This window comes from Phalacrocorax carbo, chromosome 11 (genome assembly GCF_963921805.1).
Source record: "Phalacrocorax carbo chromosome 11, bPhaCar2.1, whole genome shotgun sequence".
NCBI classification, from domain to species: domain Eukaryota; kingdom Metazoa; phylum Chordata; class Aves; order Suliformes; family Phalacrocoracidae; genus Phalacrocorax; species Phalacrocorax carbo.
Window position 1 is genome coordinate 1,717,816 of NC_087523.1, and position 140,563 is coordinate 1,858,378.

Genomic DNA, 140,563 nt, shown 5'->3' on the forward strand with positions numbered 1-140,563 from the left:
AAATCAGCAGCAAAGGGAGGCAAATGGGAAGAAATCAGGGCTCTGGGTTTCTGAGGGCTGAGCTGGGTTCCTGGCTCAAAGGGAAGCCCCCAGGTGCAACCTCCGATGGAGGAGCCTTGGGGGACCTGCCGCCCTGCGATGCTGTGGCAGGGACAGGACCGTGGGAAGGCACTTTGGTTTGGTCCCTTCCCCGGCTGATGAAGTTCCACTTTTCCCCAGCTCCTTTTTCTGCCTTGTTATTTTGTCCAAACACATCTGGGAGTGGGAACCAAGGGTGAGAGTGGCCAAGCTACGAGACGGCTGAGGACACCATGAGGTCCCAGCCGGAGGCTTTACTTCACCGGTCAGGGCACAGGTGAGGGCTCGGCTGGCTGCTGGGGAGCCCAGGGCCGGGTGCTGCCCTTCCCTGCCTGATGCAGAGCAGCTACACAGAAATGGGATTTGACCTTAGGAACATTTTAATTCCCAACACTTTCCACAGCAGGTCCCTGGTCCAGACAAGGAGGCCACAGACTAAACCATTTTTCCTCTCTGTGGTCACCGCAGCGAGACGCAGTGCCCAGCGTCCCGTCCCACCCGGGGGGTGCCCAGGAGCCCAGCGTGGCTGCAGCGGGTGGCAGGCGGCGCTGGGACCCCAGCCAGGCTGCGATCCATGCTCCCACGTGCCTGGGTGGGTGCAGGCTCCTCGCCCTGTGACTCACGGCTAAGCAGGGCACACGGTCCCAGGAGGCTGAATCAGCACCCTGGGGGCTGGAGGGGGCCCTTCCCTCCCCCTGCACCCAGGAAGACATCGTGACCTACCCCTGCTCCGTCTCCAGACTTGTTGCGGGCTGCAGGCACATGTTGTGGGAATTAGCAGCGTTGTGTCAGCCTTTGCTCGGCCCGCCCCATTGCACGGCAAGCCATGGGGGCCGGGGGCGGGGGGGCTGGGGCATCACAGGGGGGCCCCAGCTTGGAGACACGCTGGAGCCAGCACAGCACCCACTCCAAAGAGCCGAGGCCGGCGGCACGCACCCTCCTACCCTGTCAGAGCGAGGATGCACAAAGCCCCTTGGCACCGCTCAGGGATCGGGGTCTCGGGGTGCCCCCTGAGGCGCAGGCTCGCTGAGGACACGCCTGGGATGGGGGTGACCCTCTCTGCCCAGCAAGCTGAGACAACTGCTTCACCCCAGCGTGGCTTTCCCCGGCTGCAGCCCTTCCAGCTCAGCAGGGTGCTCTGCAGGGAGGCGGCTTTCCCCGGCTGGGCGCGGGCCCGGGCTGAGGGCTGGTCTTGGGGTGCACGGAGCAGCCCCGGCAGCATCCTCCTCGCCACGATCCCTTCCACTCTCAGGGCTGGTTTGAATTACAGTGGCGAAGCTTCATTTCTCTTCCTCCTGGGCTGGCGGGGCTCTGGGAGCGCGTGGGGAAGGGAAGGGGTGTTTCTGCTGCCAGCGTTGCCAACCATCAGAGGAGTTACAGACGCTTCATAAATATCCGGTGTTTAAGAGCTCGCAGGCTGCAGATGGCCACGGCAGGGAAATTCAGCTGCCCCCCACCAGCATTTCGAGGGGAACAGCCTGACACCCCCAGCCAGGGCATCCTCCCCTCATGGTGCCCAGGGGGGCGTTCATCAAATATTGCGAGGAGCCCTTGCTAGCCTTTCTCGGCTCCGTGCACCGCGCGGCCGGTGGTGCCCAGGAGGCTGGGCAGGACTGGCTGGCAGGGCGCAGGGTGGCTGCAGCCCCCGCGCTGCTGCATGAGCCCCGATGCTGAACGTCTCGCCCTTTCCTTATGCCCCCGCAGCGCAATTGCTCCCCACAGAAACAGCACCCGCTTCGCATGCACCCACTGCCACACTGCCCGGTCCCAGGCAAAGCAGCGTGGGCGGCCCGCGGGGTGCCACGGGGTGCTGGGGCCACCCTGGGGTCACTAGCCCAGAGGCTGCGACCATGCAGCAAGGCAAAGCCCAGGAGGGTCCGTCATCGGTGTCCCTGGGTGCCTCCGCCCTGCTGGGGCATTGCTCCTCACACAGCCCCTCCAGGCCTGGGAGCTCCCGCTTCTCGGTGGGGAGCAGGACGTGAAGTCTGTGGCAGAAAAACGTGTCTGAACCCAAGAACCCTGCCTTTGCCAGGCAGCGCCAGCACCCCTCCTCCTCCTCCTCCGGTGCAGCCTTCGTAGCACCCCCACATCTACAGACGTCTCCAGTGCTGCTAAACACAGGTCAGCAAGAATTGGGGGCCACTTTCAAGGCTGGGCGAGACCCCCTTCCCCATCCTTGTCGCTGCTCATCCCCTGCCCACCGCCCTGCCAGCCCTGCCTGCGCCTGGGGAGCGCGGACACACAGCACCGCTCCCCTGCCTCCTCGGCTACCGCAGTGTGACTCCTCCGTTCTGTAAATAATTTCCATTTTCATTTCTTAGCACCAGGGTGACACATGGAAGTGGAGATGTGAACTCAGCACACAGACACATGCCTCGTCTGATTAGGACAACTTTTAAGTAGGTCAGAGCCTGGGTTTAAGCTGCTTGACAGTTCCCCTATAAAACATACCTAGTTTAATGCCCTGTATATTTTTTGTGATGTGAAATAGGAGCGGTTTATAGGGGCAGTGTTGGGTAGCAGATGTTATTCCCATGCTGGGGGAGGGCAGCGGTGGGGAAAGTGACGGCTGTAAATGAACTGGTGATTAAGGTCATTAAAGAATCTTAACCCAGGGGCACTCGGGGAACGGGAAGGGGACGGGAAGGGGCTCCACTGGCACTAACAAGATGTAGTCGCCTCCCACGCCCGCAGGGATGCTGCTGGCCAGCCCCAGTGGTCACAGCTACCCAAGAGTACTGGAGGACTCTCCCCACACCCCTCAGTTTAGGCAGCTTAATGACACCAGTGGGCACCTTCTCGCTATATTTATATATTTCTTTAGATCCCCAGCTCCCAGAGTCCTGAGATTATAGGAGATAAGTCACTTTTGACATCCCCTTTCCCTTTTTCTTGTTTTGGAGTAAAAGTAGCAGGTCATCCATAGCCGTAGGAGAAAACACATTTCGGACCAAGATGCCTGCAGACCAGGACACCACAAGGCGACCATAAGAGAAAGCGTTTATATCAGTGAACACCACAATCTCCTGGTGCTCCAAAGCACATCTCACAGTGTCTGCGTGCTCAGTGTCGGCAGTGCCACGGCACCGCACGGCTCTGCCATACCACAGGTGCTGTCCATGACTGGGGAGGGGCTGATGGAGCACGCACTGCCATGGCCTGAGCCGTCTGGGAGCCTGTGGGTCCCTCTCTCCAGCCCCACTCTTCTGGGTCAGCGACACCAGTAAAACCCCGGCCCCCAGCAATGGAAGCTGACCTTCCTTGTCTTCCCCCTGGCCATTGGGGCAGTTTGGGTGGGGACACTGTGGCAAAGACCTTTGGACTTGCAGCGATCCTCTGCACCTCTTGGGCTCCCTCTGGCCACAGAGCACCCATGAGCTCCCACGACCGAGGATGCTCGGTGATGCTTTGCTGCCTGGAGGAGCTGCTGCCCTTGCTGGAGCTCCCTCTCACCCCAGCTCACCGGGCATCCCCAGCTCGCCCTGCAGTGCCCCATGGGCAACCCACGGGCAGCTGCCCGGGGGCTCATCAGCCAGCCCCCGGCCCCCGCTCCTCCCACAGATCTCCCACCCCTCAGTTACATGCTTTCTGATGAGAAAGGAAAGAGGCATGATTTAAACCTGACCTCTCACCCCAAGCTGTGTCTGTAATCAGACGAGCAAACGTTAATAGGCCAAGCCAGGCAGCGGAGCCCAAAGCCCAGATAAAACCCAGCCCCGACGACAATTCAATTTCCTTCCATGAGATCAACTTGCAGCTTTAGCAAAGCCACTTGTGCGGTCGCTGGGCTGAAACAATCTGGGCTGGCAGGCACAGCCGCACCGCCTTCAGCTGGTACCGCCTGAGCCACTCCTGCACGGCAGCTCCCCCCGACCAGTGCCTTCCCGGGGGGCTGCCCACCGCCCTGCAGCACGCCAGCACAGCCCAAGGGCACTGGGCTCATGCATCCCCTTGGACCCGGGGTGGGAAGCACATGGGACGTGCAGCCTTGCAGGGGAGAGCTTTTATTTCCAAGGAGGGCTCTTGCATGCACATATAACCCAGGGGGACTTGTGGGCTTCCCTGGGGAGGCCAGGCTTGCCCCCACTCCCCACAGCACCCTTGAGCATCATAAGCCAGGCTAGCCAAGGCAATGGGGGGACTGCAGTGTGCTCCCAGGGCTGGGACAGTCCTGCCTGCAGGCTGGCCTTGCTGATCCCTCCACAGGCACACAACCCTCCTCCTCCTTCTCCTCCTCAGACCTGGTGTTGCAGGGAGATGGGGAGACTGAATCACAGGCAGGATGTGTTTTCCACTGTGAGCAGCGAATAATGTACGCACAAAAGGCACGATGCTGGCTTTTGCTTTCTTTTCTATTTATTTTTATTTTTATTGTTGTTCTTGCTAATCTTTGACCTAGATAGCGAGGAAACTTGACAGGAGAGGAGGGGGGCCTGCCTGGCAGGGCTGGGGCACAGGGCAGGGCTGCAGCAGGCACAAAGGGGAGGTGTTGGGGTTGGGAAGGGCAGGCCCCAAAATCAGAGCCATTCATGGGACCAATAAGAGAAATTTTTGAGAAAATAAAAATAAAAATAAAAACCCCATCAACCCCAAGTTTCTTGAAGAGCACTTAGATAGATGGAGTCCCTGTTGTATCGCTGTGATATATCATTATAATGCCAAGTTTTCATTGAGGTTTGGAATTTCTTAATGTCCTTGTTTGTGCACATTGATGTAAGCACACATACGTGTTTACTTTCATTTCACATTCCCATGCAAAGGAGAGATACAGGCAGGCAGGCAAACCTCTTTCGCAGGAGCCAAAACCCTACGTTAGGTCAAGCACAGGAGTCCAGAACATCGCCCACCGCTCCTTTCCTTGCCCAGCCACCTCCATCCACTTCCAGTTCCCCCATTGCCCACTGGTAATTGCTTTTATTACTGGCATATGAGCCCTACTATATGCCTCCAGTTTACAGTCCGCTGCCACCTATTTCCAACCCACTGTCACCAATTTGTAACCCATTTCTCTCGCTTGAGTGCACACAGGGATCGTTTATTAAAAAAGCAAATCTGCAGAGGGAGGTTTTTACTTTAAACATGCACCTCAATAACCACAGAAAGACCAAATGTAAAAATAATCATCTGAAGTCTCAGTCCTGCATCTCCTGCGTTGGCACTCGCTGGCTTTACTCAGAGATCACAAACTCCCTTGTGTGCTGCATGCACAACTCCAGCAATCCCAGTCTCAGGGAAAAGATTAGCTCTTAATTCCCCGAAGCCAAATCAGGACACGACACAGCCCATATTGTTCCAATTTACACCTCCTTATGAGTTTCCTCAGCTCCCTTTATAGTCTCATTCTCTGTGCTGTGAATCTTCCCCATTTCCAGCGGCTCCAGTCTGGGGGCCTGGAAGCCCTAGGGTCCCACGGCCCCACACCCCGTGGTGGGCAGCCGCTCTGGAGGCTGAGGGCTTCTTCTGCATGGGCTGCACGGGTGGGACCCCCTAACAGCTCCCGGCCACCTCCCGCCTCAGCGTGCCCGGGGCTGCTCCCGTCCCCTCGCACGAGAACCCGGGCAGGGCTGACCACCGCAGCAGGGGAGCCGGGGAGAGCGCGGCCGTGCTGCAGCCCCCACGGGGGACACAGCGGGCACCGGTGTGGGACCCAGCCCCCCTCGGGCACCCCTCCTCGGGTCAGCACCCGGAGCCGTGCAGCTGAGCAAGCTGTTCAGAAGCATCCTCGGCTAAGAGCTGGGGTTTCAGCCTCGCAGAGGGTGCTCCACACTGCGTATCATAGCCTCATGCATGGAGGGTTTTTCTCATAAGACGTTGCAGGCTGTGGTTATCTTGATTTGGAGGACTTTTTTTTCATTTTTTTTAATGGAACATGAGGATCTGATGAACAAGACAGCAGCCTCAAATAACCTCTAGCTTGGCGTGAAGGCAAGTCCCGGCTGTTTGGGATAAACACAAGCCATTAGGAAGCTGCCCTTTCCCAAGCCCAAAGCAGGGATGCTCTGGGAGGGGATGCAGGGGCAGTTGGGAGGGGAGCCATCCTGCTGCGGGCTGGGGAGCCCTGAGCACCCAGCTCTGCTCTCACACCACTTTCCCACCTCAGTACCCATCAGCAGGTGAGGTCTCTGCTTCCCTGCACTTCCACGGTCCCCAGACACGGTGGCGGTGCTGCTGTGGGTGCTCCCTGCTCGGAGCGAGGAGCAGCCCCAGCACCAGCCCTCCACACCGGGGACCTCCCCAGCCACACCAGCAAACCCCACAGTCAGAGAGCCACACGCACAGGCGTGCCGAAAACCCCTCTCTGTGAGAGGCGATTTGTTCTCAGATTCAATCCGCTGGCTTAAGGGATCGGATCTGGTATTTTCTGCTGTTAAACAATGGTTCCCGCAATGGCATGAGAATAGAGAAATGCAGAAAAGGTTGCGTGGTTTTGGTGAGCCCGGCACAGGGTGCCAAGGGCAGTGCTGGGGACAAAGCCTGCCACAGCAGAGCCCTGGCTGCCCCTCGCCGGGGAGAAGCCGGTGGCCTCTGGGGCAGCAAGAGCGGGTCCAAGCCAGGGTTCAGGCTCTGCTCCCCACAGCGCTGCCACAGCTGCTGGGTCCCCACAGAACAATTTTCCCCACGTTCTTTCCCTCTTCTCGAGGAAAGGCTGGCTCTCCTTCCAACCCCAAAAAGCCACCAGCTGCTTCCTGCAGCTGCAGCGCCCTGGCCAAGGCTCTCAGCAGAGCCTGGGGCTTGATGTGGCTGTGGTTGGTGGGGTTTCACCCTCTCTGGTGCATGAAGGAGTTAACGTGGTGAAACCCCATATCCTCCTCAGAGGGGTTTCCAGGGAGGTGGACCAAATCCTATTACAGCAACACCTGGGGAGCAGTGGGGAGAGCAGCCATGCAGCAAACCTCAGCGGTTTGCTACTTGATTTGTTCCCCAGGAGCAGAGATCTGATGGTGGAGCAGCCCAAGAACAGCTGGAGAAAATCTTTGCAGCCCCAGAGCAGCTTTTCTGCTCTAAGAACCATGATGGGGGCCTTGGAGATAACACCTCTGAGAGCATATTGCTCCCCTTGAGCCAGGGTCGTTGCTCCCCTTGAGCCACGATGCTGCGAAGAGCGAGGGGCTATCGCTTGTCGTATTCACGACCACCCTTCTGCCTTTATTTCGGAGGGCTCTGGACCATCAAATGCACAGTTCTGGCTGGCACCCTGCACTGCCAGCATGCCTGAGGTGCAGCCAGCCTCATCAGGGAGCCACACCTCACCCCAGCCAAGCAGGGAGGAGAGAAAAAATGGAAAAAAGAAGGGAAATGAGACCGATTGCCCAAGCAGAGGAAGGAGAAGGTGAAAGGAGCCGTCTGCCATACCCACAGCCCAGAGAGAGCGGCCAACAGCCGGCACGTGGGAAAGTGCCTCGGCAAGAACGCGTCTGCTCGGCTGTCGGAGCGCAGGACGCAGAGGGTTTGTTTTGTGCAGGCTAATAGAGACCTAGTAGGATAATTGGCATGAGTGGAGGAATGACACAGCCCTCTTCCGGAGAAAGGAGCCCTCCTAATGGGAGCCAGGTGGCAATGCCCCTCCAGCCCTGACCCTGGGTCTCCCCGGAGCGAAGCTGCGAGCACGACCCTGTCTGTGGGATGAAAGCAGCCGTCCGTCGCCCCCGCGTCACCCAGCGAGTGCAAACAGGTGTGGGATCGCCCCGTCCCACCCGAGCGCACGCTCCCTCCGGGCCAGGCTCTGGCACAAGGAGCAGCTGTGTCCCCAGGCTGCGGCGCGTTTCCTAACGGACTGCAGGACGGGCGAAATTGCCAGCGGGTCACAGCCGGAGAGCGGCTGAACGGCTCTGCTGGAATGTCAAGGACGGAGGGGACAGATGGTCTGTGTCCATCAGGGAACAGAGCGGTCCTTGGCCCTTTCCCCCCACGCTGCCTGCGGGGATTTGCTTTCCGCTCAGGGGCAGCTGCCGGGGAGCGGCAGGCGATGGGATCCGGGGACAAGCCGCCTGCCACCGCCACCTCCTCTCTGGAGCACCGCCGCCAGGCACGCAGCATCCCAAAGCGGCTGCAGCCGGGGGGGTGTTTTGTTTGAGAAGGAGGGGTCTTAGGATCAGGATCACTGTCTGGAGAAGGGTCGACTCCACCGGTGAGGCTGCTCAGGCTGCGGAGCTGCGGGAGCTCCCTCCTGAAGCCCATGAGATGGCATCAAACCAGACCCCGTTCCGCTCCCTGGCCCTGGGAACAGTGGGTGACTGGAAAGCACTTTTTTTTAAAACCGCTATTTCTGGAGGTGCAGTGATCCAAGAATAGAGTTTATGCATAAAATTGGACGCCTCAGTCAGAGTATATAACACCAGCACAGCAACCGGCCCTATAAATCATGCCTCGTAAATCTCCGATAATGCATAACCTGCGTGCTGGCTGCAGATCAGCTCCAGGTAACCCAGCTCAGAGAGGAACCAAACTTGGCAGCGATGTGGAAATCAGAGAGAGGACAGCTGTAGCCAGTGCACCCCTCTGCCCCAGCACGCCCTGCCCGGCAGCGTCCCGGCCTCCGCGCTCCTCTCCTCTGAGCTACCCCAACGGCAGCTCTCGGGGAGGGGGACAGCGGAGGGGGTGGGCAGACCACAGACTGCATGGTGTCAGGGTGCTGAGGCCGGTGAGCACCCAAAAGCACCATTACTTACCCTCCGTGCCCATGCAGTCACTAGGAATTTCCGACTGTCTCTCTCTCCTCTCCTCTTGTCCCCACAGATTTTAATTCCAGCCTGGCTGCCTTGCGCAGGCACCCGCTTGGAGCCCATCCTCCCGAAGCCCTACGGGCTCTCACATGGAGGCAGACATCTCCATCCCTCCTTCCTCCATGCAAGACTCGGACCTTTTCCCCACATGCTTCAAAACAGCAGTTGTTCCTCGCTGGCCGGTCAACCGAACAGCCGGCTACATGAAGGTCAGGAGGGGGCTGATGGAGGGTTGTGTTTTAATGCTGTCCAGGCACCGCCTGGAAAAGCAAGGGCGGGCAGGACAGTCTCCTCTGGGCAGGCGGGCAGCTCCTGGCGCCAGGAGGGTGCTGGCAACCAGCAGTGGAGCAGCGGGGCTGCCTGCAGATATTGGTGCCACGAGAAATGGGGCAGTGGGAAGAGGCGTGTTTCTGGGCAGAAAAGGTGTAAACAAAGTCCTCCACCCAGGACCGCCGTTCTTGGCCGGTGAGCAACAGAACCCTGCGTTAAGGGAGCCTTCAGATGTTTGGTTAAAGCGTCCAAATGCAGCAGTTTTCATCCAAAGCTTCTCCTAAGCCCATTTAATCTTCCCAGCCAAGCTGGAAATCTTATGAGATTCCCATTACACCAGATTCCCATGGGAATACTCTCCCCCCCCAGGCATTTCCAGTTCTGCTCATGCCGCTGCACTGCCTATTGCTCAGAAAATAAAGGAGCCGGGTTATCCCTCCATTTGGAAAAAACAAGACTCCTCTCCCATCTGCTCTCCTTAAGGGCATAGAAAATCATCTCCCCTTTCATGTCCCTTCCCCCGTGGGTCGGTGCCACGCACAGGCAGGTTTCCCACCAGGACCTACCAGGAGCTGCTCCGACAGAGAGGCGCGAGGCATGCGGGATGGGGAGGATTTGCACAAGCACCAGTTGCTATTTGTGCTCATTTTTCGGTAGCTCAGCAGAGCACTTGCCCTTCCCAGTGCGAAGTGCCTCCCCTCGCACAGCAGCATGAGGGAGGGCATCACCATTTTTTCCAGCGCGAGCTGCTTAATGTATCCCTCCAAAAAATGAACGCGCCTCTCACTGTCTGAGACAGACGGGAGCTGGTTATCGGTTCCTCTCGGTGGAGCGCATCGTGCCCTGATCAAGCCTGACATCCCGACGGCTCTAAGGAGGAGGAGGAGTGTCCCAGACCTTTCCCCGGGGCACATGAGTGGAGGTCCCCACTCCGCAGCCATGCTGGGGACCAGACCCACCATCTCCATCGGGTCAGAGGAATCATCCCTAAACAGCCATGTAACACCAGGCGAAGGCTGTCACGGCCCGCGTGTCCCTGGCCATAGCCTGAAACCGAAGAGCGGAGCTCGCAGCACCAAAAGCCCAGATGAAATTTCCTTGCCCCGCCGCCTTGCACGTATTTGTCGGTTTTTATAGTATGAGGCTAGACTGTTTCCATCCTGCCTTCCAAAACAAAACAAAAAATGACGTTAACGTCAGTGGCATCACAGCAGGGATTAGCGGAGCGGCACGGCCAGCGAGCGGCTCGACAGGAGCTTCCCGAAGGCGGAGCGCCTGCGAGCGGGCAGCGGGGCTGCACGGGCAGGGCTGCCGGCACGGTCCCACCCACGGCACCGCTTCGCCAGGCCCCGGAGCACGTTTGTGCCAGCCGGGCATCATTTTAGATGCAACGTGGTGCAGCCAGTGTGGCAAGAGCCCTGCGAGAGGAACCTGCCACCCCGGGGTGCACCGGCAGCACCGGAGGAGCTGCATTTTTTATTCTTCCATCTGGCAAATAAATGGACACTGGGAGTGCAAAAATCGTGGCTCTTTTGCCAGATGTGCCCCATTGCTGTTATCATGGAATATTAATCAGAAAAGCCTGTGTGTAATTTTGGAGTTTTGATTAGAGAAATCTCTCTTACAATAATAATCACGCTGGGGCCTGTATAAATACCAACGGCTCCAGGTTTGTTGGCTGGATAAAGTGGCATGTTGATTGCTGGGCTTGCCTGTTCATCAATCATTCAGCGTTGCCCCCACATTAGCCGTCCTCCTGGAAAGCCCCCTTCTTGCCGGCTCCCCCGGTGCCTGTCCTTTCATTAATAGCTGCCTTCCTCCTCCCCTTCCACCTCCATCCCCGCCGCCGTCCCCTGCGCTCGCTTTCGGCCCCCTTCCTCCTCGCCTGCTCCCTGATCCCTGCATTCATCTCAGATTATATAAAGTTTGGCTGCCTTGAGTAAAATAAATTGCAGGCTTTTGAAGGGCTGGGGCTCTGTATATTTTTACGGTTAATGAATCTTCCTGTTTGAGTTTGGAAGATGGGAACTTTGCTTTCCAGCTGCCATGTGCGGCTCTGGCCAATTAAATCAACGGGGGCTGGAAACATCACCCCAGCGTGGGAGAGCGTTGGGTGGGAGGGAGTTGGGTGGGAGGGGATGGGGTGGGAGAGCATGGGGTGCATCCTGTGCCTCCGGCCTCACCGGCCCCTTGGCAGGCACCCCCCACCAGCGCTGCCCACTCCGCAGCCACACCAGCTCATCACCCCGAGTTGCACCAGGATAAAATGAGATCAGCCAAGAAAACGGGTGGGGAAGGGGCGAGAGCAGCAGCATTCGTGCTGCTCGTGGCCACAGCGATGCTGCCCAGGTGGGCAGCCACCCAGGGTGCTCTGCGTGGGGTGCAGCGGGTCCTACTGTGCAGCTGCTGACTTGACACCACTTGAGCACAAACTGCTTTCTTTCACTCATCCAAAGCCCTGCAGAGGAAGCATGCAGCACCCCCAGCCCCTGGGGCTGCGAGGGAGAAATTTTGCTAGGAGGAAAGGTGAGCTCTGGGCAAATAACTGGCAGCGAGTCGTGTGTGTGCTGGGTTTTTCCTCCTCGTCCTCTCTGAGCCGCCTATGGGCAAACTGTTACAGTCCCTAATTTATTCATCATTGCAACTGATTCATCATCTACTTTTTATGTCTGGTTTCTTGGCCTGTAGATTATCCGCCAGCAGTTTGTTGAGCATATTTGACATGTGAAACTCAAGCTGTGTTTACTTGTAGTTCATGTACCATGGCGTTTGGATTGGCCGCCTGCCATCGGCCACGTGGTGCCTGCGCCGTGCCCGGGTTGGCGGAGCGCAGCTCGGCGTGGATGCTCGCACGCACCAGCTCAGCCTTTCCCCGGCTGCAAATATTCCCCGCTGTTGGTAGCACTCGCCTCGTTCCTCCCGGCTCTCCTCTGAGTCAGGCAGCGAGCAAGGAAACCGTGTTTCTGTGAACATTCAAATGCATGAAATCCCATAAAACCTGGGGGCAGTGCTGGAAGAGGAGCCGGGGAGGACTTGCCAACCCCGCACGCTGGAACAGCTTTCTTCCTCCAAATTTTCCGAACTCTACTGAGCACAAGGGAGTCTCCAAACATGAATTTCCACTCTCGCTGCATATCCATGACCTCAAGTAAAATAAAGGAAACCTTTCCCCAGTCCTGGGTCCCAAGAAGAGCCGGAGGGGTGCCTTGCCCTGGTTGTGAACCTATAAGCGAATCAACGGCGGGGGGGAGTGGGGGGACGCCAGCCCTCGCCACGCGGCCGAGAGCTCGGCCGGCGCGAGGCTGACCCAGACAGGGGAAGGCAGCTCGGTCTCCTGCAACCAGCGGAGTCACACCCTTACGACAATAACCCCATTAACGTGCGCGCACATCAGAGACATGCACACGCCGAGGGAGAAAGGGGAAAAAAAAAAGAGCCCTTTCCGTCTGATAGGCTTCAAAAATATGTATTTGATTTTCAGATGTTAAGCTAGAATTGCCTCCAGATGGACTCGGGGTCACACTCCCTGACACTGGCTTCCCATTACACCGATATTGAACGCAGATATGTTTTATATAGATAGCTTACAAATATAGCGGAGCGTTGTTGCCGGTGAGTGTTTCTAAGCCATTTCCCGCGCCGGTCCCCGTGGTGCTGCGATTCCCATGTCTCCGGTCCCCGTTGCTGCGCGCCCAGGGCTCCCGGCTGGCCCCAAACCCATCCCACCAGGACAAGGGCATTTGGGAACAATTCCCTCCACCTCCCAAGGCCAGCGCACCTCTCGCGCTCCGGCTGTTTTCAGCCCCGGGTGTATTCCCCTCCATCACCGCCAGAGACGGGATGCAATTTTCGGAGGCGAAGCAAACTTCCTCAGCCACCGGCCATGAGCAGCAAACAAACACGAGCAAAACTGCAGCAGGATAAAAAGCAGCATTTAATAATATGGCAAGATTTGTGGAGTTTAATGTATAGTATTAAATGTGGCAATAAAAATATACAGCGATTAATTGTGTCATTCCGGCGCTGAGGGCCTCAGGCGATTCCAAGCCTGTTTTACGGTGTCACCATGCTCTGTTGAAGGAATTACTGCCACGTTATAATAGGAATAGTAATAATAATAATAACAACAATAACAATAATATTTTGTTGCCATACTATTCCTTCTGACTCTCCCAGGGTACTTTGCAATTAGATACTTGGAGAAGCCACAACAAATAACCACCTCTTTGGCCTGATTAACTCGGGAAGGGATGAGCTGCGTGTTAGGGGAGCAGCGAGCATGCAGTATGTGGCCTTATCCTATCTATTTCCATGACCTGCCCTTCTCAGGAACCCACGTGGAAGGGGATGCACGGGGCCAGGCTGGCGCTGTCCCTGCGGGAGGCGTCCCGTGCTGGTCCCTGTCCCCGTGAGAGCTGCGGATGGGGGGAAAGGGATGTTGTGCATCCTGCAGCACCCGACACATCTCCTGTGGCTGGGGAGGAGCAGATGCGGCGCGGGGGGAGAGCTGCTCCGCAGGTTATTTACAGCCCATAACTTTGCTCGGTGAAGTTCGCTTCTTTTTTTCTGGTTGTTGAGTTATCCGGGAAAGGATCACTGTTTTCTCAAATGTATTCATTATCCAAAATTATTTGGGGCCTAACATAGGGGGATCTTTCCACTGACTTAGCTGGGTTTTGGATTAGGCCCTTAATGAATAATTTCTGCAAATAATTCTTGGCCTGTGTCTTATTCACAGGCAGTTTACTGCAAGAATTCAAAAGTCAAGCTGCTTTATTGGCCGTATAGGTCATATGGGATTATTTCCGTTCCCTGAGTAGATGACTCTTAGCACTGGGTCTTCAGTGCACACATTTTGTATTAATTCAAAATTTGCTTTCTATGAATATTTTACAAGAGTGCCTTAAAATTCACTGTTTCCATGGACATTCCTCCTCGTAACTCATTCTGTTTGCTTGAATATTAACTGAAGGCAAACAGAGCAGGGGCGTGCAGGGAGCCTGGCTGAGCATACTGGAGGAACGGGCATGGAGACCGGGGGGAAATTCCACCGAGGAGCTCTTCAGAAATATCAATGCAGATGAAATAAATAATTGTGCCCACTCCAGGCCCTCGATTCCGCTCCCTCCTGCCTCTGTGACCCACTGGCTGCCAGCGTTCACTCCAGAAGAAAGGAAATCAATCTGTGTTCACCTGGTAATCTGGGCTGTCCTTCCTCACCAGAAAGGAAAGAGTTGTGGTTTGTAACACTAATAAAGCATGGAAAATGGGTTACTGGGGAGCAGCGGTCATATTTGCCTTGCAAAGCATCTGCGATCTATCCCGTCCACCCCGCGTGCCCCTGAGGACCCTCGCTCCTGGGACACACGTGTGCCGGCAGGGGATGGCCAGGGCGACCTGCCAAGCATCTTCTGCTGCAGCACAGCCCCAGGCAGGATGGTGATTCCCACCCATCTTCAACTCCGATGGGCTGCCCAGAGAGGTGGGAGATGCCCCATCCCTGGAAACATCCAAGGTCGGTTTGGACGGGGAGCTCTGAGCAACCTTATCGAGTTGAAGATGTCCCCGCTCACTGCAGGGGGGTGGGACTAGGTGGCCCCTAAAGGTCCCTCCCAACCCAAACCAGTCTGTGATGTGTTACTGGGAGGCAGCGGGGAGAGGAACCCCTGCCAAGCCATGGGCACCCCTGCCTCAGGCTCGCCTCCCCTCCGAGCTGTTTCTGCTACCTCAAAAGCAGCATCCCGGGGTCCGATGGTGGAAGACCCGTGGGAATGGAGTCTGCTGGTGCAGGCTGGAGGGGACAGGTAGGGCTTGACCGCAGCAGGTTGGTCCTACTGCAGATCTGGAGGGAAGAAGACTCTCTGGGGTATCATGCTGCGGGACCAGGAGGTTTGCACTGTCCCTTCCCCTCCTCTGAGGGAGCCAGAGGTGGAGGGTTGGGTTCAGCTCCTAGTTAGAGCGAGGGAAAACCAGAATACCCCAGTTGACCTCAATCCCTTCAGTGCTTTTTTCCACCAGCGCACACCAAGGGGGAATCTGGCCCGCAGCTTCCAGGCTGTCAAATCCATCACCTTCCCAAGAAGCCCAGACAAGAAAGCACATGTTTCCTGGCTGTCATGTAGCAAGGAGCTGAGTAACGGGGCGGTCTCTGCCTGGTGAAATGTGCATTGCATTTGGGCTGAGATTCTAATAGATTCTGATGCGATTTTTTTCCTGATTTGTACCAGGCCATCTGGATTTGTTTCTGTGAGATGCTGGTTTAATACACTTAAAATTTCCCATTGAGTCTCATGCACCAAAGAGAGGGGGAGGGGGCGAATGAAAAGCAAATTTAATAACAGAAAGACCTGAAATCTATTAAATATACATTAAAATACATTTGGTTTCCCAGTGGGTGCAAAGTGCCATAACGTTTTACTGGGTTTATGACGCTGGCAGAGGCTCTGGATGAAAATGGAGGAGAGAGTCCAGGGTCCCTGCTCAGTAGTTCACAGTGGAGAGAAAGAGTCGTCTGCAGTTTGCTAACGCAGCAAAAACGGAAAAGGCTTCTCGGGTAGATCCACAGAGAGCGTGTTTCACATGTGTTTCCGTTAAGGATGTTCACAAAACCTGAACAGCAAGAGACATTCAGGTTCTCAAATTATTTGGGACTCTCATTTTCCCTCTCGTGCTACAACTTTGGCAGGGCCCCTCCGCCCAGCCTCCCCCCCAGCTCCTTCCCTCTGTGTGGCTCCCCTGTGGCCCCTGGATTTGGAGAGCTATGAGGAGAGGCTCCACAGCTCCGGGCTGCTGCTTTGCCCCAGCAAAAGTGCCACATCCAGTGGCAGGGCTGGTCCAAGAGCTCCGGCTTTCTCATCCCCGCTGGTGGTGAGCAACTGGTGCCAGCAGCACGGGACGGGACACCAGGGCTTCTGCAGCCTGGCCCCGCTGCATAACACAGGGCAAGGAGCACGCAGCATCCCTGCAAGACAGTCTTTTGAGCCCTAGGAGTGTTGCAGCTGTGTGCAGCACGTTGCATTTTCAGCAGACTTCACCCCCCTGTGAATTGCAGCGGGGAGAGCAAAGACCCCCCACACACAGCCGATGCCCATCGGTCCCATCCACGCAGCTCCCTGCTTCCCACGGGGGCTATAAAGCTGCTCACGCTCCCACCCCACTCTGCCAGCATCCGCCATCCTCCTCGGCAGGTCCGCGGCCGGAGGCATTGCCAGTTTGTCCGGACGTGCTGGTCTGGCCACTCCACGTCCCACCCCACGCTACGGCTCACCGGCCAGGACCAGCTCGGGGGCCTAATTCCTCGCTTAACTGATTCAGGCCCCGGCAATTTCACCCAGAGAGCACCAGCCCTCATTAAGCCGGCTCCTGTCAAGGGGTTGCGATAAACCCCTGGGTCCTTCCAGACAAGACGAGGGGGATGCCCCAGGTGAACGACCTTCCCCTTGGCAAAGGCCACCGCGCTGTTTGTGTGCAGACTCGGCCCCTCTGCGTTTCAGACATTTGCATCGAGCAGGAAGGGCTTTTCTTGGCATAATTCCGCTTTTCTCAGTCTGGTCCCAGTCCGCACATGGTGAAGCAAGTCATGAGAAAGTAACAGGAGGAAATACATGCACCCGTAACCACCAAGGGCTTCAAAAAATAAGGTTTTGTTTGCACTTATGCAAGGCTCCGACTGTTCCTGCTTTGATGTGGAGCAGCTCATGCACCCGCAGACCAATTCTCCTCTGCAGCAGTGTGTGTGTGCGACCGGCAAGAGGTGCACACGCGTGCACGCGCGTGAGCACGCGTGTCTGCACGCATGTGCACACGTGAGCAGGGCCCGCAGCAGGGGACGGGCAGGGATGGATGCGTGGTGCGAATGCACACGAGTCGGTGCATGCACGTGGAGCGTGTGCTGGGGCAGGTGCCGGGGGCGGCTTTCCCGGGGGCTGCGGGGAGCTGGAGCCCCCCGCCGTGGGCTCCGGCTGGGCCGGGGGCTGTGCGGAACCCCAGCCCCGAGCAGGGAGGCGGCGGGCGGCATGGTGCGGCGCGGCACGGCACGGCACGGCACGGCGGGGCTGTGTGTGTTCCTGCACACCCCCCGTGTCAGCGCCAGCGTGCAGCCCCGCTCCCCGCCAAGCCGGCAGCAGATGTTCGGGGCAGAGCGAGCCAGCACCCGGCCAACTTTCCATGCTGGGAGGGAGACTCCTTCCTCTGCCAAAGTCAGGACGAAGCTTCCCCCAAGATAGGGTTAGCCAGCAATACAGAGATAATGGGAAGATGTTAAGGCAACACAGCTGGCAACCATCAGCACGCTGCTATGTGTCGGCTGCTGCAGCCCAGTGCTCCATTGTTCTGAAGGGAAGAGAAATATCGACCTCTGGCCAGCATCAGAGCCAAGCCTGCTCAGTGGGTAGGGAACAGGAACAGGATGGGCTTCGGAAAGGAGACCAAAACACAGCCCGGATGGGTCACAGATGATTAATCTCGCAGGGAGCTGCTCTCACAGCTCCAACAGCTACAAGAGTCCCATCACTAATGAGCCAGTGGGTGAATCCCACCACGCTGACTTTTAACGATGAGCTGGACGACAGCCAGCCCTCCCTCTCCCCCTCCCTGTTCCCACAGCCACCCCTACCAAACCCCGCTGAGCTGCGCTTGGCCCTTATAAATCCCACCTTGTTTCAGCACCAAACTTGGGAAACTAGGTGAAAGAAGACAGGGATAGGGAGGGAGTTTCAGGGGTGGCCACAGGTGGCTGGGTTCCCTCTCCTTTCCGCCTCTCGGGCTGCCCTCCACATAGCCAAGCCGGGAGCAGAGGTGGTGGTGCAGCTCAGCCTGTCCCGAGCATCCCTGCCTCCAGCTCGGTGGACCCGATATAGTCAGGTCCTGCTGAGCTGGCAGGTGCACGTGCATCCACAGACAAGCTGCCCTGTCCTGCTCGTGCCTACCCCTGGCAGGCAACGCCGCTGAGCGGCAGCGTGGCCCCGCAGCCCGAGCAGCACGCACACGGGCTCGGGAGATGAGCGTCATCCTTGGCTGCATCCGCAAAGGAGGAGGGAGAAACGTTGTTACCCAGCCACATGGCACGACGAGCCCGCTGCAAGGATGCTGCTGCCTTCAGTGCTCTCGTCTGCGCTTCCAACCAGAGCAGGAGAACTTGGAAAGGGTTCAGAAAAGAGCTGGGAGTGAGTCAAGGCAGTGGAAAATATGCATTACAGTGACAGAGCGAAGAAGCTCCGGCTGTTTAGTTTATTGAGGAGACCAAGAGGTGGCTTGCTCACGGTCTACAAGCATATGCATGGGGAAGAGATTTCTGATAGCAGACGGCTCTTTAATCTAGCAGGAAAAGGCATTACAACATCCCTAGTTGGAAGCCGAAACAAGACAAATCCAGATTAGAAATAAGAAGCACATTTTTAGCAGTCAGAGCAATTAAGCGTTGGAACGAATCCCCAGGGACAGAGTGGGATCTCCATCACTCCATGTCTTTTAATGGAGACTGAGTATCTTTCTAAAAAATATGTTTCAGCTTGAGCAAAAAAGATGAGTTTTCTGCCAAGGCAGAGGGCTGTGGAATGCAGGAGGTCAGCCTGGCTGGTCACAGTGGTCCCTTCTAGCCTGAAAATCCATCAGTTGTGCTGTAATTTTCTGAAATGGGGAAAAGACTAACCCAGGACCAGGCTGGCACATTGATCGCCCTGTGCATTGGGTTTTGCGCACAGAGCCCCAGAGCTGAAGCTCGGTCCTGCTGCCCAGGGCAGAGCCGCCCGCATTGGGAAGGCGAGGACAAGCCAGGGCTGGAGCAACTAGTGTTCCTGGCTGGTGCGATGCTCCTGGGCCACCACAGCAGATCTCTTCTGGTCTGCTGAGCCCCCGTGGCCATCAGCCATGAGGAGTGCTTAGGAGGGGGGACAGCCGCCGTCCCCCAGGCAGATGTCACTACACACCATGCTTTGCAGGGTTTGGGCAAAGAAACATCCCCTGGGCAGGTCTGAGAGGTGCAGGCTCATGCCCAGCCTGCCTAAGGTGAGGCAAACCCAGATGGAAAACCTGTCAGGGCTAGAAGAAAGCCAGCTTTGAATGGCTCCCTTTTAAATTAATTTAATTCCATTTTTAGTGATTATTTTAAGGGCGCTTTTAGTCCCTAACAAAAGGCGCTTTAAAATGTCTAGGAGTGGTGAGTGTTATAAAAGGGGGAAGGGAAGGTGGGAAGCCCACGGGACTTCGTTAGGAACGCTGAGGCTAATCGTAAGCCGCCGCTCAGCACGCCTCGCATGCCAGCACGGGGGAAGCCTGGCAATTAGCACAGGCCCACCAAAACCCCCTTAGCCCCATCCTTGAACGCTGGTAAGGCTCAAGGAGCAGATACAGGCGATACGGCACGGGTAGACACAAGGCCACCATGTCCAAAGGCAGTGCTCCTGTGCTCGGCAGCTGCCCAGCCCCGGCGGGATCCGGCAGACGCCGAGCTGCCCAGCCCACAGCCGCTGGGGACCACCGGTGACTCCCCTGCGCGATGCCACCACCGGCCCCTCACAGCTCCAGCTGGGCGCTGGGTGTCCTTGGCTCTTCCAGCCCCTGCAGCGCTCAAGCGTTTTCAGCCATTGGTACCACCACAGCCCTGGGGACAGATGGAGACGAGCTATCGACACCCCATCCACCGCACCGCTGGAGCAGGACCATGCCGGCGGTGGTTGCTGGATGCCCCATCACCAGACGGCACGGGGCTCAGCCTGGGCGAGAGAGCACACGTCAAAATACCCCTCCCCAAAGGGGTGGGATGCTGGGGGACTTGGGGTTACCTGGTGCTGCACCTCTGCGCTCAGTGCCACAGGTCAGAATTAGTCCCACAGCAGGCAGGCAGAAGGACAGGAGGACAGTTCTACAGTTGGAAGGCAATCCAGCAACACCTGCCACCTGCCTACGGAAACCCAAGAGATGGTTATGACCCCATCAGCTAAGAATCTTCAAGTTTTGATACTTAATTTAATTTAATGCTCCTCTCGCTCATCCTTAATTGCATTTATCGTCATTAAAATATCAACAGAAGAACCTGGCTCCAGCCCAGGCTCACTGGTGCTTGCAGGAAATCTCCCATTTATTTGATGGATTTAGCCGATGCCCTGCCACCTGCTCTTGGCTCTGCCCTGCTCCGTTAGCAGAGGGCAAAACTTAGTCAGGGGTGAAGTAATAGCCAAAAAATAGAAACAAACCCGCATGGGCACAGAAATTCAGCCGTTCTGGCCCAGCTGGAGAGGTGGTGAGGCAGGACGCAACCTGGCATTCACAAACCCCACCCTCGCCGGCCGAGGGACTTCTGGTGGCATCGGTCCATCTCTCCAAGCTGCTAATATTCAGTATTCATGGAGCTGTTTTCTCCTTCAAAAGGGGTAATAAATATGAAATAAGTCTTATGACCACTTTGGCACAACTCAGATTTTACATATGCAGAAATTAAGGGCAGAGCAGAAAGCGGCTGATGGCGTTGCTGATCGAGGCAGGGGCTGACAGAGAGGCAGGTTAACACCAGCATCCCCCCAACGCCAGCGCCATGTCTTCTCCCCCAGTCCAGAGCTGAGAGCCAGCCTTCATCTCCTCTCTCCTGCAACCTTCCTTCAGCCTGCTGCCCCTCTCTAGAGGCCAACAAAGCGGCAGCAAGGACATTCCCGAGCCCAGGAGCCAGGGAGCGATGGGAAACAGCCGCCTCACTCTTCCTCTGGAACCAAGGCGCTACCTCGGTGTGTGCCTTCATGGTCCACGGACTTCATCTCACAGACCGTCCCCTCTCCAGCGGAGGGGAAGAAGGGGCTGAATAACCAGCAAAGCACCAACGAGCCGTGGAGTAAAGGAGGAGGAACCAAGAGGGGTAGTAGCTAATACAAAATACTAAATCGTTATTCAATAAGATGTGGATGCAGCTTAAGGTTTCCTTTAGCACACGCATGGGGGAGATGCAGGTGACTCCCTGAGCATCCTTTGTGCACCCTCACCCCTTGAGGGCCATCGCAAGGGGACCTCAGGCAGGGCTCAGTCTCTGGCGTGTGCTGCACAAAGCAGAGTAGCATCGCATGCTGTGCAAGATGGAGAGGAGCAGGGAGGGAGGGATCCCGTGGATTCACAATGAAGGGATACCGAAGGGCCCGGGAAGTTTGGGAAGGCTGATGTCAATCTGCCAGAGTGTCCGTCAGCAGAAGGACACGGGGCGGCTCTGCGTGCCCGAGGGCATGCTGCATTAAGCTACTGAAGTGATACCAAAAGGCACTCTCAAACCGGGGCACCAGATCTCCAAGGACACAGAGTATGTAATCAGCCGGCCAACGTGTGTCTTGCTGTGGGAAGACTGGCAGCGGTGGTGGAAAAATCCCGTGTCTCGTCTGGGGATGTGCACAGGGCCTCTGATCCAGGGGATGAGAGGCACAGAGATAATGCAGAGATTGATAGAAAGATGGCACAGCTCGCCCCTTCCCTTCGGGTAGGGCTTTGATTTCCTCCAAATTACAAGTCAGCTGCTCCCTTCTGTTTTCTTCCCAGAAGAAAGACAATACACGTCTTCAGATTTCAAGCCTCTGCCCAGGGCGGCTCTGTTAACCAGAAAACAGGAGGCACAAAGTTACTTTGGGGTCCAAAATGGAAGCAAAAACCAAACACATCTGCATGTGAGCATTTCTGCTGCCTCTAGAGCAGCAGAAATGCCTCTCTATGGGCTTCTGTGGTTTCATTCTGGGTTTGTGATGAAATATGTGGCACAAGGAGGGGTTCATTAGCAAAGCCCCAGGAAGGTCTTGCAAAGCCCTCAAGTTCTCCAGTGTGCTCTTACTGCAGGGAAAGCTAAAGAAAACTCCCTGGCCCCAGTTCAGGACTGCCTTTATCACAGCAGGACTTGAACCGGGACAGGGAGGGCCAGAGCTCCCTGATGCTGCCAAAATGTACAGCTCTGTCAGCATCAGGTCCTGCCCCCACAGCTAAGACACCCATGGAGGACACCCATGGAGCCACCCGTAGCAAGACCTCCCCGACATCTACCAAGGCTGGAGAAGGATGAACTGGTGCTCTTAGTATCCAGTCTCTGAAAGACAGAACCGGACAGATAGACAGCAGCTTTCCCTAAGCCCTCACCCTCGCTCCCTATCCGGGGGTGAGCACCTCCTGCCCCCCCAGCCCTTGCTCAGGAGTCACGTCGCCAGCCCCACTGCCGGAGGGTGGGATCCAGGCTGCACCCCATAACTGGCAGACCCTCTGGATGCTTGCAGATGGTGTTTGTGTTCACTGTGTCTTCAAAGTCCTTTTATTCCTCCTCCTAAAAGGAAAGCTTTCAGTTTTTTGTACTGGTGATGTTTGTCAGACAAATCCCGCCCCGCCCCCCCCCCCCCCCCCCCCCCCCCCGCCGAGAAGTCCTCTAAGGGAAATCAGTTTCTCTCGTGGCTGGCTCACCTCCCCACTCCCCGGGTGCTCTCAGCCATGCCATCAATTGCTCATGTGTGTGGAAGCAACACAGCCCACACCAGCGGCGAGCCCAGCCTCCCAGAGCACTCCCAGGAGACCGCAAGGAGGTGGGGACCCTCGCCCAGCCCGAGGAGAGGGGACGGAGAGGCTGGGGCCAGGCAAGTCACGTGCCTGATGGCATTTCTGGAGACTGGGCAGGACAGAGAGCCAGCCGTGTAGAAATGATCACATTTAAAATACATGGCGTGACAGCAGAGGAGCCAGGACGGCTGTTCCTGGCCACGCCGCTGCCCAGGCGAGGGGCACTCGCATGGCTGAGCCCCTGCAAACATCAGGCAGCGAAGGGGAGGGGTCCCGGCTTTGGCGGCTTTTCTTTCCTCCCCAGCCACCCCACCTAATAAAGAAACTTGTTGGTTTAAACAGAGGAAGCTGAAAATTTAAAATGCTGGCTCCGGTACAATGAACACTTCTTTGGGGAAGAGGCTGAGCATCGGCTGTTCCAGCTTCAAGCAGAAGATGCACATGTGCTCTTCGAGAGCTCAGGTGGCCTTGCACCAAGGATGAGCCCACGGAAAAGCTCTCCTTTCACAGTCTAGTAGAATAAACCCAGAAAATAAGAGCTGAAGCAGCAAGTAGGTGCCTCCATGCCTCCTCCTGCAACCCAGAGAGCAAGAGGTGCCCAAGGTGGAGATGCCAGAGGAGATCCGGGCTCCGGCAAGAGCCTCCCGCCAGCGGCACAGGGCAGCCCAGGTGAAGCGGGACACCCAGCACACAGCAGCATGCCTCCCAGGCAGATTCAGCCCTCCAGATGGCAGAGAGATAACTAATTACCCACTAATTATTAATCAATTCCCTGTGATTTTATCTTAATTGGGCTTTTTCCTATCCAGCCTTCTTACAGCCTCTCCCTGGTTTTGAGCGAACGGTGCGGAGCCGCGGTCCCCTCGCTGCTGGGGTCGCCCCACGCCCTGTCTGTGCAGACCCTGATGTGGACTGGTGAGGGGGGCAGCCCTGGAAAGCACTGGGAGCTATCAGGGTCATTTATAGGAGCACAAGGCCTTGGGGCACCACCTGCCAGCTTTGTTTGCCTATAAAAGACCCTGAGCGCTTATGGTGTAGTATGAATAATACAAATATAAGAATAATCGAAAACAGGAGAATAGCTAGGTCGGGGCTGCTAGGGGCATGCAACAGCATCGCGTCTCTCCTCCTCTCCATGCCCTTCATCCGCCAAGTCAAGGCAGGGCATTGCCTCGCTGTCCTCGGCGGAGCTGACTCTGCTCCACCACCCTGTGTCTGTTTGCAGCCTCCCCTTCCTCAGACCCCGCCAGGGCCCCAGCTGGGACAGGCTGAGCCGAGCAGCCCCTCGCCAGCCTGGCACACGGTGGCTGTCCCGGCAGACCTGCTGCTCTCCTGCCAGCTCCGGCCGTCCCTGGCGGGAGCAGAGAGCCTGAGCCCGGCGAGCAGCATCACTGCCCCGGCTCCCCGGCCCTGACCCGGAAAGCTCAACTGCATCCGCACCGACAGCGAGGGGAAGAGAAACAAACCATGGACTATTGCTCCGATTTCCTCCCAGGAAAGGCGCTATTGCAGCAATTAGCACACACAGACTCTAATGATCCCTTGCAATTATTGCGGGTGGGGAAGAGGTGTGTGAAGGTAAGTGCTGAGAGCGCTGGGCTGGGGGGGGCTGCCCCACGCCCAAGGGGTTTGTCCCACCAGCGTGGGGCGGCAGCAGCCAGAGGGGACGGCAGGGCTGGGAAGAAGAGCGCTGGCTTCCAGAAAACACGGTTTGCCTCCAGTCCTGCCACCGCCTCCGGGCACTACTGAGCGGCACAGGAGGGTGAAGCATCACACCGCAGCATTTTTGGGCTAGTAAAGGGTGGCAAGTTTTCCCCTAGGCCATCCCTAACACATGCAGACCGACATCGCCAGTGCCCTGCGGGTGATGCCAGCCCACGGCACCGCAGGCAGTGCCTGCCTGCCGGGGTCTGCCCAGCCTCGGCTCTGGTTCATGGGCGAGAGCTCCACAGCAGCACCAAGATGTGCAGGCACCCCGTGGGGCTGAGCCAGGCCCCCGCCAGGACCCCCGTGTGTGGTGGGGAGGCGGGGAGGGCTCAGGGACAGCGGGAATCCCTGGGAAAATATTTTGCATGATTTATTCATATTACAGGTATTTCAGTGCGTTGGCTGTAATTAAAGTTCAACATCTGAGGCAAAGTAAGAGCAAAAATCTTCCAACCACTTTAAAGAGAGACTTTGAGAGAGGAAAGCAATAAAACATGCTGTGCTTAAACAAATCCTTTCTACCTTTCATCATTTCCCTTCACAGTCCTGGCTAATTATCAAAGCTATCTGTGTTTTGGGAATGAGCCCCATTCCTAGGCCCCTTCCCCCCCCTTCACCCTGCCTTGCAGTCCCATGCCTTCCTTCGGTGTACCCCAGTCCTTCCCAGTAAGGCACCAGCGATGCTAAGCCTGGCTGGCAGGAGCTGCGGGGTCCCAGCCCGGAGACCCCTGCCCTGGCTCCCCCAGCAGTGCAGGGTAGGCGACGCCCCCGGGGTGAGGGACAAGCCTTCCCCCTCTGCCGGGGCAGGGCAGGGTGCTCAGCATCCCGGGGAGCCGCTTTGCCTGCGGCTGGCCTTCAGCCACGCTGGACGCCTGCCGCGAATAACGGAGCCCTTATAGTCCCTGCCATGATCCGGCTGGCATTGTTCGCTGGCATGAAATTCACCCCCAAAATGATTTATTTTAAAAAATGCGAACAAAAGCGGGGTTCTGACTTGGCTGCAGGGCACGACGAGAAGGGACGGGGAAGGAAGGACTGAAAGCTCCCATTGAGCGGGCTGACTCCGGGATAGCGCTCGGCCGTGGGGAAGCACCGGCGTGTCTGGGCGCTTCGTGCACATCCCTGCCCCAGTGGTTCCCAGGCTGGCCCCCTCCCGGGGTGGAGGGCCGCCTGCCACCCGAACCAGCTGCATTTCCCCAGGACAGCAGCATCCAGACCACGCAGCATCTCACAGCATCCCCAGGGACAGACACCACTGCTCCTACCCACCACGTTCCTGCTGTGGACCCCAGAGAGGGACAGCGAGCTGACGGGGTGGATGCCTGCTCAGCCCCACGGCAGGAGCTCAGCCCCCATCCCCTGCCCCACACAGGCTGGATGCAGCGGTGAAGCAGAGCGTGGCAGCTCGGAGCACACGCTCGCCATCGTGCTGTGGGGTAGAGCTGCAGGGAAACAGCTCTCGCGGTGACAAAGGTGGCTGCTGGGCGGAGGGAGTGCCTGTCCCTCCAAGGGTCTGTGCAGGTGTTGCTGGATCCAGTGGTCCGTGCCTCAGAGCATCCATCCAACTCCCAGCAGCATGGGAAAGCTATCTCCTACACCTGCTTGCAGCACTGATTTATCTATTTAGGTTTTCCCTAAAGCCTGGCAGGAAAACAAAGCGGGGGAAATATGAGCGCAATCACTAAAATAACAATCACTTTAATGCATTATCAAGCAAAATTATTTCCTAGTGGCAAAAGGATGATGGAGTGAAGCTGTCAGGGCTTGCGGGAAGGCAGCATGCAGCATCCCGGAGAGGCGGTGTTGCAGCTGGAGCAGCCCCAGGGTGCCGGGAGCTGCCTTGGGAAGACCCACAGGGATGGGTGCTGCAGGAGGGGCCGGGCCAGCTTTTGGGAAGGAAACACCAGGAGAGGCAGTGGAGTGAATTAACTCTTCCCTTTGGGAAGGGGGGATGCAGGCAGAGAGGGAGACCTGCTCTCATCATGGAAAGAAAACAGCCTTCCTCTTAAAGCAGACGGGTTCCCAGAGCCAGCTGTGTCCTCTGGAGCAGCAGCTGCTCACCAGCAGATGAAGGGGAAAATGTGGAAAGAAGAGAAAAATATATGAAAGCCCTGGAGTGCAGAGTTCACAGTGTTTCGGCAGCATCCGCAGCAGCCTGCCAGAGTCTGGGGATTTCCCTTCCCATTTCAAAGCCAGCTACTCAAATAGCTGATCCCCACCAAAACGTCTGCTCCCTGGGGAAAGCTGGATGTACTCCACTTAAGTGCTTGTTGGCAAGAGGGATGCACAGCACTGCAAGGGCAGCGCACACGGAGGGGGCAAGACCTGCCAGCTCTCCTCCTCCTCGTTACTGGGACCAGCAGCACAAAGAGGAGGGACCCAGGGATGGAGCCGTCAGAGCTGCCGACACCTCTGTGTGTGGTACCTGCCCCGGTGCCCGTGGCTCTTTCAGGCTCCAGAGGCCCTCGGACCTGTCGGGAGCCAGAATGGGGGACCTGGAGAGGTAAAACTGGCAGAAGGGAGGGGAGAGAGGGCAGCCCTGGAGAGGCTGCCCGGTGCCAGGCTGGGGGCCTGCTCCCGAGGTGGGGGGACATGCAGCGATGGCAGGGGCACCCGGCCGTGGTGCGGTATGAGCTGCCTTGGATGAAGCAGCCCTGCCATCGTCATCCCACCCGCGGGAACGGAGACAGCCCCGGGACACCGAACGCTCTCCCACAGCTCAGGGTGGTCACGCAGGTGGGATCCCACCCTCCATCTCACCCCCCGTGGCCCTGCAGGCGCTGGGGGTCCCTGGGAGCCCGGCTCTCCTCCGAAGCCCTGCCAGGACCCCCTCACGGGCAGCTCCGGGTCTGAGAAGCTGCTTTGCTCCTCTGCAGTGCTCATTGCCCACCCTGTGACCCACACACAGCACCCATCACCTTCCCACCCCAAAATCCCCCACCAGCGGGCTCTGCACCCTGCTCACTGAGCCGCACACTGAAATCGCTCACTCCAGCGTAGCGACGCAGGGCTCCCAGCCCCGAGCTGCCGGTACGGAGCAGAGAGAAGAGAGCGATGCTGCTCTCCAAGTCAGCGTGCTTTTTGGTCTGGAGGGGTTTTTTTTATTTTCTTTGTACAATACTGAGAGGCTTTTGGCAGGTCAGCTCCGTGGCCATGCCAGCACGGCGAGCCACTTGCCAGCTGCTTGCCTGCCACTGGCTGCCTTCTGGTTTGAGTTACCCGGGCTGGTCACATTCCAGTGTAAAGTGGATTTTTCCCTCTCTTCCCCTTCCCCCCCCCGTCCCACCCCTTCCAGGAGCCCCCTTTGATTTAGTGCTTGTGAAAAGCTGCAGGACAAGGGCCCGAGCTGCGGTTCAGGTACAGAGCAGGGAAGCAGAGCACAAACTGCTCTGGATTAACCTGTCTGTGGAAATGGGCCCCGAGCATCACTGTGATGCCAAGTTCTGCTTGTGCCCTGGTACCCAGCGGTGAGCCAGGTTGGGAGCAAAAGCACCCCAACCAGGAGTCAGACACCCCAAGTGCTGGCTGAGATGTGCCAGTGAGTGGGGGTGGACAAAGGCACTGGCAAAGACTGTGCCAGGGACCCCCGAGCCTGGCACGGAGGGAGGCTCTCCCGGTCCTGGCGCTGCTGTAAATGCTGGACCACAAGGGCCAGGGGAAATTTTCCCAGTTTCACATCTAATCTTTTCAAGTAACCAAAGTTTTCTGGTTGTTGAAAGACTTCATAGAGCCTGTGCAAATGCAGAAAGCCAATAAAAATAAAATCAGCTACACCTGCACAGAGGGAGGAGGGGGCTGACTACTGTATAACCTTTACACAAATTCCTCTATAACATATGCAAAATGGTATTAAACAGGATTGGTTCCGGATTTTTAATGAAACCCAAGAAAGCTGAAGCATCATGCCCAGAAGCGCTGCTCTGAATATGTCCCCTGCCTCGCCAGGGCCGCGGCTGGCATGCAAACAGCCAGGTCACCCTGCAGCCGGAAGACCCCGGACCCGCCGATGCCACTAGGATGGATGGGCAACACAGCAGGGCAGGAGGCAGAGCAGGAGCATCCCCGCAGCTCCATCCCCGCAGCTCCATCCCCTCAGCTCCATCCCCTCAGCTCCATCCCCTCAGCTCCATCCCCGCAGCTCCATCCCCTCAGCTCCATCCCCTCAGCTCCATCCCCTCAGCTCCATCCCCGCAGCTCCATCCCCGCAGCTCCATCCCCTCAGCTCCATCCCCTCAGCTCCATCCCCTCAGCTCCATCCCCGCAGCTCCATCCCCTCAGCTCCATCCCCTCAGCTCCATCCCCTCAGCTCCATCCCCGCAGCTCCATCCCCTCAGCTCCATCCCCTCAGCTCCATCCCCTCAGCTCCATCCCCGCAGCTCCTTCCCCGCAGCTCCATCCCCACAGCTCCATCCCCGCAGCTCCATCCCCGCAGCTCCATCCCCTCAGCTCCATCCCCTCAGCTCCATCCCCTCAGCTCCATCCCCGCAGCTCCATCCCCTCAGCTCCATCCCCTCAGCTCCATCCCCTCAGCTCCATCCCCGCAGCTCCATCCCCACAGCTCCATCCCCGCAGCTCCATCCCCGCAGCTCCATCCCCTCAGCTCCATCCCCGCAGCTCCATCCCCGCAGCTCCATCCCCTCAGCTCCATCCCCGCAGCTCCATCCCCTCAGCTCCATCCCCTCAGCTCCATCCCTGCAGCTCCATCCCCGCAGCTCCATCCCCGCAGCTCCATCCCCACAGCTCCATCCCCGCAGCTCCATCCCCTCAGCTCCATCCCCGCAGCTCCATCCCTGAAGCTCCATCCCCTCAGCTCCATCCCCTCAGCTCCATCCCCTCAGCTCCATCCCCGCAGCTCCATCCCCGCAGCTCCATCCCCTCAGCTCCATCCCTGCAGCTCCATCCCCTCAGCTCCATCCCTGCAGCTCCATCCCCTCAGCTCCATCCCCTCAGCTCCATCCCCGCAGCTCCATTCCCGCAGCTCCATCCCCGCAGCTCCATCCCCTCAGCTCCATCCCTGCAGCTCCATCCCCTCAGCTCCATCCCCACAGCTCCACCCCCTCAGCTCCATCCCCACAGCTCCATCCCCGCAGCTCCATCCCCGCAGCTCCATCCCCGCAGCTCCATCCCTGCAGCCCCATCCCCGCAGCTCCATTCCCGCCGCTCCATCCCCTCAGCTCCATCCCTGCAGCTCCATCCCCTCAGCTCCATCCCCGCAGCTCCATCCCCTCAGCTCCATCCCCGCAGCTCCATCCCCGCAGCTCCATCCCCTCAGCTCCATCCCCGCAGCTCCATCCCCTCAGCTCCATCCCCGCAGCTCCATCCCCACAGCTCCATCCCCGCAGCTCCATCCCCTCAGCTCCATCCCCGCAGCTCCATCCCCTCAGCTCCATCCCCACAGCTCCATCCCCGCAGCTCCATCCCCTCAGCTCCATCCCCTCAGCTCCATCCCCGCAGCTCCATCCCCTCAGCTCCATCCCCGCAGCTCCATCCCCGCAGCTCCATCCCCACAGTTCCATCCCCTCAGCTCCATCCCCTCAGCTCCATCCCCGCAGCTCCATCCCCGCAGCTCCATCCCCGCAGCTCCATCCCCGCAGCTCCATCCCCGCAGCTCCATCCCCTCAGCTCCATCCCTGTAGCTCCATCCCCTCAGCTCCATCCCCGCAGCTCCATCCCCTCAGCTCCATCCCCACAGCTCCATCACCGCAGCTCCATTCCCGCAGCTCCATCCCCACAGCTCCATCCCCGCAGCTCCATCCCCTCAGCTCCATCCCCACAGCTCCATCCCCGCAGCTCCATCCCCTCAGCTCCATCCCCTCAGCTCCATCCCCACAGCTCCATCCCCGCAGCTCCATTCCCGCAGCTCCATCCCCGCAGCTCCATCCCTGCAGCTCCATCCCCGCAGCTCCATCCCCGCAGCTCCATCCCCTCAGCTCCATCCCCGCAGCTCCATCCCCTCAGCTCCATCCCCGCAGCTCCATTCCCTCAGCTCCATCCCTGCAGCTCCATCCCCACAGCTCCATCCCTGCAGCTCCACCTCCGCAGCTCCATTCCCGCAGCTCCATCCCCTGAGCTCCATCCCCGCAGCTCCATCCCCGCAGCTCCATCCCCTGTAGTTCCATCCCCTCAGCTCCATTCCCGCAGCTCCATCCCCGCAGCTCCATCCCCTCAGCTCCATCCCCTCAGCTCCATCCCTGCAGCTCCATCCCCGCAGCTCCATCCCTGCAGCTCCATCCCTGTAGCTCCATCCCCTCAGCTCCATCCCCGCAGCTCCATCCCTGCAGCTCCATCCCTGAAGCTCCATCCCTGCCACTCCCAAGCAAGCCAGTATCTGTGCAATCTCCAGCCCAGCTCTGTGGCTCGGAGATGTCGGGATACTCCTGAGATGCAGCCACACATTGGGATGATGCTTCTGAGCATTTGAAATATGACCACCGCTAAGGAAAAGATGAGGAAACTGAAAAAGAAAAAAAGGGCTAATGTGAAAATAATAAATTGCAAACATTCCTGTGGTGGAAGTGGATTCTCTGCCTCCTTTTATCCCTGCATATTGTCTTTGCAGCAGCCGTCTGTGAAATTGCACTGTTATTGAAGTAATTCTGGGGGTAATTAGAGTTAATAATTCAGTATTTTATTTCTATTCTCCAGTTACTGCAGGGGGAAAAACATACATATATATATAATCCAAGGAGCAAAGGCATAGTTTTCCTTTTCATGGCAAAAAATAGCATTGTCTGGGTCCAATTCTCCCCTGCGCCCACCCACATCCCACAGCACCCACCTCCCGCCTGCTCCCTGCCTGCGCTGCCCGTCCCGCTCCCCATCGCGCCTCCACCGGCACCTCGCCCGCTGGGGGACCCCGGCCCCGCAGCTGCGCCGCGGCCTTTGGGCCACCCCCGGGGGGGATTTGGGTTACCGGAGCGGGGAGAGCCGGGTGCTCGGAGCGGTGCGAGCACCCGCTGCCCGCCGAGACCGCCGGCACACCGCGGGCCCTGCGAGGGGCTGCCCGGCCCAGGGGGGTGCAGGCGCCCAGCCAGCGGCATCTGCGAAGTGCCACGGGCCGGTCACCAGCTCGTTGCATTTACCCCTTTGAAACATTAAAGAACTTTTCTCTTAAATTATTTGGAATTAAGTTTGGCAGCGGAGCCCTTTGGGAGGGATCAGATTGATTTCCTCAGTGAAATGAGTTTGGAGAGGACTCAGTCTGGTTCCTCGTGCTAATTATCCCATGCAATAATTAAGCCGTCAGCAGTTTGGGGGATGGAGGTTTATCTGGGGAGGGAAGAGGAAGGTGAGCCCACCCCAGGGGCTCCGCTCCGGCCCAGGGCTGGGCTCAGCCTTTCGAAACAGGATTAGGGCAAGAGGCAGACCGAGCGCAGGAGTTATTAGAGCAGGAAATTTCAAATGATATGGAAATAATCTTCTGAGTGAGAGTTTATTTTGGAACTTTAGACTTAATAATTCAGCACTTCTGGGATTTGGCATGTGAAGTGACAAAGATTAAAGGCATATTGTCAGGTTCACAATTCAGTATTTTCAAACAATGCGGTTCCTTACCTGGGTTACAAACACAGCGAGACTTTATCTGCTCCTCACTAATTCCCACGCTCCGGGCTCCACAGGCGTGGAAGGTCCCCCGCTCCCCGCTGAGCTGCTGGGATTTAACAGCCCGGACAGTGCTGGAGCGAGGGCTCTGATTACTAAGACTAAAATATTCTTCAGAACATGTGCTAGCACATTATGAAGTATAATCATAAATAATTAAAACTTAGCTACACTTGTCAAATAAATGAACAAAGTACATTTTGTGATGTATTATCCTTGCCTTCCCTCGACTGTGTTTGTCACTCGCTCTTCAAACTGGGCAAACTATTTATAGCAAACAACTTATTCAAAGCGTTTTGCCCTTTTTTCTTTCTTCCTGCTTGTGAATTGTTCATGAACAGACTCTGATTCTTTACTAATTTGTTCACTCTTCATAATTGCTCAAAATATATTTCATGTGCATCGACTCCAGCACGCGGGATGATTGCAAACAGCTTCCCTGACATACAGTCGCTATTTTTGTTGCTTCCAGCCTCGGGATTGCCTCTTCAGCCCTGTTTCACCCCCAACACAAGACAAAGGGAGCGGAGCCCAGGTTCCCCCCAACACAAGACAAAGGGAGCGGAGCCCAGGTCACCCCCAACACAAGACAAAGGGAGCGGAGCCCAGGTCACCCCCAACACAAGACAAAGGGAGCGGAGCCCAGGTCACCCCCAACACAAGACAAAGGGAGCGGAGCCCAGGTCACCCCCAACACAAGACAAAGGGAGCGGAGCCCAGGTCACCCCCAACACAAGACAAAGGGAGCGGAGCCCAGGTTCCCCCAGCAGCCTGAGAGCGCTGGAGGGAGGACGGGGCTCCAACTTCCCACCAGCAGGGTGGCCAAGGGCCTGACTTCAGTTGCAAATCCCCGTTCCACCTGCATTAAGTTCAGCTTCTCCATGAGAAGGAGCCTTTTCACCACCTCCCTGGACAGGTCCCTCTCGCCCATCGGCCAGGAGGTTGAAGGAGCAACAAGCCGCGGGGTCGGGCTCCTCCAGCCCGCCCCCCGTCCCTCTGGGCAGCATCGGGCTCAGGCGAAACTGCCAGGCGGGTCCAGCCTGGGACAGGCCCCGGGAAGCCGAGGCGTCTGGGGTAACGTCGCTCAGGGGCATCCCTGACTTGGGCTCTGGCCACTGGTGCAGGATTTTACATGACCCGACAGTTCTTCTTCGCGGCTGGGTTCGTGGCAAATATGCAGAACAAGACACTCTGGGGAGAGAAAAAAGGAGTTTAGAGCAAGTGCTCAGCATTCAGGTGGTTCCTCTTTCATTGGTCGGATTATTTTCATACAGAAATACATTGCTTTGGGTTTTTTAATAAAAGAGAAATCACCGTCAAAACAGCATTTCCATTAAGCCCTCGGTGTCTGTGAGTCCCAGCGCTGTGGGTAGTTCTAGCAAGCAGCAAGGCAGTGGGGCAGCAGCGGGGGCTTTTGGCAGACAAAGATGAGGAGACCAGAAGTCCCTCACTCCCCTGAAATTCAAGGGAAACCCCTGAGCCTCCACGTTGGCTTCTGCTGCCGGGGGACCGCTGGAGCATCCCAAACGTGGACAAGAAAAGCCTTGGCCACACAAGGTGAGATGGGCACCATGGGTCTACCTGTGGGATGCTGCTACAGATTTGTTATTAGTTTTAAGTTTTGCAAAAAAAACCTTGCAAAACAAAAATTTGTAGGAAAAAAAAATTAAACAAACAAACTCAACAGGGACACTTCTGAGAAGCCAGAAGAGGAACTAAGAGAACCAGTGGCCAGGGAGGAAACCTCTGCTCTCGCCCTGGCACAGGACAGCAGCACTGGTGTCCAGATGCCTGCAACTTCCCCATGGGCAGGAGCAGCCTGCGCGGTGCCGGTGCCAGCCGTGGCGGCGGTGCCAGCGCTGCCCTCGCCGCTGCTAATCCCGGGGCCGGCAGCGGGGCGAGCCCGGGGTGAGTCAGGCGATGCCAGACGGCCGGGCTCACCTTGGCCCGGGGCGGGAATGTCTGACATCTCCCCCCCTTGGAGGCTGCGCTGCGGCGGGAGGTGTTGAGCCCATCAACCCACCAACCACCGGCCATGAGAGCGTAGCTGGGGGTGGAGGAGATGAAAGCGGGGCGGTGGAAGGCACCCGCAGACAGCGGGATGCCGACACGCCCGGTGGCTTGGTTTCCGACTCGGGTCCGCACCCAGGTGAAGACAAAGAGCCTGAGCAGGAATTTGACTGCAGGCTGGTGTCTCGTCAAGGCATCGTCATGCCGGCCTCGTCTGGGGTGTGCACAGCTCATGGGAAATTTCCAGCCAGATTACCGGAGGCACCTTGCCCCCCACACCTTCCCACCCGGGGGGCAGCTGCCCCACACCTCCCTTGCCCCCCAGGATGCCCCATGCTGCCCGCCGCATCCTCGCTCCCTCCGCACCAGCAGCTTTCCCGACATGTTTCCCCTCTCTCCCACTCCAGACAGGCATCTTCCCAGTACAGCTGTAATACGCCTGGTATTTCTGATGAGTCTTTGCCCCAAGGGAGCCGGGAACCTTCCCGTTCTCCTGTTCCTGATGTGGTTAGTCAGGAAACACAGCCCCGTCATCGTGGCCTCGAGTGCAGTCACAAACCAACTCCCGGGGGAAGCACCCTACCCCCTGCCCGAGACCATCACCCAACGCCTGGCCCATCTCTGCTCAGGGCTGCAATAATGCTAAGGGATTTGGGAGGATTTTAGGCCTTTCTGTGTCTTTCCCAAATGCAGAAAATGAAGAGGTACTTAAGAATCTGCTGTTTATATTGAAAGCTAAAATCCCTTTAGAATTTAATCTCCTGGTGATGGATTTAAAACTCTTACAGACAGTCGAGTTCTTTTTTTTATTGCAGGAGTCGTGGTAGCTCTTTGAAGAGGGATTTTATTGCAAACAGGGTATTTGTACCCGAGGCCCTGTCACAGCCGTGTCCGTATCCGGCTGTGGGCATCCCGCAGGGGACATTCCTGCGCCGTGACAGACGGAGGGCACGCGGTGTCACCAGGGGATGGACCCCGGCGAGAGCATTGCTGCGAGGACCAGACCTTTGCTCTGCCCGGGGCTCCCCAGGGAGGCGGGCGATGCTCTGGGCTCAGCGGGATGCAGCACCAGCATGGGAAGCTGCCCAGTACTCGCAGGGGATGTGCTGGATGCCTGGCTGCCACATGGGGATCCACACTCCCTCGCTAATGTAAAAGCAATCAGTTTGCTTTAAATGGGTAAAATTACAAGAAAACAAAACAAACAACAACAAAAAAAACCCAAAAACCTTAACTTCCAATGAAAAGGCAATGGCCAAAAGACCAGGCCTGCGGCAGCACAGCGCCCCTGGCACTGCTGAATCAGCTCTGGCTCAGCCGAAGCAACCACCACCCTCTGAATCACCAACCTGGTGCCCACGAGCGCCGGCTCCACCGCCCCGGCTCCCATCGTGGCGCGGCTGACCCAGTTCCCATCTCACATGTAAAAGCTGGCGAGATTATCCGCCGCGGCCATCGCGCTGCAGACACCCTGTGTGCCCGCGGCGGAGGAAGGACTGAGATCATTTTGACAGAACACAAAGGGAGGCGAAGGAAGAGGGAGAGAAGGATGGGGACAGACCCACAGGGGTGGGTCACGGACCTTGCTGTGCCTGCTGCTCCACCCCACAGAGCCCACATCAACCCGAGGGCAGGCGATGGGTGCTACCTGCGATTACCATTGTGTCCCACCTCTGACGGGTCCGCGGTGGCCCCACCGCTATGAGCGTGGCAGCAGCCACCATGGTGGAGAAAAGCATAGAAAGATGGAGGGGAGCATACACTCATCCAGCCCTCCATCCCAAACCAGTCCCATCATCTTGCAATGAAACGCTGCTCCCCTTTGTCCTACCAGCAGCCCACAAGCCGGGGAGGTGCAGGCATGTTCCCTGAGATGCTCCAAGAGCACATCCCTGCAGCAGCGACAGCTAAGCCTGGAGACGAGCGCTCACCCCTCCTCGGCAATAAACCTGCCTGCAGGAGTCACTGACCTTGTCCCCATCTTTCAGCTGCTGTTTCAGGAGACTGAGAGGGGAGACACAAGGTCACTGTCTCTCGCCCGGCAGCGGCTGAGTGGCCGTTTCATCACCGAGGAATAGGCTGGTGCTGAAGAACGCTTGGCTGGGGGAGAGGAGCTGACAGACAGGTAGGGGGCTGGGAAAGTAGGGGGCTGTGGGAAAGCTGAGACATTTTTTGCTTTATCCAAAGACCCCTTTTAAGTTCCTGCCCCACAGGAGGCCCTGGCACAGCCCAGACATGGGGCATAGGGGGTCTGTCTGCACAGCTCCTTCCCTCTACCTGCACTGCCAGGTGTGCCTGTGTACCAAACCCACCGTCCCCAAGGCTGGGATGGGGACAACGAGCTCTCCTGGGGGGCTCAGACACAGCCCAGGAGACAACATCTGCAGGAGAGCTTGGACACGGCACCGCTGACTGCACGGCTTTCCCAAGCTCCCACCGTCCCGCTGAGCGGTTACGTGCTGCTGCATTTTTATCCGTCAGCTCCTTAATTTCTCCCACCAAAGGGATGGGACCCACCATCACCTGCACAACACTTATCACCATTTGGAAACTGCAGAGACTCCTCCTTTGGTGAAAAATCACTGGGCTCCACTGCTCTGGTATTCACCTGCCTTGAAAAAAACACAGCTCTTGCCCCAAACCCCTCCTAACATTTCCCTGGGCCTGGGCATCAGAGCTTCCCATTGGGTAGCTGCCTTGCTATCGTGCATCTGTCTTGCTGGAAACTTGCTGGAATGACGTGCGAGAGACCTGTCAGATTTGGTTAAAATTAGCCAGAAGACTCAAAGTTATTACCGGGGGACAGATGGACGCTCGCACTCACACTGAGCGTGCGGCGTGTGCCCCACAGCTCTGGGAAACCAGGCTCCAATAGCCACGGCGAGTCTGTGCTTGGAGAGGACGTGAGACCGGAGGCTGAGCGGAGACTGAGAGACACGTTGGGACGGGCTTGGCAGATGGTGTCTGTGGCGGAGGGGCTGGAAATTGGGCTAAAATCTGTACTGGCAGGGAGCTGGCCCCAAGCCGGCCCGATGGTGCATTGTGCTGCTGCTTTTCCCCAGCCAGAGGAGCCGAGGGTCGGCTCCAGACAAGCCCAGCCGCAGAAGATGCTCCTGAAATCCTTCATAGAGGAGCAGGAAAGGGCAAGCAGCCATTGCTCCAGCCTGGCAGCCTTTTAGCAGCTGTCATCAAGACAAGAAAGAAATGCTCAGCTGAAAAAGCCTGTCATGTGGTAACAACCGTGGGAGATGATAACCTCCTCCTGTTTCCCCATGGCTGGCTGCAGGACCAGGAAGGACAAAAGCCCTTGTCCGAGCTGTGCCCCAGGCCAGGCAGCGTGCCCCGGCCGTCCTCCTCTCCAGGGGCTGAGAAAAAGCTGCTTGGGAGGCACAAGGGAAGAACCAAGGGAGAGATGGGCCTGACAACCCACCCCAGGGCTATGCAAGCTGGAAACCCTCCTTCCTGCAGCGCTCTTCGCCAGGGCTGCTGAAAATCCCGACCGTCCTCCCAGTACGGGCTGCGAGGGTTCAGCATCCTGGGATCCTGCGTCAGAGTGTGAATTATCTCCTTTGCCAGTCCCTTGTGATCTCACTCTACACTGGCCTGTCACTAAGCCTGTATCCATCCCTGCGAGCATCCCCGGCCACCGGCACAGGTACCCGCTCCGCACTGCCTGGCCTTTAATATCGCCGGAGCCCATGAGCCGGTGCCGCTCTCCTGGCAGGTCCTACGCCCCGCTCCCTCGCAGGCAGATAATTACCATCTCCTGGACTCAGCCATAATGAGCCCAGGTGCTCATTTCCCATCCAAGCAATTTAGTCAGCAGATCCTCCAGCAAAAGCCGAGTCCCACCGAAGGGCCTGGGAGAATGGCTGCGCCTGTGATGGATGCGCAGGACCGCGGAGCAAAATTACCTCCTCAAGGGGGGAAGTGAAAGTGCAGATAAGGAAAAAGGCTGGCGAGCAAGGGGAAGGGGGAAGAAAGAGAAAGAAAAGAAAGGGGAAAATGCAACCTAGGTAATGAAGAAAAGGGAAAGCAGGAGAGGCTCTAACAGATGTTATTCTGCAGGTTCCCTATGCCCAAGCCCTCCGGCACCTTAGCAAACACGGTCCAGAACAGCATCCTAGCAAACACAGGCCATGCACCTGTAGAAATACCAGCAGCCAGCAAGCTACAAACAGTATCAAAACACAAACACAGGAACGCAAAGGAAAAGGAAAACATCCAGCTCCGCAGCAGAGCATGGGCTGGGGGAGGGCAGGGGGACGGCCGGGCACGGGGAGCGTCTCCAGGGGCCCCGGGGGAGCAAAAGGGGAACGCAGGAGCCCGCAGCCAGCGCTGGCTGCCCGGGCACGCCAGTGCTCCGCACCCCACGGCTGAAGGCTGTGGGTGACATTCCCACCACCAGCTCCCGAGGAGCAAGGGCAGCAGGGCTTCGGAGAAGCGCAGAGCTCCTGCCCAGCCTCCCAGCCCGGCCGTGCTCAGACTGACAGCCGAGCACCCGCTGCTGTGAGGAGGTCGGGGGGGATCAAGCTCAGCCAGGGCCCAGCTCAATGTGTTGCTTCTCAAATGCCCTCAGACTGGGCTTTTGCAGAGCAGGATGAGTTTATTGACACCCGCAAGCTCGGCAAGACGCTGTGTGGTGCGGGTGTCCAAGCAGCAACAGCACGCCTTCGAAGGTGAGCAGAGGGGAAATATTATTTAAAAATAGCATCTGGCTTCACCTTGCCACCGTCTCCCTGAGAATCTCCAAATGCTCTTCACAAGCCTCAACCTTCATCCAGTGCTGGATGGAGGCAGGGTAGGAGATCTCCCCACGCCGCACAGCGAGGCTGGTTGCATGAGTCTGGACCCCGGGGTTGCAACCTGTCGGCGACGCGGGGCTCAGCTCCCCGGGCAGACCCGGGCCCCTCTCCTGGCACGGGCTGCTGGGGCTGCGGCCCCCTACAGCGAGGGCCCGAAAGGCAGGCTGCCCCATGCAGGCAGCAAACCCCAGCTCCAGCCCCAGGTGGTCAGAGCTCCACGTGCAGAGCGTGGGGTTGATACAATAAAAATGGAATTCACACAAACAGCAAATTGCCAGATCCTTCAATCTAACGGATCAGACACTCAAATTCCTATTAAACTTCCCTGTGTTTGGTGGGCTTAATGTTCAGCTGCACAAACTGCTCTGTAAACCTGCTGAGCTCCCTCCTGGACCCAGCCAGGGTCCTGGTCCCCTGCCAGCACGTCCCCCTCCCCAGAGACTGCTCCAGACTTGCACCCCTCAGCCAGTGAGAAACCTCTTCCTGATCTCCAGCCGAAATTAATTAATGACTAATTTACAACCATTTGATCTTGTGCTGGTACTATCACTGAAGGTAAATGGTTTGTCGCCTTCCTTGGCCTTCTCTTCCCCAAATATGTTTGTGACAAGTCAGTGTATCCTCTCTCAACCTCCGTTTGGCGGGGCTGAACAAACCACTCTCTTCATCTCTCATCTTACGAGAGACACAGAGCTTGAAATCAGCTATTTCAGCCACAGGCAACTGCCTTCAGCAGCCCAGTCTGAGCAAGGTCAAGTCCAAAGCTGCTCTGAGCATCACGCTGCCCTAGTTCGCCTCTACGCGCTTATCTCATTTGCAACTGGGCATCCAATCCAAACGCAAACATACCCAAAGCGGCCAGTTCAGTGTCCCCAGCCCCCTGAAATGGGTCTTTTCCTCGTGACTGTGTTGCAGAACGAGGGTCTCGGGTTAACAGGGAGGGCAGCGGTAGCTGGGGAGGCCCAGGCAGAGATAAAACACTATTAAAAAAAGTCAAATGATCTAAATGTTAAGGGAGGAAAAACTTAATAAATTAAATGTAAATCTATTTTTGTTACAACTGCTCAGATCCTTTAAGGAGCTTTAGGACAGCTGTTTCTATATCCCATTTAATCTTGATGTTATTGTAATGAGCTAAGTCTCGGGGTCTGATCTGATTGTCTCTCCAGGCAAATTCTCGAGTGCCAGTGAAAATGCTGCTCCCAGCCAGGGGCGGCTTCCCCAGCTCCCCACCTCGGTGTGTGGGGGGAGCAGGGGTCCTGCTGCATCCCCAGGCGGCCCTTGGTGCGGGACCCCCTCAAACACCGCTGCTGAGCATCTCTGGGACCCCGGGCGAGCTGCTGGTGGGGGGGTGGGGGGCGAGGGTTGGGCTTCCCAAGCACAGAGGGGGCTTTCAGTAGCCAGCAGACCCCCAAGACGAGGATGCAGAGGGGACACTGTGCCCAGCTGATAACAGGAGGGAGCAGAAATGCAGCGCTGGGGTCCCACTCCCAGGGTGCTGGCAGCCCCGAAAGCGGAGCCGGCCCCCTCCCGCTTGCAGCAGCCCCCTGCCAGGGCCCGGGGGTGAGCTGCAGCCCCGCCGCCCGCACGCCGCCCGCTCCTCGCGGGCAGGGAGGCGAAGGCGAGGGCCGCACCCATGCGCCTGCCCCGGCCTGCACGCCGCCGAGGGGGGCCCGCAGCCGAGCCCCCCGCCCAGCGGGGCTTTCCTTCCTCCCGCTGCTCCTCATCGCCCCTCCTGGGTCTGAGCTGCGGCCGCTCCTCTGGTTTCCTCGCCCCAAGTTGTCACATCCCCCTTTGCTCTTCATCTCTTCCTCCTGTTTGCTGGCATGGTTATTACTCTGACATTAGAGGCTTTGTTTTTAATTTCCTAAATTACAGCATAATTTAGGCTAATTATTGCTTTGTCCCTCTGATCTTATTAAACCTTTAATCCCTCGGTGATTCCCCACCCAGAGCAAAGTCTGCTTTTCTCACATTCATTCCTGCACTGGGTCTGCTCTTGCCCGAGGCAGCCTCACCTCCAAAACAGGCTGCAGATGCCCCTGATCTCCACTCCCCGGCTGCCCTTCCCTCCAGTGCCATGGGAAGCCCTTCTGCGGGCAGAGAGGGGCTTAGCACAGATACACAGGCACCTCAAGAAGGAGTTGCAGTCCTGCCAGGCTGGCCAATATTTGTTTCACTGTAGTTATAAACCTTCCTGGCTTTTATCTTGCATGATATTGTCCAGTTACCTTTTGATCCTGGGCTCGTTGGCAGCTGCACATCCCACCCAGGAGCCGCACAGCTCGCTGCACAGCACGGCAGCTCCTTCCACCTCCAGGCAGGTCTTGAGACGATGGGCAGCCACTGGTGGGGCTCTGCCCCTCTTCCCTCCTGCCAAACCTACTGATGGCTTTCAGCTACTCCCTCCTGCCCCCCACCCAACTACTAATGACTTCCCATTTGCAGACCCAGGGCCCGGAGACACCTGCAGGCACCATCTCCCCAAGCAGCCCAAGGCTTCACCCATCCCCTGGCACCCTGCAGCCACCCAAGCCTCCGCTCCCTGTGCACGGGCCCTCAGCAGAGCCTAGCGCATGGGTGAGGAGCTCACCTCGGCAGCCGGGGGGATCCTTGCTCCCCCAAACCAGCACATCTCCTGGGTCCTTGGGTGCCTCCAGCGCCCCAGGGGCATTTAGCAGCAGAGATGTGCATGGAGCGAATCCCTGGGGAATGCAGGAGGGACTGGTACGGGGGGACCGTGTCCTTGGTGGGTGCTCAGCACACTCCCCCCACCTTCCATCCTCTGCCCAGCTCCGCTGAGCCCCTGAAGTGCTTTCTCATGCCAAGCATCCTGCCCAGCAGAGCCCAGCGGGGACCGAGCCGGGGCAGAGGGAGATCCCCAGGGACGGGCACGCCGGGAGCGGGCGTGCTGCGGGAGCGGGGCCGCATCATTCAGGTGATCCACAGATCAATACAGCCAAGGCGCCAGCCACGAAATGCTCACGTTAATTTGCTTGGGCAAAACAGATTATAGAAATGTACTTTTTATAGCTACAAAGTTGAAGGATTTTCTGACCACAGGCTGCAAAAATCCCCTTAATGAAGCCCCACAGCTCTCCAGGGCTTTAGGAAGAGCTCTGGCCCTCGGCCCCCCTTCTCCACTTGAAGTATTGTTTCTGTCTTCAGTCTCCTGCCAAGAATCTCTTCAGCTCTGCAGCTGGATTTGATACAGGGGTGGGGAGAGGAGCTTAATCACAGCAGTAAAGAGAGCGGGAGAGAAGCTGTTCTGGGGGAGTCTTTCAAGGAGCAGAGTTTAAAGAGTCCCCGAGAGTGAAGGGGGCTCCCAGATGCACTGCCCAAGCTGGAAAAAAGAAAAACCAACCAAAAACAAGAAAGGCCAAACAAAACCTCTCCCAGGCCTTTTTGCCTCTAATTTATCCCAGTCCCCGGATTAAAAGTAGGTCATTAAAGCAGCTGCAGGGAAGGGGGTGAGGGTAGCACTGCTCATGTCGATTAAGCGATGGTAAATCACAGCCCCCTGCCCCAGCAGAGGTTCATGGTGCCTGGAACGGAGCCGAATTTGCAGCTGGGTGCAAGAGTCACAGCAGCAGCACTGAGCCCCAGGAGAAGGGGCAGAGCGGGCGCAGCAGCTCCTGGGAGAGCTGCCTTCTGCCGGCAACCCCTGCGGAGGACAGGAGGCTTGGGAGACACAGCTCTCAGCTGGCTTTGAGTGGGGGAAGCTGGACAAGGATGCCAGGACCTGTTGTGGAGGACTGAACTGGTGGCAGAGCTCTGGAGAGAGCCGGGGCTAACCGCTGGCTTCGCACCTTCTGCCCCGGCACCGCTGCCGCGGCGCTGCTCCCGACAGGGCGCTGCCGTGCGGCACAGCACGGCATGCCTGGGCAAGGTGAGACCCCCCCCCACAAACCCATCTGCGCGTTTTGTTTCTTTTATTGCATTATTTCCCCAATTTGTGCAAATTAAAGATGGCGCCAATAAAAACCTTCCGCGCTCGGGTGTAAATAAGCACAGGGAGGCAGCCGGGTCTGCAAGCAGCACGGGTTTCTGCTCCCGTCCGAGGGCGTGAGTCGCCGGTGCTCCTGGAGCACAGAGCGGCCCGGCGCCCTCCCTGCCGCAGTCCCTGCAAGTGTTTCCAATTACCATCTCCGGAGAGCCGGCGAGCGCGATACACCTGCAATTACCAGGCAAAGCGGCTCCAAGCGCGGAGGACAGCAGAGCTCGTGTTGCTCCCAGCTCAGCACAAAGAAGTCCTTACATCAACTCAGCAGCCAACGTGCACTAGAGAGGGGAACAATTATATTTTTATTCTCTCGTTTCGGCACTTATTAACATTCCTTCACACGGCAGCCGAGGGCCGGGCCAGAACAGACGGGAGCCGCAGCGGGGACAGGCACGGCAGCAGATGTCGAGCTTGGTCCAAGCATCTGCCGACAGCCTCTCTGCTGGACACGGCTCTTGCAGGGCGACCACCAGCATCCCCTGGGCAGGGGGTCCCGCTGCCTCCCACCACCTGGGTGCAACTGAGGGAGAAACCTCCCTGCTGGGGCTGAGGGAGGCTCGGGGGTGACCCTTCCTGTCCTCTCCCACCTCTGCTCCGTAGGGGCCTGCTCCTCCACATCCCTGCCTCCGGAAAGGAAGAGATCCCTGCGCCTCCTTTGCTCTCTTTTCAGTTCCTGGCAGACCTTCCCCTGTTCCCTCCCACCCCCTGCGCCATCACCTGCGATGGGTCTGGGGACAGGAAGGTTTCAATTGCTCGCCATGACTCGTGCCGCTGGGAGCCTTGGGAAGCTCAGTGCCGCTCGGACAAAAGCCGCTACACAGAATTGCAGGACGGGATGAGCGTGGTGAGGAACGCGTGGCTTTCCTCAGCAGGGTGCCTGGCAATGCCTCTTAACGATTTCCAGGTCAAATTAGCTCCTGCTATTCAGCTTCGGTGCTGCGGGGCAGGCGGGCCACCACCCAGGGCCAGCAGCACCCGAACCCCGAGCTCGGCAGCCCCACGGCCGAGGCAGCATCTTAGCTGAAACCCCCTCTCCTGCCGTGCCCCCCCAGCCACCCGGTGACTCTCTCCCAGCTCTGTGCTTCTTCTGTGATTTCCCTGCCTCTGTCCTGCCCTGAGGGTACCGGGCTGCCGCCCACCCGCAGCCGGGGAGGGACCCTGGGAGCACCCTGCTCTGGCACCATCCGTCCTGGGAGCAGCCCAGGTGCCCGGGCAGGGTTAGAGGGTGGCAATAGAGTAGCACGTGGCTGTATCACATTCGTTATTGCCACCGGCGCTTTTATGCTCTGGGAAGGACTGTCACCCTTTTGCAGCTTGAAAAAGCCAAGAGGGAATATATTTCCCGTGGTCCCCGCGATGGGGACTGGCACCTTCCCCGCAGGTGGAGCACAGGGCCAGGGGCTCAGCGGCTGCGCGCAGAGCATGCCACAGCTCCGCTTCCCCTTCTGCCGTCGCACAGAGCCCCGAAGGGAGGGGAGAGCAGGGGGGCGGTCTGCCCAGCTCTCTGCTATAAATAATAATAAAAGACCTGTTTGCCTCAGCCCTAAAAGGAAGTGCAAGTTGGAAGCCATCAGCTGCAGATCACGGAGCCCAGACACGCTTCGCGGAGCAGCAGGGAGTGGAGGAGAGAGGTTGAAAGCCCCAGTAACACTAATTACACCAAGCATGAAGCTGCATGGGGCTCAGGAGCTGTCACAGTCTTCCAGGGGCTCCTCCAGGTCTCAGCCTCCTCGCCGCACGCCACGGCATGCTCTCGCCCCAGGCTCCTAGTGAGCGTGGAGATTTGCCATTAGAGTGCCTGGCTGGGGCTGCTGGGTCTTCCTGGGGACTTGGGGCCCCGTGGGGGTGGCAGGTGCTCGAGGCATGGTCTGGGAGCCAGACCCAGCGGCAGAAGGACTGACAGCCCCATAGCACTCATGGGGACCACGTCATGAGTTGTCTGTGCAGGAGCATCCTGCACAAGGGATGTTGGTGGGGGTTCTCTCCATGCTCACAGGCTCGTGGAGGTCCCAAGCTGCTGGGGACATGGGACAGCAATGTTCCACTATCGCCCACCTCTGCCAGACACCAGAATCCTCTGCCAAGGGGACAATCAGCAGGGCTGCAGGCAGGGCTGTGTCCTTCCCGCTCTGCCCTTCCCTTCTCACTGCCTCTTGAGAGAGGGGTCTGAGTGGGGAGGAGATGCTCAGCCCCACAGCAAAGGTGGGGTAACCCTCTCATGAGGCATGATTTCCCCCAAATCCCCTCTCTAGTGCAAGCAGGACCTGGCTTCCCCCACCCCGGTGCATGTGCAAGAAGATGGACTGGATGGGGACAAGCGGTCCAACCACTCCAAACCAGGCTGACTCCCGTCGTCTTCCAGGTGGCCGAGCTGCCAGCCAAGGAGGATGCTGAGAGCTGCAGGACCCTTCTGCTCCTCCCGGAAAGAAACCGCAGTTTCACACCAGGTGCGAGCATTTGGAAGCCGGGGAGGAGGGGAACCGTGGGGGCTTGCTGTGCCTGCAGCAGCCGCTGCCATCCCCCCGTTCCCCCCAGCGAGGGACGCAGCCCCTTCCCACTGCCGTTTCCATCCCCTGCCAGCTGATGGCTTGTCCTGTGGCCAGCGGGACAGAGCTGCACTGCTGCCTCCAATTAATATTTTATGCCTGCACCTCGGCCAAGTCCAACCAGGTGTTTGAGGGAGAGAGATCTTCAGCTGGCCACGAGCATCTCCCCCACCACTCCAGCTCCCTGTATCACCTGCTCGGCTCCTACCACCAGCCTGGGGCTGGGGGAGAGATGTGGGGATGGGGAAAGGGCTGTAAATGCTCTCCTGCATCCGGAATAACTTGGAGGCATCTCTCCCGCCTGTGCCTAGGCACAGCAACCCAGGGAGCTGCTCCCTCTCCTCTCCGCCTGGCTCTGGGGCCCCTTTGGACCATCCTGGCTGGTGGAGGGGGACAGTGCCTGGGCTCGCCGGGACCCAGCGAGCTGTCAGTGCTAACAATAGCGAGGACGAGCTGGCTCCCGCTGGCGCCGTGAATCCTGGGCAGCCGAGCTCACCACCCACGGCACAAAAGCAATTAAAAGTTGCATACAGAGGCCACTGTGAAGAATGAGGGCACGTAGCCATGTCACTGCTGCGGTGTTCACGCCTGTCACACCAGCGGAGCCGGTCCTGGGGGATGCAGCTCGCCCGGAGATGCTGGGGAGTGCCACGGGGCTGCTGGTCTGGTGGGGCCAAGGCCTGGGCAGCAGTCAGGAGCGGGAGCAAAGGGGCTCATGTAAGCCAGGCACAGGCAGAGCATCCTCCTCCACCATCCTCTCCATCAGCCACGGCTCGGGTGCTCCCAGCCTATAAGGCCAGTGACCACCAGAGCATCCTCAGCAACCATCACAGCATCCTCATGGAAAACCCCACGGGGGGAGCAGAAAGCAAAGCAGCCAGCCGGGACGATGCACACCAGTTTGCAGCCTGGGTGCGGGAAGCCCTCCCGCGCCCCCCGCCATGCAGCACGGGCCCCGGCCTGACCTGTGCGGGGCTGTCCACGGAGGGGGCCCCCGCTCCCTGCAGCGCCCGGACCCCCGCCTCCCCGCCGCAGCCCATTGTATAACATGGCCGGGCCGTCAGGCCGCATCTCGTCAGCCCGCGCGGCCGCGTCCCCCCGGGGAGCCGGCGGCCGCAGCTGCCAGCACGCATTAGGCAGCGCTGCCTGCGCCCACCGAGGCGGGGAGGGTGCAGGCAGGGGCAGAGCGGGGAGAAGGGGGCCGGGCTCGGCTCAAACGGGAGCCCCTCGTTTGCTCCCCACAGAGCATCGCCCACCGCCCACCCTGCCGCCCTCATGGCCCCGGGGGCCCCGGGGGGAAGGGGGTGACCGGGGAGCCCCCTAAGGCGAGAGGGTGAGTCGGTGGTGGCGTGGGGCACACCCAAGGGACCCTCATTCCCGTGGACTCCGCCGCATCTTCCGCCGGCTGCGCTGCTCCGGCATGTTCCCAACCAGGCGGTTTCACACGGGGTGGGGGTGAAACGCCGCTCGCCCCGAGCCCCGCCGCCGGCTGAGGTCTCCTCCGCGCAGAGGACACGCATCCCACCGCCCTCCAAAAAGCAACCCGCCAACCCAAAAGGAGCTGTCCGTGGGAAGCGACACCCCGAACCCCTTTTCCTGCTGGCGGATTAAACTGGGTGGGAACGCACCATCGTGGGACAGCGCGGGAGGAAAATCCACTGCAACAATAACTGTGAAAATAGCTGATTTGGGGTTTCCTTCAGCAACCAAATTATAATAAAAACCAAATAATTTTGAGCAACCCAGAGCAAACAAGAAACACCGCAAAAGCGAGCGTCATTGTCTCCACGAGGGTAAACAAACAAATGTGCATTAAATACTGCCAGAGAAAAAGCAAAGTTTATTTGGGGAAGGGAGAGTTATCTTTTAAAAAATGTTCCATATAGCTTAACCTGATCTCCCAGTTTTGACTCTAAAGGAAAAGCCAAAATATTTTATTTAAAAAATGTCAAAGTGAGACTTATATTTTTAAAAATCCATTATTTTGGCCATGAACCCAGAATGTATGAATAGTTTAGGCCGGTCCAAAGATGCATATTTTTGTTGAGCAAAGCATTCATCGGAAACGTTTCACCCCGCTCTGCTAGAAACAAAAGGGGCTGCAGCGAAGCCGCTTCCATCGTCCACGCTGCAAGGCGGGGGAGCTGGGCAGGGAGCCCCAGCACCGGGCAGTAAATTGCCGATTTACAGCCCCTTGCGCTTCCCTGAGTGAGGAGGTGAGTAGTGACACAGCAGCGGGGGCCGGTGGGAAATTTTAATATATGTGATTTATACAGCAAAAGCATTTCTTTAAAAGCCTGCTGGCGGGGCAGGGAGGCGGGAGGCAGAAGGGTCGCTTCACTGAGGGTGGGTTGCTTTGCTGGTGCGGCTGGTGAGAGGCGTTGAGAGCCGGTGCCCCGCAGAGCCCCCCCCCCAGTGCCGCCACCCCAGCACCTCCCAGCCATCGGCGTGATGCTGGGAGCAGCCCTGGCTACCCGGTCCTGCTGCGGAGCTCCGCTGAGACGAAGCCCACGTGGCTGAACAGCCTGCTCGCTCCCACCAGCATCCCACCCGCAGCGCGTGATGCTGCAGGGCCGGCGGGCACCGGGGCTCTGCCGGCTGCCGCGAGCCACCAAAGTGCCCAGCCTGGCTGCCCTTTGCGATGGGCTTTTGGCACCAGCTTTGTGCCGCAGCCTGAGCTGGGGGGAGGCCAGGAGCACGGGATGACCGGCACGTTGTGGTGTTGCAGCAGGATGGAGCGGGGCCATCCCACCTGCAGCGGGAACAGCCCTGGCACTGGATGGGGATGCTGCAAAGGTAACCCACGCCAGGGATGCTGCAAAGGTAACCCACGCCAGGGATGCTGCAAAGGTAACCCACGCCAGGGATGCTGCAAAGCATGCGGCTAAGCTAAGCTGGCTGCAAGTCACAGGCCTCTGTCTTCCCTTGCCCTGCAAAGCTTACTCACCCTGGGGGTCACACAATGCTGGAGCATCGCACCGAGACAGGGCATGTCTGGGCGCTGTGGGGATGTCAAGAAACCCACCACCACTCCAGAAAAGCCTTTTCAGCTGCTGCTGAGCCCCCTGCCCCGTCCCCAGATGAATGATGGGGTTGCCAACGTCCCAGCTGCGCGACTGTGTGGGAGCAAAGCCCCGCCGCCCCTCTCAGCCCGCACAGGGGTCCTGCTCTTGCAAACCCACCTCCAGCAGCTGCAGCCGCTCAGGAAGGTGCCAGACTGGCAACACATAAACCCCACAGGACATGGAACAAAACCATCTTCCAGACCCCCAGGCTTTGCTGCCTTTGCTTGAGCTGCGAGATGCTTACTGCTTGGGCGTTTTATCGGGGTGCAGGATGAGTGTCCCCAGCCCTCGGCTGTCCCGTGGCTCCCAGGCACTGCACACCCCACGGACACCCATCCTTTTGCACCACCCAGCATCCCTGCCAAGGATGGCCAGGCTCATCTTTCCCTTTTATTAAGAGCTAATTATCCCTCTATTAGTTTGGGGAAGGATAGTGGTGATGTTTGTAAAAATCAGCATTCATTAACCCTTTCACCCCAGGCTGGGATTAATTTCCTGCTGACCCCGTGCTGGGCGATGCGTGCCCAGGGGGAGCGTGGCCGGCCCGCAGACAGTGGGGCTTTGTTCGGCCGTGCAGGCTGCGGCTGTTGACGGAGTATCGCCTTACGTGTCGAACGCTCCAGCCCCACTCCCGGCGTCCAAGAGCAGCAAAGCCCAGCAGGCACCGGGATTATTATTGGAAGTCCGGGGAGGGTGAGGAGAGGCATCAGGCTTTGGCAACGCCGCGGCCGGGGGTTTGTGGGTGGGAGGTGGAAGCAGGCAGAATGGGGAGGGGGATGGGCAGAGCCGGGGGTCAGCAGGAGGGTGGCGGCATCCACACACCCACCCCCGCCTGCCCACAGCTGCCTTCTCCCACTGGGACAAAGCTCAGCCCTTCCCATCCATTCCTTGGGAAATCTCTTCCCTCGTAGCATGGCTCCGGCTTTACGGCTCAGCCCTCTTCGTGATCTGGCCGCTCACTACTCAAGGTTCCTCCCCAGGCTGGCCTGTTAAGCACATAATTAATGGCCAACACCTTATTACATTAAGCAGCAGGATGCCAAAGTTCGTCACACATATTTCTCATGAGTTGCTTTTTCATGTAGAGGCGGTCCAAAGCGATGCAGGGACAGGAGCCGCCACCCCTGCAGGGTCCTGCAGCCCTGGCACAGTACCGGCACGTGGAGCGAGCTGATCATCGGCCAAGGTCACACGAAAGGTGAAACGGGGCTTCCCACAGGTAATGGCTGAAAACCCCTGGCCAGGATGCCCCTGGCACGCACCGAGACGTCTCTTCCTGAGAGAGCGTGCCGCGCGGCTTCCTCCGCTGCCCTGCTCTGTGCCGTGCCCTCCACTCCCCATCGCTGCTCAGGGCCGCAGCTGGTGCCAGGCACCGCCTGGCATTCATTCATGGATTTCTCCATGGCCCCAAGGCATCGAGGAAGATTGCCCAGGGGGAAGGTCTGGTGTCGGCGGGCGATGCACCACGCACAGGCAGCTCTGAGGATCAGTGTTTTGGGATGCCACAGGCACGGAGCCGGGTACCACTGCCCAGGTGCTGCCAGTCTGGTGGCGGGAGAGCATGGCCACCAGCTCCAGTGCCCACGACCAAGCACCAGGACCACGGCTGCTCTGTGGTGCTCCTGGAAGAGAATCATCCCAGGGGCACCAGAGAACCAGCATCTTCTTTCTCAGGAGGAAGCCTGTGCCCAGGTTTTCCCATCTGAGATGGGCAGCACCAGGCTCATCTTTACCCCAGAGGGAGCCCCGGCTTTGCTTGCAGAGAGGGGTCCACATCTGCAGCCAGTGAACCCCAGGGGGTCCCAAGAGGAGAGCAGCCAGAGCCCGGCTCCGAAGGGCCGAGCCCCAGGCAGGGCAGCAGGCAGCACTGGGCACCAGCCACCTGCCAGCAGCCCAGGCAGCCCCTGCCATGGGGATGGGGGCGGCAGGAAGCCTCCTGGCGTTTTCCTCTCATTAATGCAAAGGAAAATAAACCCTGCAGGCAGCTGCCTTTGTGCTTCTGGCTCCGGCCGACTTGCTGCCATTTTACCCGCCGCCGGCTCATCTCCCCAGATTTTCCCTCTATCCCTCCCCCTGCCTCCATCCACGCCACGGCGGCTTTGCCTTGCTGTAAGAGGGGAAGGACAAAGACCCCACAAAGAAGAGGAGGAGAAGCCCACCTCCAGCTGGGGCACATCCCGGGCGCAGAGAGAAGCCCTTTTCCTCCCGCTGCTGGGCAGGGCTGGCACCCCCCGGCACCCCATCCCCTGCCCCATGCCTCGGAGCTGGCCCCACCGCAGCCCCCCACCAGGATTTGGGGCTTTTGGCACCCCATGCCAGACACCAGCTGGGCCAGGTCCCCACCTGAAGTCCCCCCGACCCGGGTGGAAGAGAGCAAAGCCTCCCCAGCCCCTGCCCTTTTGAATCACCGTCTCTCTTTTCTTTCTGGCTCAGCTACCTTACAAAGACCCCAGAGCCACGGCAAGAGCCAATTTCCAGCAGGAACCTGGCGCTGGGCTCACTCGGGAGGATTACACCAGGCTGCAGGAATTGGTGGGGGGAAGCCTGGCTGAAACCGAAGCCTCGCTCGGCCCTTCCCAGCCGGGGCAGGGAGTGCCGCTGCAAGGCTGGAGGCAATCGCCGGGATGGGGATGGGGGCTGCAGGAGACCTGCCAGGCATCGCCCCAAGGCACAGCTCTTTGCCGTGCTCTGCCCAGACTGCATCCCTGTGCTCCGGGCGCTGGGCTTGGGGATGCAGGGGGTGATAGCAAAGACTCACCCACATCTCTCCGTGGGGCGGGATGGAGGGATCGGTGCACAGCTCACGCCACCCCCCCAGGACATGTCTGCCCTGTGGTCACAGCGTTCTTATCCTCCTGCACCCCCGGGGACAGGCAGAGGTACAGAGCAACAAAATAAATGGGGGTAACCGCCCCCAGCAGGGTCCCGAGGCTGGCTGGGAGGCAGGACCCCCCCCACCGGCTCACGGGGTGGCCGCAGCACCGACATTGCACATTTACCTCTCATCCTCCATCAAGACAAGAAAAAGGAAAAGTTCTGTGTTTCCTTCAGACTCTGTTCCAGCAGCCGGGGGACCCTCTCCAAGGGTTGTGTTTCAGTAACATTAAAACCTTGCACATAATTAATTTACGTTTGCTGTAGAGCAATACTTGCATTCATTCCTTTTTAACGAATGAAAAACTACTGGATTTTTCCCGAAGCTCCCTGTTTTGCGGGGCCTCACCCCGCTGGAAGAAAACTCCCTCCCTCCTCCCTCCCTGGCTTTCCAGCACCCTCCCAAAGGCCCTTTGCCTTTCCCAGCCCTGCAGACCAGTCCTTTCCTCTTGCCCCAGCGGGCTGCTGGCAACCCGGGGGGGGGGGGCGTGTCGTGCACGGGACCCCCTGCGCGGCTGCGTGTGCCCTGCCTGGCTCTCCCCTGCCCACACACGGGCTCCCCGCTGGGATGCGTCCAGAGCCGTTTCAGGATGCTGGAAGCCCTGCCAGGGGAACAAGCTTGCAATCGTCACCCTGGCCTCGGGCCTGCCTGCGGACAAAAAACCTTGGCAGCACGTGATGCCTTTCTTCAAGCACTTGAGATCAGCTGGTTTCAGCTACAGAAAACTGCTGGTCTTTTGTGTTGAGCCTGGGCTGGGCTTTTTCTCGTCCCAGATTTGCTCTGCCTTGGGGCACAGATGGCTCCACGATCATGAAGAACGGTCCTGCTTGCTGGTTGCTGCACGTAAACACAGAGCAAGCGCTGGACCCCAATCTCCGCCTTGGCACCCCAAGCCCCACTCTCCCCCTCCTCATCTTCCTCCCCTCCCATGCAGCGCCTAGCGCAGAGCAAGCCAGCAGCGGCGGCCAGCCCCGGGGCAGGGACCCCCGCCCCACACGCCCCACACGCCCCACACGCCCCGGCACCGTCCCCGCTGCCCGCGCGATGGGCCTGTGACAAACGGCCCTCCGGTGCATTGCCGTTATTGCTCTCATTACGGAGCCCGCGGGACTCGTTGCATACCACGACAGCCTAATGGATCTTCCAGGCTCCTCTCCGTGCGAGCGTGGAAACCAGGTGCAGCCGAGTCGGTGGATGCCGCAGAAACCCTGGCTGTGGGAAAAGCCCGTCACCTCGACCAGGGGAACCTGTTAGTTATTTTGGATATACTACAGGGAAAACAAGGATAAACTTCCCAATCCTCATTGCAGCAGCTGGCCCAGCCAAGGTTTATTAAAAGGGATTGCTGTTATATAGCCTCTTACAGGCTGGGTTTTTTTCAGATGCTCCCCTTGGAGTGGATGTGGAAATGCTGGAGGAGGAGGCTGGGCGGGCTGGGAAGAGCGGCTGTGTCTGGGAAAGGGCTGCAGCGAGGAGGGGGGCAACAGGGTGTGAATACAGAGAGGGAATTCGGAGCAGCCACGAGAACTGGGGCTCCCTTGCCCTTCTTACCCTTGGTGCAGTCAAGACCCCAGGGCAACAGAGCCGAGGCTGGGATGAGCAGGGGGCTGAAGGCGAGGGTGCTCTGGCTCCGTCCCGGGTGCCTCCCAGGGCCGGCTGAGGCCAGGGGCGTCCATCAGCAACCACTGCGCAGGGCCTTGCAGGGAGAGGGAAGCTCCAGGGGAGGCGATGCCTCGGCAGTGCTGCCTGTGGAAGGGTGAGGAGCGGTGGGGAGGGTGGCTGCAGTTGCGAGAGCACCCTGCAAAACACCAGTGCCACCAGCACAGCACTGGTGCACGGGGCTGCTGCTGCAGGCTCGGTCCCCTCAGCGCTGCTGCCTCCCCTGCTCGCACCCCCCGGCGTGCCGGGACAAACCGGGAGATCCTCAGGAGGCGCCTACATAAACGGAGAGATCAGAATACACCAAAAACATCTGAAAAGCATCAAGTCTCTCTCTGCGGTCTGCTTTCCATTCAGGGAGGTTGCTGCCAGGTTACATGGACCCGCTGGTATGCGAGTCTGTGGCCACGAGGCCAGAGGTGGCCTGGGAAGCCTTTGCTCTGGTCTCCCCGTCTGTAACAGCCCGGCCCTCCCCTGCAGCACTGGGATGCTGTGGGGTGTGCGGCTGGGGAGGCGATGCTGCAGCCCCAGCGCAGGGAGCTGCGCCCTGAGAACTCACCTGCCCTGCATCTGACGGCACCGCCGGCAGCCTCGGCCGGCGTCCCGGCATCCCGGGGGTCTGTGCCTGCCCGGGCTGCTCCTGCCCCGGGCTCCCCAGGTCAGGGCTCAGCCTGAGCCCCGCAGCAGCCCTGCCGGGGTGCCCTGACGCCACGTCTACCATCGAGCCTCACCTCAAACCGGCGCTGGAAGTGCTGCAGATCTGTTATTCCTTGATCACCTGCCACCGAGGTGGTTTGAGCTTCCCATCATTTAACCATGTCATACAGGTGCTTCCCATACGGGCTCCCCCTTCCACGGAGCAGAGCAAGCGCATGTGGGGTGCCACCCTGGCCACGCCACCCGCGGGCTGGCTCCTGCACCCAGGCCGTGGTGCACCCCAAGCCGTTGCAAACTGGCTCTGCTGACCTGGCAGCCACTTCAGACCCAAGTGGGATCCAGCCAAGGGTGAGTTAATAAACTTGACAGAAAGCTTCTTTATGTTAAATAATTAAAATAACTTATCCAGTCCTGATGGACGTCCAAAAACATCAGCAGCTTTGCAGCTTTAACGAACTTTCCAGATCTGGAGGCTCCTGGGTGAGATCCCGCTGATCCCGCTCGTTACCAGCCGGCCCTTGGGAGCAGAGCCGCCACGCACTCGCGCACCCTCAGCTCCCGTGTCCCCGTGGGCGCTGGCATCCGCGCTCAACATCCCCTCCCCACCACAGCCAAGGGCGAGGATGCTCCCAAGCAAAGCCCTTCCCAGCCCGGGTGCTTTTGCAGGACCTTGCACCGGGGCGCGAGCAGGAGGGGAGCGCGGCCGCTCCCCCACGCCCCGCGCAGCGGGGACGATGCAGCCCCGTCACACCCACGCCCCACAGTACCCCCTTCTGCAGCAGCCTCGGGACAGACGCGGGGAGGGGCACCCGGGGTCATCCCGTGGGCCCGTCGGGGTCTGCCCCACCAAGCCCTGCTGTGGGTGTCCCTGAGCCCGTGCTGGGTCCCCGGCTGGGCCCACCCGGAGCAGCCCCGGAGCCAGGAGGAACCTGCCGTGCGCCCGCTCCCTGGCCGGGTGCTGGGTTACAGGAACCTGCTGAAGTGCTTTTCCCCTTCTCTGGCAGGTCGGAGCAAGTTCGGTGCATACAGTTTTACCCTTTGGGCATCAGGGACCAGCAAAGCTGTTTAAAATTAAAAGCATTATTTAATTCACACTGGGATCAAAGCATGCAGAGAAGAAGGATTTTCAAACCAGCAAACCACATATAAGCACGTCTGTCACACCCAAAGGCCCACTCCCCCCACCCTGACCCCGATCCCAAGCAGCCCCTGCCCGCTCCTACAGACGTCTTGGCACGGTCCCCGAGGCTCAGGCTGTGCCCCAAGCACCTCTGAACCAGCCTGCTGTGTTTGATCTCCTCGGCCCACCTTGTCTCTCACCCCTCAATGTTGGCCAAGAAGTTCATCCTCCACCCTTTCTTCGTGCCTCAGCCTAATTTTTCCTCTGAGACCCCATAAACCCGAGGCGTCCCTTCATGCATCCCTGCAGTTACCGTGTAATGCAGCATCCACAGCCCCCGATGGGTCAACCCGGATTGATGCAGACATGGTTTACACCAGGCAGGCAGATCTTCGACTCCTCAATCCTCTCCTAGAGCAACTGCTGGGCAAGCTAAAGGGAAGCTGGCCTTGCTCCCCTCCTCTGGGTGCCCTGGTTTTCCCTTTGCCTGTTTGTGGAGGAGGCTCATGGCAACCAGCGGGTTGCCAAGAGCCTTCCTCCTACCCTGGGCTGGAGAGTGGCGAGGTCGCGGTGCCCCAGCCTCCACACCGCCATGCCGGTCCCCTGGGGTCTGCAGGGACGGAGCACCGAGGCTGCAGCCTCTGCCCAGCACCTCAGTGGCCAGCACTCACACTCCACCATCACCTTGAGTCCAGCCTGGCCGGGAAACAACCCCTTCCCCATCATCCTGCTCCATCCCCAGCCTGCATCCCACCTCCCATGGCCTGCATCCCACCTCCCATGGCCTGCATCCCACCTCCCATGGCCTGCATCCCGCATCCCACATCCTACATCCCAGAGCCTCACCAGCAATGGGGATGACCTGCAACCGCTCCAGCACTGCCCTTCCCCGGGACCTTTCTCCTTCAGCCATCCCAGACCCCCCGAGCTGCCTCCGTGCGCCCTGCTATCCCGTGCTGCCCGACTGCTGCTCCCGAGAGAGACCAGCCAAGGCATCAGCCCTAGCCCCGGGGCTGCACTCACCAGGGGAGCAGGCAGAGAGGGCAGGGGAACCGTCCTGCCCCTGCAGCGAAGAGGTTTCCAAATTCCAGCAAAATCAGAAATACTGATTTGCTCTAGGCTGAGCAACGCGGCTGAACAAACTCACCGAGCGTTTCCCATCCACGCCCCGCTTCTCATCCATAATTTATTGCGTTGTGTGGTACTTTATAGCAATGCAAAGTGCCGTATGAAAGCTGGTTATAAAGAGCAAGAGCAATGACTGTGGTGGAGCCCATTTTGGAGCTGGCTAAAGCACCATCTGTCAAGGATTTATTACCATCCCATTTCCTAAAATGACTTTTTAATAACTTATCAAATGAAGGTACATTGAGGAATGACTAAATAAGTACCAGTCACTGGATGGGACGAATGTTGCTGTCCTGCACCATCCACAAACCGATCCCACAAGGCTCTGGCTGCTCCCCAGTGTAGGAGCAGCCCCTCCATGCTCCCCGGGGACCAGGAACACGGTGTGCCCCACAAACACAGATGCAGGGACACAGTCACGGCCTGAAATACTGTGAGTATTAACCAAAACCCCTCAAATATTTAATGCTCACCAGAGCAAACCCAACACCTCCCTCCAACACCAGCAGGAAAAGCTGGCGATAAGCTAACTTGTCCCAGATCTCTTCAGACCAGGCTGTGATTTCAAAAGACAACCTGGGGCAGCAAAAAAGCACACAGGAGACAGCCGGGTTTCCATAGGAAAAAAACCCTTTTATTTAACAATATATCAGGTTCCATCACGGCTCCATGGAGTTCAGATGCCACAGAGCTGGTTACCGATGCCGATGATATGCTACTGGGCGGGAGAGCTGGGGAGAAGGCGAAAGGAATCAAAAAGAGGAACATGACACGAAGAAACAAAAGTCTGCGGCGCCGGGGAGCACGGCTGACGGGACCCCGGCGCCCGGCACCGCCAGAGCCCCGCGCACCAACGCAGCCCCACTGGGCGCCGAGGACGATCAACCAGCGCGGGATTGCCGGGCCCCGCTCCGGGACGTGCCCCCTGCAGCGGCCCGGGGTCCGGCCGCCCCCCGAGGAGGTGCTGGCACAGAGGGACCTTGCTCCCTCCGTGCCACGGCCGAAGCCCCGGCGTCCCCCGGCACCGCCGAGCTGCGCGGTGCCCCAACCGCTCCTGCTGCCCGCCGGTGGCAACCCCCGGCCCTCGGCCGAAGGCCCCATCCCACGTGCCCTGCACCAGCAACGGGACCGGCTGCATCCGGGCTCCAAGACCGAACCCACCTCTCGGCTAACGGCAGTGGAGGATGGACAGGGAAAAATCTGGCAGCCCGGATGCTCCAGCGGTGCCGGCGCCGCGGCAAGGGCAGCCGGGCACGGGGCCAGGGCAGCAGCCCCGCGGCTGGTTGATCGCGCGGCGGGGGCCACCCCGGACGCGGGACCGTCGGCGAGGGTGCGGATGCGACGCCGCGGGATGTAGACGTGGTCACAGCTCTGAAATGTGGGAGCGCGCGGTGCGGGTGTGCTGGTGCGCGGCGCAGCCGGGAGGGAGGGGGGGAGGACCGTGTCCCTGCCCCAGTGCCTCCAACCCCCCCCCCCCAGGACAGCAGAGGCTGCAGCAGCTCCCCCTCACCCTCTGCTGATATAATGCAGATTCACAGGCAACTGCCCGGCTCCTGTGAGCAACTGGGACTGCAAGGAGCTCCCAGCTGCCTCCCAGCTGCCCACGGGGAAGTGCCAGGCATGCCGGCGGCACCAGAGGTGGCTTCGGTGGGCACAGCCGCCTCCCCGCGGGCAGGGACCCCTGGCACGGCCCTGTACAGAACACGGGTGCTGCTGAAGAGGAGCGAGCCACCCCCGGCCTGGGCACCAAGCAGAGAACGGGCTACAGCGTGCTTGCGGTTGGCAGGTGGAAAACAGGGATAACTGGGGGAAGGGATCTGCAACAGGAGCAGGTCCACAGGTCTGGAAAAGCGCATTAGGATCTCAGGATGTTGCACTGAGTTACATATCCCGAGGTACGGGTTTTTTTGGTTCAAGATAGAAAAGGAGGTAAATTTGGTGCTCCTTTAGTTCACCTTGTGTTACCAAGTCTCTTGCCCGCGCTCAGGCTGGGGCCAAAAGCTCTGCCTGGACCCAGGACGGCCAGAAACCCTCTGGGAGTGGGCCAGGTCCGACCCAGCGCGAGCGCCGGGGCTGTGCCGGCAGCAAAGGGCACGACCAGCCGCGCTGCACCGCGCTGGGGCAGAGCCGGCGCTGCCAGCCTCGCCCTCTGCTCGGGGACCGCCTGATCCTGCATTATATCGAGGGCATGGCCCCCCGCCCCGTCCGGACCCCCCCAGGAGCCGTTCTGCCCAGCAGCGCCCGCACACCAGCACAGCCCCGTGGGGCAGCTCTGGGGCTGAGGGCAGTATGACAATGTTTTACACCCGTTCTTGTGGTTAAAATTTCTTTCTTTTTTTTTTTTTTCTTTTTTTTTTAGTTCTCATTTGTTTTTCTAAGAAAAAGCAACCAGAAAATAATTCAGAGTTTATACAAAACATCTTTACATTATTTCTTCCAAAAAAGACTAGTATTTACACAAACAAAACAGAAAAAAAAAAAAAGGAAAAAAAAAAAAACAAAACCCCAACCAAATTTCAATGCTTTCAATGAAAAGAACCAAAGGGACACACTCCATTTCAGGACCCAGCAGGCTGAGGTGCTCAGCAAAAACCAAGAGTTCAGATTTCACCCTTTCTTCACATATTTACAACGTTTCTCAGCTGCCCCCAGTTACAGGAGCGGAGCTGACGGGGGCCGCAGCCCGCTGGGGACAGAGCCACCGTGGGAAGCCACCCCGCGCCGGCGGCTTGCTTTTGGTACGACCCGTGGCCAGACTCCTTCCTTTCCCCTCCAAAAACGAACCAAAACTAGAGCAGCCCCCGTCTGCCTCCTCCACGCCCGCCGCTGCGGGGGGAAACTCCCCACCGCCAGAGCATCCTCCACCGCCACCGCCGCCGCCACGCCGCGGCTCTGCCCGCTTTGGGAACTGCGGGTTGTGATTCTGCAGATGGAAGAGGGAAAGGGGGATTTTCTTTAAGACACGATTTTCTGTGATTTCTCAGAGCAGACGCCGTCCCCCAGCAGGGAAGGGGGGGTCCTGGCTGGGGTGGCTCCCGGCCCTTCAGCAGCAGCAGCAGCTCAGGGTGGGCAGTGCTGGCATGGACGCAGCCACAGGGCCTGAAAGATGCTACACAGGGGGGCTGCGGTGGGTGGTGGGGGCCGGGGGAGCAGGGAGAAGGGCTGGGCAGGGGGGAGCACCCGCTGCGGTTCTTCTCCCCCAGCCCCAGTTTAGGGGCCTGGAAGCCATCCTCACCATGGGATGCCGAGGGCAGGAGGGAGCTGGGGCAGCCTGCTCTGCTCTAGCCCCAACTCCTGCCTTTAAAAGAAAAAACAAAAAGAAAAAGAAAAAACCAACAACTCGACACCGAGGCACGCTCCCATCCCGCTCAGGACCGCAGCCAAACCCCCAGCGCAGCATCCGAGGCGCCGGGTTTCACCGTCCCCCGCTCTGCCCCTCCTGCCGCCCCTGCCCGCTCCTCGTCAAGGCACTTTTGCAGAGCAGCTCTCTCGCTCTTTGGGCACTTCCTAACGTGGGTTTCGGGGCCCCGGGGACAGGCGAGGACAAACCAGGCCAGGCATCCCCGTGCCACCGCAAACCCAGCACCCGGCAGTGTGGCGAGCCGCCCCGGCGGAGCAGCACCGCCTGCCCCACGCTTGCTCCCTGAGCAAAAGCAGCTACTTCTGGACGGAAAAGAAAGTGAGGAAGGAGGGGGCAGCCACCGGCCCCCAGGCTGGGACAGCCTGCGGGCAGGCAGGCGGCATGGCACAGCCACGGGCACCGCCAGCCCCGCTGTGCTCACCGGCATCAGCTGCGGTGCTGGCGGATCCTCCTGGGAACGGGAAGCTGGGAATGATCCCACCAGAAGAGCCCAAGGCTCAACCCCTTCCAGTTTTGGGCAGGGGATGGGCAAGGCAAGGACAGAGCGAGCCCGGGCTGCGGGACCCCGGGAGGCGGCACGGCTGGGTGATGCTCCTGCGCCCGGAGCACCGCTGGGGGCCGGTCCCCAAAGGCAGGTCCCGCAGAGGGACACCGGGTCGCCCTGGTAAACCAGGCGGGTGGAGAAGCCTTCGGCTCAGCTCCTAACCAAGCGAAGCCCGGTGCCACAGCCGGCCCGAGGGATGCCTCCGGGGGGCTTCCAGCCCTGAGCACTGTCCTCCTCCTCGCACCCCAGCTCCTCCCAGCGAGCCGGGAACGTTTGTTTTCCAGTTTTCCTTTCCAAGGACAGCCACCCGCAGCACCACCACCTGGGGGACAGGACCGGGGGCTGCAGCTAGCCCCTGCCCTCCCGCCGCCCCCCACTTCGCTTCCAGCAGGCTCAGCCCCAGCCCGACGGACACCCTCAGCAAAGACTCCTCCTCTGCAGCAGGACACCCTCGGGGGGTCGGGGAGAGCTGCCGGGCCGAGGCTGCTGCTCCGCGCCGGGCAGGAGGAGCTCCCAGACTCTCGCGCACTGAATGCTTGAGACATGGTATAGATATATTTTGTTTTCTTTCTTTCTTTTTATAAAGAGGCTAAAACAAGAGTCAACAGCTACGAACACAAAAGTTTAAAAGGGCAGCGGCGGGAGCAGCGGGGTCTACCCCGCAGCCGGCGGGATGGCGTGCTGGAAGGAGGCGACGGCGTGTGCCCGAAGGCGGCAGGCGGCGGGCCGGAGTCCCGCCCGGAATTCACAAAAATAAAAATGTTACAAAAAATTAAAATAATTATAATAATAATAATAGTAGTAGTAGTAAATCGGGTTTGCCAGCTTCCTCCCTGCACAGTTGTCTGCATCTTGGCACCTAGGCAAAGCATCCTCCTCTTCCCCCCGTGGCTGCTCGTTCCTCCTCGGACCGAGGCTCCTCACCACGGCCCCAGCGTCGGTCCAGGCTCCGGGACCCAAGCGGTGGCCGATGCGGCGCCAGGCGCGCGGGCGCTTCACGCAAGGACGTACGGGTGAAGCAGGGAAATCCCAAAATGAAAAGGGCAGGTAGAGTCTCCGGGTTTGCAGGCGGCGTCTGAGCGAGGTTGGAAAGGCACGGTGCCCACCCCCTGGCCAGCCGCAGTCCGGAGAAGAAGAGGAGGATGCTCAAGGCTCACCCTCGAGTCTCGGGATTACAAAAGCTGAGAACTACAAAACTAAATACAAAGGGGAGAATCAGCGCGCGAGCCATCCGCGCTCCGGCGCCGGACCCCGGCGCTCCCCGCGCCGTGCCGTGGGGTTCGTTTTGCTTCCTCCCTCCCGGCGCCAGACTGCCCGCGGGGAGACCCGGGGGGCGTCTGCCCCCCACGCTCGGCGCTCCCGTGCTCCTGCATCGGCGGCTTGCCCAGGCTGCTCCTCACACCTTGTAGTAAATGTTGGCTGGGCTCTGGGGGGGCATCTCCTGGACAATGTAGACGGGGTGCCCATAGTCCCCGCTCACCTTCTCGTAGTGCGGGCAGTAGTTGTTCTCTGTAGTCCGTAAGGGGATGATGATGTCGCTGGGCTCGGAGCCCGCATTCCCGCTGCATTTCGGGCTGGCCAAGGTGCTGAGGGACAAGGCTGCGGTTCGCTGCTGCGTGTGCTTCCGGTGCCGCTTGCGGATCTTGATCAGGAGGACGACGAGGAAGATGATGATGAGGATGAAGATGACGCAGCCGGCGCCGATCGCCGCGAAGACAGCCACCTTGGAGCTCAAGAAGCCATCGCTGGTACCGTGGGTCTCCTGGCCGTCCTGGTTGACGGAGCCTGCGAGGCAAGGGGAGAGGGGTGTCAGAGGCTGGCCGGCAGCCTGCACCCCGCCGCCGCGAGGGGCCCCGCGCAGCTGGTTCCACGCTCCATCCACGCACGGATCGCAGCCTGCGGGGTGGGCGAGCCCTCGGCCACAGCAGGCGCTGGGCAGGACAGGACGGAGCCCTGGGCATCGGCAGAGGAGGGACCATGCGCCCTCTCCCCCACCCTGCACCGCCGCTCCCCCTTTCCACCTCCCGGCCGATGGAGCAGAGCTCTGCTCGTGTCCAGGTGACAACCAGTCCAGATCCCGGGAGACTTTGCTCTCCACAACAGACCTGGATGCTCTGGTGAAACTGGGCTCTGATACCTGGAGCCCTGCGATATCCGATTACTGACCCCCTGCCTCCCCCTGACCCCCGGGGCCGGGGCAGCCCCAGCCCCCCGAGGGGAGAGTGCTTGGCTGGCCGTACCAGGCGAGAAGAAAAGAGCAGCTCTTCCCTACTTCATCTGATTTCACTTTCCTCTCAGCAGGGTCAGGAACTCAGGAAACCACCTTCAAAGGGCTTTCACACAGGCTCAGCTCAAAAACCCAAGGACCTCACCTCCTCCAAGCCCTCTCAGATATACTGCGAGGAACAGATGGGCAGCGAGGAGGAGGAGGAGGAGGAGGAGAGTGCTGAAACAGCACTTCCCTGCAAAGCTCCTGCCAGGACATACCAGAGCTGGGAAAACAAACCCGAGCTGCTCGGCACTGCATTCTGGCTGTCTGCGCCGTGCCCTGAGCGCTCCCCGGCCAGAAGGCGCAGGGCTGGGGCGAGGAGCTGCCTCAAGCAGCGGGGACGGCAGAGACGGGCACAACACTTGGCAAAACTCATCTGCATCCCCGCTCCGGCGTGCCCGGCGTCCCCGGGATCCATGCGACCACCCGGCTCGGAGCTGCTCCGCCGGCGACAGCCGCCTGCCAACCTCTGGCCCCGCCGTCCCGCAGAGCCCCCAGCCCTCTCCTGGGGTGTCCTGGCAAAACCCACCCGGCTTGCCGGGCTCCTCCACCGCAGGGACCTTGCTGCGCGGGCTCTGCGTGACAATTTTCACGGTGTTGTCGGACTCCTTGCTCGGCCGACTCGTCGTCAGCTGCTCTGGGATCACCGCGTTGGGATCTGGGGAGGAGAGGGAAGGGACGGATGAGAAATGTCGATTCAACCTGGACGGCAGCAGCTCACTCTCCTGCCTGAAGAGCAGCTGCCCCCAAATTCCCAGCCAGCCACCCCGCACGGGGCGCGAGGGAGACGCAGCAGCAGCGGGAGCCGCTGAGAGCAACAGAGCAAGGCTGAGCTGCTTCAGGGCTTGTGGGAAGCAGCTTCCCCACTCTCATCCCCCCTGCTTTTATGTTTTCTGAGCTCCTGTGCGTGGGTTGGGGCAAGTTTCTTGCACGGGCAGTGAGAGGAATGGGAAGGGAGCCTGCCAAGGTTGCAGCACTGCTTCTTCTGTTTATTATAAATATTGGCCCCAAAGTGAAAACACAGTAATGAAAAGCAGTCACCAAGAGCTCTGCAGCTGAGTCAGGGGCCGAAACGAGCCCGGGGCATCGCTGGGGCTGGGAGGCAGCCGGCAGCTCGGGATGGGAGGCGCTGGGGAGCTCGCTCCAGAACCGCCCCAGCACCACCACCAGCGACCCCCTCGGTGTCCTGCTGCCACCATCGGCCTGGCTCGTCCCCCCACCATCAGCCTGGCTCGTCCCCCCAGCGCGGTGGCCGCTGCCGCTGAGCCCAAGCACTGACGCCCGCCCAGCCCGAACCCCTCCTCGGGTGCCCGGCGAGTCACGGGGGCACCATCCGTGCCAACCCCCCCCGCCGATGCACCTCCACAGCTGACGGGCCCGCGCTGAGCTACCTTCCCACCGCGCCACCAACCACCGGGTCACACAGAACAGTTACTCCATTTTAATCCCAACACACCAAACACCTGCAAGTGTTGGCGAAAGATAAAAAGGGAGGAAAAAAAGATCCTGAAAGTGAAATTCTGCTGAACTAACTAACCCAGGAGGCTTCCCAGGCTCCAGGGAGCAGCCGGCCTGGCCTCGGTTTCCCCAGAATGCAGAACCCCTCACCCCCACAGCAGGACAGGGGCCCTGGTTCACGGACCAACTTTTTGCTGGGCAAAGGCATTTCGGCAAGAGGAGACCCCGGGGAGCAGAAGGACTCACCCTGCCCCACTTTCATGACAATCTTCATGGAGCGTGTCTGGCAGACCCCTCCTTCGCGGTTCTCCAGGCCATCCAGCGTCCCGTTGGAAGTGGCTGCAAGAGAAGAGCGGGAGCGTTAGGCAGGGCTCCTGGGAGCTGGAAGGGCACCGCCGGGCAGGTCCCCGCCGTCCCCAGGCACCACGAGGGACCTGGCAGGAGCTCAGCACCTCCTGACCCAGGGACTCGCTCCCGACCCCCCGCCACAGCTACTTCTTCACGCCCCAGTGCGGAGCCCACCGCAAGCATTTAATACACCGAGTTCTCAATTTTCTGCACCTTCAAAACATGTTTGCAGTGGTGAGGACGTGATCCCTCCGGCTTCCCCTCGCTGCCACATCCACACAAGCGAGCCATTCTCCGTGCCTGCACCCTCCTCCCCCTTTAATTCCTGGATAATTTCCTTTGCTCCTTAGTGTATAATAGGAACACATGCATATGCACAGTTTAAATTATACATATATAATTACACACTGTGCCTCAGTAAAGAATGTAAACCCAGAGCCCCAATGGGGTTGAGTGGCTTTAATTGCAGGGCAGAAGTCAGTTAAATTCACATTAACTTTTTGCTTTAGCCGGCACAGATTTTTAAGCCTTTCGGTCCTGCGGGAATGCAGGGAGCCACACGTCTCCCGCTGCCACCACGCAGGACAGGACCCCCACCCATGCGCCCGCCAGCCCTCTGCCACGGCGGGGACAGTTCGAGGCAGGAGGGACACGAGAGAAAAAAAAACCCAAACCAGAGGATTAGAGGATTAAGCACCCAAATGGCAGATTCTGCTAAACATACTCAAAAAACTGGCTTTGGACCCCAAAAGGGCCCTCGTCACCGGCAGCAGCAAGTGCCTGGCGGATGCTGTGCCAAGATGGGCGATGGGCTGGGCAGCTCGGGCACGCAGCCGGCTCTCCCCAGTGACCAGGGTCGGTTCTCAAGCTGGCACTTCCATCCATCGCGGCAAACACGCATCATCCCAGTGCTCCACCAAATCCAGGCACGGGGATTTATTCACCCAGGGAAGCCACAAAACCTGCGAGGAGCACAGTGACGGCACAGGGCACGAGCGGGGCTTAGGAAAGGCGATGGAGAATTATGAAGCTACGGGGATAATTTTACAGAGACAAAGGCAGTGAAGCAAGGCAGGATTCGGCCAGCACAGCGCAGCCAACACCCACCCTGAGCCTCCACACCAAACCTCAGGCCCGGGGTCTCAGGTTGCCTGTGCAGCCCAGTCCCTGCCTCCGCCCCACAAAAACTCGGGTTTGGGGAGGGCGGGTGACCGACGGTCGGTGGGGACGAATCCGTCAGCCCCAGCAGGACCCTCGGGTGCCTCAGTGAGGACTCGATGCCGGGCTACGCTGGAAAGCGAGCCTGGATCACGCCGGGATGCAGGCTCGAAGTCTATCAGCTCTGTCCAAACGCCCCTGTGCAATCAAGGCTCTCGTGTGAAACACCAGCAAATGTTTTACTAATCAGAAAGTCATTGGGACGTCTGCTGAGTTATCGCCTCTCCCACGGCGGGGTTTCGCCTGCCAGCAGCTCCCTGGCCAGAGCCAGGGCGTTTTGACAGGAGCACTGTCAGCACAAATCCCGATGCAAATGGCTGGGAAACAGGATAAACACCCCCCCTGGAGCCTAGACAAGCTCTTCCCAACGCGAACTGGAGTCAGGGGCCTGAGCAAAAACTGCCCATAAAACCACCTCAGGGAGCTAAGTCCAGCAGAAGGCCCAGCAGCCCGGTTCTCCCAGGCCAGAGGCTCTGCTCTGGGGATGAAATAAGCTGATATCTCCCAGCTAACGGCCCTGATGCGGTTCCATGAACAGCTTCCCAGCACCATGCCATGGGTTGCTCCACCTCCGACAGACTTCACCCATTCACACTGCAAGACAGCGGGGCAGGGGAAAACAGAAGAGTCTGTAAAACCAGCCTGCGCGAGAACTCATAGGTCGTATTTAGAAGGTAATAACCTAATTTTATCAGAACGATCTCCAGAATAAGTATGGCTCAAATGTGGGGAAGTAGGAGATCCCGCAGAGGTAGAGCACACGCAGCAGTAACAGGAGACAGCAGTTCCTCCAAAATAACTACGCAGATATTGCATTCGGATACGACAAAACCATTAAACATCCAAAGAGCGCAGAGGAATGGCAGCTGGAGTCACAGGGACGGATGAGTGGACGCAGCTGAGCATCCTTCCTCCCGCGCCGCACGCAGGACTTTGTTCAAGAAGCCTCTTCTTGTTCTGATCATAACAACGATGAGGGGAGAAAGTAGCTTTGAAAGGGAACTGCGTGTAAAAAAAAAATGAAGCAGCTACTTGAGGGAACATAAAAAGGGGCAGCTAAAAGGGAAAAACGCTTGCAAAAACCATGGCGATGGTCTCCGGTGCAGCCTCTTGAAACAAGGACACGCGCTGCCACACTCCATATAGATCCGAAACGGGCCAAACCAAAGCAAAGCAAGATGCTCCACAAAGCCAGCCGGGCTTCCGAAGGACAAAATCCCATCCAAACGGCTAAAAGAGAGCAACTTCTGGCGGGTTTTAGATAAAATCGTAGGACAGACTGACGTGTTGCGGAGAAGCAGGTCCAGAGGCGGGTGGGGTCGGCGGCCGGGGTTCCCCACTGACCCACGGGGAGGGGGCTGCGGCGGTGGCACTGCAGGCTCCTCCGTCGTGCTTCGCTGCTAAGCTCAGAGGTGGAGAGCTGATCCTCCCGCTGTTTCTTGCTTTCACAGTGGAAGATGCACCAGTAGAAGGCCACAGGATCGGGCCTGAGGCCGGCACCGCTCCAGCGGAGACACGCGATCCGGGGGGCACCTGGCGAGCGGCGAGACAAAACCCCAGAGCGTCTGCGACGCTTGCTGCTGCGCTCACAGGAGAGCGGCGGAGGCACCACCGGTCCTCAACGGTGGATGAAATTCAGCGTCAATAAATGCACGGTAACGCAGGGGAGAAGAAGGTTAAATACACAGGCACAACCGCGGGCTGCAGGGAGGGGGGAGAGGCAGCCCTGAGCCCGGGGAGAGGTGGGCACAGGGCGGTAGCACGAGGCAGAGCTGTAACATGACAAGTGAATACAGGCAAGGAGCTGGGGATACCCAGGGGAATGGGAAATGGCAGGTCTCAAACGACAGCCGTGATCTCCACGTGCCGCATTTGCAACGTGAGGCTCCGTGGCATCCGTGGTAAGGCTTGATCTGTCCAGCCCCCAGCAATGCGGAGCGTACGGGAGTATTTTCCTGCCCCCCTTCCCTTTTGGAGGGACTTACAGTTTGGCTGTAGGACTGGGAGAGCAAAAGCAGCCTCTGGACAGATGACTACTTCTCAGGCTTAAAGAAAAAGCAGCTCCCAGCCTGGAGAGCTATTAGATGCCTTTGCCTTAATGAAGCATTAAGCCTCAGGCTGCTGAGTGATGAGGATTTAACATTGATACCATTAACCATGTAATTGCTTGTCAATTTAGAAGAGATGCTCAGCCTGCATGGAAGCACAGGCAGGACCTCCGCTTGCTGGCACAACTCACGCCGCTCCTCGGGCAGGAGACCAGCGAAACGCCAAGTCCCAGCCCGCTGACACACACCAGCCAACGGGGACAGACGCCCTTGCGGGGAGCAGAGCCCCAACAACCCCACGTTTCCAGCTCCGGCAGCGAGCGGCGCCGCGCGCTGCCCCCGGCGCATCGCTCTGCCTCCCGCCGCTAGCACGCACAGTGTCACCGTAGCTTTTTGTCCTCCCCTAAAAATATTTCAAACGAGAACTTGGCGTTTGGCAGATGGGAGACTCTGGAAGTAATACCTGGCAGCAGATGAAGGCAAGGGTCTCTTAAATGGTCAGTTTTGGACAGAGCGAGACATTTGGTTTCTCTTCTGGATTCCCTCTAGCAGGACTCCGTTATGATTTGGGCCCCAAAGCACAATTAATGTGCTGAGACTGTAGCGAATCCAAGTCTCTTTCCTTTTATTATTCTTAATTACTCTTCCATCTGTGCACCACAGCCCTGCTCCAGACCCAGCCAGGCGCTGCATGGACGCAGCCCGGACATGCGCCCCGCGATCCCCCCGTTGCCCCCAGACCCGTCCAAGATTCACGTTTCCTTTGCACAGCCTCAGGCGGGGGCGGCAGCGTCCCACCGGCACCCACCGCACCCCCTGCCAGGGCTTGGGGTGCCCCCGCAGCCTGACCCCGATCCTGCCGGAGCAGACGGGGCGGTGGGAAGGCACTGCCGGACCCTGCCGAGGGGCAGCTGATGTAGAACAGGCTCAGACCAGCCGCAGCTTGGTCAGGACGCCCGCGCCAGGCCGAAAGCCCCTCTTTGCGCAGGCAAGGATGCTCCGGGTGGCCCTGAAGATATGCCTCACGCATCTCCAGTGTGCCAACAGACCTGGTACAAATCTCCAAGCAGCCTCTATTTAAAATAAAAATCTAGCTCACGCCACCCTTCCTCTCCCCCAAGGCTTTCAGGTTGCTTTACGCGCCCTCAGTACCGAGGTGCGGGTGTCCCTCGGTAGGGCTGTTGCGTTGGTACGGGTGTTGTCGCACCAGCAGAGGTGCTGTGCGGGTGCCCGGCTCCTTCCTCCCCCCCGGTCCCGGCCCCAGGGGAACCCACAGAGCCTCTTCCAGGTCACCGAGCAGAGGTCCCTGCCTGCTCCACTGCACACGAACACCCCAGGGCCGCCCAGAGAGCACGGCTTCATTGCAGCCCCTTCCCCCCTCCAGCCGAGCTGGGAGGCGGCGGGGGCATGCAGCCCCGCTGCACGCAGCCTACGCTCACCCTACCGCCACTATTATTAATATTATTATTACCATTTCCTTCCCAGGCCGTGCTGAAGGGAGGCGAACCTGCCGCCCCCTCCCTGCACACTTCACCCCAAAGCCCCTTCCATCAGCCCCGGCGCATTCGCTGGGTCGGCTGCCAGAGCCAGGGCAGGGGCTGCGCGGGGGGAGCCGAGCCCCGCGCTGTCACGCTGCCAGCGAGGCCGGCAGCAGCCTTCCAGCCCAGAGGCAGCTGCACCGGGAAGGGGCCCTAAAGCCCCAGAAACACGTGTGCAAGCCAGCCCAGCCTTGTCCCGTCCCTAAACGGCTGCAGGAGGTGCAAGGCTAGGGTTTCACACACCCTCCTGGAAGCTCAAGAGCTGCTCCAGCCTCCCGGCCTGCTAAGGAAAAAGGAGAGCCGAGCAGCCTCTTCCCGCGCACTGCTAACCCCGGGGGTGCAGGGGGCTGCCCCCTCCCAAGGTGTCGGAGGGCACTGCTGGGTCCGTGCAGCCGGCAGGACTGATGCCACGGTGCCAGCTGGGATTTCTCTGTCGCCCACACCTGCCCTGGGCATGCAAGACTGACCGCGGGTCAGCCTGCAGGCAGCCCACGCAGCCCCGGGTCCCTTCTCCTGGCTGTCCCCGGTGGGCTGCAGGAGATGACCGCCACGGGGGGGATCCCCAGCCTGCCTACCTGGCAGCTGCCACCGTAACCTACTCCCCATTACCCAAAAAAACCCTTCTGGCAAGGAAAAACTCTGCTCAGGCTGCACCGTGCTCGGTGGTGGCTCTTGCCATCGGGTAGGAAACACGCGGAGATCCTCAGAGTGGGGGACATCCACCACGACCTTCCCGCTCTGCCCTGCCAGCTTCCAAAGCACCCTAACCCAAACCTCAGTTTCACAAGCAATATCGTCCCTGTTCGCCATCTGCATCCTCCTCTTTGCTCTCGGATTTTACTGTCTCAGGGTCCCACAAACACAAACACGCAGGCGTTTCCTAGAAAACAGCCCGTCCCCGGACTGCAGGAGCCGAGTTTTCGAAGCGCTGAATGGCAAACCCTCCCCATGTCCCAGCAAGCGGTTTCAGGTTCCCTCTGCCCACAGCACAGCGACTCTTGGGGTCAGGGAAACACCAGCGAAGGGACGCGGAGCTCGTGTCCTCCCCTCTGCCTCCACAGGGGACGAACAGGGTCCCGGCAGGTTACACCCACCGAACCGAGGGTTGACCGTAGTATCACAGAATGCCCTGAGCTGGGAGGGACCCGCAAGGACCATCGAGCCCAGCTCCCGTCCCTGCACAGGACACCCCAAATTCACACTGTGTCTCTGAGGGCCTTGTCCAAGTGCTTGTTGAATATTGCCAGGCTGGTGCCGTGATGCCTCCCTGGGGAGCCTGTGCCAGGGCTCCACCACCCTCTGGGGGAAGAACCTTCTCCTAACGCCCAGCCTCACCCTCCCCTGGCACATCTTCCCGCTGTCCCCTCAGGTCCTAAGGACCACCGCAGGCTGCAGGAGAAGCAGCGGTGGGACCCAAACCAGCGTGTGCTGGGTGACGGCACGCCGAGGTTCATGGCCACGCTGCTCCTCCAGCGCGGCCACGAAGCCTCCCACCGCCACCGCGCCACGTGCGGAGCCAGGTGCGGGCGCGCAGTTCGCCTCCGCAGCTCCCCCCAGCCCGTGGCTGCAGTTTTGCTGACGGCCTCGAGCCCCCGGCGCAGCTGCGAGCAGAGGCGGCTCTTGGGGCTCAGCCGGCACGGTGGGAGCCGCAGCAGAGCGGCACGCTCCCGCGGGCGCAGCCGCACCGGCCCATCTGCCGGCGCACTCCCACGCCGAGCAGGGCACGGAGCTGGAGGGGCACAGGGCAAAGCCCGTTGCTGGCCGACACAAAGGTCCTGTTTACGGCCACGGTGTTTGCCGGGAATTTCTGCTCTCCAACGTGTTACATCCTCCTGGGAAGCCCTGGAGCACCTGAGTGCGGCTGCAGGGGAGGGGGATGCTAATGCCTGCCAGCACCACACACCCAGCCCTGGAATTGCCTGGCTAAATAAATAGATTTTATAGATAAAAACACGCAACTCTCCCTGTGCTGGGGAGGGAAATGCCAGCCTCCCCGCTGCAACCTCGGACTGAGTTCTTCCATAAAGGAGGAGCAAGCAAGCCTGGCCAAGCGCTGGTGGGTTTCCAAGCAAGGCATGAGGAAACGACCTGATGGTGCCGATTCGGGCTGAACTGGCTGCAGTAATCATTTTGTGTTGTTGCAAAACCCTACAAATTTTTGCAGTCGAAGGGAGGGCCCCGTGTGCTGCTCCGATCCGCTCTTGCCCACTGGGGCCAACGCACAGCGGAGGAACGCGGGGCTTCACCTCCATCCTCCCCATGGACACGACGAGCAGGGGTGACTGCGGAGGACGGCCGCTCGCTGCGAGCCGTGGGGAACCTGGCCATCCCAGCCCGCGCTTCTTGCTCCAGCAAACACACCGCAATGTGAAAACTGTCAGGTTCAAATACCCTTCTGGAAGTAGGAATGAAAACGATTGCCCTGGGTCTGGCTGGGATGGGGTTCACCTCCACCTGGCCAGGCTCAGCCCCCCCCAAAAGATAAATAAAAACGTTAAATGAGCCCCATCACTTACAAAGAGCAGCAGCTACGTTCGCAAAGCGCAGGTCCAGCAGTGCCAGCTGGGTTAAGGGGGTAAGAAGGGAGGACACCAGGCACCCACACTCATCCTCGTGTGCCACAGCACCACTCCCAGACCTAAGTGCTGCTTTGGGACCATCTAGGGTGCTTTCCTGGGGTGAAAGGAGAACAACAGGCAAACGCTGAAGTATTGCATAGCAAAAGACACTTTAACACAAGTAATGCTTAAGTGAAAACTAATTTCCCATTAAAACAGCCTTCCATGGAAAAATTATAACCGTAATTAGCATCATAATTAAGAGACACAGCTACATCGCAGGTAACCTCATCAAGGCCAGAAAGCCCTTCTTGGTTGCAAGACCACTGCCTGCTTACTCACTCCCAAGCCCTTTTGCACCAGTGCTGCTGAGAAGCTGTGCAAGCTCCCAACTCCCCCGTCCCGCAGCCTCACTCCCTGCCCACCTCAGGGGGACCAGGGTGCTAAATAAAGCCTTTGTCTTCAGGTCTATCCACCCCCTTCCAAAAAAAGAGAGAGTCGGTAGAAGAGAAAGGTTATTTGCACAGTCTCTGCAGTAGCCCCAAGCAGCTGGTTATAGGTCAGGAAAAAAGTGTCATGTAATTCTCCACCTGATGCTCTGCCAGAGTCATTTGTGGGCCCCACTGGGAGCAGGAGAGGAGGAAAGCACTTATTGCATTTTAACAGGGTGTAAATCTCTTCAGTTAGGTAGCAAAACATCTGCGACTCTGAGAAATCTGTTGCGAAGGGGATGGAGAGGGCCTCGCCGGGGGACAGTGCCACCCCCCCGCCGGCGAGGCCGATGCCATCGCCGGCTCCCCCTCGCACGCGCGATGCTGCACGGAGGGATGCGGGGACACGGAGCCTGCGCTGCCCGCCGAGACTGGCTCAGCTTGGGCTACGCCATCGCTGCCCGAGTGTTGGGCTGGAGGCGGCTCGGAGGAAAATCAAAGTTATCAAGGAGCTGAGAGGCTGATTCATGTGCAAATCTGCTGCTGGGAGAGCGTGGGGAGCGAGGAGGTGCAGGGCAGCGGGGAGGGACAGGAGCTCGGGGTGCGTTGTGGGACAGCGGGGAAGAAACCCCACTGTAATTAAAGGCAAACTTTGCATGAGGATCAGGAATCTGCTGGCAGTGGGGAAGTTTATATTGGTGCAACTCCTGGCCCAGAGCTGCAGGTAACCCCACAGCCGGGACAGGAGTCAGCTCCACTTCCACGGGGCGAGCAGTCGCTGCTGCCGGGCACCCACCGGCGCTGCACCCACGCAGGGACGGGAGCCTGGCCCGGAGCAGGATCGCCCGTGGCTCACAGCAGTTCATCCCACGCCAGCCGGAGCAGGAGCCTGCTGATGCCTCTGTGCAGCAGCACCCACGGCTCCCAAGGGAGCAAGCGCGGCAGCACCTGTGCTGCCCCAGCAAGAAGCCACTGGCTGCAGGGCCGACACGTGGCCCTCGGGTCCCGGCAGGACGCCAGGGAGGTGGTCTCAGCCCTCTGCTCCCAGAGGACACCAGCACACGGACCTAATGGTCTCCAGCAACACCCCAAGTTACAGGATTTGGAGTTTTCCCATAAAAGCTAAGTAAGCCCCTGACTATCCAGATGAGGACTTGCCCACTTGCTGAGTGAAGGATGGAGGAAAGGGCCGCTCTGCCCCCAAATCAGGGCCGACCCCCATTGCAGAGGGGCGAGCAGCCGACCCCGCTGCTCCCCACCATCCCACCGCGGCCGGCTCTCAATTAGCTGTGTTAACACCCGCTCCGCGCTGCCAGGCGGGATCAAAGAGCACAGTCATTACACAGCAGCAGCAGCAAAATCATCAGTCCTAGGGCAAAGAAACTTCAAATGGAGAGTAAAACCAATTCTCCCCAGAAAAGCAAGCTTTTAAAGGTGCCACACGCAACTTGGGCAGCCCTCCCCAGCACAGCCAGCCTGCTCGAGAGGCGTTCAAGACACAGACCATTAGAAATGAAAGAGATGGGAAAGGGCTGTGCGTCGCAGTTCATTAACGCCAAACCTGCCTGCACCCTGCACACCTCACGGTCCGAGCGCGGCGGTGCTTTTCGGGACCCCCAGCGTGCCCTCGGTCCGACAGCCAGCGCTCGCCACCACGCACCCCAAGCGATCACCCGGCAGCCCGGCTTGCAGCCGAAGCTACAAAACGCAACCTTTCACACCAGGTCCGAGCTGCGGCGGTACCCGCAAGCCTCCTCCCGGCGCCCTGGCAGCAAGAAAGGGCCAGAGGTAGGCAGAGTGCAATGGGATCCCAGGGGAAAAGCCAGGGAGAGCGTCTCGATGAAGAAGGGATTATCTAAAAAAACATGCCAAGGAAGTAGTTGCCTGCATTTTTCTGCTGCACGCCCTTCCCAGCCGCTCCTGTGCGCTGGGAATTTTTCCATGTCTTCATCAAGCTGAAGGCTTCTGCTGCCTTTCAAGTCTCTTACTGAAAGTCTAGTCTGAAGTTTTAATCTCTGCCAGTGTTACGGAGGAAGCCCTTGGAGGTCACCAACACCGAAGGTCAGGGTCCACCACGCTGCAGGAGGTTCCCGGGGGTCCACGTACCCACCTGCTGCAGGGAGCAGGGGCTGGAAGGAGAGGAAGAGGAACGGGGCAGAGGCATGGCCACGGCGTGCACCATGAAACCCAAGGGACTGCTTTAGCGCTGGCCCTCCACCACGGCTACAAAGGGAGCGCTTTTGGGGGGACAGGCAGAGTCGCGCTGCCCCGGCAGCGCCAAGGGGTGCAGAGCAGGATCAGGCAGGCGACGCATGGGTGCCAGCTGCATGTCACCTCCTTGCTGCCAGTGCCCAGGCTGCACACCACCTCTGTTTTCAGGAGCACCAAGGAGTTAAGTATGTTTTCTTTTCAGCTAAAGGGGCATGTCGGTGTTAAAGAGATGCTCTTGGAAAGCGTTCCTCCTAGGGAAGAGCATCCTCGGATGCAGGCAGCCTGACTCCCTGGGCAGACACAACCTGGCGGGGAGAGCCCGTGGCTGTGCAAGAGCTGCAGGCAGCTGCCCGCGGGGTGCAGGCAGGGCCCGGGCTGCCCAGCAGCCAGAGAGTTAAGTGGGCACCGGCACCCCTGGCCAGGGTCTTTGTTGCAGGCAGGGTCCCCCCCTCTCCCCGGCCCAGGAGCAGATCAAAGCGCTGGGTATTTACCTCCTGGCTGGGTGCGGGACACTGGCCCTTTCTGATAGGGCTTTTCATCCCTATTAGGGCCGTGAAAGGCTGAGCTATGAGATCAGCTGCCAGGGGCTGTCCGGGGACAGCACTGAGCCGAAAAGGTCAGGAGGGAGGAGGAGAAGAGAAAAGAGGCAGAGGCTTAAGGGACAGGGCTCAACAAAATCGCATTTACTGTGGTCACGGTCTTCAGACAAGCCTCCAAGACAAGGAACCGCGTGTTGTCTAAGGGCCATTATTTGGGTTTGACATGTCCAGCGCCCAGGCTTTGAAGTTGGGAGTGGGACACCGTTAGAGACCCGCTTGTCTCCGGCGCAAGCCCGCCGGCTCCCACGCAGCATCTCCCGTGGGGAGAGGGTCTCGTCCACCCTCTGCCACCAGCTCCCAGCGGGATGGGGATGGAGGAGAGCCAGCCTTCAAAACCAGGTGGTTATCCCACCAGGCCGGCTTTGCTTCGCCCAGGCTTTCCGCATCGCCGCAGGTATGTCGCAAGCTGGTGGGACGAGGACAGCGCCGGCCCATTTGGGTGAAGAATGAGGAAGCCTGTTAATTGGGTTTTTATCAGCAGAAGTTCATAGCTCTCATCACGGCATCAAACGGCACTTTTGCTTTCAACTCATCTCCACCAAACAAGTTGTGGGACGGAAGATGAGGAGCACATGAAAGTGGCCACATTCAAATGCAATCAGCAAAGAAAGCCAGCAAAGAGCTGGCAGGCTGACAAACTGCCCGGGGGGCTGCGCCCGGCCCCCCCCTCCCGGCACGGCACCCATCAGGGATGGGCAGCCAGCACGGCACTCGCCGGCGCAGAAGGAACCAGGGAGGAAATGATTAAATACCAGGGCTGCAGAAAGGAGCTCTACAGACGCTCTCACACATGCTGGCACGGGCTAAAGGCTTCCCAAACCAACGGCAGCTATTTCGGAAGCTGGAGGAGCCCAGCCAGAACAGCAAGTATGGCAACGTGTCCCAGTAAAAAGAAGGAAGGGTGATTCTGGCAGCTGGCAGCTTATAAGTGACCCCCTTCTCCATGCTGAAGCACAAGCTATGGAGAAATGCTGATGCAGAAAGGCCCGGGGACGAAGCCCACGTGGCAGAGGCAGCAATGGTTTACAACAAATAATTCTTGCCAGGTTAAGTCTAATTGCATCTAAAAACAGAAATGCAAGACAAGGGGTTTAAAGAAACACTCAGGGTAATATATCTGGTCTCGCTGAATCCTGCTGCCAAAAAGCATTAGATTGGATTATGAACATTATTACATCAAAAATGGATTGAAGGGCTTAAAGACTAACAATAAACAGCAAACGTATTAGATTTATGGGGCAAACGTCTACCGGGGCCTTGCTTTTCCTTTAGTGTTTTCATCAAACAAGGTCTCCTTGCCTTAAAGAGGCTCACAGGGGAGGTGGGACACTGCGGCCGTGCCCAGGGACTTGGCAGAGGGATGGGCAAGAGATCCCACCTGGAGAAACACCACAGCGCCGGGCAGACAAGGCGCTGCCCATCACATCTGCAAACAGCTGCCTGGAGAGCATCGAAAGGCCGAGCGAGGCTTTGCTTGGGGGTTCTTCACTCTCCCGCACCCCATCAAACATGTGGGACCACCACCACCACCGCAGCCGAGGATGAAGCAAGCGCTAGGCTGAAGAACACGTCACCCAGCGGCTCCCCGCCAGCGCACGGCGGCACCGGCAGCAGGCAGGGCGCTGCTGGGCCCCGTCCAGAGCTCCTGCGTGGCGGGGAGCCGCGCTGGGAGCTCCTCCTCACGCTGCCCCGCTGCCAGGACATCGGGATTAATGCATCTCTATCTAGGCACCTCATTACCAGAGATAGTAAAGCTGGAGCAAGTTCAAAGAGTAGCAGCAAACGCAATTAAGAGCTGGAGTGAGTTAGGAGGGAAGGGGGAGAGAGCCAAACCTGCAGGGCTGGCTAAGCCATGGGAGGGCCAGAGCTGCCCACGAGCATCCCAGGAGCGCAGGCACCAGGGACGGGGAGGTCCCGTTTGAGTGGGACACAGACAGCCGAGGAAGCAGAGAAAAATCATCAGAAATCAGTAAAAACCAAGGCTGAGGAGATACGTTGGTAGAGGCAGGCTCACAGACCCACAGGCATGAAGCAGGACGCCCACCTCTGGGACAGCACAAAAGAGTCTTCAGTCTTCATCCTCTCCTATCGCCTTTTGCTCCTTCTAGCTCAAAAAGCAATCGGGCGCATTATTTTTTAGCACTCAGACACATTCCTCCCTCCTGTTTCAGCCATTCACAAGCAACCAGCGTCTCCACCAGCTCGGCAGGGATGACGGGAGGAGTAACCACACGCTGGCTGATGAGCCAGAAGCACCTTCTGCCTTGATGAGGATGGTGTGAATGATCCAAACCTCACTGCTGGTCTGGGGAACGGCGGCAGCACTCGCATCCACACACAGGTCTGCAAGTACAAGCTACCCTGGGGTCCCCACTGACCTTTCCAGCAGCCTGCTGCCATGGCTTTGTGCTTGGCCAAGGAACGCCTAAAAGGACTTTCTTTTGGGGCAAAAAGCAGGAATTCACTCCTGTTGGACCTCACCTTCCTACCTCCCACGCAGCACAGCAGGAGGAACCACCCAGGAGAGCCACCACCACGCGCTTCCCTCCGTCTGCCCGCGGCGTACGATGCTTTTGCAGGGAGGGGTCAGGATGCCAGGGACAGGAGCCTCCCACCCAGACACCAAGGGCAAGGCAGGGAGGCAGCCACAAGAGACCGAGGCCAGAACAAACCACGGCCTGCTCTGAACCCAAAGTCCGTCACGGAGCAAAATACCCAATTCCCAAATTCCCAGCTGCCCTGCCCTCTCATGGCGGTGTCCCGGGGACGGCACCCAGAGCCCCACGTCCTCCCCCACGTCTCTGTCCACAGCGTGGACCTGCGGGCAGGAGCTGCCACGTTTTGTTCTTTATGAAAAGGCTTAGGAAGAGGCATCGGCCCTGGGAGAAAAGATGCTTTTAACGAAAGCCTGGGGCTGGCGTGGAGGGGCTCGGTGCAAGGCTTCGGAGAGGATGGGGAGAGGTTATGTTTGCTTTCAAAAGCCTTTTTCATTGCTAAGCCGAGGGCTGGGGCCGTGTCCCTCCATGATAAAAGTGGCCCTAAACAAGGCTTGGCATATCCAAGGCGAGGGTGAGGAGGGGGGGAGCAGTCCTGAATGTGGAGGGACCCTGGGAAGCCCCCCTGACTCCGGCGGGGAGGTTTTCCAGCCGCCGGGGGAAGGTGGGGGCCAAGCGGCACACGTCCCGCTGCTGCCCCGCGCCCCTCTGCTTCAGCATCGCTTCCCCCGGCTTAGGGCCGCTGGCAAGTGAAAAGGAAGAAAAAAACCCTTTTGTGTGTCAAGGCAAAGCTTGGGGAGAGGGAGGGGCAGGAGGGAAAAAAAGGGAAAATAGGGAAAAAAAAAAAAAAAGACAACACGTGGGTGGTCTGCTCGGGAGACTTTTGACTTTGTTTTTTTGGCTATTTTATTTCTTGGCAGAAAGAGCTCCTGGGGCTGCTCGGCAGAGGGTACAGCCAGATCACAGGAGCATCCTCGGCCCACCCAGGGGCCAAAGTTCAGCTGGCAGCGGCCGCTCGCTCCCAGCGCCGAGGGGGCTCGCTTCAAAGCGCAGAGGAGTCAAGAGAAATTAAAGTCAGAAACGGTCCAAGGAGGGGGCAGAGAGCACTGCTGGCCCCCTGAGGAGAGACGGGGGACCCCACAGGGATGCTCTGAGCACCCCGCTCACCGCATTCCTATTCCAGCCCTATACAGGCTCCGAGATGCTGCAATGGGAGGCTGGGATCAGAAAATAGAGGTTAAATAGGATTTTATGGCAGCCTCTTGGGAGTTCTCCCTGCCTTGGGATGAAAGCAGGATCGCATTACAAATATAGAAGAAACATCTAGATATGGGAGAAGATCCACATTGCTGGGAGCAGAATCACAGAGAAAAAGATTGGGCAAAAATGCAATGAGTTTAAAAGCCTCAGCCAAACCTCCGATGGGATGCACAGCCGGGATTTTGCAAGCAGCTTGCAAAATCCCGGCTGCGTATCCTGTCGGAGCTGCAGCGAGCCGGAGCGACGGTGACCCAGGTGTGTTGGCAGCGTTGGAGGGGAGCTGGCACTGGCTCAAAGCCATGGGGGCCCTTGGGGAGCCGCGTTTGTACTCGGCAGCACACTGTCGGCCGCTTGTGAAAACGCCACCAAAAGCTACGGGCGGTTGATTTAACTTAAGCAAGAGCTTTCGTGTGAAATGCAAAGCAGCTCCTTAAAACTTGTGCAATTCAGAGCCTGGTAAATCCTCTGCCCGCACCTTCCTGCCAGACTGCGTTGCAATGCAAGGGACCCCTGCGTTTCTCCTCCCCAGCGGTGCGTTGGGCTCCTGAGCTCATTCCAGGGAACGTATCTGTCTTTGGGGGCTATTTGCAGCCTGAGGGTCCCAGGGGATGTAGCAGCAGGGTGCAAGGCAGGACCCCGTTTCCAGCCCTCGTTAGCTTGGCAACCGTGCTGCTGCTTGCACTTGACCCCCGAGCACAGAGGAGCCGCTGACCGAGTGCTTCAAGATGTTTGCCCGACATACAAAAGGCAGGCTCGCGGCTGTGCGTTTAGCCCCTCTCCCCCCTCTTTGCTCACTGCAGGGAAAGCTTACTGTTGAATTAAGCCTTGTATCAGCTGAGGGACAGCAAAAGAATTGACCTTTCGGGGTCCCAGAGCCACCAGGCTGGTGCCAGCCCTGGTTACTCGTGGTAAGGGAGACGGGAGCCTGCAGGGGACCTGTGCCAGAGCTTTTGGCATCCCCAGCCCATCCCCAGGGCACCTGGGCTTTCAGCCAGAGTCGCCTGCACCCCTGACGGCTGCAAAGCTGGTGACCCCACCAAGTGAAACCAGGCAGATGGTCCCAGAACTGGCCAGTGAGGGTGACAGAGCCTCGAGAGAGAGAGACCGGCCCCGTCAAAGGGTGACTCAGGCCCACGCAGCCCGCGGTCTCTGCTGGCACCGCCGCCGTGCCGGGCAGGCTGAGTGGGTTGTTGCGCCAAGTCCTCCCAACCATCAACCCCCCTACAGCCACGCTGTGCCAGGCACAGGTGACCAGAAACCCACGCAAGCCCCTTTGCTACCACCCTGTGCTCAGGTGCAGGATGCAACGGTGGGCTCGGGGCTGACCTGCCTGTTTTCTCAGCACCAGGTTTAATCAAACTATTCTGCAGCAAAACTACAGCCAGCTCCAGCCCCAGGTAGGGCTGTCGCTGGGGAAATCCAGGCTGGCAGCATCGCCACGGCACCGTGCTACGACACAACACCTCTTGCCCCCAGCTGCCTGCAACGTCCTCGCCTCCCCCTCTGAGGACAAAGATTTCAGGCTAAAAATACATTGTTTACCAGCTGGAAAGCACCAGCTCCCACGGCTCGGCGCTCGCCTCCTATGCGAGTGGCTGACCTCTGCACGGGGCCGCTCGCCGGCAAGCCCACGGCACGTGACGGCGAGGGGAGAGACGAGCCCCGTGGCCACCGTGCCCTTTGCCAGCTGCTCCACCGCGGGTTCGCACGTGATGCACCGAACCAGGCAGAAACAGCAAGGTCGAGGAGAAGCCGAGCAGGGTAGGAGCGAGCCGGCAGGCATCGCCAAGCCCAGCTGCTGAGGGAGGGCCAAGCTCCCTGGAGCCCTCCCTCCATCCGTGCTGGGGCCAGCACAGGCACACATCCCCATGCAATGCTCCCCTGCACGCAGGGACCACAGGCTCTGAGAAAATTCAGCCCTCCTCCCCTCCATAAAACCATGCTATGCTGAGAAACAAGGTGACCAAGCCAGTATACAGAATTCTACAGCCATTTAGACCACAGCAAGCACTGGACACCACCGGCGGCTTCCCGCTGCCAGGGCTGCTCTTGGAGGCAGCATCCGGGGAGGAGGAAGAGCATCTCCTCGGTCACCATTCCTCCCGATCCTGACTGCACCACAGGGAGCTCCCCAGAGCAAAGCCCTACAAGAAATGCCCTGCAACATCTCCAGCCTCAGACGCAGACGGCAGCAAAATTAAGCTCTGGGTGTGATGGTGCTTCAGACACACGCCGCCCTTCCGTGCCAGGGCTGACCCCGGCCGTGGGCACAAGGCACAGCGCAGCAGCCAGAGTCAGGCCGCTGACCCGCTCGGCCGGTGACACATTCCTCTCCCTTCTCCCATCCAGCAGGAAATATTTTCCATACGTGTCAGCTCTTTGCGCGGGCCAGGCTGCGAACAAGCGCCCGGCGACACTCTCCAGGCCCCTGCGGCCCCCCCGAGCCGGGCACAGCGGCGAGGAAGAGGAGGGCGACTCACATGTGATGAAGTAATCCTGCTGCCGCTTGAACTCCAAGCCCATGTAGTTGGGGCTGAACTCCTGAAACTTGATGGTGAAGCGGATCTCCTGCTCGGGCCGGTTACACGTCACCAGCACATTGGGGTCCATGACGGTGCTGCAGGCATCTGCCTGGTCCTTCTTCACCAGGTACAGCTTGTAGTACTCGTAAGGCTTGGACGGCTCTGCCTTGGGGCAGATAATGTCTAGTTTATCCCCAATCTCCGGGTAGATGATGAGCCCCTTCCCAGTCATGAACCTGGAAGAGAGGAGGGCGAGAGGTTAGCCACACGCTCGAGTGCAGGCAGCGGGGGCCGCGTCAGCCCGTCCCGCCCCGTGCAGAGCCCCGCTTTCACACTATTTATTTTGTGCTTAAACTCGGCTGCTTTCTTGCCACAAGATGAGTTTTGACACCAAAATGAAGTTCTCCTCTTCCTTCACCACCACTGCACGTGCACGGAGCCGCTGCAAGCTCCCACCAACAACATCAGGGGCTCGCTTGGTCCAGTCCCGCTCCCCAGCCCTCCTGCCACGACGAGGGTGAGCGCCCTTCCCAAACCCAAGCCTGGCACCCAAAAGGGAATGGGGTCCTCCCACAAAGGGCTGCGGAGCAGGCGGGCTGGAGGCTGGAGACGCCGTGGCTCTGCCCGACAGCCAGGCAAGGAGGTTCCTGCAGGGACAGGCGATAATTAAACATGGGGAGAAGTCCTGACAACGGGGTGCAGGGAGGGAACCCTTCCACGCCCTGGCTCCCCAAGGAATTCCTGTCCTTAAATGGAAAGGAGGGAAGCATCCTGCAGGACAACTTCTACTACGCCAGGCTCAACAGCGTGCCCAGGAGCGTGGGAGGACCGGATGGAGAGGAGCAAGGAGGGAGGAAAGCTATTTGGGGCTGGAAGGCAGGGCATTGCGAAGGGAAGGAAGGCAATATGCTGATAATTAGCATTCCGATTTCATTATTGTGGAGCAACACACTGATTTTTTTCTTTTTTTTTTTTTTCTTCCAGTGTGAAGTAGAGGATTAGGGCAACAAGGAGGGAAGCAGCAGAACATCTACTTTGATGTAGGCAACGTAACACGTTCTTGATGGAAGATAAGGTGGGAATGGATGTTCCTGCAAAGTTATCTCTGCTGCAGCTGCCTCGTGTAATTTGGGCATGGCAAAACCCGAAGCGTGTGCTTCGGCAGGCTGCACGTCCCTTCCGCGCCCGGGCACGGCCGGTCCCTGCCCCATCCCACCCCAGCAGTCGGACGGGGCCACGAGGACACCTTCTCCCCCCAGCCAGCTGCACCGGCTGAGGCTGCAGGCACCACGGAAGGAAGATCAAACACAAGACCAACCTGCTCCGTGGCTCTGGTACAAGTCGTAGCAAGAAGCCACGGAGCTGAAACCAGTGCCCGAGCAGGGCAGGCTCCAGGCCTCTGGCTGCAGGAGCCCCAGCAGACCTGCACGCCAACCGACCGGGCTGGGAGGAGGCAGGTGGAGCCCGAGCCCACGCACACCCCGATGCCCTTGGCAAAGGCTCCGAGCTCAGTGCCAGCTGTAGCAGCGGGACGGATGGCCAGGACAGACAGACAGCCATCAGCTGCACCTCTCCACCAGCCCCGGTGCCCGCCCTTGCCCAGCCCCAGGAGAGGAGGCAAGACACACGGACAGCGGGTACAGTCGCCTTCGCCCACGCTGGTCCGAACACGGGAGTTGAATGCGGGTGGGTTGCCTGCCCCGTCCTCCCTGCCGGGCGGCAGCTCTGCCTCCAGCAGCCACCCAAGCTTGCAGGGAGCGACTGAGTTTTGTAAAAGTCATGACTTCTGGAAGAAGGCAATGCAGCAGCCGAAAGGGTGGGAAATTTAACCCCTAAATGGCCTGTGCAGGACGCAGCAAGTGATGGGTGGCAGCACACCCGCACCGCGCCGCTGCAGAGCCCGGCTCCATCCCCGGCGCTGCCGGCAGGTGAGCCGCGCTTTGCCTGAACGCTACCAACTAGGTCAGCTGGCCCCTGGCCAACACGCCGGTTCCAAAGCCTTTGGAGCGATAAAGGCTTCCCCCACCCACGGCCGGAGCCCTGACGCAATGCCGGGAGCCTGCCGTGCAGCAGGAGATGCAAAGGAGCCCCTGCCCCTCCCTCCCCTCGCTCACCCTCCCCACCCCGCGCCAGGCCGCAGACATGCAGCGCAAGTGAACACTTGCACGCTCGCTCACGGGTTCCCACCCCGAGAGGCAGCTGGATCCCACACTCGTTTCTCCACGACTGGGCTGAGTCAGAGGCTTTCTGGCACAGAACTCCCAAGTGACTCAAATTCCCTCCTCCAGCCTCTGCCAGCTCCCTCCTGCCCAGAAGATGCCAAACAGGAAGCCACAAACAAGTCAAGCAGATGCCTTGCAACGCCCCAGCGGGACGAGAAGGCTCCTATCCACCCCCCATCTCCATACCAGGAGGCCCTATCACACCTCCCTGGCCAAAGCCTCGGCCAACACCTGCGAACCGACCGGTCCACGCGACACCAGCCTGTGCTGACGGCACGGCCGCCTGGGATCGGGGCGAGCTGATTTTTAAGCAGGGGAGCGGCCATAAAGCAATCAAGGGAGCTGAGAACGTCCCAGCACCACATCCTGCTGGCACTTCTTCATCCTAGAAAATTCAGAAAGGAGGACTATGTTTGTTTTATTTGTTTTACGGATAAAATTATGAGCTACACGAACATCGAGCAAGAGAGCCACCGGCCAGAGCAGGCTTCACTGCATGCAGAGGCAGAGCTGTGCGCGGGGCTTTTGGGGGTGCTCCCTCCGGCTGCTGCTCCCTGCCAGCCGCATTCCTGCCTGCACACACACGTTTTACCCTTTGTCCTCCAATTTCCCTGATTTTTTCTCCTCCACTTCCCCCTTAGTGTCCTCCCTCTCTTCCCTAAAAGCAGGGCTGTTTCCCAGCCGAGAGGCCAGGCAGCACGAGCGGTGACGAGGAACCCCTGAAGTGTAACACCTCTCCCACTGCTCTTTGAGCTCTTAACCGCACGCTGAGATTTTTTTTTCCCCAAAAATATGTTGTTTTGTCACAAGCAATGGCTTGTGACGGCCAACTGACAACCGTCCCCATCACAAGAGGAGCCAGTTCTCCAGAAAATTCTCTTTTAAAATACAGACGGTGAAATGCAACATTTGTCACAAGAACAGCAGATTAAAAACATGCCCAAAAATTGTCACAAGTTGCCCATACGCAGTATTATGGCAAGTTCTGGTTATGAGGAAGTCCTTCAGAAGGACTGTTGAAGGCAAAAAAGAATTACACTCTTGACTTGTCTTTACAAGGACACATCTTCAAATTTATCCTAACGGGGAAGAATGAACAGATCTCCTTTTAAATTAATAGAGAAATTCATCGTGCCCTCAGAGCACGTACTGATTCCTCCCTACATTACAGTTTGATTTCCCTGTTCTAAGGTGGGGAGGCAAAGAAAGAAACGTAAAAATTCAACTCAACCTTAATGCTGAAACTAAGACTGACACCTGCATAATAACGTGCTCTGGGAACGGCCCCAGACACGCACTCTATTAGGCAGCTCGAATTTGGGTGCAGCAGAGCAGCAGGGCACCAAGGACAACCGCTGCTCAAAGCCACAACCTCCCCAAGCCCCCGTTTCCGACCCCGCTCCTGGGGAGCCCTGCCCACGGGCTGCCCCAGCAAGCCCCCGCCCAGCACGCCCCTTGCAATGGGAAGGAGACAGACCCACCAGCACTGCCCCGCCGGCGGGTGCCCGGCGCTTTTGGGGCTAATCCTGCACAGCACTCGCTGGAGCCGTGCCGTGGAAGCCCGTCAGGAGGCACCTGGCACCCCAACCACCCATGGCACCCGTTGGGGTCCCCCCACGCACACACCTTCCCCCCTGAACCACCACCCTCCACCTCTCCCACCACTCGGGAGGACAGTGGCTCTGGTTTTATTTATTTAGCATCTACCACCAGTTAGCAGCTCACAGATAACATCTCAGCATCCTTTCTCCCGGTGTCAAAGGTGGTGGGAAAGATTAACTACAGCCATTAAAGTTTAAAAAACAAATTGTTTGCTGGTGCTGCAAGCTGCACCCGGCTGAGCAGAGCGTGCCAGGCGGGGAGCGCTGGCCTCCACTCCGGTTAGCGGCAGCTTCATCACTTAAAAGCCCCTCAAGGTGATTTTTGGGTGGCACCTGCGGCTGCCCACCCGCAGAGCCATGCCGGCCGCCGAGGAGCATCCCAGCCAGGCATCCCTGCCGCCGCACCCCTGGCCCCCAGCTCCTGGCCCCTCTGGCCAGCAGCTCCCGGCCCCGCAGGTTCCTTGGGAGCGATCAGGTGGCAGCGTCCAATTTCCTCATTGTTTCGGGAGGTGTTTTCTGATGGGAAAGGTGAAAAGGGTATTTGTGAGCCTTGTAAACCGATTCCTCCGAGTTGGGTAAACAAGGGGAGCTCTGTTGGCAGCGGGATGCCGGGATGCGGGAGCAGAGAGATGGGATTTAAGAGCAGCCTCTTGTCTGCCCTGAGCTTTTGGGGGGCCGCTGGCGGGGACCCCCAACCCCCTGCAGACTGGGAAGGCCCCTCCCCACCAGGACAGAGGGCTCAGGCCTCCAAAAAAAGCTCCAGTGGGACTTGATGGAGTGACCTGGGGGCTACAAGTGGGACCTGCTGGAAGGAGCATAGGCTTGGCCAGTGCCTGGTGTCAGAGGCAGCCACCCTGGGTGCACCGAGGTGATTTGCTGGGGGAGGAGGAGGAATGGGGTGATAGGAGACGATAATCCCTTGAAATACGCAGTGGGGCTGGCTGGGGTCCAGGGCTGAGCTAGGCAGGAGCTGAAGCCGCACCGCCGCGTTCCCCCGGTGAGCACAGGCTGGCCCCACAGCGCCGGCTGCCCCTTCGGTCCAACCCCGACACGGCTGGGTCCGCGCACCGAGGATGAGCAGGACCCCTGGTGCAACCACAGGCAGAGAGACGCTGTCCTTCCACCGGCAACCCCGAAGCTCACACCTCAGCTTCGAGGAGCAGCCGCCGCGTGGGAGGGTGGTGGGGCTCCCAGCAAACCGCCTGCCAGATCAGAAGCCCACGGCTTCCTGGGCTGTCCCGTGGGACGCCAGCCGTGCCAAGGAGCTCCGGCAGCAGTGGCGTTCCTGCAACCGGCAGACCCCAATGGGCATTGCGCAGGGATGACCTGCTCCATCCCAGCGCCGCTGAAGGCTCAACAAGCCCAGGAACACAGGGTAAGATGGAAAACCGTGCCAGTGTGGCCGGAGCAAGCTCAGGACTCATGTTGCGTATGACACCTCCCACCTCCACACACGGGTACCCACCACGCAGGCTCCTCTCCTCCCCACGGGCACGCACGGACTGCCAGACCGGGTCACGGTTAAATGTGGACGAGCTAACACGTTCACCGCAATAGCTGCAAACACAAGCGGCCTGCAGGTAGGGTATCCGGCACCTTTACAAACATGGTAGCAGTCCTTCAGCTCTTCCTTAAGGACAACAGGAGTGATAAACTCATTGAAAATATAATTTTTTAAAAGAATAGGTTGACACGCTTTCCAACAACCTCTCTCCCCCCAAGCCCAGGCACTCCGTGCACCATGTAAACCACGAAATCTTTGGGGCAGCATAAGCTTTCTCCATATCCACGAAACACGATGCATCTCACCTTATTTCAGGCTTTGCAGAAAACAGAACAACACTTAACAGCAATATCCTCCTTGGAGAAGATGCTCTAAAGCATTAATGCTGACATACATACAAGATGACATATGCTAAATGCTGTTTTCTTCAAAGAAATCCAAAAATAACTGGATCTTACATGGAGGACATCTCCTTCTGGCAGTGAAGGCTGCAGGAAGGCTGCCGATGCCCGGCAGAGCGAGGCGCATACAGCATTTTCTAGCTGTGTGTTCTCCCGGTGCCTGGGCAGCTGAAGGCCACGCTGGCACAGCTCTCCGTACCAACACGGCACACGGGCCCTTCCAGCAGGACCACAGCTCCCAGGAGCCACCGCAGCTCACACCAGCGGGGACCCACCTCAAAAAAGGGACGGGAAATGGCTCTGCAAGCTAAAGAGATCCAGTAAAAAAGCCAAAATTCTGTGTACAAACTGGGTGTGTTCTCCTGGAAAACACTGTGAAACCTCCAAGAGCCTCACCGATGCCCAGCTGCACACAAAATTAAATGCCTGCCTCTCTCTGCCTCATTCTTACTGGCTTTTCCGGGACACACCAGCTGCCCAGGCACAGGGGACTCACTCTGTCCAGGACGCTCAACCACTGGCTAAAAGAAATCAGTCCTGTCCCTGCCGGAGGAGTCCTCCAGACCCCCCGATGCCACAGAGCCAGCTCATGCTCCAGCCATCAGAGGGTGCCTCCAGAGCTCGCGCTCCGGCCGTCGCTCCGAAGCTCCTCCAGCAATGCCCAGCCACCTCCGTGTTTGCCAAAACCCGTAGTTTCACCAAGCAAGAGACATCAAGGGGTCGGCAGCAAATACTGGGACCGTCACAGTGGTACCTTCACAGCTCCGCTGCCGTGGCTGAAGTCAGAGAGCACCGTCAGAACAAACCGCACAGGGACAACCGCACGGTCCCCCGTGCATCCGATACCCCGTTTCGTGGGGACGAGGCAGACTTCGCGGCGATACCGCAGGCAGGGCTGGGCTGCCCGCAGACACGGGGGTCCCCGGCCAAGCCCACGGGATGCCGCAGCCCACCACCCAACTCACTTCGCCTCTCGTGCGCCGAGGACAATTAACACACAGGAATTACGTACTTAACCCAACGCCCACCTCATCCCAGTACACCATCCCAGTACACCAGCAGCATCCGCAGCCCTTTCCCGGAGCAGTGCCGGCACGCGAAGACACAGGACCCTTTCTCCTTTTCAGCTCCTGTTAAGTTCTTGGGAACAAAGGTATCCCGTGGAAGGAAGTTAATTACAACTTGAATAAAAAGGTTCTCTGCTCTCCTCTGCCTCCCATCTGTATCTGTCGCCTTCCAGCTTGTTCAGTCGAGTTATCCGTCACCACGAGAGAGGGTAAAGAGGAGCACGCGAATCCCCTCACTTTTAGATCCCACTTCTTTTATGTGCTCTTCTATTATTAGTCTCCTTTAAAAAGAGCCTTCCATCTTCTTTTTCCCCCTGCTAATCTATGTATGACGATTTTCATTGCCCTTCTGCAGACCTCTTCTATTTCTGCTGCATCCTTCTGGAGCCGAGGTGGTCAGGACAGAACCCGGCCATTTCAGGTAACTCTGAGAACAGCCTCATATTTCCTTCACTCCTTTGGCTGCTCAAAGAGATATTTTTCAGCTGTTCACAGCAGCACCTTCCAGCCCCCCCAGCTCCTCGCTGTCCCCAGGCAGGGGGAGCCACCTCTGCTGAGCCCCCGCAGCTGCCCCACGGGGCCGTCCCATCCCGTCCCCCTCCCAGGCGCACTCTAAGGCCCTTTTTCCACATCTCGGGTTTAATGAGGCCCATTCAACCCTGCCAAAGACAAAAGGCCCTTCTCGTTTCCAAACGGATTTACACGACGCATCAGTGAGGCATAAACGGGTCGCCATGGCAACCCGCACCCCGACCCACCCCGCCCCCCCCGCAGGGGGATGCCATTTTCTAACACCAAGGCTCCCCAAAACCTCCCTGTTGCTTTACTATCAGCTGTAAGGCTCAGTACAGGCTGGTAAAAGCACTCACCCCACCCAAAAGTGCCCCCCCCCCGCCACTTGCCAGGGATGCCATTTTTTGAGATGAAGTTAAGAGATGGATGAGCCAGTGTGTCCCCCCCGGCACAGGCACCCCGGTAAGCTCTGCACCGTGACCGACTCCAGGTCACGGTCAAGCTGGGGTTCAAATTAAGCAGAAGGCAAGGAAATAGCAGCTGCAGGGGGGAAATGAAACCAAAATAGCCCTCTCTGCCCAGAAAGAGGCATGATGCTCAAGATGGTGGAGGCAAGTCCATGCTCAAGCGCCAGCCTCAGCCCTGACTCGGCTCCCAGCATCTCTCCGCAGGGAAGCCGGTGGCTTTGGTGAGGCCAGGAGGACACTCCAAGGCTCCACACAGACGTTTAGTAACCACGAGCCTCACGCTCAGCTCTCCGTACCGTAACTCCCCCGACCAGCCTCAATCACTGAAGGCCATGTGAGCATCTTCTCTTACCCAGCGTGGAGCTGCCTGCCCCGGCTGGGAAACAGGATAGATCCCATCACGCCTCTTTGAGCGTTGTTCAGAAGTTGCCCAGTCACTGCTGTAGCTCTAAAGACCAAGCCCTTACAAAATGCAAAGGGGGACAGCCCAATTGTACCCGATTAGCAAATGGAGAAAGACCAGAGAGAACCTATTTTACCATGAACACACAACCGTGGTGTCTTTCTCCAACGGGAAGCTAGGAGGAGGACCAAGGTTCCCAGATCTGCAGCTTGGAGAAGGGTCTGGTCTCCAGCACAGACCTCTTCCCCTAGGGGAGAAGGAATCTAGAGCAAAACCAAGCAAGGGCTGACTCAGAATTTCACCTGCTACGACCACCCAACATGTTTCCACTAGTGGAGGTGCTCTTCAGCCAAAAAAGCCACCCACCAAGCCCCAGTGCAGTCCTTCGGGACGGATTCTGCTTTTACCGTCCCTGCACCAGATGCCGCAGCAGATGTCCACGTGAGGGACAACTAGCAGAGGTCACCAAGGAAAAAGGACGATCCCCACCAGCCTGCTCTGCCCTCTGTGCCGGCTTTCCTGCTGCCAAGCTCAGAAGTCTGCTCTCAAGTGCATTTAAACCAGGCAGTTCCAGCAGTGGTTACACCCAGGTTATCACCAACCAAGAAGAAACCGAGCAGAGGAGGGCTCCAGCCATCAAGGATGCTGCAGAGAACGGGTCAGCAGCCAGACTTCGGGAAAGGAGGGATGGGTGTCGCGGAGTGCCGGCCACACCTCGGCGCCCACGGCCGGCGGCTGCCACCGCAGCCGGCGACGTCCCCGGCCCCGCGGCCGCCAGCAGCCAGGATGGCCCCGGTGACTCAGAGCCCTCCTGCGCCGCGGCAGGGCTGTGGGAAGGGCTTTCTCCTCGAGCCGTCCGTGTAATTAGAGCGTGGCAAAGGTACGCGCCGCCGGAGAGCATCCGAGCCCCAGACTTGCCAACAGCCCCAAAGAGGTCGGCCGCCGGAGAACCCAGGGCGCTGCTGACCGGGGGGTGGGCACCCAAGCACCCAGCTAGGCTGGGACCCTGGGGGGAAAGCTCTGCCGTCCCCTCCCAGTCGTGGCCCATTGGCCACCCACAAACATCCAGCAGAGGTTGGGTGGCCTCGGGCTTCATCCCACAGAGGCCAGAGGGTGCACCAGCGATAGCAGAGCCACTGCCCTCGAGCCACCCAGTGCACCCCGCTCGCACTTGCTACACCTCCCTTGCTCAGGATGGGGATCTCGGGGCTTTAATCTCCCCACAGCACCCTGCCCGGGTGCTCGCTGCTTCCCCTGCAGCTGGAGAAGGTGTACACGGCCAGTGGGGGACAATGGGGGACCCCCAGCCCAGCGCCACCACCGCGCCGGGGCCGAGCGCTGCCAAAGGGAAGCACCCGCCAAAAGATGAATGTTTTTCGGTGAAGGCTTGGCCAGGACGCCTCCCAGTGCTCATCCAGCCCTTAAGGGGATGGCTGCTGACCACCCCAGTGCACCGAGGGGGAGGAAGAGGAGGAGGAAGGCTCATAGCCCTTGCAGGGGCCAGGCGCTGACGCAAACAGCCACGTGCTGCTCCACCTTCCCACCTCCGTGCAGCACCCTGTGCGTTCAGATGTTGCACCCGAAGCACGTAAACAAATGATATTAATCCAAAGCCTGCGAGGGGAGGGGGATAAAAGAAAATTAAAAAGAGCTGGTAATTGAGGGAGTTTGGAGGAGATTTAATTGGGGCCAGACCACTGGCGCAGGCTGCTGCTGCCACCTGCAGCGCTCTCCGCAGCCGGTGGCGTGTGGCTCCGGGGTCCCCAGGCTCCCACCAGCAGCGGCCCGGGGTGCAGACGCCATTCGGGCAGAATAAGGAGCATTGGGGGTCCCCCGGGCTCACCCCTCACCCACCCCTGCACACTCATTATTTTTCAGCACAAGAAGCAACTCCACCAGCGATGGACCCAAGGGGTTGGCCAAAAAAATAAAGGGAAAAAGCGCACTGTATTTCTCTCCCTCAAGTAATATCGTCCCGCACCTCCCCTCGGAGAAATAAAGACAAGCCGAGTTATCTAATTAATGCTGTCAAGAAGCGGGGAGGCTGGGGGCCGGGGGGGGGGCTGCCAGTGGCCCACAAAGGCAGCGTGGGGAGCGGTCTCCCCGCCGCCGCCGCCGGCATCTCCCATCAATGGGGCCCCACGCTGGGAGTGAGGTAAGAGGGGATTCAAAGGGGGGTTTGTCAGGGGTTTTGTTTTTGAAAACGGGGGAGGGGAAGGGGACAGGGCTTGACAAGAGCTGACAGACAACTGAACAAAACCATAAGGGCCATGAATGGCAACACGGCTCTTTAATTGGCGTAGGAATGGAGAGAGAAGTGAGACAATGAGGCGCGGGCAGCAGTGGCGGGGGCCGAGGCGCGGGCAGCGAGCGCTCACCTTCCGCCTGCCCGCACCCCGGCTCCCTGTCCAGAGGTTGGCAGCTGGATGCTGCAAAGCTGGATGCTGCAGCCGCCACCACCGTCCCAAAAAAAAATTACCCCCCAAAAACCCCCAAGGAAACAGGAGAGCAGTAAGGAGCGGAGCCCGGCACTCCAGCAGGCATTGCAAAAGCCAGACGGCACCAGAAGCGGCACAAACCCAAACCCCGAGTGCTGGATGCTGCAGATATTAAACGATCTGACGGAAGCGGATCAGGTTCCCCGCTCGGCCCCCGTGTGTTTTTCGGCTTTGCTTCGGTTTGGACGCTCGTGCCCTGGCTGCAGCCCCACTCATCCGGAGGACGAGGGGCCAGGGGGGAGAGAGAGGGAGAGGCAGGTTAAAAGGGAACAAGGTTGGATCAGCGGGGTTCCCACTCCTTCCCTGACCCCTCCGAAATAAGACAGAGGAGATTTCATCTCCCTGTTCCAAAGCAAAGAATTACTTTGGCAGGGGCCGCAGCGGCGGCTGGGCGCCCACTTGGAAGGGAAAGCGGCAGCGGCAGGAATATGCCCAAGGAACCCAAGAGCAAGACCTCCCCGCCAAGCCCGGCTAATTGTCATGCAGATTAATCCCCCGCCGGACAGAAAGGAGGCAAATCGAAGCCCTCCACAACGCGGGACTGGGGACGCAGGGGAAGGCGGGCGGGGGGTGCTCAGCCCACCAGACCTGACACCAACCCCGGCGTTTTCTGAAGACGCTCCCCCCCCCCCTTCCCACCTCTCACATTTCCAACTCGCTTGGAAAAAATGAACTGAAAGCAAACAGCCAAGAGATGAAGTTACAGCCTGCGGTTAGACCCTGGGCGAGAGGAAGCCCCTTCCTCCCTGCGCCTCATCCCTGCACGCCAGGACCTGACACCCCAGCTAACCCTGCGCCCCCACAAACCCATTTTTCAGCTGGGAGCCCCAAAACCAGCCACCTCCCCAGGCTTGGGTCCCCACAGGACAGGGGAGGGGTGCGCTCCCGCACCCTGACCCGGCCAACACCAAGTGCTGCAAGTTGTTGCTGCTGCACCCCCAGGGGTACGGGTGTGTGTGTGCCCCAAACCCCTCGGCTCCCCGCTTCACACGGCTGCCTCCAAAGCAAGGGAGAGGGGCAACCAGCCTCACCTGGTTTCCTGAGAACTTCCACAAAAATACAAGCCATGCGTGCCCCAGAGAGCAGCAGCAGGAGCAGGGACCTCCTGGCCTCAGCCAGGTCCCGGGGAAGCCCCTTCCCCTGGCACCCAGCAGCCCCCCATGGTGTGCCAGGGCTTGCGCCTCCATCCCCAGAGATCCCACCGATGGTCCCCGTGCACCAACCCCGCTTGCAAGCAGGTCCCCGGGAGGGCTGGGGCTCAGGCTCACCCCCGGGGCGGGGGGAAGCAATGCTGTGGTTTGAAAGATTAAACCCAACATGAGGAACTGGGCAGGGAAGAAGGAGAAAACCCTGCAGATGGTTACCCACAGCCCGGCTGCGGGATGCCCTGCCCTGCACCAACAGGTCTCCCGGGTTTCGCCAGCCCCGCTGGTGGCGGCTGCCAGCCCCTTGGTCCCTGGGGAGCCGCGTCACCCCTCGCCGCGCCGCCGTGACTCAGTGCCGGGGCCCTTTGATCTCCCGGCTCCCAGATGTGACCAAACGAGTTCTGTCATTCTGGCTCAGCCTGGAAGTGCCATCTTCCCATGCAGCTGCAAATCGCCAGCCCTCAGCCCTCGTGTCATTACCGGGAACTCGCCCCACTGCAGCCCGCCTTCTAACTTAAGACCTTCTTAACCGCTCCATTATAACGAGGTGCATGCGTACAACCGGCCCAACAGCCGTCCACCACCGCCGAGCAACAACTGCCCCAGTAACCAGGTCACACAGTATTCCTCCCCTCTGAGTCAGCCCTATCATCGTCACGCTGCACTTGGCCGTACAGGACCTTCAGCCCCACACCAGGGGGTGGATGGCTCTGCTTTAGGTCTGGGAGAAAAAGCTAAAGATGAGTCACAAGACCTCAAAAGATCATTTTTCTTCCCCTTTTTCTCCTCCTGCGCGCAGACTTTGAGCAGTCACCGAAGCCTGGTGAGCAAGCTCCGCAAGGAAGCCTGAATCCAGGCTCCACATCAGGCCATGCTCCTAGATGTCACTCAGCGGGGAAGAAAACTGCCCCTTTTCTCCCCAAAACCTCTTCCTACTGCCGCCCACACTCCCTCTTCACTGAGAGGTCCCATTCAGGTGCAAAAGCCCCAGTTTTCCACGTATCTACAGGCTGTTGCAAAGAGAAAGACCTTCAAAAGGCTTCACCACTGGAAGAGGCTGGGACCCCCCGTGCTCTCCCCCCTTGCCTGCCCCTCCATTGCTCCCAGTTTACCCAGTTCAGGGCCGGTCAGCACAGCGGCAGCTGAGAGAGGGGCCGGGAGAGAGGCCAGCACAACACAAGAGTGTCAGGTTTAAGCCTCTCCTCCTGCCGAAAGAGATCTGGCTTGTACTTGCTTTTATTTTTAGGCCAGATACACGTACGGCTGAACTTTAATAAAATGTACAACCTCCTACTGGGAACAGGCGCAGGAGAGGAACCAGAAAGCCTGCTGCTGCCTCGGGTGTCACGGACGCTGCCAGACACGGAGATCTCGGGAATGGTGCTCCTCTCCGGCCCCTTCCCCAGAGATGTTCCCAGACCCTGCCCGGGCACACGGTCCCTGCTCCCAGCAGGAGCTTTAACAAGGCGCTAAGGAAACCTCGGGTTTTAAACCTAAAAATAAACCTGCCCTTGGGCCTAGGGAGGAGGAGGAGGAGGAGGAGGGCAGAGCACCCAGCCTGCCACCCCGCTCCCCGGCCCAACACGCAGCAGTTTCCAATTGCCTGCAGACGGGGAGCGTTCCCAATCCTCCCCCCCGCGACAAAAACCTCCGACTTGCCACCCACGCGCGTGGAAGAACGCCGACGGGATGCCGCAGGAGCGACCGAAGTCTCCCCCCAACCACTTCGCCCCCCCCCACCCCCCCCACCCCCCGCAGCTTTGCTGCCAGATGCAATTCCCCAGAGCCTTGCCCCAAAATCCCGCTAGCGCCGGCATTCCCGGCCGCGGTCCTCGCCCCACCGCACGCTCTGTCACCGGGCTGGGGACCCGTCCCCGCGATGCCACCGCGCCAAAAAGGGGTGATGCTGCCAACCCGCTTATCGCAACGCACCCGCTGCACACGCAGGGCCGCTGCCGGCAGCGGGGTCTGCCCCACACCGCCCCCCCGGCATCCCCCCGGCCGCACACCACGCAGAGCCGGGGGTGTTTCGGGGCGCTGAGAGGACGCACGCTGCCGGCAGATGTTTGCGGAGGGTTGCAGCCTGGGTGGCAGGCGCGCTTCGAACCCGCTCCCCAAGCACCCGAAGCGACCGGAGCTGCGGCAGCAAACAGATCAAACACCCACCTTGCACGCTTGCCGGCAGCGAAGGTTTCAGGGCATCCACCAGGAAAGGGGGTTTAATTACCGTGCCTTAAAAAACCCCCAAGTGAGCCCCAGCACTGCTGCAGAACCGCCGCAGCCCTGCCCTGCAGCCCCCGGCCCCCGGGCAGGACTCGCCCCCGCTCCACGCAAACCCCACGACCTGCCCTCGCTCGCCGGACCCCAAATAGCCTCCCCAGCCCCTCCGGGACCCTCAGCTCCCCCTTCCCCTTCTGACGCCCTCTCCCAGCTCACAAAAGGCCCCCCCGAAGGGCTCCAGCCTCCAACTGTCCTGCTTTACTCTGACGAGCTCAACGCGATCTAGTTTTGCTTTGCATTTAAGGTGCTTTCTCTTTTTTTTTTTTTTGACTTATTAAGGAAAAAGTTCAAAACGTTTGCAGCGACTGCGACGCACTAATTTGGAACTTACTGCGGTGTCGACACTGCATTAAGTATTTCTGTCAACCGTGAGGACACACCATGTCTGTGTAAGAAATTACACCAGCAATTATAGCTAAAGAGGCATGTAAAATTTCAAAAAAAATTTTTAATGTATTCAGAAATGATAACTGACATTCTTATTAGGATTAATCTAATTTTAGTAGAGTCATTTATATCCTGCCTCTGGATAAAAAATGAATTTCAATTTTAAAACCTGGATAAAAACTGGCATTTTAAAAAACTACTTTTAGAAGTCACCCTTCATGATTAAGCGCGATGGTAATACGAGAAAGCTTCACAAAAAGCTTTGCCATTAAAGAAGATATTTGTTAAACAAAACTGAAACAGAGGTATTTATCAACCTGAGCGGCCTATTTCAGGCTAACTCCAGACCCGGCACGGTCGGGAGTTGCTTGCGGCTGCAGGTTAGCCGAGAGCAAAAGGGCTGCTGGAGATAACGGGGACGGGCCAGGCAGGCGCTCGGGGCCGGAGCAGGGTTTTGCCTCCGGACGCCTGGAGCACGGGACGTATCCTGCACCCGGGAGCAGGGAAAGGCCGTGCACCGGCGAGAGCAGCGCTCCGCACCCACAGCCCGGACAGCGGCGGGGAACAACCGCAAAGCACAGAAGCGGCTCAAGCCTGGGAAAAAAAGTGGGGAGGGGGAACGTTGGGCTGGTTTATCCAAAAAGAAAAGAAAAAAAATGAAGGGATTTAACACCAAGGTTCTCGGCAAGGAGAAGCTACAGGGGGGCACTGAGGTCTGCTCTGGCACCGAGCGGGGCCGCGGGCACGCTGGGGCTGCTCGTGCCGGCGCAGCGGAGCGGGAGGGCAGCCCCGCACCGGCCCCGCCGCCCAGGCGGAGCTCGGGCACAGGTTAGCTGCCTTGCAGAAGAACGTGCTGTTGGCCTCGTGCGCGGTGTCAGTACTGTTGTAACGCGATGGAAATTGAGCGATAAAGGTCCTGGCAGTCTCCATTTCCCAGAAGCGGACGCAAGGAGCCTCTCTGCTCCCTTTCCTGACCGACCCAAGGAGGACGCCTTTCCACAGCATACACTTCCCATTACGGACATCTTTAACATCAAAATCAGCCCAAAAAGCACGTGTCGTTCCTACAACCCAGCTACCCCAGGCGAGAAAGCGGCCGAGATGCTCCGTGTCCCCCACGTCCACGCCCTCCACAGCAGCGGGGCTGCCACGGATGGGCCCACCGCCCCACGCACTGTGGTACCCCAACTAGGAGACGTTCAGCCGGCCCAGGGCGGGGAGGACAGGGTGGCAGGAGAGCACGCGGGGATGGGACAGGACCGGGGAGCCTGCTCCCGGCCAGGGATGGGAGCGGGGACACCCAGCACCGGCCAGGGCTGGACCCTACCCTCACCCCAATGCCTTTCTAACTGGGGGGATGAAGTACATCATCGAGACGCAAAATGATTTAAGAATATATGGAAGGAGTCAAATGCCAAAGGGGCGGGGGGACTAAGTCCTGGGCTGATTATTTTATTTTCTACTGACAGTTTCAGCCACGATGGCCAATAAATCCCGATTACGGATTTTAAAAATGCTTCCTGCAGACACTTGGACCATCAAGGCAATTCTGGGCTCCCATAACTCCTGGTTTATGATGGTCATACGTGTCAACCCTTCACAGAGCCCAGCATTTCAATAAAGATGACCATAAACCTAGATTAGAGATTAAAGGACTGACTCAGAGGTTTGTCAGAGGAAGAAACAAGTTTCCCTGCAATTGCCTTGCCATTTTTACTGACTAACAGTTGGGTATTTTTTGATGGTTTTATACAAGCAGTAAATTTTCAGACTGCCGACAGCTCGGTGTGCAATGACAGCAACGCAAGGAAGGCGAACGCGGCAGTGGGGAGGCGCAGGGAGGACGCGAGCCCAGCCACGGGCTCAGCCGGCAACGCGCAGATGAGAAGTGACAGGTCTCCTCTTGGGCAACCCATCATCTGCGACGGCACAGGGATGCGGATGCCAGCGCCGACCGACCTTCCCCGTTCTCCCCTCCCAGCCCCCCGACCTGTCAGATTTCTCTCCGGGGAGCAGCGCTGTCCTCGTTTCTCCTCCCCTCGCCTCGGCAGGGTCCGTGGCTGCCAAGCAGAAGCACGCAAGCACATGGGAAAGCGAGAGGAGGCCGGCCACCCTCCAAGGGCTCCCTACCTCTGGGTGGGACCAGAGACCCCGGGGCCAATGCGCACAGGGAGCATCCCTAGCCACCCCTCATCCCCAGCTTGCCAAAGCAGCAGCGACAACCACGACAGAGGCGCTTTTTAAACTACAAGCATCGTACGTTTATTGTGCTCTTGTTTCCTGGATGAATATGCTGCTTCCTTTTAGTGAGTGCCCTCTTAGGAGAGGGAAAAGGGAAAAATAAAAAAGCAGCAGCAGAAAGGAAGGAGGATGACTCATGGCGAGGCCACATCTCCACAAACACACGATGCCAAGGACAAGGGCTGGGATCAAAAGGACGAGAGCAGATCAAACGCAGGCCCTCCCCGCGGAGCTGCCGGGGGAGGAAGGTGGGATGCAGCCGGGCCCTCCCGCCCGCCCATGGTTTGCCTGCTTGGGTTGCAAGAAGCCATTTCCCTTCCCCAAGATTTCCCAAGCAAGCCTCTACTTTCGCCTTTTGAACAGGACTCTCCAGTTGTTCGATGTCATTAAGACATGCACGCAGGGCTGGCGCCCGTGCCAGGACACGGGTAGCGATGGGGATGGGGAGGACTGGTAGGAACCATGGGTGCACCCAACACGAGATGAAAAAACCCACCCTTTTCCCCAGCAAATGAAAGAGCTGAGCCCGGAGCTCAGCGCACCGAAGGAGGCCAGTGCCCTTTCTGACGGTGTCTCTCAAAGTCTATCAAAAAGTCCCATTTACATCAAAATGCCCTTCCAGACATGCTTCAATTTTACTTTTCCCCTTTCATCTCCTTCCACCCTCCCACCCCACCTCGCAGCCCCATTGTACTCGCAGCATCTCGCGCGGTGGAGAGGGCCGAGCGGGCTGCCAGAGTGAAAGGAACAGGAGAGAAAGAAAAAAAGCTTTAAAGTAAGGGAGAAGCCGGAATCGCTCCTGGTCCCGCTCCAGCAGGAGCTGTGACCCCCATCTCCTCCCACCCGCTGCTTGGCGGCTGCCCCGGGGGGACGGCGCTGGCCGTGTCCCCACCACGGGGACAGGGACGCGGGCTGCCCCAGCCTCCGCTGCCGCCCGGCCTTTCTGGTCAGTCCCTGGTAACCACAGATGGTTTTAATGAGCTTTAACAAAAGCCTCAGGCAAGGGTTGCAGAGTTCGCAGTCCTGCACCGCTCAGCACCGCCGCCGTCCCTGGCCAAGCAGCACCCTGCACAACCTGCTCCCAGCAAGGAGGCTACTGGTGGCACTGGGACAGCCTGGCAAAGCGCTTTGGGAACAGCCACGACTGCATATCCCAGCTGGCGACAAAGTGGATCGAGTTTAAGTCCCTCCCTCTCCAGATCGGCCCTAAAAAATGCCAGGGGAGCTGGACCATTTCCACCCTGTGCCAGGTTCTCCTCTGCCAAAGCCACATCCCACCTGCCCTCCTCGAACAATTAGGATTTAATGAGCTGCCTTCCTCTCCCAGCCCTGGTCCCAACAGCACCGCATCCTCGCTAACAAACTTTTGCAAGACCCTTGGAAGCAAAGGTCCTTTCCTCACCTTGACTGATTGACATCCAAGCCCAAGAGTGGCATCCACTCCAGGTTATGACAAGGGCAAATGAGGTTTAATTCAAGTCTAACCCACTAAAGCCCAGCTCTAGCAGCACACGATCGCCGGGCTCTGTCCACCTCCCCTGACACAGAGCTTTTCCAGTCTTCCCTTCCTATTGTCAGCGTCTATTTTTAACCCCAAGCATTATTTCTCCCTGAGTGACTTCAGACACACTCTTGGGGACAAGGTGGAATTGCTGAGCCGGTACCAGGCAAAGGGACTCAACTCTCACCTACAGAAGCGCTACAGAAATCACAGGAGTACTAAATTCTCCTCCGTTCACATTTTCCTTTCTCCTTCCCATCAAGTTTTGTCTGGGGCTAAAAGCAGGGGAACCTGCAGGGAAATAAAATCCATGGCCGTCAGCGAGCAACACGACGGCAAGCCATTTTGCTCCCTTTTCTTCCCCAGCACCTTCATCATCAGCTAGGTTTACCTCTATTGCAGCTACCCTGGGAAAAAAAAAGCCCTGCATCAACAACCGTCGCCGGTGTAAATCAAGGTCAGAACTGTAACCTTAAAATAGGTCTTATGAGTCGAGGCTCTGATCTACCAGGCACGGGGAACCAGCTCGATAAATATGCAGAGAGAGGCGCACATCCCCGGCGCAAAAGGGAGGAGACGTTTTCCTCGCGGGGCCCTGGCCGGGCTGAGCGCGCCGGATGACAACGCTTCATTACCCCCTTTCAGCTGGTCCTCCCGGCGCTGCAGAGCAGTAATTAACAAGAAGGTCAGCAGCGAAGCCCTTCAAGAATTTCTACCTTCAGGGGAGTTTATCAAAACAACCCACCATTTGCCGCCTTCTAATTCATAAAGCACATAAACCCAACGCCGAACATTCAGAGATGTCCTGCTGCACGAGCAACATGTGCGCTGTGTTAGCCAGATGTTTACATTATTTGCCATTAAGAACCAATAAATAATCATAAATACTATTGCTAGCAACGATGCTTTCTGCAAGAAAGCCCAGATGCCAAAAACCTGCGGCGTTTATGGCACAAGCATCCCGAAGCGGCGTGAGCCACGGCGGGGCCAGGCGCAGCGGAGGCAGCCTCCTCCGGCACGGATCCGAGATCCAATTCCCGATTGCATCCCCAGTCCCGCAGCACTCGGCATGTCTCATAATGCCCCGGTTTTCGGGGGGCTGGCAGAACTGGGAGGGCCCCAGCCGCAGCTCGCAAGCCAGCCTGCTCCCACGTCCACACAGAACTGCTCCGGCCGCCAGAAGATGCGGCGAAATCAAGAGCTGTCGCAGGTCAAGCTGTTTGAAACCGCTCGGGCCAGCCCTGGCTTTTGGGCCGACTCCCTGGTTTTGCTCGCCGGAGCTGGCAGGGTGCTGGAACACACGCGGCCCCGGTGGCGAGGGGAGGCAGCATCTGGAAGCAATTACCCCACCACTCTTGTATCTGTCACCCGCTCTCCATCCTCGTGTAAGGAAACCATTTGTACTATCAACAAATACCTTTATCTTTAATAAGCTAGGAAAGGGAATCTCATCCCCCATCCCGACAAGAAGTAGGCAGCGGTGGCTTTCCCAACGGAGGGCGCGGGGCGGGCAAGGTCCCTCCCGCCAGGTCTCAGGCACATGGGGAGAACGGGGTGCACCAGGGACGGGTACCTTAAGGAGAAAGCGCCCTCGGATAAGAAAACCAAATGTTTGGTGCGATGCTGCAGCATGTTCATGCTTTCCTTGCAAGTTTGATGTCCCACAACCCTCCAACTGCGTGGCAGGCACGGATGAACTCCACGGATGGTCCAGGTGCCTTCATCCTCAACCCACGCATCTCCACCCTCAGACCGCACACCTCCATCCTCAAAGAGGAAAAATAAGGAGGAAAGGGCCTCACCTGGGAGAGCAGGAACCAGGAGACTCTGCAGCCCTTCCCCACCCCTGACACCCCCTCCCCAGGCTGGGGACAGCAGCAAGAGTCCCTCTGCTATCCCTGCCACGGCCCCCGGGCACAACATGCAGCCTGCACCCCAAAAGACGTAACAGCCAGCCAAGAAGGGATGCTAGGCGGGCACCGGTGCTCTCCTGGGTGGGCAGCACGACCAGCAAACCCCCAGCCACCTTCCTAAGCCCACAGGCTCCACGCGCAGCAAAGGGAGGTGGTTTTGGGAGACTTTTGTGCCTCTCCTGGATGTTATGAAACCAGCCAAGGAGCATGAAACCGCCTGCCGTGGGTGGGAGCACCCAGGGCTATATGAAGAGCACTGTAGGATTCCTGCGTGGTATGGGAAAGCACGCCGCGCTCTCCCACCCTGCACACGCCCTTGCAGGGTATTTTTTTTTTTCGCTTGAGAGAGAGAGACCGGGTAAGCACAACCTGCACGGCCCCACATGAAGGGGGTAATTAGGGAAACAGCACCCATCGCTAACCACGCCAGGGCAAAGATCAAAAGCATCATCAAGCGTTAAACCTCCCTGGGATCGGGAAGGGATTCGCATGGGATCCCCTCACCGCGGCCACGTGGGATCGTCACCAGAGCCGGTCCCTGGGAGGGTACTGGCTGCTCCCCGCGATTATCCTGGGATGCCACCCCCTCCCCAGCTCTTTTGTGAACAGAGTTTAATTCTGCAAAGGAAAATGAGGGGAATATGCCAAGACATGAAGCTGGATGGCTGGTCCGTGTACCATCATGTGCCATCTCGAGCCCGCTCAGCCACCAAACGCAGCAGGGGCTGTGCCCCTCTCCCCGCCCTTGCCACAGCTACAGGGACGGGGTGGCCCTGCAGAGCTTCCCCTGAGCCCCAGCACCCATCGCTTCCAGGGAGGGAATGCCGAGCTGGCACCCCACAGCATCCTCCATCCCCGCCAGAGAGCGTTCCCGGAGCTCAGGCAAGGGAAAAAAGAAAGAAAATAGGAAAATGTTCTCCTACCGCAGCAACACCAACACGATGGACCCTCTCCCCTCTCCCTCCGCCAACCCCGGCCCAGCACCGCTGCCTCGCCGGGCTGTTGCTGCCCCAATTATTTCAGCGATTAAGTACAGCCGAGGCACCGCTAACATGGGTGCAGGGGAGGAAGGCACGCCACCGGAGAGCACACGCCAGCACGGATGCGCAGGCGGGCCCCGTCCTCGCAGAATTTACACCAAAGAAGAAAAATACAGATTTAAAACCGAACACAGCTGAAGGGGAAATTCCAGCCGCCTCCAGACCTTCACACCTCCGAGTGCCTTCCTGAAACCCCAACCTGGCCGGGCCCCCGCGGGCAGTGGGGACTATGGGGCACCATGGCTCTGCCCACACAGAGGGAAGGGGGCTCTGCACTCTCCGACAGCACTGGGATGGTCCTTCCTCACCTCCTGGGGAAGCATCTCCTCCTCCTCCTGCTGGGAAGGAAGCTGGGAACAATGGGATGCACCAGTGCCAGCTCCGGAGGGGATGCTCACGGACCACCCGCCCAGCTGCCCAGGGACAAGGGACACGCTGGAGGGGACAGAGCCGGGTGCAGGGTGGGCAGGCAGCGAGCCAGAGTGCAGGCAGCTGCCGAGACCCCATCTCTGGGTTGGTGCAAGGGGCAGCACCCCGTCCTGCCAACGCAGGGAGGGGGACACGCTGGAGCTCAGCACAGCGGGGGCTGCGTGGAGCCCCCCCCGCCTCGGCCCCGCAGGAGAGGGGCTGCTCGCTGATGCATCAGCCAGACCTTCCCCTAAAAAAGAAAAATTTTTTTTTTTTTTTTCACATTTTCTTCTTCTAAAACAATCAACTAATTGGCCGAGCCCCAGCTCTGTGCTGGGAGTGGATCCCAGGTTCGCTCTTGCGTGAAGCGTTTATTAAAGACATCAGAGGAGAAGAGGAGGGCAAGGCAGAGCCCGGCAGGCCGGGGGAGCGGGGCGGTGCCCACAACCAGGTGGAAGTTTCCCATCGCACCCAGAGGGAGGAAGCCCAAAAATTAATCCCGGCCGTCCCCCGCAGCGCACCTCTGCCCCGGGCAGGGCCTGAGTCAGCCGGGGCGAGCGCCACGGCCCCCACGCCCTGGGGAGCGCACGGGGCCGCAAGCACGTGCGAGGGAAGGGGGTCCGCTCCCCCGAGGGACGCAGCCCCCCGTCCCCGCGCTGCCCCCTCCTCTCTCCTCCCTTTAATCCCCAGCCCCAAAGCAGAGAGCCCTTTTAGGGGAAAGTGTAACGCAATACCTGGAAAATTTCTCCCACCCGCTCTCTGCTGCCGGCTGCCAAATTTAAAACATATTTGCTGCTCGGCCTTGAAGAAACGTAACCTGCTGCTTAATTCCAACACATTTATTCTTTGGGGGGAAGCACAAAAAAATTCACACTGCCGCTGGTGGCTCCTCTCCTTACGCCCCGCAGCCCTCAGGGGTAGGAGCTGCCAAAAAGCTGCCTGGGAGTCATCCACCACCAACACAAGCACCGAAACGCTGGGGAAGGGCAGGAACCTCGCTCTGCCCATCCTGCCCTGCCTGTGGCACTGGCGCAGGCAAGGCAAGAAGGTTTTGGCTGGTGAGAAGGTGCCCTTGAGCCCCGAGCATCAGCTGGAGGTGCCGCCGGCCCAAAAGCCCTCGAGATGTGCAAGGTCAAGGGCAACGCGATGCTCCAGAGCAAGGGAAGGGGCAGCGACCACCACCCACCCGCAGGGAGAGGACCTCTCCTCAGAGACAGGGCCACCCCATCCTCCCCTCACCTTGGGGAGCCCCCAGGGGGGCAAGGTGGGTCCTCACGCAGCCCCCATCCCTCACCCCAGCACCTGGGCTCCTCAGCCGGAGGAATTTTCCGGCGGGGCTGGGTTTGGGAGGGGAGGCTGGAGCAGTGGAAAGGGGCCACGGGAGCACGGGGCTGGGGGCTGGGGGAGGGCACAATGTGTTTAGCAGACTGAGCGATCCGACAGGGCCCATTAAAGGAAACAATTTGTAATACAATAATTATGTCGTTTCTCTGGACTCTTTCCTAAGCCTCTCTTTAAACAGTTAGAGGCTTGACGTGCCTCTATAAAGCAGACATGATCTGTAGGGCTGAGGATGCTGAAGTGCCCACATGTGCCAAGAAGAGGCAGGCAGGGGCAGCTGCAGGGCCGGCGCCTGCCCGCAGGGACCGGAGCTCATCCCCGCTGGCTCGCAGCCCTCAAGGGATGCAGGGGGAATCACCAGGAACGCACCCGGCAAGGGGAGCTGATGCTCCCCAACCCACGGGGGGAGATGGTAGCGTACCCCCAGAGCATCACCGAACGAGGGGTCCTCTCCGGGCGCACTGCTGGGTCTGGAGCCACATTTGCTCGAGCTCACGGTGGGGGCTGCATCCTGGCAGCGGGGCCGGGACCCGCGGCTCCCCCGGCTCACGCTGGCTCCGCTTTTATGCTCTGAAGTTCTCGGCCGCACATCTGAAGAAAGCGGCGGTAGCGAACAACAGAGCGAGAGCGCGCGAGAGCGAGCAACACAAATCCCCGGGATAATGAGCCCGGAGGAGGGAGACGGTGGGCTCTGTCTGAGGAGGGAGCCATGCTTTTATTGGAGAGGCCTAAAAGGGCTATAAATCCTCAGATTCAAAGGCGAACTCGAGCTCTTTCAAGTCTGAGGAAGGCCTGGGATGTGTCAGCCGGGAGGACTAACCACGCCGCGTCCCCTGCTGAAGTGGCCTCTTCAGCAAAGCCGCGCTGCAGCCCGGGATATTACACCCAGATCCTTTCCATATGCTGCCCGCCCGGCTGCAGGCAGGGTACGCCGGCATCCCTGCAGCACGCGGGGAGACCGCCCAGACCCCCCACCCAGGCGAAAACCAGCTACGCCTTCCTGGGGGGGGAAAAACACCTTTGCACCCATTCCCCCTTCCCAACGCACACCGACAATTTGCCCCCCAAAACCCCGGTGGGAGCCGGGGGGCGCGGACCTCCCCCTCGCGTTCGGCTGCAATACTACAGCGAGCCCAGACAAAGAACGCCGGAGCCCAGCACCATCACATCCCCGAGCGTCCCTGCATCCCCCAGCATCGCTGCGCGCCGCCGCCAGACCCGAGGCTGCCGTCCCCGCCTGCAAACCCACACACCAGACTGCGCTCACACATTTCAGAAACCCATTAAAACATTAAAAGAAATCGGTAGCAAAGAGAGAAGACGGTGTCGGGTCTCAGCCTTGCCACTAATGCATGTGCAGCTGCAGACGTTTCCCAGCCTTAATGAGAAGCAAAACACGCAAACGCTCCGTGATCAATATTAATGGTGTAAGGGTATTTATAGCTGATAAGCCGTGAAAACGCACTTTGTTTTTTCTGAAGTACCTACTCAGAAGCCGCTGGATGCCAAAAGTCAGGCTGGGCAGATGGTCCCTAAGGCTGGGCTCATGCTGCAAGCCAGGGAGCCGCCAGCCGCTGCCTGCTGCAAGGAAAGGGACTGCCGGGAAATGGGACACTCCTGTCCCATCACCACACGTGAGGCAGGCTTGGGTGCCACCGAAACCAGCCAGGACCCCCCCCTCCCAGGCAGGGCACTCACCCCAGGCCTTCGCAGGGGAGGAGGACCCGGCCACCGCAGCGAGGAAGGCACTTCTGAAACTCCAGCCTGACGGTGCAGGGACCAAGAGCTCGTGGAGCGTCCCCTGGGCATCCCGGCCCCAGCACCGCTGTGTGGGCACCAGCAAGAGCCAACCCACGCCAATCCGGGTTATCACCGAGCCTCTCCCCACGCCTAACCCTGCCGTGGCCGGGCCAGCAGACACGGCACACGTGGACATACGCGCAACCGCAGCATCGCGGAGGGACAGAGCCCTTGGAAAACACTGAGGGAAGTTGGATGCTAACAAGCCCCCCCCTTGCTCCAGCTCTCCGTGCAGCCCCCACAGCAGCCCTGCTGGCAAAGCCCAGTCCCACGGCCTTGGAAAGGGGGAGCAGCCCACCTGGGAAGGGCTGGCTGCGGGTAGGAAGAGGTTATTCCAGAGCAGCCGAGCCAGGGTTATAAATAGCTGGCATTTTTCAAGCGCAGCTGCTCGGCCGGGGCAGCACTGCCACGCCGGCACCTGAGCTGGGTCAGAGCCCGCCCGGAGGCGCCGGCAGGGAGAGCTCACCGAGAAGCCACCGCTCACTGAAACACAGCGTGTGACCCCCCCAGGCCTGTCCCCCATCCCCTGGCCCTCCACAGGGAGCCGGGTGCTGGAGGCCCCCCCGAACCCCTCCTTCCCTCCAGGCATCACCCACGGCCTCTGTGGGGCTTGGCTCCAGCCCCCCGGGAAGGACCCTGCTCCTGAAAGCACGGAGGTCATGCAAACCCCACCCCGTGCACAAACCCAGCCTAACCAAGCAAGACGTTTAGTCCTGGCTTGTCCGACTTGTCTGGGACAGAGCCTGGGCAGGCTGGCAGAGCAGGGAGTGTCGGGATCCCGAGGCTCCAGCACGGCCACGAGCAGAGCACGGGTGCTCCAACCGGAGACGACGCGCAAGGGAGGAGAAAAACCTCCCCGAAGGATGCCCCTCCAACCACCCCTCCTGCTCGCTGGAGAAGGCTTCTCTGCCATGCCACCTGCCCCAGAGCGAGGGAGAAAAGCCTCGGGAAGCAGCAGAAAGGACCCCGGTTCTTTTTCAAGGCGAGCGCAACAAAAGCCCCGCAGCAGCACCGCCGCCACATTCCTGCCCAGATGTGACGCCGAGATAGCGCCGAGCCCAGAGTCCTCCTCCTGCTCTCCCGATACAAGCAATCATTAATTAGACACAGAATGGATTTCAGCTTTGTTTCTCCCCACCCTGTTTCAGCTGCCAGACTCCAAGTAGCATGTGCTACTGATCTGTACAAGATGTTTTCCCACCGGAGCCCAGCGCTCCTCGGGCAGACGGCCTTCCCAGCAGCACTGCCACCGCTCCGCCGATTACGGGGTGCCCTGCCAGCGGGGCCGGGGAGCCACGGGGAAGCTGCGGGGCAGGTGGGACCCAGACACCCTGCGTGGAAAGAAGGGGCCACCCCTACTTTGCAGCCCTCGGTTTCCAGGGGACAACCCAAACACCTCCTGACACGTGTCCTGCAAAGGGGCTGCATGTGCGTCGCGGCTCTTTGCAATCCCCACGACCCCTACAAACACGTGCAGGGCTCGGGGGGGACCCCTGCCCACCCAGCACAGCTGCTCGGGGGGACCCCTGCCCACCCAGCCACGGCGAGGGCACATCCCACGCAGCTTGTTTGGGACCGGCGCCCAAGGTGGAAAGCAGAAGCGATGAAGTCGCTCAGGTGCGGCGGCGGGAAGCAGCCCCCCGCCAGCTCCCTCCCAGCCCTCGGCCGTCAGGAACGGCGCAAACCCCCGTCCCGTCCCCGCGGCCACACGGCTCCGAGGAGCCGCAGCAGCTGTTTTGCTCTGGAGAAAGCTACGGCTCCTTTTACAATCAATCAGCCACCCCATCACGGCTCTTTTTTTCTTTTAAAGGAAGCAGTTAAATCCATTTTATAGAATCCAGTGGTATTTACCCAGCTACTGCAATAGCCACAGCCCTGCCTTCCCTCCCTGTTGTTTTTTTTTTTTTTAATTTAAGTTAATGAAGTCACTCCCAAATGAGACGCAAGGAGCCCTGGGTGCTCCTTTCCCCCAGGCACAGCAAGAAGGGTAACCTCGCTGCTGCAAGGTGGGCCAGACACAGGGGTTTCTGCCTTGGGGGGAGCAAGAACAAGAGCCCTCCACGCTGTGGGGGGACACCCAACAGCCCGGCACCCATCGAAGCGGTCCCATCCCCCCCCCCCCAGCACCAGAGCGCGCAGCACCCTCCCAGCACGCTTGGAAAGGGCAACTCCATTCCACAGGGAAACTCCAACTGGGATGGAGACCCTCCAGGCTCGCTTAATCCGAACCAGCCTTCCGAGATTAAGCAAAGCCCCGGGGAGGCAGAGGTGTGCGTGGGGGCCATCGATCGCTCCCCTACCCCCGGGGAGCCCCCACCTCCCGGCACTGCACACCTTCCCGGGAGGAGGGAGTCTCCATAGGCTCCCCGAGCCAAACGCAGCTTTTAATTAAAAGTAAGCAGCGTGTTTTCACTATTTCCCAACTCCTTATACTGCAAAAGCGCCTCATGCGCCCACTGGCACGGTAATTAAATTACATCTGCTCCGACAAGTGTGAGCCCACCGATGCAGAGCTCCAGGCCAGCCATTCCCCTCGGAAACAGCCTTCCCAACAAGCACTTTGTCCCTCCTAAAAGGCATTAAAAAAAGGAAAAGATACACCAGGCTTCAAACTCAGCGCTTACAAAATTCAGTAGGACACCATAACGTCATTAAAGACAGAATAAAAATACCACAAAGGATTAGACTTTTGTCTGGTTTGGGCTTTTTTTCCCCTCCTCCATGCTTACTTTTCTCTTTTTTTTTTTCCTCCTCCAAAATGCATTTGTCTTGTTTTCCGCAAGTTGCTGGGTTGCTCCACGGAGCGGGCGAGCAGAGCCGAGTAAAACTTATATAAGGGAAAGACAGAAAAGCAGAGCCGAAACGACCCGCGCGGATGATGTGTCCCATTTCCCCCCACCTCCTTATTAAAATACTTTCTGGAGCGGCGAATTCCAGTCCGAAATGAATTTTCCAAACCATATTTTATTAGGAATGCTTCCTTTTAACGGTCGGCACAGGAGCCCACCAGGGTCAATATTTCTCCAAAATTACAGCCAAGGGAGTTCAAAAAGGATTTAGCCAGAATTTCTCCTGCAACTCCCGGCTGCCCAACAAGAGCACGCTCCCACCACCCCCCCCGCCAAGCAGCAGAAGGGCCGATTAAATCCCAAAAGCACCTTTCACCCCCCTCGGACGGGACAGAATAAAATTAAAGCCACGCTGGCTCCCCAAGACCCCTTCCAAGGGGCTCCGCAGACACCCCGGGGAAAGCTCGCTCCGAGGGGATCCAAGTTAGTCTGAGCTCGTCCCAAGCACAGGTTTGTGACAGTTATTACCTTTTACCTGGTGAAAGCATTGCTCGGCCTATTTTCCCCCCCTAAAAGACACAATTCTTTTTCACAATGGGGGGACAGCGATGATTTCCCTGCTGGCCTTTGGACGCACACCAAGGCGCGGAAGGGAAGCGTTTCCCCAGCACAGCATACAGCGCTGCAGCTTAAGCTAGTCTTAACTTGCCTAGGAAATCATTCCTTCTATCAGATGCGTTATCGACATCCCTCTGATAAGCACCACGAGATCCGCAACCTGCCACTGACGTCCCAGCCAAATTACAAGCCCACACTCTGCAAGCGCGGCCCCGAGCTGCCCAGGGGAGGAAAGGGCAGAAAAATATTTTCGTGATTTACAGCGAGACCACCAAGGCCAGCCGGCCCCAACGCCCAACGCTTTCTCCTCCTATCTGTTGGAAAATTCCACTTAGCAATGTTATTTTTAAAGGCTTTAGCTCTCTTTACTCTAAAAGCAAGAGTTAAAGCTCAGCGGAGCAGGGCGGAGGGCTGGCACAGACACGGCATCGCCCACAGAGCGCCGGAGGAAGGGGATGGAAAGCCCAAAGTACAGTGCCGAGCGTGGCACGAGGGGATTTTAATGTGTCTATCCAAGGGAGTAAGCCCAGTCTAACAAAGAGCGCAGCTTTTCCTCAAACTGGAACCGGACTTTGTACCGCAGGCGGTGCCCCAGACTGGCTTGCTCAACCACGCTCGCGGGCGGGAGCGGCTGTGAAGAGGCTCTGCCCGATGCCACGCAACTCGCACAACTCGGAGGCGGGAGCGTTAAGGCGTAAAAGAAAGCGATGGACCCCAAAAACGTACCCCCAAAGACGAGGGCCCGGGGTCAGGCCGCGTGGGCACAGGCTGATGGGGCAAGAGTGGGACCGCGAAACCCAACCATCGCTCCTGCGATCCCACCCCGGCGCCCGTCCCGCTCCAGCTGAGCCCTTTCTGGGTGGGAATGCTGCCATTTCAGGTGCTTCCCACTGTTTTTCCCCATCCCGGCGAGGTGGGCGCTCCATCCGCAGGGTCTCAGGGCCAGGGAAGCACCCACGGCATCCCCACGCGGGATGTCACGCAGACAGAAAGCTGCGCCCAAGGCGGACAACCACCCAGCTCCAAACTGGGGGGAGAAGCAAGAAACGCCTCCAAGTACCCCCGGGATGCCCCGGCGGGGAGGGATGCCTCCGAGCCCACCGCACCCGGGGCGGCGGGGACGGCGTGGGCAGAGCCCCCTGGCAGATGGTGGGGGGACAGTGGAAGACCCCCCGTGACGCGTCACCCCCAGCTTCCAGCTGCATCCCCGCCGCCTCCGCCCAACTCCCCCGGCCTCTGCAATTTAATTAAATCCAAGGCTACCAAAGCGGGCTGGGGTGACATGGCGTCCCCCAGCAACGCCACCAAACCAAAGCCATTTCCACCTCCAGCCACCCCTTTTTTTTGTTGGTTTTTTTTTTCAACTGAAAAGGCATATTTTTTCCACCACCGATTCGCCTCCCCATCGCCAACGCCGCCAACTCGCCAATCCCAGGATGGATTCCCGAGGGTCAAGGCTCTTTCTCTTCTCAATCCAAGGCAAGGGACGCAGCTCCGAAGGAAGGAGAGGGGAAAAAAACCACACCAAGCAGGAGGATTCGCTTAGGGGAGCCTCGGCCCGGCGCCTCCGACGTGCGCGCACACGCGCGTGCCAGCAAAGTTGCTTTTTCTTCTCCCCCTTCTCCCCCCCCCCCAAAAAAAAAAAATCAGTGTTTGGTTGGAATGTAAGCGTCCAAGCAGGAAGGTGCCCAAATTGCTCCAGTTCTCTCCAACCCTCAAAAATTCTGGTTTTTTTTCTGGTTGGTTTTTTTTTTAGGGAAATAGGGGGGAAAATCAGGCTAAACCCAGCATTTTTTGGGGTTTTAAACCGAGAAGGAGCTAAGCTAGGCTAAGCTCAACAAACACTTTGTGATCTACAAGATAAAACCCAGCAAGAGGCTCCCAAAACCGCCCTGCAACCACCATCCCCAGGCCAGCAGCGACGGCGGCTGAGCACCCTCCGCTCTTCCTCCTCCTCCTCCTCCTCCTCGCCCTTCATCCCGGCGCGCTGGAACAGCCCCTTCTCATTGTTCCCGCACCCCAGCCGGGGCAGACACGTACACATCTACACCGCACACATATAGAACGTATAGGACGTACAGCCGGAGCGGGGCTGTGGGGCAGCACCGCCGGCTTTGTTCACACCCGGACCGGGGTGGGGGGGGAGGTGTCCCACCGCCGGCCGACCCCCACCCAGCCTCGCAGCCCCCCCCCACCTTCCTCCGCGGCCTGCTTTTAGAGGAGAAAAAGCCAGAAAAATTTAAAGACAAAAAAAAAAAAAGGTAATAAATCCCATTGTAGTGTCGGCGTGGTGAAGGGGAGCGGCGATCCGGGCCGGTGGGGCCCCCCCCGGCGCACTCCGGGGGGCGGCGGAGCCTCCCCGAATCCCCGGGGGTGGGGTGGGGGGGGGTGGGGGAGGAAACTGAAGGTGAAAAAAAATGGAAAAAAAATTTAAAAGGATAAATAAATCAGGAAAATAAAAGGTATTTTGAAAAATCAAAAATATGTTTAAAGATAAGAAAATGTTTAAAAGCCGAAAGGAGTCTTAAAAACGGGGAAAAAAATTTAAAAGCGTATTTTTAAAGAGAAAAATAGGTGAAGAGGCGCAGCCGCCCGGCGCGCCCGGGAGAAGCGAGGCGAGGTCCGTGCTCCAGCCGGGGGTCGCTCCTCTCCGTCCGTCGACCGCAGCCTCCAGCCGCTCTTCGCTGCTTTTTGTTTCTCTCAAAAATCTTGCGGGTTTGGTTAATTATATTATTTTTTTTTTCCCCGGGGTTAGGTGGGGTTTTTTTGCCGCGGGGTGAGGGGGGGGTGCCGGGGCGCGTCGTCCCCCCCCTCCCCCCCCCTTCCCCGCGCCCCCTCCGCCGCACGTACTTGGGGTTACCGGAGCTCCACGAAACCGGTTCCAGGCTCTTGGCGAGCGGCGCGGCCAAACGGCACAAGGCGAGGAGGACGCCCAGCAACCACCGCCCGCCGCGGGGCCGCGCCATCGTCCCTCGGCGGCGGGACGGGCCGGGCGTCAGGCGCCCATACCGCTCCCCCGCCGCCGCCCCGCTCCGCGCTCCCCGTCCCGCCGCCGCTCCCTCCCGGACAGCGGCGCCGCCCGCCGCGACCAGCGCTCTACTCCTCGGAGCAGGCAACGGAACGGGCAGCCCGACGAGCGGGTGGCCAATGGCTGAGCGGAGCGGGGGGGGGGCCTTGAGGCGCGGGACACGCCCACTTTCCCTTCTTAAAGGGCGCGCGTACCTTTTCTTCCCCACCGCGCCCCCCCCACCCCCCACCACCCCCCCCCCACGATTTATCCCCCTCCTCCAAGCGGTGACCGGGCGAGACGGGGGGCCGGGGGTGGGGACGGGCCGTCGGGGCGCTGGGACCCCAGCGCCCCGACGGCCCGTCCCCACCCCCGGGCCCGTGTGTGTGTGTCCCCCCCCCGCCCCCGGCCGTTCAGCCGCGGTCCAACAGCGCCCCCTAGCGGACGCGGGTGGCACCGCCGCTGCCGGGCCCCGGAGCGACGGGCACCGGGGGGGGGGGGGCGGGACGGCTCCAGTTCAGGCTGATTTACCCTGAAATAAGAAATAAATTCACCGGTTTTCGGGGTTGTTTGTTTTTTTTTTAGTTTTTTTTAAGGTTTTTGGAAGTTTTTTGAAGTTTTTTTGATTTTTTAGAGGTTTTGGGGAAGGTTTTTGGAGGCTTATGGAGGGTTTTTGAGTTTTGGGGTGGTTTTTGGAGGTTTGGGAGAGGTTTGGGAGGGTTTGGGGGAAAAAAAAAAAAAGCTAGCTCCAGAATCAGCTTGCTTCCTTTTAAGAAAATTTTCTAAAAACCTCTGGAGTCATTTCACTTTCTTTTACAAAAATAGTAAAAGAAAACCCCAGGAATTAGTTCAGTTTCTATTAATAAAATTAAGAAAAAAACCAACCCTGCGGAGTCAGTTTGGTTTTTATCAAGAAAATAAAAAAAAATAGTAAAAAAAACCCCAACCTCGAGTCGGTTTGCTTTATATCACCAAAAAAAAAAAAAATCACTTTAATTTGCGCCAAGAAAATTTAAAACTGAACAAATCTGGAGTCACTTCACTTTCTATTACAAAAACAAACACGAAAGCTCCATAGTCAGTTCTCTTTGTATTCAGTAAATGTAAATTAAAGCTCGACGCAGCCCGCTTTCCTTTGCAAACATTTTTAGAAACCCTTCGGAGTCAGTTCAATTTCTATTAAGAAAATCAAAGAGGCCTTTAGAGTCGGTTTGCTTCTATTTATGAACATTTTAAAAAGAAAAAAGACGCCACGCCGGAGTCAGTTCGATTTTTATCAAGAAAATTAAAAAAAACAAACCTCAAGTCGGTTTACCTTCTCTATCAAAAATTGAAAGCAAGTTGACTTTCAACTAAGAAAGTTTCCGATGCCCCCGTTTCGCAGCGCCCCGAGACACGCTCGTCTCCGTTACTTTTTTCATTTCTCCATTTCCTCGCTTCTCCCCCCGCACCGGCCGCCGCAGAGCCCTGCCGGCGCAGCGCCGATTTTGTCCATTTTCTGTGTTTTTAGCTAAAACCCCAGCGGGGCGGAGGCAGGTGGCAGGGGCTCGCGTCCTCCGACGACACCCCGATTCAACAGCGGTGACGATTCTCGGGGAAGGAGGAGGGGAAAAGAAGAAAAAAAGAGATTATTTTCATTTTTTTGGAGGGAGGATCGGGAGGGCGACCTGCCGCGGCCTGGGGCTGAGCGACGGGGCGGCGGTGCCTGCCCTGCCCGCCCGACTCTGCTCTCCCTGCCCCAGCATCTCTGCCCATGACATCACGACCGGTTGCCATGGCGATGCCGGCTCTCCCGACACAGGCTCAGGTGGGGATCCAGGAGCCCGGGAATCCTCCAGAAGGAGGATGCTGTGCCCGAAGCGCCCCGGCGGGCGGAGGGAGAAGGACGCAGGATCGCTTCGGGATCGCTTTGGGATCGCTTTGGGATGGGACCTGCTTGCCTCAAACCAGTGGGGACCAGTTTGGTCCTGGCGCATCCCAGGGCCGTGGGAACGGGCGTGGCCGCGGGTCGGCAGCGTCACCGACCAGCAGCCGAAGGTCTCCCCGGTGCCACGGCACTGTGGGTGCCATCGGCACGGCCGCGCCTGGCACGCCGGGGTGGCTCTGTGCCGGCTGAGCACCCACGGCCGCGGCCGCAGCCCACACAGGGATGCCTCGGCGGGCGCCAAAGCTGGCACCCGTAAGGTGGGCAAGGCACCGCAGCACGGGGAGAGGTCTGCCCTCGTGGCAGCGTGTGCCTCGGAGAGGTGGGCGCTGGGCTGGGAGAACAGAAAACCCCTTCCCACCCCTTCCCAGTGCTGCTCCTACGGCAGGGAACACCCGCCCAACAAAGACACTCTGGGATGAAATCCTGCTTTTCCCAGCCAGCCGCGGTGAAAAAAGCAGTGGTGCCAAACCAGGGCAACTCCACAGGTGGTTCTGGGTGAAAAAAACCCAATTGGCTAATTGGAAAATGGTTCCCAGCCTCAGCTGCACGGAGAAAGCCCGCATGGAACAAGTGTGCACGGAGAGAGCACGCACAGAGATTGTGCATGGAGCAAGTGTGCACGGAGCGAGCATGCATGGAGAGCATGCACAGAGCAAGCATACATGGAGAAAGCACACAGGGAGGGAGCGTGCAGGGAGCGAGCGTGCACGGAGAGCACGCACTGCTCGGGCGCACCTGCTAGCAACACTGGCTAAAGCTCAGGGGCCGCCTCCGCAGGGGGAGATCAGAGGGCTCCCGCCGCGCCGGCCCCAGCCCTCCCACCTGTCCGGAGGATTCGCATGCCATGCATCATGGGAAGCAACACTTATATGATCCCATGCCAAGGGCACGTATGCGCACGCAGGCGTGGGGGGCAAATATAACTGCGCGTGCAGCGCAGCCCCAGCCCAGCTGCACGAGGCGTGCTCCTCGGCCACCCGAAACCCCGGGGGAGCAGACCGAGGCGCAGGCGCAGCGCGATTGCGGCTCTGGATGCAGGAGAGGCGATGCGGGCCTTGGCCCGTGCTGCCTGCTCCAGCAGGGACAGGCGGCTCTGGCTGCCTTTGATGTCCTGAGCAGGGACAGCTGCCCGATGTATTAAATGACTCCGGGTGTCACGAGTTGCAAGGGACTCAGCTCCCGCCCAGGCTCCCTCCCAGCTCCTGGGAGGGTAACGCTGCCCCGGGCTCGCTTTTGAGTGGGGGGGCCTCCAGCCCAGCCGGCGGTTCTGGCCAAACATCGCACCATCCCCTGCCCACACCACTGGTACACGTGTACTCGGGTCTCTTGGCTTCCAGCTTCCCCCTCATCTGCCTCCCTTGAAACCGAATTTAAACTGAGAATGCAACTTCTGGGGTGAATGCCCCAGATTTCCCACCTGCTTCTTTGCTATTCCTGAAATGCTTCATTCTAAAGGGACAAGGCGAGAAAGAAGTTATTGTACCCCCTTTGGGTACCAGCGTCACCCCCAATCTCCGCGGCTCTCCGGCAGCTCACTGTCACCCCCCCCTCCTCTCGACAGCCTTGGCTTGCGGTTTCTTACCATGCACAATCACACCCTCATCAAGTGATGATCTGCATCCCAAAATGTATTCCACAGCCACTTCATATTTAAATTACCTGAGAAATTTTACAGCAAAAGAGTAAAGGGATAAAACAGAGCAAAAGAAAATTTAGGCTGAACACCAGGAAAAACTGCTTAGTGCTGAAATCTGTTCGGCTGTGGGATGGTTCCCTCAGGGAAGCATTTGAGTTATTTAAAACTCACCTAAATAAAAATTTCGGTGGGGAATAAACTTTGCTCGTCCCAGAGGCATGGGCACCGTGGGACCTGGGAGATATTTTTTCCCCCCTAACTATTTTCTGGGATGAAACGGATGAGATCTCACCGGGCTGAACTCAGTGCAGCACGTGTATCCCAAACAGCTTTGCAGAGTGGCGCAGCCCCTCTCCCCAAGCAGAGCCTTTCCAGGGAGGCAGCCCCGCGCAGATTTAGGCCAAAATCCATGATTCATCCAACCCTTTTTAAAAAAAAAAAAACAAAAACCAAACCACAGGGATTTTTGAAACGCCAGGACATCGGGTGCGTGGAGATGTCTGACAAGCCTTGTACCTATTAAATAGCAAACAGCCAGGCAAAACGGGTGCCAGAAAGCCAGCGTTGCGCTGCTAAATCAGAGGATCAAGTTCAGAAATGAAGGTGATGTCAAGGATTTGCCTTCGCCGTGATTTATACCGCCATTCTCGCTCTCCGACTCCTGGAAACTTGCACCTTCTGCAGATGTGCTGGCTGATTAAAATGATGCAACATGTTCGCTAGCTGTGTAATGTGAGTTAAATTAAAAAGCCCATATTCTAACTGAAAATCTGCTACAGCTGCCTGCAGCCCTGCCATCGCCTCCGGCGCTTCCCACCTGCCCTGGGGTGCTGGGGAGGAGCGGGGGGAGAGGCAAGGGGGGACCTGGGGGCACCTGAACCGTCGGGGGCAAGGACCGAGCTGGGAAATGCAGCAGCACAAGGCGATTGGGTTCCAGAAGGCACATTTTATGGGGCTGAGAAGTCTACTGCATAATGGTCCAGGGAAGGAAGTATTAAAATCTTTAACCAGTTTTCAGAGACGCGATAATTAAGGTGTTGTAAGATACAATTGCCTGGAAAAAAACCAAAGCCAAGGAATAAGATTTTTATCACTTCAGAAGTGGCCACTCATGGATTTGAGGGTTAAAAAAAAAAAAAAAAAACAAAGAGAAGAAAAAAAAAATCCCTGCAGGAAAAAGAAAATGTAAAAGGCAACTGAGCAAGGGTCCGGCCGGGGGCTGCGGGGACGGAGAGTGGGGGAAAGCGGGAGCTCGGTGTGCAGCCACGGGCGCTGGGAAGTCAGGGAACCTGATTCAGGAAAGCTCTTAGCATTGTCCCGAGTCCAGCCATTCACCGCTTTAATCAGGCACTTTAATGGAACTTGAGCACAGGCTTAACGCTTAAGCATCTTCAATGGAGTTGCTCTCTTTCATCAGGACCTCTGGGGAGGAAAGAATATTGGCTTAAATTAATGAGGCCTCAGAAATGGGTGAGAGAGACTGAACTCCCCGCTTTGCTCTGCCTTCTGCGGGGAGCGAGCGGCGGCAGCGAAGGCGGCGGCTGCCGGTGCCGCACGTCCCTCGTGCTCCTCCTGAGGGCAAATCGTTTCCCCATGTCGCCATGTCGGGAGCAAAACCGTTTCTCCGGCCGTGCCCGGGGCGAGGGGGAGAGCAGGGGAGCTGAGCTGGTGGGCTGCCGAGGGGGAGAGGGCAGCGGCGCCGAAAACTGCATCCCTGGCGGGCGGCTGGCGTTGCCCGAAAACACGAAGGGAGATGAGCCGGGGGGAGAAAGGCCCCGAGCACCCAGAGGTTACCGAAAGCCAAGCTATGCACGCTAAAAGTCCTCGCCAGCAGTAGATCGCCTTGCTCTTCTACAGAGGAATGGCAATGGGTGAGAAGCCATAGGGAGCTATTTTTAGCTCTTTGAACAATATTGTAGAAAACATAACGAAAACGACTCAAATTGGCTGGAGCTGCACGGTAATATATCCCAACAGGAGTATGGTGGGAATATATATTCATATATAAGGTAGCAATCTACCCTCCTGCGCAGAGCTTGATGGAGGAGGCAGGAGGTGGAGTTGGGAGTATCTAACGGGGCATTGCAGAGGTCATTCGTTAACATCTTCCTTAATGACCTGGCAGAACGCGTAAACAGCATGTTAATGACCTGGCGGAGAAGATAAGCAGCTTGTCGATGAAATTCCCGTGGATGCCCCGGTGTGTGGGGCTCCGTGTGCTTCCACAGTCAGAGGAACATGAAAGGGGCCTAAAGGGCTAGAAATACGCAGAAGAAACTTAATGATTTTGTTAGGGAGAATAAAAAAAATCTAATCAGAACTATCTGGGGCGAGCGATTAAAAAAACTTGCCGGAGAGAGGCAGCCGGCAGCTCAGCAACGGCTGCTGGGGACGGCAGCGGCGGCAGGTCGGGTTTAATATGCAGCTATGCCGGAGCTCTTCTCATCTACCTCTCCCAGGGAAAACATAAAGTGCATTTTCAGGTCACTGATCCACCGAAAGAAGGAAAAGCCCCAAAAAGGAGCAGAAGCTGCAGGAATGGTATGTAAGCTGAGATTTTAAAACACATGGATCTGTTTTCTTTGGACCGGTAGCGGCTAGGGGAAGTCACAACTGCATGCAAATATCCCACAAGGTTTTAACACCAAAGGAAAAATGATTGAGGGTGGCAGAAGAACAGAAGGCGACCTCAGGCTGTATCCTACCCAAGGGGAAACTGCCGGGAGCCTGGAGGCCGTGCTTCGCACCACGCCGGTGTCATGCTGGGGCACGCGGCTGCCGGCCGACGAGCCCGGGGCATCGCACCTTGGCTGCTCCCAGGGCTGCTCTCCCGCTTGCCGCAGCCTCCGCCCCTTGGCTGGGGCAGCAAATAAAAGCATTTCTGTCCCCAGGGTCAGACCTGCCATCCCCAGGGTCAGAGCCTGTGTCTCAGCATGGAAGTGGGTTTCTGCTAGCTGGCTGGGAGAGGCTGGGGGACCGCTGGGCATAGCCACGTAGTCATGATGCTGCTGCAGGAGGGACCTGGAGGGAGATGGGCTGAACCCTTCTCCCAGCTCCCAGCTCATGGGCAGCCCCCCAGGACAGGGTCCCCGCAGAAATCCCAGCACGTACCTACCCGCGCAAGTGCCCCAAACCAGTCGGTGATCTCACGTGAATGAGCTAAGAGCTGGCTGGGTCCTGCCAGGATTTACATGGGAGGCTCCAGAGAGTCTGTGTGTACTCACAACCCTCCTGCCGAGAGCCACAGCTCTCCCCGAGGGGAGGAGGAGCGGGGCTCCCTTTCCTGCTTCCCCACCCTGCCCTGCCAGCTCCGGCTCGCTGGCAGCCGTCCTGCGACGGGCAGCCCACGCTGCCTCCCCGTGCGGCTGCGCAACCCCGCCAGCACCGTCTCTGCTGCCCCAGGCCAGCAAGCTCCAGCACCCCACACCCCTGCATCCCAGCACCCCTGCACCACTGCATCCCTGCACCCCTGCATCCCTGAATTGCCTGTATCACTGCATCCCTGCACCCCTGCATCCCTGCATCCCTGCACCCCTGCACCACTGCATCCCTGCACCCCTGCATCCCTGCATTGCCTGTATCACTGCACCCCTGCATCCCTGCACCCCTGCATCCCAACATCCCTGCACCCCTGCATCCCTGCATTGCCTGTATCACTGCACCCCTGCATCCCTGCACCCCTGCATCCCAACATCCCTGCACCCCTGCATCCCAACATCCCTGCACCCCTGCACCACTGCATCCCTGCACCCCTGCATCCCTGCATTGCCTGTATCACTGCACCCCTGCATCCCTGCACCCCTGCATCCCAACATCCCTGCACCCCTGCACCACTGCATCCCTGCACCCCTGCATCCCTGCATTGCCTGCATCCCTGCATTTCCTGCATCCCTGCACCCCTGCATCCCAACATCCCTGCACCCCTGCACCCCTGCATCCCTGCACCCCTGCATCCCTGCATTGCCTGCATCCCTGCATTGCCTGCATCCCTGCACCCCTGCATCCCAACATCCCTGCACCCCTGCATCCCTGCACCCCAACATCCCTGCATCTCTGCACGCCTGTATCCCCACATACCAGCACCCCTGCATCCCCAGCACCCCTGCATTCCCATACTCCTGCACCCCTGCACCCCACATCCCATCCCCACCCACCCCAGGCCTCGAGAGGGGACCCCAGTTTCCCACAAGGCACCAAGGCCATAAAATCCTCCCATTTAGGCAGATCGTGGTGTCGCGCCGCCTGCTCGGACCATCGCTCCATGCCCCGCCGCAGGGTTTGCCGATGCGGCCCGCGGCGGCGGCGTTGCTTTCCCAGCCACGCTGCGATGCTGGCTCCTGGCGCGGAGCAGGACGGGGCGAAAGGCAGAAGAGGAAAGAGGAGAAATGATGCTTTATCTCCGCAATCGCGAAAGGGATAAACTGACATCATGAGTAGTTGCACAGCAGCGTTTCTTTTGTGGGGCTGGTAATTTGTGACAGTGAACATCACTGAAAATATCTTAATTAATGTTTATTTTGATGGCTGTGTAGGTTTGGGGTGACGTGTCCCTGCGTCTGGAACGGGGAAGGGGGCAGGGTGCCGGGAAAAAAAAGCAGATTTTTTTTGACTTGCTGCCCAGAACCACAAAAATGTCTTTTAAAGACTCCCTCCCTCGCCCCAACAGGCTCATCAGGAGCAGAGAAGAGATGATGGAAAGAAGAGAGATAGAAAGATAGGAATTCAGAGGAAGGGGGTGAGGGACAAAGACATGGGAAGGAGACCGACAAACACACACAGAGCAATTTGCATGCTTTATGAGCCTTTGATTTCAGTGTATTTACAACCTCAATGCTAACACCCTGGTGGGAAGTTCTGGAGATTACTGTATTTACCCTCTATTTCGCTTTACATCTTTATCAAGCAATCTGTCTGTCTCGCCTCCAGCCAGTCATTTAACGAGCTGCATCTACAGCAGGTACCAGCCCGGTTCAGAGCAGCCCCTTCCCTGCCAGCCTCCGGCAGCGGTTCCCATAGCCGGCACCCCACCGGCGCTGGCGCTCTGCGAGCCGAGGGGTGCCCCCGCCGCCCCCCCGGGCGCTCGGCTCCCCTCTTGCCACGGCGCTCCCCAATCCAGCCTTGCAACGCTGCTGGGAGCTGCCGGGGTGCCATGGGGTGCTGCATCTGCCCCGCCAGCCGCCACGCCGGGCCTGGGAATAGCGGAGATTTTCCTGGGGTGCTGCTGGAAACACAAAGATAGGCTTAGGAAACAGCAGAGCTGTTGATGTCTGTCTTTTTTTTTTTTTCCTGGAGGGATCTCACCTCTTTGTTACTGTCACTGTTTTTCCCCAGCCTCAAAGATGGGCGACAGCATTTCTGGGATCAGGCCGGGCGGTTTCTGGTTCAGCGATGGGTTTATCCAGCACAGGGGAAGGGAAGCCCGAGCCCAGCGCGTTCTGTTCCTAAATGGGAGAGACGCTGAGGGTGCGGGAGCTCCTGCCCTGCGAGCATCCCATTTTTCTCCCATATCTTCCCCATTTTCATCCTCTTTGAGCCATTTTCTTCCTATGTTTCCACCGAAAGCACTGAGTTCCCCGCTTTAATCGAGCGTGCCCCAGAAATGGGATGGCCGGCAGATGACCAGGGGATACAGCAGGCAGAAATGCTCAGCCAACCGCTTTGTGTTCCTTTGGCATCTGAAATACTGCATCCAGCCCCAGAGCGACTTCTAGAAACCCTGGGGTGGGAAACGTCTTTTCTACCAAGTGCCTTCCTGCTGGGAGAGACATTTTTCAGCAGGAGTTTCAAGCCCTGGGTGAATCTGTCATCTCGCCGGAGAGGCCCCATCACCCAGACACCACTGTTTGCTACGCAAAGAGCAATTTGGCTCGCGCTGGGTTTTGCAGCACCATCCTTCCAAAAATCACGCCGTGACCCCAATTAGCACTCCGGAGAAGCAGATAATGAGTGCTTCTTCTAATGCCCTTTTCAGCGTGTTTGCATAGTATGAATCTTATGATCTGCCTGCGCCTGTCAAGGTGCACCCGTAACCCATCCCTTATTCTCCGACCCTCTGAGCACGTCGAGTTGCGATCAAGGGAAGCTTTTCTGAAGGATTTTGGCTTCTTTTCACTCTTGGATTTCCCCTAGATAGTTGTGATTTAAAAAAAAAAATTATTTCTAATTTTTTTTGTCTCAGATTTAGACACCCACACACCCACAAGAAAAAAGGACCAGCCAAGAGCAGAGCAAGGGCAGTCCTGCACCCGACAGCGCTTTCTCCCTGCCTGGCAGGGTGTTTTCTACGAGGGCTCTGCTGTTTGAACCGCAGGAGCTGGCTCCAGTTGGCTGCGAACCCCCCCAGTATCATTTCCACTCCATAATTGGGCAAGGGCTGCTCTTCCTATCAGATCTTCAGTGCAAGCACTAACTTGTGTCTACAAGTCTTCAGTGAATAATAAGGAATATTCAAGGAAAATCTGGTACTTTTTCTCATCTCCTTTCTGCCAGGAAACTCATTTTTTGGGCTACCTGTGGGAAGCGAAGGCAGCCGAGGCACAGGCCGCTCGCAAGCACAGGCAGTGCTTGCATGACTATTCATGGGCAACCTTCGGAGTATTTGCCTCAACGCGAAGCAGATTTGGAGGAAAAATAGGAAAGCTGCAGCCCTGCGAAAGGCAGCGCGGGGGGAGCGGCGCGACAAGCCTTTGCCGACAACATCTCGCCGTAACTCTCTGCTGCTGCTAAGACTCATCTCGGCGCTACGGGAAGCTTCTCTGCTGGCTCCTTCAGCTCATTTATACTGCTTCCCCCCCCCCCCCCCCGACATTATTTAAATCTTGTTCCTTAATAACTCTACAACTAAAAGCAATTAAGGAGTTCAGTGAGCAGCATCAATTTCAGCAGTGCCTTTAAAGCATGTCCAGCCCAGATAAGCCCTGCCTGGAAGGCAGCGGGAGGGCAGGGGGAGCTCGGGTGGGTGCCTGGCTGTGCGAAGCCCCACACCACGGGGGGTGCGGGGGTCCCTGCTGCCACCAGCCTGAGCCCTCCCGCCCTCCCAGGTGCCCCCAAGCCTTTTGCTGAGAGGGAGGATGGCTGGCGGGGGGCACGGCCCCGGCACCCTGCCCGCACACCCCTGCGCCAGAAGGTGCTGCTCCTATAAATGATGTTTAAACCAAAATAAAGAGAGAGAGAGATGGTGGGGGTTTTTTTTCCAGTGAAGTAGCAGATCAAAACCAACTGTATCTGCGAGGCAGACAATAATTGCTGGCAATAACCTACCCACAGCTGCTGCCAGGGAAGCAACGCTAAGCATGACACGGGGGGCCGAAGGGGTCCTCGGGGAGGCTGGCTCAGACACGCGAGGCACAGACACAGAGAGGGGTTCAGCCATCAAATAGACCATTAGCTTCGCAGGCGGGGGAGCCCACCTAAAAGCCAGGTTGTCCAAAATCCAGACCTGCAGAAAGGGCGAAGGGGCGCAGACCTTGGGGTCCAGGGCAGCGGGCAGGGAGCCGTCTCTGCCGCCCAGGAGGGTGGGCAGGGTGGGGGGGGCTGGACGGGTCCCCTTCCCCATCCCCCCCCCACCAAAGGGGTAAGCCTTTGTACCACCGTGGGCAGCTGACATGGGCACGGCTGGATGCCCGAGTGCCCTCACCGGCACACAGAAAGCCCTTTCAGCCAAAACTATTTTACATTCTCCCTGACAATGGGCTTCTGCTTCCATCTCAGCAGTAATAAACACCCAGGCAGGAGAGGTAACCTCTTCCCACAGCATTTTAATGAAGAAAACACCCACTGAGATGTAAACGGCAGCCGCAGCTTGCTGCCTGATGATCTTCCCTCCACGTTGCCTCGTGAGGGATGCGGCTAACCGCCCTGCTGCAGCCGCACGCAGCACCCCGGCGGCGGGGCTGCCGGCTGCAACAGGCGCCGACGACGCAGAGGGGCCACTGCAAAGCCCGTGTCATGGGTCTTACGCCCGCGGCCGACCCCGGAGAGCAAGGCATCCCCAAAACAGGGCGCCGCCGTGCGTGGAGGGGGCTGGCCAGGAGGGGAGCAGGCGGCAGCGCCCAGGAAGAGGGGAGGAAATCTGCATAAATTAGCAGGAGGCAACACTCATCTTCTAATCACCCGCTGCACACGCCGCTCCGCAAAGCTAACAACAAAGCGGGGTGGTTTTAGTCCATAAGCGTGCTTAAACAAAATAGAGATACCGGGTTTTTAGTGTCAACACATCCTTAATTACCAGGGAGCAGGTACTTGATCCGGATAAGCCGATGCCAGCTTTCTAGTAACAGGGCTTTGTGCACCCCGGGCAGGACCAGCCCCGCAGCGCGGTGCCAAGCGCCCCGGGGCCAGATCCTGCCCGCCCCCTGGTACCGGCAGCCTTCCCTTGGCCCGGCTTCTTCAGACGGTGCCGGTCCAGGCTGCTCTCCTTCTGCAGCCTGGTCCCCGCCGCCCTGGCATTGCTCCTGCCTGCCTCCATGCAGCGCCGAGGTGCCGGCTGCTGCAAGTAAGATGGGACGGGGACGGAAGAGGGCTCAAGACTCCTCTTCCCTACTTCTTGCTTGCTTTCGTACAACCTTTGTTTCCATTCGTGGAACATCTTTGCTCTGAAATACACTTTTCTGAAACTCTCGTATCTCTTTGCTGGTATTTTTTTTCTCTGTTCCTTTTACAGCACACAGGTTGTGACAGTTATCGCAGAGAACACTGTGAAAAAGCATAACCCTTTCACGGCCCAAGTGAAGGCTTCCTCTTTAGGAAGGTGGTACATTCCCTGGGTTAAACTTGATGCACATGATTTTCCACAGTAAAATCAAAGACCTCAGAGCTGTTATTGTGCTCAGTACTTGTAACAAAGGGAGAAGAACCTCCTAGGGGTTGGACTTGATGGTCCTTGTGGGTCCCTACTGAGGCAGGACATGCTATGATTCTGTGGTTCTACGATAAGCAACCTTTGCCGACAGGCAAACGCGATGAACTTTGCTTCCCCTGTGGCTCCGGCCCCCGGGGACCCCATCCTCTGAGCTGGAGACCTGCTCAATATTCACAAGGATCCATGACATCGCTCAGGCGTGCGAGGTGCAGCTGCGGCACATGCTGGCGACTTGCTGTGCGTGGTGTATGGTTATTTGTGCTGCGCTGCCTGGGCTTTGATGGACTGTAAACAGGCGATGGGGAAGGTGTCTGCCGCTAACGTAACCTCACCGGTCCCTGGGAACCGCCGGCATTTCCCGGCAGCTCCCGCGGCCTCGGCAGACCCCAGCACAGCTCACCCCGCTGCCCCTCCTCGGGGGTAAATCTGACTTCTCTCCCAAACCAGCCAGCAGCTCCGATGCCATCTTTGAGTATTGTCCTCAAAAGAATTAAATAAGAATGGGAATGATTTATTGAAATGTTCCAATTTGCACTGAAAACACAAAGGATTTTTCCTCCCAGAAATGTGGTTTGCAGCTGGAGATTTTTTTAACTGAAGGAAAAAAAAAAGTATTAAATGTGTGCAAACAAAAGACAATTTGGGGGGAAAAAAAAACCCCAATGTGAAAGCCCAAATATCTGTTGGAAAACCATTGCTGGGAGGTTTGGAAAGCCCTTCTAACAACAAGCACCACGAAGGCAAAGGCTGCCAAACCCTTGGGTTAGCGCAGGCACATTCGCTTCTGGCAGAGGGGCTGGGGGAGCGCCAGCCTGCCCGTGCCCCTTCCCCAGGGTCCCCAGCACCCATGGTGGGCTCACCCCAAACACGGAGCTGTTGCAGCCAGGACACCCGGGTCCCTTCGGTGCTGTCCCCACATCACTCAAGCCAGCTAACTGCAGTCACCCCACTGCCAGCGCAAACAAGAAGAAAAGCTAAATTGACCTAAAAATGCACATATTCGGCACAAGTCCGACCCACTCTCGGCTCTTCTGCACAGGCGAGGAGGGGAAGCAAAGCACCGTGAGCAAGTCAGGTCCTCCCTGGAGAAACCGGACTCGGGTTGCAGCATCACCAGGGCTGGCACTGTCTCCCTTCTTCGCATCTTCCTCTGCGTTTTGCCGTTCTTTTAGGGAAAAGCCGGGCTGCCAGAGCGCTTTCCCGGCCGCAGCCGGGGAGCGTGGCCCCGAGGCTCCCCGCAGCGGGGAGATGTGGCTCCCGTGGAGGAGCCCAGACGGGTGAGGCTCGCTCCTGTCAAAACATTTCAGAATAATAGTCATAAAGTACAGCCAGATCAAAACAAGTTAAAACAGAGCCGCCAAGGTCTGGTCACCTCATAAACCACAGATAAAGCCAGAAAGGCCTCGCTAAAGCAGGTTTGATCTTCCTCCCTTCCTGTATCTCTTTCATAAACATCTCTGGGAGCCGCAGAAGAAGAGTCTTATTGATGGAGTCCGAAAACTAACATCCTATGGATGCTGGGAAGCGCGGCTCACTATCCCACGCTTAATCCTCCCTGTCCACGGCAGCGCCAACCTCAGCAAATTCTGCCAGCTCTGCAGAACCGCTGGCCATCTCGCCCCAGGGGCTTCTCTGTTTACTTTAAGCCAATTCCTGTCAAGCCCCTCACTTATGAGAGAATAACTGAAAAAAACAAAAGAGGCCCTTGGGCCACCCCCTTCCTCCCAGCTGTCCGGCCTCGGTGGGGTGTTGGCCGAAGGAGCGGGTACCATTGACAGCAGGGGAAGCATCTCAAGAGCTTTTGTCAAGCTCTTCCAAAGCCCCTTCCTCCTTCCTCCACCTTCTGCTATCCTTGCGCTGCTGTTCCTGGAAGCCCTTAAAGCAGCAGCATCCCTCCTGGCCTGCCCAGCTCCTCTTTGGCCAGGCTGAAGCTGTACAGCAGAGCCTGGAGCAGCACAGCACCCATCCTCTGGATTTCCAGGCCAGTTGGCTCATGCACCGTTCAGGACAGAGACCTGCAAAATTCCCAGCTTTAGATGCTCCGGGAGGAAAGCATGGCGAACACCCAGTCCTGGGAGGGATGGAGTCGTCCCCGAGCGGCTCTGCCCCGTGCGTGGTGGCCCCTGCGTGAGCCTGGCCCGCCCCGCGGCAGCTCGCCGGGGCCGGGACAAGTCTGGCTGTGCCCGGCCATGCTGTAACGCGAGTGCAATTAGAGTAATTGAGCTCAGCTCTTGGAAGGTGTTTTGAGCAGAGAAGTTGCTGTGCAATGGTTGGGTTTTCTAGAAGCTTTCTCCAAGGTCACTCAGCGGAGGCTGGTGAGGAAAGAGCTGCCTGGGTTAAACGAGGTGGTCTTGCAGATTAATCTCTGGCTAAAGGCAGGAGGCAAAGATTTGGAACGACCAGCCCGTTTCTGCAGTGGCGAGGATTTTGAGCAAGGTCCCACAGGAATCTGGCCAGGGACCTCTGCTGGTCCCCTCCCAGAAATGATCTGGGGAGAGCACAGCGAAGCTGTGAGCTCCTGCGTGGCACCAAATTATTCAGGCAGCCAAATCTAATGCTGACACTGAAGAATTGCAGAGAAATGTAATGATCATGCAGAACAGGGCAATAAAATGGCAGATGAACTTCACTATTCATAATTGCAGAGTAATGAACATGAAAAACATTACCCGCACTGTACATGCACGGCGACGGGCTCTGTATCAGCAATTACTGGTCTTTAAAGAGATCTTGGAGATTTTGCAGAGAGCTCTTTGAAGACATCTTTTCAACAATAAGTGAGAGTCAAAAAAGGCAAGTGGAATATTAAGAACTCCAAGAGTCAGAAGAGAGAACAAAAGAGAAAATGGCATTTTTCCTTCATCTGGAGCTGGGGAGCTCCTGCAGCTCGGCTCCAACTGACCCACGCCACAAAAAGAAGAGGCGGTGAAGAAAAGGATCCCAACGCTGATCAAAGGTTTGGGATAACACCTGTACGGAGAGAGTTAAAATGGACCAGGACCCCACAGCCTGGAAAGGAGGATGAAGAGACAAATAACTGAAAATTATAAAGGTTTCAAGAGAGTGAATGGGAAAAGGGACAGGGCAATCCTTAGACACCAGCTTTAATGCAAAGGAGTAGAAATACTTTTCCCACAAAGTGGCTCCATCGAACTGTGGGACTGGTCACCAGAGGAGACTCCGCACCACCCTGACGGCTCCCGGGGCCAGCTCAGCAGCCCGAGAGTGGGCAGCAAGCAAAAAATAGGGTCAGCTCCGGATCAGTCCTGCTGGGGCTCGGGCCGTGCTGGTGCTCGCGCCGAGCAACGAACCCGGCCCAACAGTTTGCCCGGCTCTCGCAAGCAGCGGCTGTTCCCTCCCCTGGCAAGAGCCTTTGATGCGCCGTGTCTGTTTGACCATCGCAATCAAACAACACGCCGAGGTCCGTGGGACAAGAAAGTCCTGTCCCACAAGACCTGCACGGCTTTCCGTGAAAGATGGAGAGCTTACGGATGAGGAAAAGAAAAGGGAAGAGGATCAAGCTGGGCACCGTGTTTGAGTCCTTCACCTGGAACTTCCTGGGAAATTTACGGAGCTTTCTGGGGATCCACGTCAACAGTTTCTGGAGGTTTTTTCTAGAGCTAGGAATTTGGGGAGGAGAGTGTTCCCTTTAAATCTGTCATCTATATCCTTTCTTCCAATGCCCCACCGTTTTCTAGGAATTTTCCAGATCTTCTTAGGAAATCCTCAGTCTAAAACCTTTTTATATTTTTCACAGGACTTTCTATGACTTGCATCTAGAACATCTGCAGCAATATTCAAGGGCTTCATAAGACTTCCCCCACCTGGAACATTTCAGGGAATGCCCTAGAGCTTCAACGACCTTCCTCCATCTAGAAACTTCCCAGGGGTTTAAGAATTTTCCCCAGAGATGTTTTCTGGTATTTCCTTATCTGCAACCTGTGTAGGAGCATCCCAATGCATTTCAAGAATCTCAGAAGGGCTCTCAAGAAATTCCTCAGTCTAGAATCTTTTTATTAAATTCTCCAAATGCTTTTCAGAAACTTCCGCAGGAAAAAACTCAGTCTGGGACTTGTGTCAGACTTTTCCACGGCTTTCAAGAAATTCCTCAGACAAGGACCTTTCCAGATTTTTTCCCGGTGATTTCTAATCGTGTTCTCTGTGCTTTCCAGGACTTTTTCGCCTGCACTTCAGGAACAGCCCCAGTGCCCCCAGGAATTTTCCAAATGCTTTTTAGGCATGTGCCCCTGATTTGTGGGAGTTTTCCCAGGCCCTCTGATTTCTGCAGCACATCCACTGGGGTACCAACCCCCCTGGACAGCCCAAGTCAGCACGGAGGAAGGGAATTCTCCCTTTGCTCTCTCACCCCCTTGAACCATCGCGATGCCTGGATGGAGCGTAAAGGTGCAGCACCCCAGGGCCCAGCTGCGGCGGAGCAGACTCGCTCCGTGGACGTCGGTGCAGCCCCACCAGCTTGTGCCAGCTCTGCACGTCGCGTGTGTCGGTGGCACATGGCGGGGTGAAACCCACAAGCCCAGCAGAGCTGGGGAGGGAGCAAGGGAAGCATCTCTGCCGCATCCACAACCTGCCCTTGCAAATTGGATTCGTCCCTTGTCTGCCCCGAGCAGGGCCAGGGGGCAGGTCGGTGCTCTTCTGAGACCCCCTCCGCAAGTCCCCAGGGGCCGTGCCGCGGCGAGCAGCCCAGCCTGAGCTCCCCATTGGGTCTGAGGAGGCCGATCTGTCACTGTCACTCTGGGAACCGTATTCTGGGATGCGAGCCACACTTCCGCTCCTTCCCTCATTCATCACGGCCAATTAGCGGGGCACACATGGTCTGCAGGCACCGGGGTGCTGCGGCAGCCAGCGCTGTCACGGGCACATGTGGCCAGATGTGAGGAGAGAAGGAAAAAGCCAAGTTGTGAGCAAGGCAAGACAAACTGAGGTGCTAAGCACCCAGCTTACTGCAGAACATCTCCCAGCCAGACTCGCCGCTCCCAATGCTCTCAGCGGGCCCACGCTGGTCAGCCCCCGTTGAGGTCCCCAGGGGTGCTCAGGGCTCTTTGTAAGCCCCTCCTGAGAGCCTGGGAGCTGGATGCTGGGTTGCTGGTTCAACAAATTCAGTAACCGCCGAGCCGAGTATCCCCTTGCTTTGCAGCTCTGCACTGGGGGCTGCAGAGCAAGCATCTCCCAGGGACTCCTCAGGGAGCTGGGGGAGGCACCCAAGGGTCCTGACACCCCACCCTGGTGTGGGGTGACCCACAGAGAGGAGGAGCAGGGTGTGCAGGAGCAGGCAGCTCACCCCCTGCATGGACTCCTGGGCACCCACCACCCACCCCTGCCCAAGGGCTTTGGTGCAAACGGGCGGCTCACGGGGCAGAAAGCACCAGCTCCCCCTTTTACAGGAACAGAGAAGTGATGGAGAAAACTGGTCGCTGCACCCCCAGTGCCAGATCTGGGGAGCCCCCATGGGCATGGGCAGGGTCCTGCCACCGTCCCCCCGCCATCTGCACCCCCCTGGCCGCTGACTCACGCCGGGCGGGATGGGCGCGCCTCTTCTGCAAATATTTTCTGAAATGAAATAGCCGAGGCCGTATTTACTCTGTTTATCTTTCTGACATTATTTATTTCCTACCTGTCGATTAGAGGCTGGGGGACTGTCAGCACCGGGGCTTGGCCGAGCACGTCGCTGGTGCCATGTTGACTTTGGCAGAGGGAAGGGGACCCTGGGCCAACCTGCGCGGGGTGGGATGCAAAGCGCCGCCATGCTGTGCAGCGCCGTGTGGCGAGGAAGAGGAGGTGAGGAAGAAGCAGGCAGAGCTGCGGCATCAAGGGGAGGGAGAGCTGGCTCTGGATCCCCTGGGAGGGGGCTGCCAGGACAGCATGAGCAAGGGGCAAGCGGGGGTCCCACAGCCCCATTTTGCAGGCTTTGGGGCTGTGATGCCCCCGGGGAGCGCAGGCAGGAGCGAGGGCTGTGGGGCAGCAGAAAGCACCTCTCCTCCCGCCCTGGGGCTAATTCTGCAGCCAAGTGGTTCACAGCGATCCCCAAAGGGCAGCGGGGCCAGGGGTGGTTGGGGGGCAAACGTGGTGCTTCCTCTAGGTGAAGCAGCCCCAGCGCCCACCTTTCTCCTCCTCCTCCTCTCCCGCCGTTGGACCTGCAGTCTGGGCTTTCTGCTGACAATAACGCCCTGAGTGCAGAACAGCCCAAAGTACCCCAAAAGCAGCACTGGCTCTCTGACCCCAAGAAGAGCCACCGTCCAGCGCCTGGGCGTTTTGCACGAGCTGCCAGCTCGTGCAGGGACACGGGTGAGGGGTGACACCTGCAGCTGGGGACGGGCCAGCTCAGGCAGAGGGGTGCTGCACCCACGGGCCTGACCTAGAGGCACCCGCTTGTGCAAGAGAGAGCTTAGAGAGGAACTGGAGGATTTGGATCCTGTTTCTTGCTTAATTCCCCTGATATCTGATCCCTGGGGAGGAAGAGAGGATTCCTCTGCCCCTGTCAGAGAGGACTCAAGACTGGTGACTGAGCAGTGTTGGAGCATCTGCGTGACCAGCTCTGAGCCTTTCCCAGAGCCCTGATGCTGCGGAGGATGCCTCGGGCTGTGGGTGCAGGATTAGGGTGGGGTCCCAGGGTGGTGCGCGGCCCCGATGCCACCTGGGTGAGCGGCGACAGAGGGGACAGTTGCCGGTGGCCACCGAACCCTGCTGCTGCAAGGAAGCACCTGTCCATTTAGTTTAACAAAGCTGAAATCACGTTGCTGTTTAACTTAAGCTAAGGCCATTTTCTCTCCAAATCCTCCCTAATCCCTCACAGATATTAATTGCACCCAGGCCTCGGGAATGGCAGCTCTTCCCGACATCCCATGCCGAGTGCCTTCCCCAAGGCCCCATTTGCACCAACAGCCCTTGGGCTAAATAAGCCCCCAGCCTAACGTGCTGACTTAAATTAGATTCGGACCCTTCATCCCTTCTCCACCACTTTCTTCTCATTTCCCTAAATATGTATCACAAAGAAAACATAAGGGATTTGGAGAGACAGAGTTGGCTGCCTTCTCCAGCTCGCTTGGACCACGGGATACGGGCTTCGCCGGGGGGTTCCTCTCCCAGGACCAGCCGCTGCCACCTGCAGAAGAGTGTGTGAGAGAGGGTAGATGCAGTTCTGGTGTCACCATCGTCACACCAGTGGCTCGGATGGGCTTTTTGGTCCTTGCTGCAGGGCTGGGGATGCTGCAGCCGAGACACAGAGATCAGTTAAGCTGTTGTCCGAGTCCTGGGGGCTCTGCAGGGCTGTAACACCCTGAGCAGCCTCACCTGGGGCTCCCCACACCTGCCTGTGGCTCCATTTAAGCTCTGGCTGGAGCTCACAGCCCCTTCTTTGCCTTGGTGCAGGCATGTCCATCTCTGGCTCTGCCTCTGTGATGGAGCTCAGCCATGCAGTGCAGGTAACTTGTTGCTGGGGTGGGACCATGGATGCCTGTTGTGGCTTGGCTGCAGACCTGGCTTTGCTCCTGGGGTCTCTGGGGCGGTGATGCAGCCGTGCCCCCAGCCCCAGCAGCGTGCAGGGGCCAGGCAGGCTGTCCTGCCTCTCCCACCCTGAGCAAAAGTGTCCTTGGAGGCAGGTAGGAAGGAGGTGGGCTGTGCACAACCCACTGTGGTGATGCTCTGCAGGGGTGGCTCCGGGGGGCCTGAGCGGTAAGATCAGCCGGGGGTTTTGTGCTGACCTTTTAGCTGAATACCACTTTAATGAAACTGCAGTTTCAAGGGAAAGGCAGGAGCGCTTGCTCAGCCTCTCCACAAACAGCTCGCTCCCCACGGGCTCAGCAGACGGGAGAGCATCCCGTGCAGGCAGCTCTCTGGGCAGGGAAGGTCTCTCCTGGCCAGTGCACGGCTCCTGTGACAGGGAGAGCAGGACTGCCCTCAGCACCTGCACCCAAGGGTGCTGGAAGCGCTTCATGGCACAAGTGACAGCCAGCTGGTACCACCACTGTGCATGGGATGGGAGATTGGGGCTGTCATCGCTCCTACACCGTACACACAGATATGCAGCCTGTTTCCCTGGCGGGTGGGATGCTGGGGGCGTGCGAAGGCACACATGGTGTGAGCTGAGCAGAAGTTGTTATTGCAGAGCCACTTCCCAGAGCAAACACAAAGACCCCGGGCAGTGCCCTTTGCCCGCAGCCGGTGACCTGTGGGCAGCACATTGTGGCGGCCCCGGTTTTACAGAGAGCTCCGGGCTGCAGATCCTTCCTTGGGCAATGATTTATGGTCAACTCTGCCTCAAGCAGGCAGAGACCATCTGCCTGACTGCCCGCGGCGCCTGGCCCCACCTTGCCACCCTGCTGGGACGGGGCTGGGGTGAGGGGCTGCCTCCGGGCAGGCTGGAAAGCATGAATCAAATCTTCAGAAATGACCTTAGAGAAACCCACGAGGGGTGGGGGGGAGCCACAGGGCCCCCCTGCCATGCAGGTGGTCAGACACGTGGTCCTGCAGGAGGGCTGGGAGTGGGGCAGGGACTGCCCGGCCCTTTTGCAGCCCTGGGGGTTGGCAGGGTTTCGGGGTGCCCTCAAGGAGGAGGGAGCAGTACGGAGGCACGGCCGTACCCTGTGCTCCCCACAACACCCTCCCGGGGCATTGCCAAGAGGCTAACCTTGCTCACCTTTGCTCTCCCCTCCCTCCTGCTGGCAAGGGCTTCAGTTTAGCAGGGGTTTAGTTATGTATTTTTCTTTTTTTTTCCTCTTAATCTGTTAGTGTTTATGCTACTCTCTGCCCCAGTCAGGAAGGGCAGGGCAGAGGCAACCCCCAGCAGGTGAGGCTGGGGGGGTGCAGGGCTCCCCCTGGGCCCATCCTCCCTCCCCTGGCACCCAGGTTTGGCGTGCAACACCCTCACCAGGCAGAAATTGCCGACTGGTTGGAAGCAAGTAGTTAACCAGTGCTGGTTCCCTCTTAACTAGGTTTTACCATCCCCTGGTTGGTTTCGACCAGGTTTGGGGAGGGGAGGATCTGCTGCCAGCCTGCCCATGCCACTGCTGTGCCTGTGCCCCGTCCCCTGGCTGAGGGTGGCAGCTGGGGGAAGCTTACCCCTGCCCACCCAGGGGCTGCCTGCCTGCTCCCCCTGGCCAGGCAGCTGCCAGGGTTTGCTTGAGGAAGAAGGCCTTTCTCCGTAAGCTCCCATGGGTGCACCCAGCCTTCCCCCTCCTCGCATCGCCCCCGCGGCCTACCCAACCCCTCATTGCTCATTAACCAACTCTTGTACCAAAGAATAATGAGTCGTAAATCACACCAGGAATCTGCCTGGACTTTAAACGCCAGCCCTCGGTGGCGGTGCCCAGCAATCCCACAGTGGGAAGGGGGAGAGTCCCCCAATCATCCCAACCCGGCCTCCTCCGGGCTGGCTTTCCTTGGACTTTTGCATCTTGCAGGCTCTGACTTAATCTTGGAGCAAACAGTTGCGGGAGATAAGGAGGCCAGGTGACCCGCCGAGCCCCTCTCCCTCCAACCCACACACCACCTTTGTTTTCCCCGTGCCAAGCCCTGCAGGTGTTTGCTCTGAGATCAGCCCCATCGCCCCGGGATGCCAGAGCAGCCAAAGTCTCCACTGGCCGAGTGGGACCAGCACTGGCCAGCAGCACCCCAGCTCCATCCTGGTTATCCACGTCATGCCCTCAGCAGCACCTGGTGCCCCTTGTCATGATCATGGGCTCTTCCCTTGTGTTTCCCCCAGCCCAGCTGCAGCATCCGAGTGTTTGCGGCTGGAGCGAACATGGGGCAAAACATGTTCACTTCCATCCTGGGTGACGAAATCTCTTTCATCTCCTCCTTTACCTCATGCTCGCCGCAGGCTTCGCCAGCTCAGGGCCTCGCCACAGCCCTGCTGATGTGGGATAACTCGTTAAGTGATGATAACGCAAATCGCACCGTTTCCACCTCGGTGCTGGCAGGGCTTCCGTGGGCTCCTCTGACTCAGTCAAATAAAAGGCGTGGGGTAAAACGGGGGGGTGGGACTGGTCGTAAAACGGCCAACACCTCCCCACATGCAAGAAAGATGGAAAATCGTGCGTTTTCAGAGTCTTTCATTGAAATTGGGGGCGGAGAGAGAACAAGAAATTGTTTCTTGGAATGAAATGGGGAAAACCAAAAACTCCTCCCAAAATTTTCATTTTCAAACTTTCTCTTTCTCCACCCAAACTCTTCCACATCAGGACTGACAAAAAGGATGTTTCAACATCAACATCTGCCTGGTGCAAGGTGGGGAGGACTGCGTGTGGCAGCCCCACAAAGGATGGACCTGTTTAACATCACCCTTTTTCCCCGTCCAGATGCTGCAACCTCCTGTCCCCCCCACCCAAGCAGCGCCGCTGCGCCCTTTGCACGTGGAGCCCTCACCCTCCCTTTGAGCATCCCCCAAGACACTTCTGGGACACCTGAAAGACATTACCCAGCAGCTGCTCCGTGGGAAGGGGAGCAGTGTGGTGGCTTCAGATGTGTTTACAAGAGTGACCTACCTTTGATCAAGACCTTTGCCTGCTCCTCTGAGCCTCCCTGGGTCGGTGCACGAGGGCACCGCTTAGCACAACGCTGCAGGGACTGTCCTGCACCCAGAGCCACTTCAGTGCGGGGGCATTTAGTCAGGTCCTCTCCTGGGACACCCCTTGGGGACCTTCTCCTACTGTGCCCCCACAAAAAGGGCTGTTGCACACCCTGTCCTCCTGGGAGCAGCAGCTGCAGCTCTGTGCCTTTGGTTGTAGACATCAGCCCCATGAAACTAGCTGTTTTTCCAAATTGCAACAGCTAAGAAATGGCTGCAGCCTCCAAGAGGGCAGAGAAAGCTGCTGCTGCCACATGCCCATGGCTGGGGGCTGCAGGATGACCACCACCCCCCCATTTACACAGCTCATGGGTGAGGTTTCTGGTGCTCTCCCCATCGCTGCCCCGTGGCAAGGTGCTGCCACCGCTCCCCACTTGCTCAGCACCAGGCGATCGCATCAGGTTTGTGCCAGACAAGTGTGAACCTGCAGAGCTCATCAGCTGATTTGGAGGGGCTGGATCCTGGCTTCGTGCTTTGTGTGTCAGGCAGCAGCATCACTGGGGGATCAACACAGGTGTATGAGCAAGGGGCATTTTTCTGGGTCACCAGAGTCCCAGGAGCCACAAGGACAAGCCGGACTGTGTGTCCCCTTGGCTGCATCCACCCAGCTCAGGAGCAAAGTCTGGTGGTGCCAGTGGCTCACAGCCCTGCACCAAAAGAAGCCTGGTCCTGTGTGAGCCCCATGCAGGTGCCTGCCCGGGGCCAGGGCATGGCTGCTTCCCTGCTCACCAAGCACAGGCATCTGCGCAGGGTGGTTTAATCGGCTTTGCAGCCTCATGAACCTCCCCAACATCGGGTCTCGTCCGCATGCATCTCCCCTGCGGGCCGGGGCCTTGTCAGCAGCGGCACAGGAAGGACGGCTGCGCTAAATCGTGCGTCCCCACCACACATGCTGCTCTGCTCATCGCCCCTTCCCTCCCCAGCCCTGTGCATCCTCGCAGGATGGGGCTATGCAAGTGCTTCCAGACACGGTTCAGGGCACTGGGGGCTTCCCTGGCCCCCAACCCCCATCCCGCCAGCAGCACTGGGAAGATGGGAAAACAAGACCCTGGCCCAGCTCTGCTTCAATGATTCAATGTCTGGTCATCGCTGCCGAGCGAGTGGGTCAGCGAGGCAGGGTCCTGCCTGCAGTGTCAGAGCCCTGCCCGCTGCATTGCTGCAGGATCACTTGGGTGTCAGGTGGTCCCCAGTCTGCAACCCCAGGTTGCAAGTGCTGCCGGGCACCCCCAGCTGCACCGTCAGCTCCTCAGAGGGGCTGAAACCCCAGCAAAAAGGATGGGTTGCCACCAAAGGTGGGTGGGTTTGCAGTCAGGACAGAGCCCTGTGGGTGGGGTGAAGCTGGTCTCTGTGCTCTGCTCCCCCTACTCTGCACAGCCAGTGGTGGGGAACCAGCCTGGAAACATGGGGCTGTAGGAGAGAACACCCCAAGTCAGGGAGGAGGGAACAGCTAGTACCCGCTGCCCTCCCACGGGGGCTGCGGCTTCTTGCTGGCCCCTACCGCTGTCATAGAAACACCCCTCGATGCTGTGCAGCATCGCTGGGCTCATGTCCCTGCACCCCAGCAGAGTCCCCACGCTGGCAGATTTCCCTGCCCCTCTCCCTGCTGCCCTTTCCCCCCCGCCACAACCCCCTTCCCTGGCATCTCAGGGTGGAGGCCAGTGCTGCACCCAACCGAGGCGTGCACGCATGGCACGCCACCCACCATCCCTGCAGCCTGGGTCCTGCAGGGACGTGCCCTCCCTTGCACGGGACAGCAGAGATGAAGGACTTTTGCCTTGTTATAAGGGGTGTTTCACAGCCCTGCGGTCACCCTGTGGTCTTCTCCCGAGCAGTGGCACAGCCGGCTGTGCATCCACCCGCTCCCCAGGTCCTGAACCCGAGCCGCCGGGATGGAAAGCTGCGGCCCCTTTGGGCAGCACGGTCCCCCCGCTGCAACAGCAATGCCGCGGCGGCCAGGAAATGCCATCGTTGCCCTTCAGGGCAGCCCTGTGCAGCCGCCAGCGTGGTCACCCAGGAGCAATCACTGCTCGGAGCTGCTCAAACGCCCCTTTCAGCTTCCTCCCCTCCACCAAAAATCCCTTTTCCAGAGGAGCCTTGTGAAGCGCCTCAAGTCTTTGGGTTCAACTATATGTGTATAATGAATTTGTCCCATGATTAATCTTTCCGAGAATCCTCTGCAGATCCGCTTTGCGCTGGGGAGGCGACATTTTGGTTATTGCTCCAAATTTCTCTGGATTAGCAATTAAGACATCTTTTCTCACTTTATATCCAACAGAGAGAACTTCTGCTAGACCCATTACTGGTTTCACACAGCCTCGCTCTTTGTACAGGAGATGTTTCCTCTGCAGTATTTTCTCCGATCTTTCACTGAGGTATTTTTTTAGGTACCACAAGTTTAATTAAAACGTTATTCATTATAACTTTAGCACCTAGTAACGCCTCAAAGACTTTGTAATCCCTCTTTGCAAAGTCACGGGGGCAGAATACCGAACGCCTCCAACGTTGGCTTGAAACGAGTCGAGAGGTGCAGCTAAAATTACCGCCTCACGCTCAATCCACCCAACGCAATGTGCCAGCATCCGCCCTCCGCGAGCGCCCGCCACCCTCCTTCCTTGCAGCACTTTGCTGCTTCAGCGGCGCTGCTGGGGCAGAGCTTCCCTTGACGGCCCCCGGACACCCCAGCCCCCTCCTCATCATCCTCGGGGGCTCGCCTGCTTCCCCTGGGCCAGGGCTCCTCTTGCCCCTCTCCGTGCAGATCCAGCCACAGCTGCAGAGCAGCGAGGCCATCCTATCTCAAAAAAGGCAAAAAGAAGGAGCAGAGGAAGGGAAAATAATTGCAAAGAAGAGCTCAGGACAATCAAAACGTGCTCTCCCCATATTTTCATAAGCTCTTGTTTCAGTCATGGCAGCCATTTATTTTTAAATATGTTTCCCTATCATTAACTTTAATTTCAGGATTTTTGAAACAGAAAAGAACAAAACATACAGTAATTGGGAGAGTTTTTCTCTTTTTCTTTTTGCAGTGAAAAAAGAAAACAGTGCTGATCTGTTCATGACAAAGTTGATGAATTGGCATTTTTTTAATAGAAATCTTTTTTTCCTTGGCCAGTTCCCAGCCCGAGCTATTTAGTCTAGCAGCTGAACTGCTTCATCCTTCTGGAGTCTTGGAGGAGGCTGGCCGTCCTTGGCGCTCTCTGATGTGCCGGTGATTTCGGGAGCCCTCTTCGGCGGCGGCTCCCTCGCCCCTGCCCGCGGATGAGCTGGCTGGCGTCGCCATCGCACGTACGGTCGCTCTGAAGGAGCCTGGTGCAGAGACATCCTCTCTCCCCTCTGCAGTGTCCTTCCCTCCTTCGTTTTTTCTTTTATTGCCTTTGGGTTTCTCGTGGATGCACGAATTCCCTCGCAGCCCTTCTCCCTCTGATGTGCGAGAGGACTTTGTTCCCTACCCTTGCCTCGGTCTCACTATATCCCCCCTAAGCCACATCTTACAACTGACCTACCATATTTTCTGCTCCTTTCTCTTGCCTTCAGGCAAGCTGGGTTTCCTGATGCTGAAAGGAGCCTTTTTAGCTCCCATCCCCACGGGCTCCTGCCCTCTGCCTTGCTTTCCCTTTGCCGCTCGCATCCCTTCTCTGCCGGCGGAGCTGCGGCTGCAGCCGTGCCGTGATCACCGCTCTCCGGCCGAGCTCGGGCTTCCCGCGCCCTCCCCGCTGGCGCTCAAGGACCCTGCCTTCCCCAAAGTGTTGCGGCTCTTGGCATCCCTGCCTGCACCCTGCCCCAGCGCTGCCACCACCGCCACCTCCACGAGCCACCGCCGAGGTCCCGCCTGGGGCATTTCTGCACACTGGGATGGTCGTGTCTTGTCCCAGTTGGAGCGTGGGGCCACACTTGGTGGATGCTGGTGAGGGGGAGAGGGCTCCTGCAGAGGAGCGTGTCCGTCGGTGCCGCGGGGCCAGGACCCGCAGCCCCCGCCGGGGCTCCCCGGCACCCCAGCCCACTCGGGCAGTGGGGCTCAGGCAGGGCAGCGGGAGGCAGCAGCTGCAGCAAAGGATTCGGAAATCACTGGTAAGCACATTAGATGTGCACGACACTTCTCCTGCCTCGCCAGGGATTCGATTCCTACGGACACAGGCTGCCTTAATGAGGGGGGTGCTGGGAGCAAGAAGGGGGAGATGCCTTTGCCTTCCCTTCATGCGCACCCGGGGCGATGCTCCAGCAAGCCAACGCCAGCTCCAGGAAGGTGCCCTCATCTCCTTCCTAGGTGAAGAGGGGCTGACATCGGGCAGCGTCTGAACACGCAGCCTCAATATATCAGGAGAAGCAAAGAGACCCCCAGGGTCCTGGACCTTTCAACAGCCAGATTCAAAATACCCACTCCTGTTACCCAGGTACTTACTCATTTCCAGTTGATTGAAACATAAATACAGGTCCTCAGCCTGATGAATCTCTTCTGCTCTGCGCGGCATTTACCTTTGAGGGGGAGTGAAAAGGAGAGGAAATGGTTTCCTATGTGCTTTCCACCCAGCACTCTGCCCGGAGAGAGCATAAAGCACATGGAAAACATCATTGCTCTGTGGATAAGATACCGATTCGCCTTCTAGACCTGCTGCTATGGTCTTAGGAAAGTCATTTATTTCATCCCTTTCTATCTCAGCTTTTCTTCTCACCATTTGTCCTTCCTATTTAGATTTTAAACACCTGTGGCTGCTTTTAACCATTTGTTGCTGGTTTGGGGGGTTGTTAAATAGCCCTTGTGCCAAAAAGGCAATGAAGACAGCATAGAAAACCCTGATTGGGAAGCAAAACCCCGGTGCTGTCGGGACCCTTTCCCTCCCTGTGTCCCCAGTGCAGAACCATGCGCTCCTGCCCCAAAAGCCGTGCCCCACACCCCTGTGCCGGGTTAACAGCCAGCGACCCCAGGGAGGGAGGCGACAAGCCTGGAGTGCATTGGGGCGATGAGAGGGACCCTGGCAGGAGCGGGCACGGCCGCCACGATGCTCAGCCCTTTCTAGGGCTGCGATAGCGGGGCTGAATTCCTAGATAACCCCAGGCAGATATACAGCCGGGCTGAACGGACCTGCCCTCCCTCCTCCCATGAATTAAAGCCGCCCTGGCAGCCGCAGCCCTGGGACATAAATTAGTGATGGAGATGAGAGATAGGAGCCAGCCCTTGGCTCGGAGGGGCCAGGAGCGGAGCGCTCGGGGAGCTGCGGGTGCCCGTCCCCAGAGTGGCAGTGCAAGGATGCTCTTTGCCTCCAGGAAGGCAGCGAATTCCTCGGTGTGCTGGGCGCTCGCTCGCCTGCCAGGCATGAGGGGATCGTTAATACGTGCTGACACCGAGGTCACAGGTCAGGCACCAAACCGTCCCGCGGGGCTGGGGGAAGTGGCCTTTGCAGTGACACGCAGCCGCCCGAGGCACCGCCGCGATGCTGCGCGGGGGGACTGCCCCGGCTGGGGCCTGGGAGCCTGCGGTGCGGGGCTCGGGTGGTCCCGGGGGCCAGGCGGGCTCCTGGGAAGGGCTGCAACCTGCGGGAACTGCAGAAAAGCCAACCTGTGTCTACCTTTTCTTAGAGGCCAGGCAGCAAGGAGGCAAATGTCTCCTATGCACACACAGCCATGCTTTTTCTCACCCCTTTCTTGCACGCATCCCTCACTTACTAAAACCTTCAACCTTCAAGCCAGAAATTTCCTATCACAAGAAACTGTGTGAAAAAAAAAACAACACAAAAAAGCATTTGCAGCCTCTGCCCAGATGTGCTGCTGGATGCCCAGGGCGAAGAGCACGGCTCACCCCAGCAGCA

General features: G+C 58.4%; 1 protein-coding gene across 1 annotated transcript; it reads right to left on the bottom strand.

Moving 5' to 3' along the window:
• Positions 1-58,074: 58,074 nt before the first annotated feature.
• Positions 58,075-111,877, bottom strand: EFNB1 (ephrin B1). Its single transcript, XM_064462796.1, has 5 exons — positions 111,601-111,877; positions 80,570-80,847; positions 63,630-63,722; positions 62,455-62,583; positions 58,075-61,441 (listed from the first exon to the last, which is right to left on the bottom strand). The coding sequence occupies exons 1-5, from the start codon at positions 111,714-111,716 to the stop codon at positions 61,053-61,055; spliced, it is 1,005 nt and encodes a 334-aa protein (XP_064318866.1). The 5' UTR covers positions 111,717-111,877; the 3' UTR covers positions 58,075-61,052.
• Positions 111,878-140,563: the final 28,686 nt, after the last annotated feature.

Excerpts from the sequence above, each read along its gene's own strand:
- EFNB1 (XM_064462796.1), bottom strand. The coding sequence starts at position 111,716 with ATGGCGCGGCCCCGCGGCGGGCGGTGGTTGCTGGGCGTCCTCCTCGCC. Across the intron at positions 63,723-80,569 it reads GCAGGATTACTTCATCACAT|CCACTTCCAACGGGACGCTG; the intron begins GTGAGTCGCCCT and ends CTTCTCTTGCAG. Across the intron at positions 62,584-63,629 it reads TGTCATGAAAGTGGGGCAGG|ATCCCAACGCGGTGATCCCA; the intron begins GTGAGTCCTTCT and ends TCTCCTCCCCAG.